The sequence below is a fragment of the Scyliorhinus torazame genome, chromosome 14, assembly GCF_047496885.1.
Source record: "Scyliorhinus torazame isolate Kashiwa2021f chromosome 14, sScyTor2.1, whole genome shotgun sequence".
Classification (NCBI taxonomy): Eukaryota; Metazoa; Chordata; class Chondrichthyes; order Carcharhiniformes; family Scyliorhinidae; genus Scyliorhinus; species Scyliorhinus torazame.
Genome location: NC_092720.1, coordinates 39,402,733 through 39,546,911, shown reverse-complemented (window position 1 = coordinate 39,546,911; position 144,179 = coordinate 39,402,733). Strand labels below are relative to the sequence as shown.

The following is a 144,179-nucleotide window of genomic DNA, read 5'->3' as shown; positions in this document are numbered from 1 at the left end:
GGGCCTTACCAGGTAGAGCGGGGTTGAGGACATGTGAGAGGTGAGTTGGGTGAAGTGGGCAGTGGGGGGGGGGGGGTCATAGAATCATAGAATTTACAGTGCAGAAGGAGGCCATTCGGCCCATCAAGTCTGCACTGGCCTTTACAAAGACCACCCAACTGATGCCCACGTATCTACACTATCCCCGTAACCCAGTAACCCCCACTTAGCATTTTTTGGACACTAAGGGCAATTTAGCATGGCCAATCCACCTAACCCGCACATCTTTGGACTGTGGGAGGAAACCGGAGCACCCGGAGGAAACCCACGCAGACACGGGGAGAACGTGCAGACTCCGCACAGACAGTGATCCAGCCGGGAATCGAACCTGGGACCCTGGAGCTGTGAACCAACTGTGCTAACCACTATGCTACCATGCTGCCCGTGCGCTACCGTCCTGAAGGGGGTGTCGAAAGATTGGGGCTACCTTTAAAAATGGCACTCTGATCCGCAAGTATTCTTGCTGCTCATGCGCGAGACACATCCCGCTAAACATGCTGTTGGGCGAACTTTAACTCAGGTCTGCTGAATCATGCCCAGGAAGAGAAGCTATTGCAAGCTATTCTACTCAAGGGTAATTAGGGATGGACAATAAATGCCTATGGGAATGCAAATGGGCCTCGCCAGCGATGCGCATAACCCGTGAAATTTTAAAAGAGTATTTCTGATTAGTGATTCTCCAAACTGATCATTTCTCAGTGCAGCCTCCTTTGCAAACCCCGGCTTCGCTCCCTCATATTGAAGACATGCATAAATGAACATACCTTGGCACACAGCTGGTATAACCATCCAATACCAGATCTAGCTGGAACACAGAAAGACCAGTTTAGTATCAGTGCAGTGTTGAACCCAGATTGAACTTCCTGCTTTAACAGTTCGGTGGCACACAGACAGTGGCACACAGACAGTGCCACTGAGCCATTACTGAGCCACCAGGGACACTTCTGTTTGGCCTTAACTCTTTTCTAGTGAATTCTTCCAGGACTGTCTGAAAAAGAGTAGAAACCTACACTTGTGCTGGTGTTATGTTAATAATAAATAACAACAGCTTCAGGGCTGATTAGTTAGTCTTTCTGGGCTATGCACAGTCAGTGCCTGTAATTTAAAGTGCTCATCTCTAATAACAGAGAGATATATGGACTTGAAAAACGCATCTGTGTAGATCAAATTTCAGGGCAGGGTTTCTTATGCTCACAGAAATCCTTGTACCATCTGGGAACTCTGTCGTACCCCTTATCTCCCGAGAGCCAACCCGTCGTCCCGGGGTGGTCTTCGAAGACACTGGGGATCTCCGAGTGTCCCAGGATGTTGCTGTCATGCACGCTTCCTGGGAAGTGTGCACACACGTGCATGATCCGGAGGTGGTGATCGCACACGAGTTGAACATTCAGGGAATGGAACTCCTTCCTGTTAATGAAGGGCACTCCCTGATGCCCCGGTACGCGCAAGACAACATGCGTGCCATTAACTACCCCCTGGACCTGGGGCATCCCAGCGATGGTGGAGACTGCTGCTGCCCGGGCATCTTGGTGGGCTTGGTCCAGCTCAAAGTTAATATAGCCCGGGCATACAGGGCATCCGTGACCTCCCGGATGCACTTGTGGGCTGTTGCTTGAGAAATGCCGCACAAGTCCCCGCTCAGGCCCAAGAATGAACCGTTTGCATAAAGGTTCAGGGCTGCAGTGACCTTCACCACCACCGGGAGCAGTAACCTCCTCCTCCACGAGGCCATAATAATAATAATCGCTTATTGTCACAAGTAGGCTTCAATGAAGTTACTGTGAAAAGCCCCTTGTCGCCACATTCCGGTGCCTGTTCGGGGAGGCTGGTACGGGAATTGAACCCGCGCTGCTAGCATTGTTCTGCATTACAAGCCAGCTGTTTAGCCCACTGTGCTAAACCAGCCCCATGGCACATGTGCCACACTGTCTCTTTGTTGAGGCGCAGTCTCTTGCAGCACATGCTGTCTCTCATCTCCTCGAAAGACCAACGACGCCTGTACACCTTGGGATGTCGCTGGCATCCCCCTCTGGGTTCCTCCTCAGCCTGATGGGTCACTGGGTCTACAGGGTGTGCAGCAGCCCCCTTCACATGGGGTGTCGCCCCCAGCCTGCGTCGACTCTGCTGCCGTCTGGCCGCCTGGGCATCATGAGGGCATCCTCTGCGGGACGGCGTAACCATCCATTTTGGTATCTGTAAGGAATTGGAGAAGGAGATAGACTGACAATCAGTTAGAGCTTCCACCCCGGGACCCTCAAATCCCCCGTGTCTCCCCCTCCCTTACCTGTCCTGCCTTCTCTCAGAGTTACATCCAGCGAGCCAATTGTGCTGGAGGACCTCACTCTGCACACCCACCCCCGACCACAGCAGGAGCCCCTAGACCCCACATCCCTGCTGGGAACATTCGGGAGACGGTGCTCAGGTGCCGTCCCCTGATCCACACACTCACCCTCTGGTCACAAGGTTATCCCCAGTGCTGAACCCATCTTTTGAGTGTTTGATTGTTGCCTGCTGCCTCTATGGTGCTGATCCTCCAAGAGTTCAGGCAAAGACTTCAGTTTTCAAAGTTTGATTGCAATGCGATGCAATAATCATTCTCTGAGACAAGAATCTACTTGAGAATATTTTGTTTATTAAACGGTTAACAGTAAAAGCTTTGAAATCCAAACAAACGGTATCACCTCTCACAGGTTCCTCAATAGAAACAGTGGATAAGCCTGAGAATGCGGTTATCATGTCCAGAACTTTGCCGTCAAAATGATCTGTCGGCAATGTGTGACTTGTTCCATATATCAGTGCCATTCTCCATCCAGGAGCCGCAGCTGTGCAGGCCCTCCCACACCACCCAATCTCATCGGAACCAAGTCCTGGCATCCACATAGTCCACTGGCACTCAATGCCGCGCACCAGGTCCTGCCGTGTCTTCAAACTGGATTTCCTTCTGAGCTCATACTTCCCATTGAGCCCGGTGTTCCAGGACCCAGGTATCTTAGAAAAATTGTCCTTCTTGCCGGCTGCAGAAAAGGAAGGGGCAGCAACCGCAGCTTCCAGGCATCTGCAACCATCAGCAGGAACAAGCAGCAAACACAACCCGCGGCTGTGAAGAGATCACAAAACTAACAAGGCCAATTCCTCATTAGCAGTAGCCTTCAGCTGTGAAGCTAGAGGCTGCTCACAGTCAAAGGGAGTTAAAGTCACCTTCAGCATAGGACCAAGAGCAGGGCTTTGTTCTGGAAGTGTTTGGTAGAACAGACAGGCTGCAGCTGCAGTTGCCCCTTTTAAAGATGGCTTGATGGCCTCACAGATGAAAAGCCCTTCAAAGCCCTCTTCCCCCAGACCAGTGACGACCCTCAACCTGGAACACTTCAGCCCCCGGATAAAGCCCAACGTCCCCTGAGGAGTCCCCCACCCGTGCCAAACACTGAGGCAGCAGCTCCAGTTCCCTTGAGCTGCACGGTCTAAAATGGAAATGGCTACTGATCTCCTCACTTCCCTTCAGCGGCCATTGCGCCACCTTTCTGTTTTTCAAAAGGAATACTAAACGACGTCCATGTGATTTCGCGCTGAGAGGCGGTTACATTCAACTTCAATCTCGCTGATGAGTTGGAAATCAATGTAAATTGTGGTTAATGATATGGTCACCATATTTGGGCGAGATCCAGAACTCGCGGGAGCTGGCCGGTTAGATTTCAAACAGATTCGTGCCTGACGTAAATCTCGATTTTGGCATTTCCCACTAATGCGCCCAGATCCGTGCCGGGCAGCGTGTTTAAATCACGTCCAACATTTAAGTTCATAACCCTTCGTCAGAACCATATTCATGATGCAGGAGACAGCTGTAAACAAATTTGTCATTTGTCTTGTGTGCACATAGGCTAAAGTCACTGAATTCCACACAGCCTTTGAGTTACTCGAGCTTTGAACATCCTTCAGAACCAAGGGTGCAATCGAATGGCCACGCTGCGTGGGAAAAGCAGCGAGCCACGCTGCAGAGTGGCCGATAAAAGCCGGGAGAGCTTGCTCCCGCGATCTAGCCGGCTCACAATGCCTCACGAGATCCAGTGCAATCTCACAGGACGTGATATAAATCCCGCCCATTGTGACAAATCTGCATATTAGAGCGAGACAGTTATTCTCACTCTTATTTCCGAGGTACTCGAGGCTCTGGGATTCATCCCCTTCGCCTTGGAGACCTTGGGTGAGTGCTGTTCAGCAATGGTCCCCACAAACGGGGGCCAGATGGAATGGCACTGGTGGGGGTTTCCGAGGAGATCAGAGACCCCCAGTTGCATGTCCTTTGGGCAGTGTGGTGCCCTTGCACTGCTGGTGCCACCTGGGCTCCATGGCTGTGCAAGCCTGGCAGTGCCAACCTGGCATCCCGGCATATGCGGACTCGGCAATGCATTCTCCCATTGAGGCCCCTTTTACAACATAAGACCATAACACCATAAGACGTAAGAGCAGAATCAGGCCACTTGGTCCATCGAGTCTGCTCCGCCATTCAATCACGGCTGATATTTTCTCATCCCCATTCTCCTGCCTTCTCTCCATAACCCCTGATCCCCTTATTAATCAAGAACCTATCTATCTCTGTCTTAAAGACACTCAGTGAATTGGCATCTACAGCCTTCTGGGGCAAAGCGTTCCAAGATTCACCACCCTTTGGCTGAAACATAAGTCGCGTTGAATAGCCATGTGTGTCTCGGCATTGCGAGCGCCGGGAAACACGCGGCCAAACATGCTCGCTCGGGGACTTTGTTTCCATTTGGTTGAATCAAGCCCAAGATTAACAATACTGAGCAAGAGATGAGTGTCTTTTGCCTAGTCATGGACTGCAGTAAGGAAATTGTTTCAAAACCTCAGGACAATGCCCTTTCAAACTGGACTGAAATGACCTGGCATAGTTAAATTCCAATGGCATTTATTTTTGCATGCTTATGGGAAAAGATTGTTTTTATGAATTTTTGGTTTACCTCATTATATGTTATGTTTGGGATGCCAAGAGCTCGACCCTTAATCTGGCCAAAAATAATACAAACTGGATTTGAAGTAAAGCTCCGAATATTTAAAAATATTCATCCATGCAGGCCGATTAAATAAATGATAGGCAGGAGAAAATGATCTACATCTTTAATATCGTATTCCCTCTTATGAATCGAGTAGTATTATGCAGACATGGCATGGCTCAGCTCTATATTTCCTTCATTACAACAGTGACTGCACTTCAAAAATACTTCATTGGTTGCAAAGCTTTGGGACAGATTGAGATCAAAAAAGGGAAGTCTTCATACTGCTAATGTTGCCCAAACATGGCTGGTCTCAAATGTGACTATTTCCTTTCTCTTTCAGCATGAAGTCCCCAGTAATGTTGAGTGCAGCGTGCTGAGGCAGAGAGTTAGGACTCCTCTATTCTTCCCCCAAAATATGGATCTGTAAGTCATAGACCTCGATTTTGTGATAGAAATAATGGGCTATTGGCACGCATTTAAAGTGTAAAACAGGCACCAACTTTCAGTGGCCGCACATGCACATTCAAATCTAGAAATCAGGAGGTTTCTGTCAGAGATGTTCTGTTCCTCCAAAAGCTGCACCATTCTGGTATCTCGCCAAGAGACATAGCATTGACATAGATAAATATCACTAAACTCATAAGAAAATGCTAAAGTTTGTATATTCCAAAGTAAGTAATTTTTTAGTGGTGTGATAATTCATACTCATTGCCAAAAAACCTCTCTGACACTGTAAATTCATATTTATAAGTGTGGAGTGACATGCCGTCAGATTTTAATGATTATTGGCAGATTTTAAAATATAAAGTTTTAAAATTGTTAACATGTCTTTTCTAACTCCTGCTCTCAATCCCATCTTTTATTGACTCTCTTCAGTTCACTTTGTGTGAACGACTTGGCATTAAATTCATTATTCCAACTGGCATGTCCTGGCTCAATTCCACACTGCTCAGTTACACTTATTCAATCTGATTAGCCAAGGATATAAAGGGTGCGATTTAATGGCCGCATGGCGTTTGAGTGAAAGCACAACATGGTCGGGAGAGGCTGAATTTGGGAACTGCTCCGTGCGCCGATCGGTTTGCGATCTAACCGGCCCGTCTCCACTGATGAGAAGCGAATCCCGCCGCGCGCGGTGTGGCGAGAAAACAATAATCACCAATTAAAGCCAATTTTCATACAATTAATGGGGACGACCCCCTATTTAACGGCCTCCCGTGATCTAATCCCCTCCCCAGCAAGTGGTCACGCAGTTGCACCTTTTAAAAAATACGAATGGCTGCTGGGGGAATCCGAGGAGGTTAGTAGCCATCTTCGATCCTGGGCAGTGAGCTCAGGGGCACTGGCATTGCTGCCGCAGTGCTCAAGGGGAGTGGGGGGAGAGAGCCTCAGCCAGGTGTGGAGGGGGGGGGGGGGTCGTCCCTGGGCTGGGATGGGGTGGAGTAAGTGTCTCAACGCCCGCGGATCCACCATGCCACCCACTGGATAATTTGTAGCCATAATGGGGCAATTCCAGCTCCTGCCAGTCTGTCACACCGGCTGCCCATAGCTCCCACTAACTGGGATGACCTCTTGCCACGCGAATGAAGATTGTCGTTAATAGGGAATTGGCATTCATAATAAAGTGAGCACATCACACATCCCAAATGGATTCCCATAGGTAGGCATACCATGTTACAGGTGGGAGTTATTGCCTCGCATCCCAATCAGACCTGGACACTTTGCCTGAACACTGAAGGCCTCAACACCACAGATGCAGTAGCCAACATCCAAACACCCAGGGACTGGGCCTCAGCACTGGGGACATTCCCACAACCAGGGTCGGTGTGTGCACTGGTGAGGGAACCTGTGCCAGTCCAGGTAACGTTACCAGCGGTATCTGGGGAACAGGGTCTGGTTCCGGTGCCGGCCGGAGTTGCGTGGGCAAGGCTGATTGGATGGTACCCATGAGGGATGGCAGTGAATGTGAGTGGAGGAGGAGGGGAGCCATGGGGGATTGGAAGGTCCTGGGGTAGAAGACACCAATGGTTGTCTGTCTCTCACCCTCTCTAATTTCTCACAGATATTACATTATGGATGATGTCTTGGACCCTGCGGAAGCTGCCCTCAGTGCTGGTAGCGGGTCAGGCAGCCAAATGTCAGAGAAGGCATCAGCAGCATCGGCAGAAGCTCAAGGCGGCGGCCCATGTGCAGGGCCCCGCCACACACCCTGAGGACCCGGCCGCCCATCAGGCCAGTGAGGTACCAGAGGGGAGAGGCTGCCGATGGCCCAAGGTGTACAAGCTGTACAGATGACGGACACCGTGTGCCACAGAGGCTCCGTCTCAACGACAGGATGGTGAAGCACCTGCACCATGTCCTTGTGGACTTGGCACAACGTGGAGGAAGAGCGTACCCGCTCCCGGTGGCCATCAGGGCCACCGCAGCCAAGAACATTTATGCTTCAGGATCATTCCAGGGCTCCAGCAGGGACTTGTGCAGCATCTCACAAGCAATAACCCAGTAGTGCATCCGTGAGGTCAAGGATGCCCTGTTTCCGGGGCAGCTAGCTAGATAAACTTTGACCTGGACTAGCAAGATTGCCCGGCAGCAGGATCCTCGCCCATCGCTGGGATTCCCCAAGTCCGGGGGTAACAGATGGCATGCATGTCGCCTTGTGTGCACCAGGGCATCAGGGTGTGCCCTACATCAACAGGAAGGGGTTCCACTCCCTGAACATTCAGCTCGTGTGCGACCACCACCTCAAGATCATGCATGTGTGTGCATGCTTTCCAGGGAGTTTATACAACAGCTACATCCTGGGGCAGTCGGAGTTCCCCGGCCTTTTCAAGGGACCCCACGGCCTGTCACCCGCCGAGGTCAGCCGGGCCAGGGTGGAGGTGGCAGAGGCGGTGAGCGCCATGGGTCTAACCATGAGGACCGGCCAGCAGTGCCATAGGAATGTGCACAACCTAGTGAGGATGGCCCGGGTGTGACACCACCTACATGCCCCTGGCATCACCCCCCCGCCTATGCGGTTCACACCTGGCGGAAGGGTAGGCAGTGCCACTGAAGATGGGCAACCCCCCCAGGCCAACCAAGGTGGGGCACCAACTAAGTGCCCCTGGCATCACCCTCGGCCCAGACACCCCCCACCCCTCACCATCCCCCTGCCATGCGGCCCCAACCTGGTGGTAGGATAGGCAGTGCCGCCTGAGGTTCGGCAACCCTCCAGGCCAGCCAAGGTGAGCCACCACCTCTGTGCCCCTGACATCAAGCTCGTCCCACAACCCACACCTCCTTCATAGAGAGCAATCGAACCTCCCTTGCACCCCACCCTGCACCACTTGCCAACACTTGTGCCATCCACCATGGCCAGATGCCCTTCACACTCAGCCCACCAACTGCGGAGCACCTATGCAGCCCACATCCAATTGTCTCACACTGTGCACCATGTGTCTCCCACAACTGCCGGGAATGGGAGAGGACTGGAGGAGGCCTGCCGAATCTGCGGGTCCTCACCGTTGTAGAGCAGAGGGCAATGGACCTGGTTGGTGGGGAGGGAGAGCGGCAGTCACTGAGGCAGAGGTTGGCATGGAACAACCTCACGAGTCCCGATGGATTGCGATTTCCCTATGGTATGTGAGTCCTCCCGCCTCCCCCCCACCGCCCAACACCTTGCCTACCCACGATCACGGCATCACAGTGCAGAAGAAGCTCTTCGGCCCACCAAGTCTGCACTGATGCATGAAAGGCTCTGACCTGTCACTTTATCTCACTTGATCTCAGCAAGCATCTTGTCTTGCAGGATCACCTTCCAATGAGGCAGAGCCATCCAATGAGGGTCCCTCGCCGCAACTGCAACCCCACAACACCCCAGGGCACCAGTCACAAGCACCCTGCACCATCCCTGAGATTCAGTTTGCTGGGTCATTATAGTGAAGAGGCTCCTGGGGCACTATCTGGTGCGCACGGCACACATGCTGTGGTACATCAGGTGGAGGTAGGAACCCCTGAGTCGCGGACAGTCAGGGACTAGCTGCCATCCAGACAGGTCTCGGGCTTCTGGAATGGGCATTCCCATCAATGCTGGAAATTCAGAGCCGGGGACTACAGGAGAGGGAGTCGGCAACCTTCCAACGCCGGCAGGTGCAGTTGGAGGAGTTCAACTGCCTGCAGGAGCCAACAATGCGAGCTACCCAGGCCAACACTGAGCTGGTGACATCCGTGGTGGAGGCCATTGGCCAGGGTGTCAGGTGCGTGGCAAAGTGTGTAAGTGGTGGCTGAGGCACAGGACCGGGCAGCCCTGACACAGGCAGCCATGTACCAAGACCACATGGACATTGCTGAGGCACTCCAGAGTGTAGCCCAGTCACAAAGGGCCATGGTGGCGAGCGTCCCGTCCTGTCGCTGGGACGTGGAGCGCGTTGATACCGCCGGCAACCCCAGCGCCAACAACGATTTTCAACTGACGCTCCATTCTCCGCCCGATCGTGATTCACGATTCCGGCATTGCGACACGGAGAATCCAGCCCAACAAATTTGACATCCATGAAAATTTTTGCCATTGAACAAAGTTAAATATTCATTTTCTCCAGCTCTTTATATTCCCGGCCCCTCATCAAGATTTAAATTCAATGGGACCAAAAGCTAAAGGAAAATACTAATTTAACTAGGTCAGAAACATTGAAACACCAAGGGATCAACAAAGAGATACTTTTAACTCAGCTGAAACTCAAGGACTCATGAGCTATAATGATAGCCCATAACAGTGATATACTGCACTGTCTTGTTACATTGTGTGATTATTATAGCAATAGCAGGCGACATAACATGCACATAGTTTCTTCATTCTAGAAATACAGCTACATGCCGATAGGCATGGTGGATGCCAGGCATATCTTCGGAAGGAGGGAGGGCTCAATTAACTCTTGATCAAACACAGTAGTTATTGCAGGTGAGCATGTAGCCAATCCGGTTGGTGCTATGTTGAGGATTTCGCTTATCAAGTAGAACAATGAAAATGTCACTATGCTAGTGCCTGTGAATGACTTCCAAGCCCAGGCTATTGCTATCTTTGCGATGACAATTACGGGTTCCTCATGTAACAAGGCATTAAGCCCTGAAAATACATAATTGCTGTATGATCCATGCTGTCATGGCGCAAAGTATTGCATTGTCTGCAATGGGAAATGATTAAAAAAAGGATTTTCTCCTGTGAAAACATATTCAATAGCTAAAAATCTGAAATAAAAACAGAAAACGTACAAGCCAGATGGTATCTGGAAAGAGAAAGGAAGGTTGTTACAATGTGGGTGTGCCCCTCCCCACCAGAACAGAAAGAAACGTTACAATTCCAAGAAATGTGTGTACGCCACTTTAGAAAGTAAAATATTATATTTCATTTTTCTCCAGCTCTTTATGTTCCCGTCCCCTCATTAAGATGTCAATATAATGGGGCCAAATGCTAAAGGCAGGGAAGAAAGCAAAGGAGTACACACATTTTTCTTTCCTTTTCGTTTTGATTGAGTTCCTGGGAGCTCAGGTGCCAGAATGGAAAACATGGGTAAGTCACAGTAGCAACTTAATGTGGTGTTCAACATCTATTTCAAAATTAACTTGAATTTAAGAGATAGGTGGGTTAGACAGGTTGGCACTGCCATGGTGTCAGGGGCACTGCCTGGATGCCAGGCTGGGAGTGCCAGGTTGGCACTGCCAAGGGCCGGGTCTGAGGGGGGTCATGCCAATGAAAGGGGGGTGAAGGGGGTGTTTGAAGCGTGGGAAGGGGGAAGGGGGGAATGTTTGGGGAAGAAGGGGCTGTTCTGAAAGGGGAGGGGGGGCCTGAAAAGGTGGGACCCTCAGCGACTCCAAGCTCACTTGGGGAGGGTTTAATTCTCATGTCAGCAGGAGCGGGGAAGGGGGGGTGCGTGGCATTGCCCTTGGGTAGAGGGTGTGACCGTCAAGCTCACTTAGAGAATGACGCCCCGACCTCTGAGGAGCGAGTCTCGTTGGCTCCCCACTGATGAAAATATTTCGAGTGTGGTTAGACCGGGGAAAAACTTCCCAAGGCCCATAAATGGCTAAATGTGGGTGAATACTGGCCAGAGCCTCATCCAAAAGGTCGGCGGGAAAGCCGCTGCCAAACCCATCCAAAATGACAGAGTACTGTTTTGGGTGAATCACGCCCTAGGGGGCACAATTCTACAGCCTCGTTACGCTCTTGCTCAAGCGAAACGAGGCTGGAGAATAGTGGGCGAGGCCAAAAACAAGAACCGCGCCAGGCGCCAAACAGTTTGCGTTGGAACCGCCCCGCTCCTGTAGGCAAAATGAGGATCTCAAGAAACAATTTATCACCACTTTAAATCCAATTTCCATACAACGGGAGCCACCTCATATCCAACGGCCTCTTGTCATTCAGCAGCCTCCCCAACAAGCCGCCGATGGTGCCAATTATAACTCCTTTTGAAAATCGTGAATCTCGCAGAAGGGCTTCTGTGGGGAGCTCACAGGCAAAGAGCCCGGAGGCGCTGGGATTGCCACCCCAGTGATCAGTGGGGGTGAGGGACCCTCGGCTGGGGGTGGGAGACCCTCCATAGGGATGGGCCATCATAGGAGGGTGGGGGGGTGCTGGGGGGGTAACTGGCGGGCAACCGCTCACGCCACAATCATGTCAGCCCTGGATCGTTTACCCATTCCGGGAGCAATCCTTGTCCCTGCCTGTCTGCCCCAACAACCTCCCACAACCCCCACCGACTGCCGAGGCCTCTGGCCATGCGGCTGAAGGCTATTGCTAATAGGGAATTGGCAATTGTGGTTAAGTGAGCACTTCCAGGTCACCTTTGCCAATTTAATTGGTCCACTCTATATTAAAGTCCCCCATAACAATTACAGTGCTTTTGTTACAAGCTCCAATAATTTATTGTTTAAAGCAGTGTACAATGATGTAACTACTGTGAAGTTGCAGTGCTTCGTAACTAGTTATCCACTTAACACAATAGAAAAGGTTAGGGCTTGTACGTAATAAATAAAGAATTACATTGACATAGCACCTTTCATGATCATCGGCACTGTTGTAATGTAGAAAAGGAGTAAAAATATTTTTAAAAGCATAGATGGTAATTAATACCAAACAAATATCTCTGGCCCAGAAAATTTAATTTTACAAGTGTGACATCTCATTCCTTCAGAATTTAATTAGTGTTGGAGTAAAACATTTTTCTGTCTCTTTCAGTTTGGTTTCTTAAGGTCATCTTTGTTTCTCAATCTTTATTTTGCTTTCTGTATATGATTTAAATCTAATTTATATTTCCTTATTTAGACGTTGTGTGTCTCAATGAAGAACCAACCGTCTGATTGGTTGAAGAACCATGCTGTTTCTTGTCCTGCTCACACACAACCCAGTTCCCTGTAGAGGGTGGCACACTGTGCCTGATGCCAGTTAGTTTCCATGCAAAAGTCCATACCATCTCTGTGGGTAGCTGCCAGCATTGAGAATGGCAACTGCAAATTCCAGGCCAAATTATTTTGAGTGGAGACAAAGTGCATTGCTAGATTCTTAAGCAAAATCTCATGAATGTTTCAGGGAAAGGCTTGATAAGGTGTGCCCTTCGGAATGGCCAATCATCCTTGTTATTTTCAAAGTTAAATATACACATGGCTTACTATTTGTCAAAGAATACATCTTGTTACCAACATTTATTTAAAGAATGCTGTACAATCTATTTTTTGCAGATAAATTTGTATTTGCTTTGCAATCCGCTTATTTTTGTCTGACCAGGTTTTACTAAAGTTGATGCTGAACTAAGAATCTTCCCTAAAAACATATATTTTCTTTTCTTCTAATAATAATATACTCAAATAAAACTCCTGTTTGTATTATTTGACTGGCACCGAGTTTCAGTTTGTAGTCAGTTTGTTAGCTCCAGGGTTACTTTTTAAAATACTGTGTGGAGGTTGGAAGAACATCAAAAGCTAGCCCTAAAGCATCTATTTACACAATGTTAATCATTTGTCCTACACTAACTCATAGCTCATTTCCCCTTTGTGCTTCTTCTTGGTATTTACTGTCAGTCTATTTGACCAATAAATCTTTTTGTGAAACATAACCAGATTAAGCACACTCTGATAGTATTCTGTGATATGTTGCTATCGATTTCAAAACATCCAATTACACTTAGTAACCACAAAATTCTGGAGTTTTGTGGGTGGGGGAGGATGGGCAGCACAGTGGGAGTAGAGGGTAGGAATTTGACGCAGAACCTGTTTCGACCTGAATCGTTGCTTAAGTACGTACAAACACACGTACATATGAATGGACGAATTAAGAGCAGGAGTGGGCCACTCAGGTCCTTGAGCCCACTCCGCCATTCAATAAGATCATGGCTGGTCTAATTGTGACCTCTGTCTACCCCTGATAACCTTTCACCCCCTCTGGGTGAATCTAATGGAGGGTAGGTAGGCACCTCATCTACTCTTTCCGCCTGACTCTGTCATAACATGACATTTGGAAACATGACTAGTAGGATACCAGACTTCACCTACTGTTACAATCAATTGCTAGTATGCCTAGTAATGGCGAGTAAAGCAGGCTAACCGTCATACTGGGACTGGAGGTTACCCCTGCATTGTCGTATCAAAACATCAATTGTTCTAAGAGTGTTGGTTCCAGGCAACATATTTAGGGGGCAACATTCAATTAAATGTTGCATCCCACCCTATATAGATCTCTCAACTGCTGGCCAGGATCACACTAATTCAATAGGCACCCCAGCAGTGCTATTAAAAGAAGAGGTGGCAACTCCAACAGTCAAACAGGGCAGCACAGTGGTTAGCACTATGGCATCCCAGTGCCAGAGTCTCAGATTCAATTCCCAGCTTGGGTCACTATCTGTGTAGAGTCAGCACGTTCTCCCCGTGTCTGCGTGGGTTTCCTCCCATAAGTCCTGAAAGACATGCTATTAGGTAATTTGGACATTCTGGATTGCCCCTCAGTGCAACTGAACAGGTGCCGGAATGTGGCGACTAGGGGTTTTTCACAGTAACTTCATTGCAGTGTTAATGTAAGCCTACTTGTGACAATAAAGATTATTATTAGTATCTCCATGTTTAATCATAGAATAGAATTTACAATGCAGGAGGAGGCCATTCGGCCCATTGAGTCTGCACAGGCCCTCGGAAAGAGCACCCTACTTAAGCCCATGCCTCCACCCTATCCCCGTAACCCCACCTAACCTTTTGGACACTAAGGGGCAATTTAGCATGGCCAATCCACCTAACCTACACATTTTTGAACTGTGGGAGGAAACTGGAGCACCCGGAGGAAACCCACGCACACACGGGGGCAAAGTACAAACTCCACACAGACAGTCACCCAAGGCCAGAATTGAACACGGGACCCTGGAGCTGTGAGGCAGCAGTGTTAACAACTCTGCCACCGTGCCGCCCAAAAGAAGTGCAAAGGTCAAGCTGAAGTTACATCATGCTCCACTTTTCAAATGTTCAGTAGTTTGACCTCAATGTTTCTGCATCAATCTTCATCGCTTAGGTCAGACATATTTCTTGGAAGTTGAACCAAATTACAGCCAACTCCACTTCTTCCCAAAACAATAAAAAATTGTTTGACCCATAAAGGTAAGAGACCATGTACAAATTAGACTCTCATGGGTTTTACCTGACAGTGGTCAACATTTGGGCAGCACGGTAGCATTGTGGATAGCACAATTGCTTCACAGCTCCAGGGTCCCAGGTTCGATTCTGGCTTGGGTCACTGTCTGTGCAGAGTCTGCACATCCTCCCCGTGTGTGCGTGGGTTTCCTCCGGGTGCTCCGGTTTCCTCCCACAGTCCAAAGATGTGCAGGTTAGATGGCTTGGCCATGATAAATTGCCCTTAGTGTCCAAAATTGCCCTTAGCGTTGGGTGGGGTTACTGGGTTATGGGGATAGGGTGGAGGTGTTGACCTTGGGTAGTGTGCTCTTTCCAAGAGCCAGTGCAGACTCGACGGGCCGAATGGCCTCCTTCTGCACTGTAAATTCTATGATAATCTATGAACTAATGGTAGAATTTTATAAAATAAGGCTATCCATTAATTTTCAAAACTAAAATTTCAATATATCAATGAACCATTGCAAACCATATTCAAAGCATATTCAATCAATAATTGTTGAAATTCCAGATTGGAACTGTATTGCTTTTAGGTGGTGTTTTCTATACTTGTCTTTATTTATTCTTCAGCACCATTTATAACTGGACATTCCTCAAGTTTCTTTACTAAAGATAATACTAAAGATAAAGAGGGGCTGGTTTAGCACAGCAGGCTAAACAGCTGGCTTGTAATGCAGAACAATGTCAGCAGCGCGGGTTCAATTCACATACCAGCCTCCCCGAACAGGCGCCGGAATGTGGCGACTAGGGGCTTTTCACAGTAATTTCATTGAAGCCTACTTGTGACAATAAGCTATTATTATATTATAATGTCCGTTGTAAAATTACTCGATACTACATTGATTTGTTGGCATTGTTTTCAGTTAATTCCAAATGTCCTCTAGACAAATGCAGAATACATTTATTTTAATTTAATTCTTAACTTTATTGTGCCCTCTAATTCTGTAATCAGTATATATCAATAACTTAATTACTCTCATTCAACTTCTAAAATCTGGATCATGAGAAGCAGAGACTTGCGTGCAATCTGATCAAGGTTTGTAAAATAATGAAAGGACTATATTGTGTTTGAAGTAGCAATTGGAAAGGGCCAATCCAAAAAGGCCAGAGAGAGTCTGACATGTTAATTCTTTATTGCTGAAACATACCAAAGAAGCCTGTCTTTTAGCAGTTGGGGTGAAGGAGATCAAAGGATATGGGGGGGGAGGCGGGGTCAGGTTGTTGAGTTGGATGATCAGCCATGGTCATAATGAATGGCAGAGCAGGCCGAATGGTCTCTTCCTGCTCCTACTTTCTATGTTTCCACGTTTCTATGTCTCATTCACAGTAGCACAATGGCACTGATGCAAAATAAGAATGTGAAGATACATTCCAACACAACCCAATGCCTTTTGTGCATTCCACCAAACCAGACTAAAACTCTTGTACTCTTGTAAATCCACATCCAGAATTTATAACCAGCTGGTGCCATTTATCTTGACTTTCTATACCAATATTCTGTCATTTCCACCTCCTATTGCCATTGACTTTGTGTTGGGATATAGTTCTATAGGTACTGGTTGCTATCCACTACCTCACCAGCGGCTAGACAGAGAGGGCCATTCTTGTATTCATCCAATGTTCGCATAAACTATTCTTAGCAGGAGATCACTGGATATCTTTCTGGAGCTGGTGTCCTGGTGATCTTTCCCTTCTATAATCCATGTTTGCTGAGGCAATTGCCTGTGGTATTTTTCCAGCTAGGTTCAGCTCACTACCCAGCACCGGAACTGGGTCATTCCTGGTTTGTGTGACTCATTTACAGACTGGATAAACTCAATGGAGAAAGCAGTTAAGCTATTTGAAACGGCATATCCTATATCTAGAATTATGGATAGCTTTGTAATTATGGGTGATTTTAATCTGCGTATAGATTGGGCAAATCAAATTAGCCACAATGCTGTAGAGGAGGAATTCCTGGACTGTATACAGAAGGTTTTCTGGACCATTATGTTGAGGAACCAACTAGACAGCAGGCCATCCTAGACTGGGTAATGTGTAATGAGAACAGAGTCATTGGCAATCTAGTTGTGGGAGACCCCTTGGGATGAGTTGATCGAATTTTTCATCAAGGTGGAGAGTGAAGTTGTTGATTCTGAGGTAAGGGTCCTGAATCTTAATAAAGGAAACTACAATGGTATGAGGTACAAGTGGGCTATGATAGATTGGGAAATGTTACTTAAAGGGATGACAGTGGATAGGCAATGACAAACATTCAAGGGGCGAATAGGGGAACTGCAATAAATGTTTATTCCTGTCTGGCACAAAAGTAAAATGGGAAAGGTGGCTAATCCATGATTTACAAGGGAAATTATAGATAGTATTCGATCTAAGGAAGAAGAATACAAATTGGCCAAGATCTGAGGATTGGGAGCAGTTTAGAGTTCAGCAAAGAAAGCTCAAGGGGTTGAAGGGGAAAAAAAGAGTATGAAAGTAAGCTTGCAGGGAACATAAAAACTGACTGTAAAAGTTTCTATAGGTATGTGAAGAGAAAAAGATTGATGAAGACAAATGTGGGTCCTTTATAGTCAGAAACAGGGGAATGTATAATAGGGGACAAAGAAATGGTCGAGCAACTAAACACATACTTTGGTTGGGTATTCACATACGAGGACACAAATCAGATACCAGAAATGTTGGGGAACGCAGGGTTTAGTGAGAGGGAGGAACTGAAGGAGATCAATATTAGTAGAGAAATGGTGTTGGGGAAATTGATGGGATTGAAGGCTGATAATCTACATCCTAGAGAACTTAAGGAATTGGTTCTTGAAATAGTGGATACATTGGTGGTCATCTTCCAGGGTTCTATAGACTCTGGAACAGTACCTGTAGATTGGAGGGTAGCTAATGTAAATCCACTATTTAAAAAGGGAGATAGAGAGGAAACAGGGAATTATAGGCCAGTAAGCCTAACATCAGTAGTGGGGAAAATTCTAGAATCCATTGTCAAAGATTTTAGAGCAGAGCACTTAGAAAATAGTGGCAGGACTTCTGGTGGCGACTATGAAGGAGTAAGTCGCACATTTGGTGGCTCCCGCTCGGGTCGGACTTTTGGACCTTTTCCCCTAATTTTTTACCGGACTTGATTTGAAAAATTGATGACAGAGGCAATTGGGAACTGAATTCCCAGATAGGTGCATAGAGAGGAGGACTAGGAGTACTCGCAAAGGCAGAAACAGAAGGACAGAGAAGGCTTGGGCTGAAGCTGCACCGGGAGGAAGGATGGCGGAGGACCGGACCTCTGGCTTGTCGACCCAGCGGTCAACGGAGCAGTTGATGCAAGTTACCAGGAGGGCTTCGCCAAGCAGAAGAAGGACTGCTTAGACCCGATTAAAGAGTAAATTTCGCGGCTGGAACTTAGATTGGATGCCCAAGATCGAGCGATCCAGAAAGTAGAGAAAGTGCTGGCTGACCAGGAGGAGCATCAAACAGCTGGGGAGTTAGAGGTGGGGATGTTAAGAGACCAGCAGAAAAGGCTCCTGGAGAAGGTGGAGGACCTAGCTAACAGGTCCCATCGGCAGACCTTGAGGATCGTTGGGCTCTCGGAGGGATCCGAAGGAGCGGACGCTGGGGCATACATAACGGCTATCTTCGAGAAGCTGCTGGGGGATGGGGCATTCCCCCAACCCTTGGAGGTGGACAGGGCTCACAGAGCATTCACGAGGAAGCCACGAATGGGAGACCCCCATGGAAGGGCAATGGTGGTGAGATTCCACAGATATCTGGATAAGGAACGTGTTTTGCAATGGGCCAAGCAAACACGGAGCTGCAAATGGGACAACAGTATCCTGCGGATCTATCAAGACCTGAGTCCGGAGGTGGCCAGGAGAAGAGCGGGTTTAAACAAATAAGGTTGGCCCTTTTCAAGAAAAAGGTGAAGTTCGGGCTGTTGTATCCGACCCGCCTCTGGGTCACATACGAAGAACAACATTTCTATTTCGAGTCGTCTGAGGAAGCAATGGACTTGGCGAAAAGGAAAGGACTGGTGTCAGACTGAGAACTTTAACTTTGAATTTTGCTGTAGCGGTTATGTTTTTCAAAAAAAAAAAAAAAAAAGTTTCTTGTTTTTTTTGGACATTATTTGTAATGCCTGCTGTATGGATCTGGGGCCAGCTGCAGAGCTGAGTGAGGTAAAGTTTGCATTTGCACTGTTGGGGGATGGAGGAGTGTTAGTTCAGATGCTGGATCTTTTTTTTTGTGTTCAGCTTGGGGCTTTTTTAAAATCTCTGTCGGACAATTGTGTTGGGATTGTTTTTCATTTGAATATATATGTATGAGCGGGGGGGTGGGGGTGGGGAGGGAACAATAGGTGGGAGAATGTCTGGCGCCAGGGGCGAGGGCCACCAAGCTAGCTGGGCGGGCTAGCTTACGGAAGCGTAGTGGGGGATGAGCAGATGTTAGGCTTATCAAAGGGGTTGATTTAGTTTGTGCTGTTACTAGGGGGGGGGGGGGTTCTGCTGGCGAGGGAGGGACATTTGCTGAGGGACAGAGAGGAGGTCGGGGCCGGAGTCTGCCTGGGGGAAAGCCGGTGGAGGCGCAGGGCGTGGGCTGGCGACTGGCCCAAGAGAGGGGATGGCTGATCGGTGGAGGGGGGGGGAGATGAGCCCCCCCAACTAGACTGATCATCTGGAATGTAAGAGTGCTCAATGGGCCGGTCAAGAGGGCACATGTGTTCGAGCATTTGAGAGGACTGAAGGCAGACATGATAATGCTTCAGGAGACGCACCTTAGAGTAGCTGATCAGATTAGCTTAAGGAAAGGTTGGATTGGACAGGTTTTTCACTCGGGGCTGGACTCGAAGACCAGAGGGGTCACGTTCCTGATCAATAAGCGAGTGGTGTTTGAGGCGGGAAGAATAGTTTTGGATGGGGAAGGCCGGTACATTATGGCCAGTGGGAAATTGGAGGGGGTGCAGGTGGTACTAGTAAATGTCTACACGCCAAACTGGGACGATGTGGAGTTTATAAAGAGGATGCTGGGGAAGATACCGGACCTGGATTCGCATAAGCTTGTCATGGGAGGGGACTTCAACACAGTTATTGTCCTTGGTTTAGACCGGTCATCTCAAAAATGGGCAGGGTGCCAGCAATGGCTAAGAAGCTAAGAGGGTTCATGGAGCAGAGGGGGGGTGGACCCATGGAGATTTGGGCAGCCAAGAGTAAAGGAGATCTCCTTCTACTCACACGTGCATAAAGTGTATTCCTGGATTGATTTCTTTATTCTGAGCAGGGCTCTACTGACGGGGGTGGTGGACACGGGGTACTCAGCGATCACAATCTCAGACCATGCCCCGCACTGGGTTGACCTACAGGTCAGTAAAGACAGTAATCATCGCCCACACTGGAGGTTAGACGTGGGGCTTTTAGTGGACGAAGAGGTGTGCGGGCAGTTGAGGAAATGTATTCAGAATTACCTGGAGGTCAATGACAAGGGGGACTTTCGGCAGCGGTGGTCTGGGAGGCATTGAAGGAGGTGGTTAGAGGGGAGCTGATCTCAATACGGGCCCACAGGGAGAAGGTAAACAGGACAGAGACGGACCGACTGGTAAAGGAGATACTGCAGGTCGACAGGAGGTATGCGGAGACCCCAGAGGCAGGGCTTTTAAGGGAACGGCGGAGGCTACAGGCGGAGTTCGGCTTGTTAACCACAGGGAGGGCGGTGAAGCAGCTGAGAATGGCGAGTGGGGCGATTTATGAGCATGGAGAGAAGGCTAGCAGAATGCTTACACAGCAGCTTAGAAAGACGGAAGTAGCCAGGGAGATAGGGAAAGTAAAGGATGGAGACGGGAACATGGTGGGAGACTCAGCAGGGGCTGAACAAAGCGTTTAAGGAGTTGTATAGTAGGCTGTATGGGTCAGAATCCCCACCGGGGCCAGAGGGGATGAGGCACTTCCCAGGGGTGCTGATTTTCCCGAAGGTGGACGGGGGGCTGGTAGAAGGGTTGGGGGCCCCGATCGGGATCAAAGAGATAGTGGAGGGGCTGAAGGCCATAGCCGGGTAAAGCCCCAGGGCCGGATGGGTACCCAGAGAGCTGAGTTCTGTAAAAAGATTCGCTGGGATATTGGGGCCGCTGTTGATGAGGACATTCAATGAGGCAAGGGAGAGAGGGGCGCCTCCCCCGACGATGTCACAGGCCACGATCTCACTGATTCTGAAGTGGGATAAGGATCCGGAGCTGTGTGCGTCCTACAGGCCGATATCCCTATTGAATGTGGATGCCAAATTGCTGGCCAAAATTCTGTCCTCTAGGATTGAAGACTGTGTTCCGGTCGTGATTGGGGAGGACCAGACGGGGTTCTTTAAGGGAAGGCAGTTGGTGTCCAACGTAAGAAGGTTGCTAAATGCAATCATGATGCCCCCAGAAGGAAAGGAGGTGGAGGTAGTGGTTGCAATGGACGCAGAGAAGGCTTTTGATCGAGAAAAATGGGAATATCTGTGGGCGGTACTGGGATGGTTTGGATTTGGGCGGGGCTTTATTGACTGGGTCAGGTTGCTGTATCAGGCTCCTGTGGTGAGCATACGGACGAATAGGACGACATCGGACTATTTTAGGCTACATCGGGAGACGAGACAGGAGTGCCCCATCTCCCCACTGTTGTTCGCACTAGCTATAGACCCGCTGGCAATTGCGCTGAGAGCCTTGAGGGGCTGAAAGGGGTTGGTCCGGGGGGGGGGGGGGGGGGGAGGGAGGAGTGGAACACAGTGTCTCGCTTTACGTATACGACCTGCTCCTATATGTATTGGACCCAGTGGAGGGGATGGAAGAAATCATTAGGATTCTGGGGGAATTTGGCTGGTTTTCCGGATACAAACTAAATATGGGGAAAAGTGAGATGTTTGCGATCCAGGCAAGGGGACAGGAGAGGCGACTGGGTGAGCTGCTGTTTAGCGTGGTTTCAGGTATCTGGGCATCCAAGTGGCGCGGGAATGGGAATGGTTGCTGAAACTTAATCTGGCCTGTTGGTGGACCAAATGAAGGACGATTTCCAAAGGTGGGACGTACTCCTGTTGTCACTAGCTGGGAGGGTCCAGATGGTGAAGATGACGGTCCTTCCAAGATTCCTGTTTGTGTTCCAGTGTCCCCCCATCTTTATTCCGTGGACCTTTTAAAAACGGATTAACAAAGTTATCACGGGCTTTGTATGGGCGGGCATGACCCCCCCCCCCCCCCCCCCGAGTAAAAAAGGGGATAATTGAGCGGAGCCGGGGAGAGGGCACTGCCAAAATTCAGTAACTATTATTGGGCGAGGAATATAGCCATGATTGGGAAGTGGGTGGTGGGGGAGGGTCAGCATGGGAGCGTATGGAGGCGGCCTCATGTAAGGGCACCAGTTTGGGGGCGTTGATAACGGCACCTCTGCAGTTCCCGGAGGCATGGTACTCCACCAGCTCCGTGGTGATGGCAGCCCTGAGAGTCTGGGGGCAATAGAGGAAGCATGTGGGAGCGATGGGAACATCGGTTTGGTCTCCAATCTGCAATAACCACCGGTTTGCCCCGGGAAGGATGGACGGGGGGGTTCCAAAGATGGCAGAGGGCAGGAATTGAGAGGATGGGGGATAGGTTTATAGAAGGGAGCTTTCCTAGCTTGAGGGAGCTGGAGGAGAAATTTGGATTGGCGAGGGGAAATGAATTTAGGTACCTACAAGTGCGGGACTTCTCACGTAGACAGGTCTCAACCTTCCCGCTCCTACTACCAAGGGGTATTCAGGATAGGGTAGTTTCCAGAGTGTGTGTGTGGGAGAAGACATCTATAAAGGAGCTCATGGGGTCAGAGGACACGCAGACTGAGGATCTGAAGCGCAATTAGGAAGAGGAGTTAGGAGGAGAGATAGAGGATGGTCTCTGGCCAGATGCGTTGAGTAGAGTCAACGCGTCCACAACATGCGCCAGACTCAGCCTGACACAGTTCAAGGTCGTTCACCGGGCTCACATGACAGTGGCCCGGATGAGCAGGTTCGTTGGTGTAGAAGATAGGTGTGCAAGGTGTGCCGGGGGGGGTCAGCGAACCATGTTCACATGTTTTGGACATGCCCAAAGCTCAGGGGATTTTGGCAGGGATTTGCAGATGTCATGTCCACGGTGTTAAAAACAAGGGTGGCACCAAGTCCGGAGGTGGCGATTTTCGGGGTGTTGGAAGATCCAGGAATCCAGGAGGAGAAAGAGGCAGGCGTTCTGGCCTTTGCTTCCCTAGTAGCTCGGAGATGGATATTATTAGCTTGGAGGGACTCAAAGCCCCCGAAGTCTGAGACCTGGCTTACTGACATGGCTAACTTTCTCTGTTTGGAGAAAATCAAGTTTGCCTTGAGAGGGTCACTGTTAGGGTTCACCCGGAGGTGGCAACCGTTCGTCGACTTCGTTGCAGAAAATTAATCATGAGCAGAAGTGGGGGGGAAAGAGAGGGGTTAGTTTAGTTTAGAGTAGGGGGTTAATAAAAGTGGGACCTGTAAGGGAGGAAGCAGGCTTTTTGCACTATGTTACAGACTCTTGTATATTGTTTACTTTGTCATTGTTGTAAAACCAAAAATAATCAATAAAATGTTTATTAAAAAAAAAGAAAATAGTGGCAGGATTGGATAGAGTTAGCATGGATTTATGAAGGAGAAATCATGCTTGACAAATCTACTGGAATTTGAGAATGTAACTAGTAGAGTTGACAAGGGGAAAGCCAGTGGATGTAGTATATTTGAACTTTCAGAAGGCTTTTGACAAAGTCGCACACAAGAGATTAGTGTGTAAAATTAAACGCATGGGATTAGGGGTAATGTACTGAGATGGATAGAAAACTGGTTGGCAGACAGGAAACAAAAAGTAGGAATTAATGGGTTTTTTCAAATTGGCAGGCAGTCAATAGTGGGGTACTGCAGTGATCAGTGCTAGGACCCTAGCTCTTCACAATATATATTAATGATGTAGATGAGGGAACAAAATGTAATATCTCCAAATTTACAGATGACACCAAGTTGGGTGGGAAGGTGAACTGTGAGGAGGGTGCAGAGATCCTTCAGTGTGATTTGGAGAAGTTGAATGAGTAGGCAAATGAATGGCAGATGCGGTATAATTTGGAGATATATGAGGTTATCCACTTTGGTAGCAAAAACGAGAATGCAGACTAATATCGGAATGGCCATAAATTAGGAGAGGGGAACGTGCAACGAGACCCGAGTGTCCTTGTACACCAGTCACTGAAGGTAAGCGTGCAGGTAAGCAAGGAGTGTGAGAATGTTCAGCCTGAGACCTACTTCTGACAGGACTGTAGTGTATCAAGCAGCATGATATGGTGGTGCAGCATGTAGGTGTCATTTGAAAATGCAGTTACTGACTTTCACTACCCACGAGGTCATTGAACATATTGCAACACTGTTGGCAGGTTTGGGTCACAATAAGCTAAACACTCCAATTGTGGAAACGACAAGGTAACACTAAGTCTGCAAGCCATCTGCCTCAATGTGATTGGGCATGGGCTACTTGCGAATGGTGACTCCAACACCCACAAAAGGGAGCAACTATTTAGCCTATAAACTTCAATTAGCACCTAATGGGTAAAAATGATAATATGTGAACAATTTCATGACAGGACGTATTCCCATCTCAGTTGACACCTTATATTTCTACAAATCAAAAGCAAGGTTTTCATGCTTTTAAAGAACACTTGAAGGTTTTTGACTATTGTGTATAAATGTAGCTTTTTCAAGTTTTTTCTGGCGATCAAAGCACAATACTTTGTGATGGTGCTTGACTGGTGCTATGTTGGCAGTAATGACATAATTGTAGTTACGTCAATTGTTGTACAGTTGCTGGTAATGTAGAGTACAAGCTTCTGTTTTCAGATTTTTGACTATTCAGGATAAATGATAGATTTCAATTTGTTCCTCAAATCAGCTGCTTTCAAACCTATCCCTGCTTAATCACGGAGTTGGATTCACTGTATCTCTGTTTTTACATGACAGCAAGGCAAGATGTACTTGGGCAGTTTAGCATGTTCTTTCTCTTGTAAAAGATAGATTTGAAATACCTTTGATACTAACCTTTGTATCTACTGTTCTGTAGGTCAGCTTGGAGGAGGTAGGCTTAAAAATTGTCTGACCCGATATGTGCAATGAGAAGACTAGGTCAGTTGTTAAAATTCTGACTAGTGAAAGATGACACAGGTCATTATCATTGTAGGAGGTACACGGAGGCTGAATGAAGGTTGCTTCCAAAAATCTGACGCAAAATGTAAAGTCACCTTAAGACACACATTGACCTTCAAATGATCAATTGCTGCCAGATAGTTGGAACAGGGAAAGAGCAGCTGCAGAAGAGATTCATCAAAGTAAAGAAGTAGCATTGGCAGAGGACCTATATAGCCAGGTCACCTGTTCTTAGCCAGGAAATAACATTAAGGGAGCAAAATACTAAATACAGAGAAATCAGAACTATACATAAGAGTGAATATTTACAGTTACTGTTGGTTTAGTTCCGGATTCAATAATATCAATTTGACATCTTGCTGGCTTGGATAATGCAAACAATGATGGCTTTCGTGCAGAATATTTAGCACTTTACAGCTTTTTAATCTGACTCATTATTTACAGTTAATTAACGGTTTAGTGTTCTGTACCTTTTTAATTGAATTTTCATATTACAACATTTCAAATCCACAAAGGCATCCATCAAAATCCAGCCTACTTAAATAATAATTTAAAAAATTAGTTGCTGCAAGACAAATGGAAAGGGCTTTTGAGAATCATTTTATTCCCATGAATAAAAATGGCAGTCGGTTTGTAGCGTGAAAGCTGAGGAGCTGAGGTAGTGTTAAAATTATTTTGCAAATCTGTGTCCCATCATATAACGTCTGTACATGAGGACACAATTGATTCTGAATATTGAAAAGTCTAAGAAATCTGTAAAAATAAAGGGTGTCTACAATTGTGAAGATTGTGTAATATTTTAACATTTATTTTTGTATGAAGATAAAAATTTGTAGCCTGTAGGATGTAAATAAGCAAATATTTCTGCGTAGCCATTCAAAGCTATTAAGTTCTTACCTTTTTTATTTAAATTTAGAGTATCCAATTCTTTTTTTTCCAATTAAGGGGCAATATAGCTTGACCAATCCACCTAACCTGCACATCTTTGGGTTGTGGGGGTGAGACCCACGCAGACACGGGGAGAATGTGCAAACTCCACATGGACAGTGACCCGGGGCCGGGATTGAACCTGGGTCCTCAGCGCCTTAGGCAGTAGTGCTAACAACTGGGCCACTGTGCAACCCAGTGACGTTCTTACTTCATGAGGGACTTAATTTAAAAAATGTATTTCCATATATAGCACTTGCATAAGAATAAGGCTACCAATCCGGATTTTAAATTTAGTTATTATTCATAATATATTTTCCCCATTAAACAGCTTCTTGTCTCAGTTATGGCTGGAATTAGATGGCAGGACCATAAGCATGCATGTACTCAAAAAAGCTTTCAGAATAGACAATGAAAAAATGTTTCACAACTTGCAACCTAAATCCCAATTACTGGGATATACTTGTAATTCTTTTAACTTTAGACTGTTATTACTGTAAATACTGGTGGAATAATCACCCTCGGGTAATTTGAATATTTTATTCCAATTGTTATCACTTGTGGTGGGAAATACATTCAATGTGAAGGAGGTTAATAGCTTACCTGGTTTTAATAGGAACACATTGGGCTGGATTCTCCCACCCACACCAGCGTAAAAACGCTGGAGTTTTATTGTAGATTCCTGTAAAAAAGTACAGCGAATTCAATGCCCTGCAGGAGTCTAGCAGGACCCGGAGTAATTCACACAGCTTCAGCTCCGAACCACGGAGGCAGACTGAAAAATTAGACCGCCCTATCTTAACCCCGCCCATGAGGACCCCCCCCCCAGCGTCCGATTCCCCCTGCCCCCAACCAGGGCGGCCGCGGACCGACTCCGCAGCCGCCACGCCAGCATCCCGACTGGCAATACCAGGTTAATTCCACGTCGTCGGGAACTCGGCCGGTCGGGAACGGCGGATCACTGGGCTGGCCTCTTGTCAATGGGCCCCCAGCTGCGTGGCGCACTCCGCGATCACACCGATTCTCGGGTCCTGGAGAATTGCCGGACCGGCGTCGAGCCCAATTTCGCTGCGGGGCTGCGGAGAATCCAGTCCATTGCCTTTGATGGTGAGCAATGGCACTGGGAATTAGAGCATTCCTAGATTTGATTAGGTACTAAATCCAGTGTTTGATGTAATGAATTCAACAAAATGTAGAGCAAGTTATTGCTTCAAGGTTCAGAGCAATTGGAAACCTAACTCTGTAACTTCTTGGCATAGAGACAAGACATTAACCCCATCAATCTTGACTTGACCAGGTCCAAAAGATGAAAAGACAGTCTACCATAAACATCGCACACTTTATTTCCATTTTCTATCTGGATGATTGCACTAAAGCATATCCCTGTCAATTTCTAGTTACAGGAAACATGGTTGCACTGTAAATTGTGAGGATATTCATTCAAGAGTCTGCACCATTTTTTACACAACCCTAATATATTTGCAAGAAATATGCTGTATGCATTAAATTTGTTTTAATGTTGCAGAAGTAGACTTTGTCAGCAGGATTGCAATTTAAAGGGGAAGTGACAAATCTTGAGAACCACCTGAAATATTCATTTGCACCTTTGTAATGAATGTAGTTAAAGGCAAAAATCTCGTGATCCAATGCAACAATTGCATTTACTGTACTTACACACTATGATTCACTTCATCATTTGCTCAACAAATTAAAATGACTAAGTAGCAGGCTCAAGATACTGAGGTGCATTTCTTTTCTCATTTACATTTTTCACGGGGTTCCAGCTTTACTTATACAATCATAGCCCAAGTATCTATAATAATGACTTGTCTTCCCAAGCACATCGCTAACCTTTGTGTCCTTCAAGTTGACCCTCTCCTACTCAACTCTCTGCTCCACAAGGCAACATCCCATGAAAAGATACTGTCAAGATATTGGAAGTCAATCATCTTGGCCCAGGACCTTGATGTAGGAGTTCTTCAGGACAAGCTGCTTCAGCTATTTCATCAATGATCTTCCCTCCATCCGAAGGTCAGAAATGGGGATATTTGCTGCTAACTGCAGTGTTCAGTTCCATTGCCAGCTAATGTAAGCAGGCTGTTGTGCATGCAACAAGACATGGGTCTGAAGTTTTGCAATTATGAGAACCTTTCCATCATTGCAAAAATGGAGAATGGGTCCAAATATAGTAAGAAGTCTTACAACACCAGGTTAAAGTCCAACAGGTTTGTTTCAAACACTAGCTTTCGGAGCACTGCTTCTTCCTCAGGTGATTGACTTCTTACTGGGTCCAAATATGTAAGTACCCTCCCCGAAAATGGTATCTACAATTTGTGCAGGGGACGATAATGGGCGAATGGTGTGATTTACGCATGCACGGTTTGCAGAGAAAGCTGCCCATATAAAACTGCAGTTACATCCAGTTTTGTCTGATTTTCATTAGTAGTTGGAAATACGACATGTGCAGATTAGACCTGGTAGGAGCAGAGTCCAGAGTCCTTTGGAGGAGTGGAGCAACCTTTTGGATTTGGTCCAGGTACACATTTGGGAGAGGCGAGGTGCCCTTTGGAATTGTTAAATGTGTACATGAATGTGAATAAAAACATTGGAACTGTCGAGAGCTGTCAAAATAGTCACAACTGTAATAGAATCCCTACAATGCAGAAGGAAGCCATTCGGCCCATCAAATCTGCACCAACTCTCTGAAAGAGCACCCTACATAGGCTCACTTCCCCACAACCCCACCTAACTCTTGGAGATGAAGGGGCAATTAACATGGCTCATCCACCTAACCTGCACATCTTTGAACTTTGGGAGGAAACCCACGCAGACATAAGGAGAAAGTGCAAACTACACCCAATGACCCAAGTATGGAATTGAACCCGTGTCCCTAGTGTTGTGAGGCAGCAATGCTAACCACTGTGCCGCCTGTCAAAAGAAACTGTCGAGACATTTAAAACAATGACCATGCAAATTTTTGAAAACTGGAGTGTGAAAAACATTGTTTGCTAATTCCACTCTGTTGACTTAAGGCTGAAGGCCATCATTAATAGATTTGTGCAGCAGGACTAATTCCAGTTTGATTCACAGCTCCAAGTGATTATAGACTCTTGAAGTGGGACTATGCTTGATTTTATAAGGAATTCATCACTTTAATGAAATGTTTATTCTTATAAGGGATTGTGTAGTTAAGAATGTAGATGTAGTGAATGGCGTTTTAATGAATGTGTTTTTCTTAAAATAAGATCTGCAATGGACACTTGGAACTGTATTCTATTTAATCTCAATATGCTCCTGACGTCTGCCCATGGTGGATACGGAGCGAGTTGGTAGGATAGGTGTAAGAACAAGGGATGGCGGCTGGGGGTCAGAACTAGGTTAGCATAGAATCCAAAGAGACATAAGGTTGATAGAAGGCCACACACTGGCATAAAGGGTATAATGGGTTTATGGGGTGGGTTGAGGGTCATAGGTTTGCATGGAGGGTATGGGGGCATGGGGAGTGCGCCAGGGTGAGCTGGAGAACTGTTTTTTGTTTTAACGTCCAGGGCACTTTCTCCAGGGGAAGTTTTACGATAACATTCAGGCTTGGGCTAAGTGGGAAATAACATTTATGCCACACACAAGAGAATGATACCTCCAAGAGAATTGCAAAAATAGAAGCATTTTCAGCTTCTCCAGAGGGAGAAGTGAATAAGAGTAACTGTTCTCCATCCAATTCCACCAATCATTGACCTATTCCAATATCAACTTTGCTTTTTAGGGTTACCTAATTGGGGTCCCACAAGATTGGTTTATTGAAATGTAATTAAAATTGCAAAATAAAAATTTTATGGCTGAGATTTAGAAGGCAAAATGTCCATTCTCTTAATACAATAGCATGCTTTAATACCTGCTACCTTGGAGGTATTTCAAGCAGCTTTTGTACTTTACAGATGTGACGTATCAGAACTACCCAAAAACTACTCAGTTAGGTTTTCCATAATCTGACTTCTGGATTTTCTGGGGTTAAAAAAAAAATGAGGAAAAGACAAATGTTTTTAATTTATTGTAGCTGAATACCAATGGCATTGTTTGCTGATAGCCTGGAACACAGTGATGTTTAGTTGGTTGCACAGTCTGTTCTTTTAAATGTCACCACTCAGGTACACCTTATGGCAGGTGATCTTCTTTGTGAAGGTTAATTAGAAGTTCATTATTGTTGCTGCTGTAAGTTTCACTCATTAGCTTCTCTTAGCTGCTTCATTATTTTAATAACTCCAGATAATCCTAGGATCATAAAGTGAACAAATACTTTCCTTGTATAACAATTTGTTAAAAAGAAATTGCGATTAGTTGTCGTTTTATACGAGAAGACATCTGAAGTGATAGACAGGAAAAACTTTTACATAAATTGATGTTTTGTTTTCAGCACTTTTAGTGTAAATCACTTAAATCTTAAATGCTTCCTACAATTATGAAATTCAGGAACCAGACATCAAATCTACAAGGAGCGTAGTCAACTGACTGGATGGGAGATAATCACAGATGAACGGGTAGCATGCATTGCCATGGTAGCCAAAAGTAAAACTGCAATAATCTATTACACCAAGAGGATATATATATAATATATATATATATATATATATATATATATATATATACACACATTCCTACAATGCCCAAGATCAAGAATATATGCCTCCAGCAATAGAGTGAAACAAAAAAAGTGTTAGAATTGGGTCTGGTACTTTTGAGACATCCATTCAGAACTATTTGGTGGCACAGTAGTTAGCACTGCTGCCTCACAGCACAAGGGACCTGGGTTCAATTTCAGCCTTGGGTCACTGGCTGTGTGGAGTTTGTACGTTCTCCTCGTGTCTGCATGGGTTTCCTCCGTGTGTTCTGGTTTCCTCCAACAGTCCAAAGATGCGCAGGTTCAGTGATTTGGCCATGCTAAATTGCCCCTTAGTGTCCAGGGATGTGCAGATTAGGTTATGGGGTTACAGGATAGGGCAGGGTGGACAGGGGAATGAACATGGGTAGAGTGCTCTTTCAGAGGGTTGGTGCAGACTCGATGGGTCAAATGGCCTCCTTCTGCGCTATAGGGATTCTATGATTAATTATATTTGTAAAAGAGCATTTTTGCAATCTTTGTCAATAATTGAACTGTAAGTAAATATCTGAATTGAAATCTTCCTGATTATAAAACTTGTATAGATACAAGTATAGAGACAAAGATGTATAATGCATAAGAATGTCACCTTTTTACCACTTGGTCAAATCCAATTCAGACTGATGGGATAACAAGTTACCTCACTACAACCTGTAAGGACTGCAAAGTAACTGAATTTGGGGCAATTTCAGCCTATTCTTACTGCTTGTAATTTCACAACACAAAGTTCCCAAAAGTGCTAAATAGTTGTGTTTCACTCAGAGGTGAATCTAGAGACTACCAGAAATGGGATTAGCCACACTGCATATGCACACAGGGAAGTGTTGTTCTGATTTTGGGATTATGATACAGGAGGCTAATTTTTTTATCTTTTGAGCCACCCAGGCCCAAAACAAGCACTTGCTTATAGCGTGCTGAATTTATAACTCCATTGATTTCAACAGAAATAAAAATTGGGCAGTGTCTATAATGGGTAGCCAATCTACAACACCAATTTTATGCGTGAATGGCAAGTTAGAAAACTGACCCCATTATTTGGTTAGAGTAAAGGGAACTTTGTCCTGCATGTAAACTGGGATATCTCCCTAACATCAGTGTCCAATGCGATCCTGATAAAAAACGTTTTATGCAGAGCCTTGTTTCCATAACAACTTACATAACTATCAATACAAGGATGCTCCCTGCTCCTCTTCCACCCATTCTTGCCAGACTCGGATTCCTTAAACCTTTGCTGCAACTCGACTTTCCACATGTCTCAATTCCCCTAGACTTCCCAGTACGCTTTTGGGACTCAGTTGATTTAGAAATGAAAGTCAACGATCTCCAAGCGCACTTCCCTTTTTGTTACTGGAAGTAACCATTTTTTGTAACTTACAACAACAACTTATGAATGAAACTTTGAATCTGTTTTGTGAGCAGGACTAAGGATATAGTCTACCATTTAATCAAATCACCAGGGGTAAAAATGCAATCATTTTCTAATTTATTACTTACAGGGCTGAGGGGTTTAGTCTTCAGAAATTACAAACACAACATTGTCCATTTCGGGGCAGAATATGTCTGTATACATTGTCCAGGTACATTATATATATATACACAAAGAAAAGGAAGACTAAATTTGATTGTTTCTGACTACATCTCAAATTTCATTGACATTCATTAAGTACCATGTACTAATGTCAGCATCCCCTGACTGCAATATATCTCACATAAAATGGAAGAGTATAAAATTATTGTGAAATCGACTCAAGACAGGAGGGCTGCATTACTCGTACTATAGCCATATTGGTAAATAGGACTATAAACCAAAGCCTGCACTTCAGGATTATGCTATGTATAAACACCAGCTTTTATCCAAGAATAGAAACATAATCCATTCTTACTGTGTATATTCACAAGTTTTAAACAAAAATTTCCCTGTTTATAACAGAACTGGAAATTTACCTCTGGACACATCAATAATTAATGCGTATCAGAAAAAAAATTACATTTTCAGTTCAAAAAGTATCAATATAAAGGAAGCAAAAATGTTAAATATTATTCTGTATTTTTCAAACATTAGCAACTTTTTAAAAATCAATACTTCTATACTTAATAATTTACAGTGAAAACCTTAATCTTTTTCAGCAGCATGTGAAAGTAAAGGTTAATAATGCTTGTGTTTCCAGTCCAGGTTAGGCATCTGAATTGCATTGTTGGCAGTCTGACCATTTCTGTTTACGGAGATTGTTGAAGTAGAATGTGCTGATGAGGGAAGAGAGGCAGATTCGCTGTAGTGTATGTGTCACAGCGCACACTGTGCGCCCCACAGACATATACGTTGGCGAACTTGCAATCCAGTCAGAAAATTATGTCCTGAGGTTTCTTGCAGCTAACTGGAGTGATTTTGATCTGTCGCACCATCCTTTATGTGAAAGAGCATGAGGTCCTAGTTGTACTGTACAAATTATTGAAAGCCTAGGTACTCATCAAGTCCGTGCAAAGCTTGCCGAGGGTTAAGGAGATGTCATTCTGAAATGCAAACAGAAGAACAAATCAAATTAGGATGTTTTCATGTCAGATCAGAGAATATGCAACACAGCCAACTTCTATATAAACAAAAGCAAAACACTGCATATGCTGGAGATCTGAAATATAAACAAGATGTTGGAAATACTCAACATCTCAGGCAACATCTATGGAGAGATGAACAGAGTTAACTTTTCAGAAGGTCAGTAGTCTAACTGCTGCAAGACCTGCCAAGTATTTCCAGCATTTTCTGCTTTTATATGTTATATATAACCAAAGTTGTGCATGTCTTATATGATGCAAGCAGAAATACAAACAGAACAAAAAAGTGGAATCTTTTTAACCTTTTTCAAGAGCCGGTATTATTAGCAAATGAATCTCACTCATTTATCTTTATAAGGCTTTGCAAACTACTTTACATTAAATACACAACTGCATTTTCTTCTTTTTTTGTTTTGAATTTTTTTAAAATTCTCCTCCTTTTTCACATTTTCTCCCACATTTACACCCAGGGCAGCACGGTAGCATTGTGGATAGCACAAATGCTTCACAGCTCCAGGGTCCCAGGTTCGATTCCGGCTTGGGTCACTGTCTGTGCGGAGTCTGCACATCCTCCTCGTGTGTGCGTGGGTTTCCTCCGGGTGCTCCGGTTTCCTCCCACAGTCCAAAGATGTGCGGGTTGGGTGGATTGGCCATGCTAAATTGCCCATAGTGTCCAAAATTGCCCTTTGTGTAGGGTGGGGTTACTGGGTTATGGGGATAGGGTGGAGGTGTGGATCTTGGGTAGGGTGCTCTTTCCAAGAGCCGGTGCAGACTCGATGGGCCGAATGGCCTCCTTCTGCACTGTAAATTCTATGATAATCTATGGTAATCAACAATAAACAACAATCAGCAAGATATGTCAATCCCCATAATAACAACGATCCCATCTGCCCGCCAACCCCCAAACCTCAACCCGCATGCTTACATAAACAAATGACAAAAAGGAATCAGGGATTACCTGTAGTCACCCTTAATCTACACAGCTCCCCCCCACCAACGCCATCCAGCCTCTGAAAGAGTACCGTACATGATACCCCAGAGTTGTACCCCCCCCCCCCCCCAAGTCTCCAGCTCCTCCCGTCCACTGTCTCTTGTAAAACCCCTCCTCCCAACCTCGGTTCCTTCCCCCCAACATTCCACCCCGGCTAGACCACTCGGACCCAGTTTCTTCGACAAAAAAGAAGAAAATACAGTCATGAGGTTACATCGGCACATGGCCATTCCTCAATTTGTCAGTTCTGCCACAGTCCTTCTGCTTTCGCAAACTCCTCCGCTGCTTCCGCCGTTCCAAAACAAAAGTCCGAGCTTGTAAGTCACCCTCAGCTTCTCTGGATATACAATGCCGCACTGCACCTTGCTAATGTACAGTGCCCTCTTCACCCGGTTGAAGGCAGCCCGCCTCCTCGCCAGCTCCACCGTAAAGTCCTGGTATACACGTATACCAGCTCCAGCCCACTGCACCACCCGCTTCTGCTTGGCCCAGCTCAGGACCTTCTCCTTCACACTGTACCTACGGAACCACAGTCACTGCCCTTGGCGGCTCACTTGCCTTTGGTACAGGCCTCCATGACCGATGTGCCCGATCCAGTTCATATCGGGAGGGATCCTCCCCCTCCCCCAATAGTTTTGCCAGCATCGCGGCAAAATACTCAGTCGGCTTCGGTCCTTCAACTCCTTCGGGCAGCCCCACAATCCTCAAATTCTGTCGCCTGGATCTGTTTTCCAGGTCTTCCATTTTTCCTCGCAGATCCTTGTTAATGTCCATCACCTTCCGCATCTCCTTCCCCATCGAGGCAAGTTGATCACCGTGCTGCAATAACGTCTCCTCCACTTCCTTCAGCGCCTCCCCTTGCTCTCGCACCTCTGCCACTGCGCTCGCCACCGCCGTCCTCACCGGGGAAACCGCCTCCTCCACCAGCGCACTCAAAACCTCCCTCATCTACTTCCTCACCGTCTCCATGCATTTCGCAATCTACGCCAACTGCTTTTCGAATTCCGCAACCATCACCTTAGTTATTTCTTCAGCCGTAGGCAATGCGGCCTCCCCTGGTGCTCCAGCCTCCATTTTCCTTGGTGACCCCGTGGTGACCTTTCCAACCCCCGACGGACCTTCAGCTTTTTTTTTACGGCCGTTTTTTTTGCTCACCCTCGACATTTTTCTTTTCTTACTGTGCCTCCTCCCTGCTTTTGCCGCCTCCGTGGACCCTGGGACCGGGCTTAAAGCCCCTAAAATGCCGTTCCCGAACGGGAGCCCTCCATTGTGCGGCTGCTTCCCGCCCGCCGTCACCGGAAGTCTCTCAACTGCATTTTCATAGAAGAAAATAAGAAACAGGAGTAGACCATTCAATAACATTGTGGCTGACCTGATTGTGTCCTCAATTCTACTTTTTTGCCCTTCTAGATCAAAAATGTGTCTAACTCAGCCTTGTAATATTCAATGACCTACCACCCTCCACTGCTCACCGGGGATAGAAAATTCCAAAGATGATTGACCCTCAGAAGAAATTCTTCCTCATCTCTATCTTGAATGGGAAACCCCTTCTTTTGAAACTGTTCTCCCGAGTTCTAGAATTCCCCATGAGGAATTAGCTGCTATCCATCCTGTCAAGCGGGGGATGGTGGCATAGTGGTAATGTCACTGTATTAATAATCCAGAGACCCAGGCTAATGAACCATGGTAGCTGGTGAAATTTGGATTCGGTCCTTGAATATAAAAAGTTATTCTCAGTAATGGTGACCATGAAATTATCATTGATTGACATAAAAACCCATCTGGTTCACAAATGTCCTTTCGGGAAGGAAATCTGCCATCCTTACCTGGTCTGGCCTACATGGGACCCCAGGCACACAGTGGTTGACTCTTAACTGCCCTCTGAAGTGGCCTAGTGAGCCATTCAAGCGAATTGGCAAGAGAAATTAGGGGTGGGAAACAAATGCTGGTCTTGCCCACATTCCATGAAAGAATGAAGAAAAATAAAATTTCCTCAGAATCATATATGCTTCAGCAGGATCACCTCTCGTCATTCTTCTAAATGCCAGCCTTTTCTCATGAAACAGCCCTTTCATCCAGGAATCAACCTAACGAATCTTGTCTGAACTGCAAGTATATCCCTCCTTAAAAAAGGCTCATACCACACAATCAAACATATCACGTTGATTGTGGCATACAAGTTGACCCCATTTTTTGGCGCTGCAAATCATGCTTTTTCATATTGTCGGCATACAAGTCAACCCCTATTTTCAGACATTCAATTCTATACTTGTATTAGTAGCTAGCCTCAATTTTTCACACCAGAAATAGTTGTCTTACTTTAAATCCGGCATGTGGTATCAAGTAGGCAAAACGGGCTGCATTGTGAGGAAGATAAGCAGGAGTCTTGCTCACACAAAACAGGCTGTGCACGGCTTGGCAAGTGATGAACAGAAACAGGCCCTCCAGCAAAAGAATCAAGTACGACTCTGTTTTCAAGCTAAAATTCAGAATATTTGCTACCATGTCCAATAACAACTGCGGCGAGACAATTCAGAGTTAGTGCAAAGCTTGTGGGAGAATGGAAGGAGGAATTTCCCGGAAGATGATGCCCAAGACCAAATGCGCCATCATAACAGGGTCCAGCCACTGGCCTGGTCAAGAGATGCATGCACTAGAAAGGACCGTCATTATCATTGGAATGGCTCCATCACCAGAAATGCAATGTGTATACGTGCACTTTATATTTGTTCACCGGGTGTGGGCATCATTGGCTAGGCCAGCATTTATTGCCCATCCCGAGGTGGTGATGAGTTGCCTTCTTGAACCGCTACAGTCCATTTTGTGTAGGTACACCCACTGTGCTTTTAGGGAGTGAGTTCCAGGACTTTCACCCAGCGGCAGTGAAGCAACAGCAACATATTTTCCAAGTCCGCATGTGTGGTGCTTGGAGGGGAACTTAAAGATGGTGATGGCTCACTTAAGTCAAATCAAACCCGGAGTCCAACAGAGGTTTCAGATCAACAGTTGGTTGTTCTGGACGCTTTATCTATTGAAACAGTCTAGTGTTGCAGCAGAAGACCAAGATTACTCAGACTACCAAAAGATCTCATTGCCAAAATTACCAATTTCCAGCAATTCATCAGACAGCGGCAAAAACACATGCATTCTTGAATACATATCAGCAACATGGATGAACCACCCATGAATTTTGATACTACCAGCAGCCAAACTGTGGAGTGGAAAGGTTAGTACACAGTCTCAGTGAAAATGGTAGGACATAAGACAAGATTCACAGTGGTACGAGCCTGCATGGGCAACAGAACTCAATTAAAATCCATCGTAATTTTCAAATGCAAAACCATGTTGAACATCCAAGTTCACTGCAGGAATATTTGTGCACATCCATGACAATAAGTGGATGGATGAGGATGAAGTGAAGTTATGGATTGGATGATGTGTGGAATAGGTGTTCTTCTGTACGGAAAGAATGCACCTTATAAGTGTGGGACTTGTTCAGATCGATGAGATCATGAGGTGTCTGCGAACTAATCATATCCACATTGCAGTTATACCAGGGATTCTAACATCCATAGTTCAACGTCTTCCAAGGATCATTTTCACACTAAATGGAATAGAAGGCTGTTTGATGGGAGGAAACATTTCACAAAGAGTTAAAATGCACGTGCTGCTCGCTTGATGTTTTTAATGTTATAATTTTCAAATCGAGGAATGTCATTAGTCCAAGCGTCATAAAATCTTTCAATAGAAATGCACAATATCCAATCAATGGATGGGGAGGAAGATGGATTTGTTGTGGAAAAATGATTCTGAAAATGAAAGCACAACATCTAATCCAGAGCGAGGTCCTTATGAAGATGCCATAGCCAAAGTTCCTCAGAACTAATTTGATTAATTATTTGCATGAATTCTGAAGATAATGAATTTGGCAGTTTTGTGGTTAAAAATATGTTTGCACATTAATTCATTCAATAAACCATGCCACATTAATTTAATGAATTACCAGTGCTTTATTTTCACATTTCAAAATGGCAACCAGCCATACTGGCGGTTCACATTTTATACTTGGCGTATATGTCGTCGTGTCTCTTCCCCCCCTCCCCCCCCCCCCCCCAACCCCCCACCCCGCTTTAAATGTTGACGAACAACCCCCCCAATCTAGGTATGCAAACATGTACAAAAAATGTAACACTTCATTCTAGTGAAAGCTACAGAACCACAGTCTGCAACCATAATGCCCTGGTCAGCACAAGGAAGCGGTGTTTAACTTTGATCCCTCATCTAGATTGAGTACAAAGGTATGAATAACCTCCATAGGAGTCAATTTTCTCAGGCATGTTCCATTCTGCTGCTGTTGCTTTGGAAAACATGCAGAAACAACGTTACCCCGGGAGAGTCCAAGGAAATCGACCCTCCTATTTTCACCCTACGTTGGAATACAAGAACCATGGGTTTCAATAGGACTCATGGGTTCCAATAGAAATCAATGTTAAAACTGGAGTTTGGTTGTTCTGCCCATAGTAACCCATGAGAAAGCTCAAATACTGTACCATACAAGTACAGCATATGACTTCATAACTAGATTAACTTGCAAAATAATATAAATCACCAAACATAACAGGAATACTATATACATTGAAATCAGATAATACTAAATACCCCAGGGCAGCACTGTGGCGTAGTGGTTAGCACAGCCGCCTCACGGCGCCGAGGTCCCAGGTTCGATCCTGGCTCTGGGTCACTGTCCATGTGGAGTTTGCACAGTCTCCCAGTGTTTGTGTAGGTTTCGCCCCCACAACCCAAAAGATATGCAGGACAGGTGGATTGGCCATGCTAAATTGCCCCTTAATTGGAAAAAATGAATTGGGTAATCTAAATTTACTTTTAAAAAAAAAACTAAAATACTCAAAACGAGCCCCGAGTATTGTGTATCACCCACAGCACTCCCGGAACACAACTCAAACCTTTGCTCGTCTGTCCCCTCTTCTGTCCCTCAGCCCCCTCTCTCCGTCCCACTCTGGCCCTTCTCTCCACACCCCTCCATTCTATTTCCCCTTTTCCACTCTGTCTCTGCACCTCTCTTGCTCCTTTCCCACTATTTCAGTCTCTACCACTCTCTCTTGTCCCACTCTCACTCTATCTCTCTCACTCCAGATCCTGGACTCCTTCCTGACAGTTTGCAGGGGCCGTGCCCCTGCTCCACAGGGTAACAGAGAGAAGTTTGGGGGAAGGGGGGGGGGGTGCTCCCTCCCACCCTTGCCCCAGGTTATTACAGTTCACTACCTGATTGATGACCGTCAGTTTACCATCTCTGCCTGCATTCCTGGTCCTGGACTGCAAACCTACTCTCTCCCCACAGCGTAGGCCTCTGGGACTGGCAGTAGCACCGGCTTCAGAACAAGGTGGTGGCTGGCCTGGAATGCAGGACAAGATGGGGGTAGAGCGCAGACGACGGATAATTGAAAATGGCAACATTGGTCAAAAAAAGGCCAAAACCAACGACTTTAAAGCGCAATGACGTAAAGTGGGGCAACTTCTACTGAGGATTTATGCTTTTGGGTTAAAAAAGGGGATGGCTAGTCGACAGGGGGGAGGGGGGGGGGGGGGCCCCAACCCGGCTGATCACGTGGAACGTGAGAGGGCTGAACGGGCCGATTAAAAGGGCACGGGTACTCGCACACCTAAAGAAATTAAAGGCAGATGTGGTTATGTTGCAGGAGATGCATCTGAAACTGATAGACCAGGTCAGACTACGTAAAGGATGGGTGGGGCATGTGTTTCATTCGGGTTTAGATGCGAAGAACAGGGGGGTGGCTATCTTAGTGGGGAAACGGGTACTGTTTGAGGCAAAGACCATAGTGGCGGATAGTGGGGGTAGATATGTGATGGTGAGTGGCAGATTGCAAGGGGAGGCGGTGGTTCTGGTGAACGTATACGCCCCGAACTGGGATGATGCAAATTTTATGAGGTGTATGTTGGGACGTATCCCGGACCTGGAGGCGGGAAAGTTGGCAATGGGGGAGACTTCAATACGGTGCTTGATCCAGGGCTGGACCGGTCGAGGTCCAGGACCGGGAGGCCGGCAGCGGCCAGGGTGCTCAAGGACTTCATGGAGCAGATGGGAGGGGTAGACCCCTGGAGATTTAGTAGGCCTAGGAGTAAGGAGTTCTCGTTTTTCTCCCATGTTCACAAAGTATACTCACGGATAGACTTTTTTGTCTTGGGAAGGGCTCTGATTCCGAAGGTGACAGGGACGGAATATACGGCCATAGCTATTTCGGACCACGCTCCACATTGGGTGGACCTGGAGGTAGGAGAGGAAAAAGAACAGCACCCACTCTGGAGAATGGATATGGGCTTATTGGCGGATGAGGGGGTATGTTTAAGGGTGAGGGGGTGTATCGAAAGGTACTTGGGGCTTAATGACAATGGAGAGGTTGAGGTGGGAGTGGTCTGGGAGGCGTTGAAGGCGGTGGTTAGAGGGGAACTGATATCCATAAGGGCACATAAAGGGAAGCAAGAGGGTAAAGAAAGGGAGCGATTGCTGAAAGAACTTTTGAGGGTGGACAGGCAACATGCGGAGGCACCGAAAGAGGGACTGTACAGGGAAAGACAAAGGCTACATGTGGAATTTGACCTGCTGACCACGGGTAAGGCAGAGGCACAGTGGAGGAGGGCACAGGGTGTACAGTGTGAGTATGGAGAGAAGGCGAGTCGGCTACTGGCCCACCAATTGAGGAAGAGGGGAGCAGCGAGGGAGATAGGTGGGGTGAGAGATGAGGAGGGAAAGATGGAACGGGGAGCGGAGAGAGTGAACGGGGTGTTCAAGGCATTCTATGAGAGGTTATATAAGGCTCAGCCCCCGGAAGGGAAGGAGGGAATGATGTGTTTCTTAGATCAGCTGGAATTCCCTAAGGTGGAGGAGCAGGAGAGGGCGGGACTGGGAGCACAGATTGAGATGGAGGAGGTGGTAAAAGGGATTGGGAGCATGCAGGCGGGGAAGGCCCCGGGACCGGACGGATTCCCGGTGGAATTTTATAGGAAGTATATGGACCTACTGGCCCCGCTTTTGACGAGAACCTTTAATGAGGCTAGGGAAAGGAGGCAGCTGCCCCAGACTATGTCGGAGGAAACAATATCGCTCCTTTTGAAGAAGGAAAAAGACCCGCTGCAGTGTGGGTCCTACAGGCCCATTTCCCTTTTAAATGTAGATGCGAAGCTCCTGGCCAAGCTGATGGCGACGAGGATAGAGGACTGTGTCCCGGGGGTGGTCCACGAGGATCAAACTGGGTTCGTTAAGGGGAGACAGCTGAACAACATACGGAGGTTGCTAGGGGTAATGATGATGCCCCCACCAGAGGGGGAGGCGGAGATAGTGGTGGCGATGGACGCCGAGAAAGCATTCGACAGAGTGGAGTGGGATTATCTGTGGGAGGTGCTGAGGAGATTTGGTTTTGGAGAAGGGTATATCGGATGGGTACAGCTGATGTATAGGGCCCCGCTGGCGAGCGTGGTCACGAACAGACAGAGGTCTGATTACTTCCGTCTTCATTCATAGAGGGACGAGGCAGGGGTGTCCCCTGTCTCCGTTACTGTTTGCATTGGCGATTGAGCCCCTGGCCATAGCACTGAGGGGCTCCAGGAAGTGGAGGGGAGTACTCAGGGGAGGAGAAGAACACCGGGTATCCTTGTATGCAGATGATTTATTGCTGTATGTTGCGGACCCAGTGGAGGGGATGCCTGAGATAATGCAGACACTCGGAGTTTGGGGAATTTTCGGGGTACAAATTGAATATGGGTAAGAGTGAGTTGTTTGTGGTGCATCCAGGGGAGCAGAGCAGGGGGAATAGATGACTTACCGCTGAGGAAGGTAACAAGAGATTTCCGGTACTTAGGGGTTCAGATAGCCAGGAGTTGGGGAACCTTACATAGGCTTAATTTAACAAGATTGGTGGAACAGATGGAGGAGGATTTTAAGAGATGGGACATGGTGCCCCTATCACTGGTGGGTAGGGTGCAGGCGGTCAAAAAGGTAGTCCTCCCGAGATTCCTCTTTGTGTTTCAGTGCCTTCCGGTGATGGTCACGAAGGCTTTTTTCAAGAGAATTGAGAAAAGTGTCATGAGTTTTGTGTGGGCGGGAAGACCCCAAGAGTGAGGAGGGGGTTCTTGTAGCGTAGCAGGGATAGGGGGGGCTGGCACTACCGAGCCTAAGTGAATACTACTGGGCCGCCAATATCTCAATGGTGTGTAAGTGGATGGGAGAAGGGGAGGGAGCAGCGTGGAAGAGATTGGAGATGGCGTCCTGCAAAGGAACCAGCCTACAAGCAATGGTGATGGCGCCGTTGCCATTCTCCCCGAAGAAATACACCACAAGTCCAGTGGTGGTGGCAACACTGAAAATTTGGGGGCAGTGGAGACGACATAGGGGAAGGACGGGAGCCTCGGTGCGGTCCCCGATAAGAAATAACCATAGGTTTGTCCTGGGGAGAATGGATGGGGGATTTGGAGCATGGCAGAGAGCTGGGGTTGTGCAACTGAGAGATCTAATCGTAGAAGGGACGTTTGCGAGTCTGGGAGCGCTGACGGAAAAATATGGGTTGCCCCAAGGGAATGAATTTTGATAATGCAACTGAGGGCTTTTGCGAGGCAGCAGGTGAGGGAATTTCCGCAGCTCCAGATGCAGGAGATTCAAGATAGAGTGATCTCAGGGACATGGGTGGGGGATGGTAGGGTGTCGGATATATACAGGGAAATGAGGGACGAGGGGGAGATCATGGTGGATGAGCTGAAGGGGAAATGGGAAGAAGAGCTGGGGGAAGAGATTGAGGAGGGGCTGTGGGGTGATGCCCTACGTAGGGTAAACTCGTCGTCCTCGTGCGCCAGGCTAAGCCTGATACAATTCAAGGTTTTACACAGGGCGCATATGACCAGAGCAAGGCTCAGCAAATTTTTCGGGGTAGAGGATAGGTGTGGGAGATGCTCGAGAAGCCCAGCAAACCACACCCACATGTTTTGGTCATGTCCGGCACTGCAGGGGTTCTGGGTGGGGGTGGCAAAGGTGTTTTCCAAGGTGGTGGGGGTCCGGGTCGAGCCAGGCTGGGGGTTGGCTATATTTGGGGTTGCAGAAGAGCCGGGAGTGCAGGAGGCGAAAGAGGCTGATGTCTTGGCCTTTGCGTCCCTAGTAGCCCGGCGAAGGATATTGCTTATGTGGAAGGAAGCCAAACCCCCGGGCGTGGAGACCTGGATAAATGACATGGCAGGGTTTATAAAACTAGAACGGATAAAGTTCGCACTAAGGGGTTCGGCTCAAGGGTTCACCAGGCGGTGGCAACCGTTCATTGACTACCTCGCAGAACGATAAAGGAAATGGGAAGGTAACAGCAGCAACCGAGGGGGGAGGGCCTGGGCGGGTCCTCAGGGATGTTTGTGTATAGATATTTGTACTAGGTTATGTATATTAGATTGTTTGATTTTATTTTTGGAGAGTTATTATTTTTGATATGGCAGTTGCCATTTAGTTTGTATATTATTTATTTATTTGTTAAAACGGCCACTGTTATTTATACTGTTTTATTGTTGTAAAAAGGAAAACCTTTGTATTGTTTTGTTTGGCCAAAAAATTTTGAATAAAATATATATATTTTTTAAAAAGTATGAGTTAAGGGGTTCTTCGGGGGGTTTGAGGAAAGGTGGGGGATGCTTGTGACCGTGTTCGAGGGCTGTTCGTCACGGGGGGGGGGGGGGGGGGGGGGTGAAAAAGGGGGAAATCTGTACAGACTGTATAGTTGATAGTTGGGAAGGATGTTTTCCCGGGGTGTTTGTTCGCTGTAACCTGTTTTGATACATGTTTGTAATAAAATACATTTTAAAAAAACATGTCTCCACCAGGTGAGATCATTCGCCATTTGGACTGTGTATGAAATAGGCCCTGTCTGAGTAATCACAGCAGCAGGAATCCATTCAGCTCCAGTAGCATAATTATGAGCTAGATCCTCTTGTCCCGAACAAAAATTTTTTGGATTTGATCTTTGCGCTCTTCTCTCCACTTTGCCATGCTGTTGATCTTGCACAACCTGTCGTGTTTTCACTGGCTTCAGCAGATTAAAGCAAGTGCCCAGTTGTCATCCCATTAGTAGGAATGCTGGAGATGTTTTAGTCTTAACATGTGGCATGTTTCTGTATGTCAGCAGAAATGTGTCCAGAAGCTTTCAAATTGGGATGACCTTAAAGAGCTTTTCATGGTTTGAACAGACCTCTCTGCTAATTCATTGGCGGATAGGTGGTATGGTGCTGAGGGGATGTGATGAATTCCGTAACATCGCAAAAAATTCTCAAACTCCTGGGAGACAAATTGAGGTCCATCGTCTGTCACAGTTCGTCTGATAACCCGTAATGACTGTACATTTCTCTTAGTCTTTGAATTTCACTCTCAACAGTAATAGAGGAATCAAACTGCTGGCCATCTGGAATACATCCACAACCACCATCAATATTGCTACTTCAAATGAACAAACAAAATCGACATGGGTGCATTGAGTTTTCTGGCCAATCCCACGGATGGAAGAGTGCCAACTGAGGCATGTTTCTCACACTCTGACATGAAGAACAGATCTTGCCTACGCTTCAATGTCTTGGTCCAGGCCAGGCCACCAAAAGTAATTTCTTGCGACCTCTTTCATGCAAACTATTCCAGCGTCCTGAATGCAGTTGGTCCAATATGGATTTCTCAATGATGGCGGAATAATAACTTGCATGTCCCAAATCAAACATCCTGAAATGACTAGGAACTCAATCCTCATGGAAACATGATTAACATTGCAACTGTCCTTAATTGCTTCAGCAATCGAACTAAGAAAAAAAGGATTTTACGATCCCACAACACACTGGCTTCAAAGCACAGCAAGCCAGACATGGCGTACACTAATTTGACTGGCATCTTTTATGTATTGAGAGATTCAGCTCCACTTTCCACAACTGAATGCTCAACAATGAATGTTGTTAATTTTCCAGTATTGAGAAACCAGAAGTCATACATCCTTATCTCTATAAACCGTGGCAATAATGAATGCAAAGCGAAAACCTCAGTCACAGCTCAATTAGTCGTACTTGTGTTTCTGAATCCGAAGGTTGTGGGCTCAAGTCTCATTCCAGGACTTGAACACAAAAAAATTTAAGGTTGACACTGCAGTGCAGTACCGAGGGATTGTCAGAGATGCAATCTTTCCGGTGGGATATTAAATTGAGATTCTGTCTGCCCTCTCAGATGGACATAAACGGTCCCATGGTACTGTTTCAAAGAGCAGGGAAATTACCTCCACTGTCTGGCCAGTATTTATCCCTCAATCAACATTACAAAAACATTATTTGGTCATTATAACATTGCTATTTGTAGAACCTTTTGTGCACAAATTGACTGCTGTGTTCCCTATATTACAACAGTGACTATATTTCAAAAGTACTGAATTAGCTGTGAATGGCTCGAAGACTTCTAATGCACTTTTTTAAAAAATGTCTTTGTTGGTTTTCACAATTTATATTACACATTTCAGTTTGTACGTTACAAGGATCACAATAAATATTTACATCTACCCTCCCGCCCCATGGCTGTGGACCCCATTTGGCCGATTTATCTCAGTTGCTCTTCCCAGTATTGGCCCTACCATGTGTTACCCGGTGTATTTCTACTCCCTCTGCTTTTCCATGCCCTCAGGCCCGTACCCTGCAGCTATGCCCCTTACGTCCCGCTTTTGCCCACCTCCCCTTTCCTTTATGATCCATGGCTCGTCTGTGCCTCTCCCCCTTCTCACCTCCACTCTACTGGTCGCAGGCTATGAACTGGTCTTGGAACAAGTTGGTGAACAGCTTCCACGTCCTGTGGAAGCCCTCTTCCCACGCACAAATGGCGAATTTTAGCTTCTCCGGTTGGAGGAATTCCGACAGGCCGGTCAGCCAGTCTGCAGCTTTGAATGGTGCTGCTAATTGCCAGCTGAGCAGGATTCTTCGGCGGGGGTGATTAGGGAGGCAAAGGCGAGGGTGTTAGCCCCTCTCCCCATAAAGAGGTCTGGCTGCTCTGAGACCCTAAAGACCGTGACTTTTGGGCATAGCCTCCACCCTCACCCCACAACTGCCTCAAAGGTTGTCCAGAACCCAACAAGTCTGCAGCAGATCCTGAACATGTGGGTGTGGTTGGTTGGGCCTCCCTGGTACCGTTCGTCTTGTCCTCCACCTCCGGAAAGAACCTGGTCATTCGGGTTCTGGTTAGGTGTGCTCGCACCATCTTTAGCTGCATCAGGCTCAGCCCCGCACATGTGGAGGTGGAATTTGCCATGTAGTGCTTCAATCCAGAGTCTCCCCACCTCACCTCTATGCCTAGTTCTTCCTCCCAATTTTTCCCTGGTCTCGTACACAGGGGAGCGTACCTCTTCCAACAGTCTTCATTACAGGTCCCCACAGTTCCCTTTCCCTAGGTCGCCCAGGTTCAACAATTCATTAACTAGCGAGTGTCCTGGCATCTGAGGTATGTTGTGGTTTCCCTACGGAGGCAGGTTTTGACCTGTATATACACCTCATTTTGTTCCCTTAGGTAATTGTAACCTCTCAGTGAGTTCCTCTAGGGTCGCTAATCTGTCGTCTGTGTACATCTTGCTAACCGTCAGTGCCCCCTCGTCCTGTCTCCACCACGTGGTGTCCATTGTTGCAGGCGTGAGCCTGTGGTTGTTACAGATGAGGGCCATAATGGACATTTCGGTTAGGCCGAAGTGTTGTCACATTTGATACCACATTCAGTGTGCGGCTACCACCACTGGGTTTCTTGAGTGTTTAGTCAGAGGGGATGGGAGTGCGGGACGGCCCTATGCAGGAACTCTCCTCCATCCTCACCCATTCTGCTCTCAGTTCCTTCACCATGTTGAAGGCGGCCTTGGGGATGTAGATCAGGAGGGAACAAGAGGAGGAGCATGGGCAGTACGTTAACTTTGATCGTCTGCACTCTCCCTGCCAGCTAGAGTGGGAGTGTGTCCCACCTATGAAGGCTCTTTTTAATTTCCTCCACCAGACTTATTAGGTTCCATTTGTGCATCAGTTTCCAGCCGTGGGCTATTTGGTTCCCCAGGTAACGGAATTGGTTTTGGGCTTGTTTGAACGGTAGTCCCTCAGCTCTGTCCCTCTCCCTTGTGGGTTCACAGGTAAGATTTCACTCTTGCTCAGTTTGTAGACAGAAAAGGTTCCAACCTCATTTAAGAGCTTCATGATCCCTTCCATGCTGGTGTAGGGGTCCAGGCTATAGAGGAGCAGAAGATCCGCATAGAGTGAGACTCAATGCTCTCTGTCCTGCCCCCCCCCCTCTGGATACCTCTCGAGCCTTTCGCCGTTTTGAGAGCGATCGTCAGTGGCTTGATTGCCAGGACTAACAGCAGCGGGTACAGCAGGCATTCCTGCCTCGCTGCAGCTGGAAGTATTCAGAGCTGGTGGTGTTTGCCTGTATGCTCGTCATGGGAGCGCTGTACAGTAGTTTCACCGAAGCGGTGAAACCAAACCATCTGGCCCTGGTGTGTTCCCCATCGGCATGGAGTTGATACTCTCCATGACTTCCCCCAATTCTAGTGGAGCTTCAAGGCCCCATTTCCTGTCTTCCCCACACGACAGGCATGTCCAGTCCATCAAGGGACAGCTTCACCCCCAAGTTCCCCTTGGGTGTACAGCCCCCGGTGGAAGCCCTCGAAGACCTTTTCTGGCTCAGCTGTCAGCTTGCCTGGTTGTCTCTAATCTGTACTATTTCCCTAGTGGCTGCCTGCATCCTCAGCTGGCGAGCCAGCAGGCAGCTGATTTTGTCTCCATGCTCGTAAAAGGTCCCCATGTCTGGCAGAGTTGATGCACTGCTTTCTTCGTGGAGAGCAGATCAAAGTCCATTTGTAGCTTTTTCCTTTCCGCCAGTAGCTTGATAGTCATGGCCACGGATTTCCCCACTTGAAAGAAGCCGATCCTGTAGACCCAGTGTTACCTGGGAAAAGAAGAAATCCTTCTCCCCTGGGTGTGTGAACCTCCATGGGTCCGGTCCACTGCCCCCATCTGTTCCAAGAACGTACTTAGTTCCTTTGCCATGTTTGATTTTATCCCCCAATTTGGGGTATGATCTGTCTGTCCAATACACAGTTTAAAGTCCTCCCCTGACTCATGATGAGTCGGTGTGTGTCTATGTCGGGGATTTCTGCCAAGATCTTTTTCATGAATTCCACATCGTCCCAGTTGGGAATGTGCATATTTACAAGGGCCACTTCCTGGACACCGCTGGTCATGACACTCCGTTCCCCTTGGTCCCTAACCATCCTCGTTACTATAAATGCTGTCCTCTTATTGAGCAGTGTGGCCACCCCCTTAGCTCTCGGCCCATAGTACGAATGATACGCCTGTCCCACCCAGCTCTTTCTTACCCACAAGTCGATCCTTCTCCCTCAGTCGTCTCTCTTGGAAGAAGACTATATCGGCCTTCATACTTTTCAGGTGGACGAAGATTTTGGATCTTTTCACTGGACCGTCAAGTCCCCTGATGCTCCAGGCAACCCCCAGACATTTCCCCCCCCCCCCCCCCCTCCCCCTCTCGTGGGCTCAACCTTGGAATTACCTTGTGGATGTGTTGCTGCACTCCGGGGTTTCCCTTTGTTAGGGAGCCGTCCAAAATGGCCACCAACTATGTGTATGCCATGTGGGTGAGCCCTTGCACTCTGGGGTTTCCCTTTGTTTGGGGACCCTCCGAAGTGGCTGCTTGCTGTGTTTTTGTGTTCTTTGCTGCCATGTGTAATCTGTCGTTGCCTGCCTGGAGCTCTTCCCTTGTCCCTCAGCTATCCTTCTGAACTGATCTACCCCCCCCCCCCCACTCCTTGCCCCTGCGATGTTTACCCCCTCCCCCCGCACTTACCACCACGTGTGTAGTGTTCTCCCACCCATGTCGCCATGCACCCTCTCCCAAACGGGGATGTGCCGTGCCCCCACCCCTCGCACGTACTTCTGGGGTGCTAGCTTACCCGCCAGCGTGGCGGCCTTCCTCCTCAGGTCGATTTATATTCTTTTCCCCACCCACCTCCATGGCCGCTGCATTTCTGTTCCCCCCTTCCTCCTCCTCCCTGCTGCTCTCGCACCCTGCTTTCTGAGACTTAACTTCAGCGTTCAAAACGAGGCACTACAGTCCCGCACAAACAGCTTCTCATTGTACCAATATGTTGGGGTACCTGGTTCAGCATTGGTTTTGATGCTGTCTTCCCAGCCCATGTTTGTGGACGAACCTGTCCACAACCGCCAGTGCGGTAAAGTAATACTCCCTGCGATGGAAGGTCACCCAAAGCTTGGCAGGGAACAGCATTCTGAACTTCACATTGTTCTTACAAAGGGCTCCTTGGCTTTGTTGAATTCCGCCCGGCACTTAGCCAGGTCTGATACACCCTCCCAGTTGCAGGACCTTGTCTGCCTTGCCCAAGATCTTTTTCCGGTCCTGGTGCCAGTGCAGCATTGCGATGATGGCCCGTGGTTTTCCCCGACCTTGGGTTTTGGCTGAAGTGACCTGTAGGCTCTGTCCATTTCTGGCGACTTGGGGAAGCTGTCTCTTCCCACCAGGTTACCCAGAAATTGGCCACATACTCCGTGGGGTTCCTGCCCTTCGTTCCCTCCAGTAGGCCCACTATACGGGGGTTCTGACATCGCAACCGATTTTCTGATCCTCGACTTTCCTTACCCCTTAGTGCCCCTTGTGGCGCCACCAACGTTGCCATTTCAGTCTCTAATGCGGCGATCCGGTCATTTGAGGCCTACTCTAGCTTCCTGATTGTTGTGTCCGGAGTCTCCAGCTGCATTTCTGCCTTTTCCAGAGCCGCCTGCAGGGTAATCAGCGCCCTCTTTTCCGTCTTCACGGCCTCCTTGAGCTTCTGTGTAAGAAGCTCCCTCCATCCGCTTGTCCTGGGGGTGGGGCTCTCGTTCAGGTGTGGCCGGGACCTCGCCACCCCGTGTGCTTACCCTCTCCTAGTCCTTTGCAGGCTTTTGTTGCCTTTGCCGTCTTTTGGGCCCCTGGAATTGCTGCCGCTTGTCCTGGTGTTGGTGGAGGGTGAGGGATGTTTTCTCACGGTTTTAGCGGGTTAATACAAGTTTTAAGTGCCTAATTCCAAGTTTTCAGAAGGAGAGCCACCTTTCTTGCGTCTGCTTAGCACATCCCCGTCACCGGAAGTCCCCTAATGCAAAAGGCACCGTATATCTGCATGTCCATCTTTCTTTTACTCTGACTGCAACTTTAGATCTCTTCCAGAGCTGCAGTTTTTGGACTCATCAGAGTAATACTGGTCAAAAATAATGAGATCACCAGTGCACATGTGGGGCATTTTATGAATTATTTTGCTCTGGGCTAGGTCTTTTGCTGTTTGACACTGGTTGTAAAGCTACTTCGCAAAGATAAAAGGTTTAAGGGTGTCAGAAAGCAGAGGCTAGAGGTAGCTATGAATATTCCTGCCCTTATTTCCACCGTGTTATTCTACTTCATTACACCTTTGTTATTGGGCTCATTTTATCAGCAGGCTATGGAACTAGAAGTGCAGAAATGCTCTGAAAGGTTTCTCTGTAATATAAATGAGTCTGTAGAATGAAAGAGTTTAACCAGGGTCAATAGTTTTTGTAGCAGCCAAATCAGGTTGTGTTATTTCAATAATGTGCCTAATTACATATAATTATAGTACTCAGGAAGGAAAGCAAATTAAATGGCAGTCAGATGCAATTTCTCAGGACGAGCCAAGGCAGAATATTTACTCGAGTTTGCATTTCCATCGGCACCTGACAACCATTATGTTTCACTGCAGCAACTATTTTTTCAATATACAAACTGTCAAATGCCTTGGAAATAATGAGTGAAAAATATACATGGATATCTCCATGAGGCCAAACAACATATATGCTGTCTCTTGCTAATGTTGAATAAATGGGTCTTTTTCCCACAACATCAACTTTACAAAAGCTTCAAATAGTTAAGGGCATCAAAGGGGTATTTGGAAGAAAGAGATTGATCTATACAAAGAAATTGAAACAAAAATGTGGAAGGAGAATATCTCATGGGTCTCAATGCTAATTGACCCATTGACAGGGGTATTATTTGGACACCAGAAATTAAAGAATAAACAGGAATAAACTGCGTATTCTGTCAGTATTGAGTGTGCAGCTATTTTCCTTATGATTATGCATCTTTTATAAGCTTTTCCTCAAAACGCCAAGGACTGCATGTTAGGGTTAGGTTCATATAAAAATCAGTACAGTTCATCAGAATCAAGAATACAGGATTCCAAAATATTCAGTCAAAAATTAAAGCATATGCTTCCTGCACAAGAACTTATAAAAACTATAAGATTGTGCAAAGATAATGATACTTTATTGTGCTTAAGCCTAACTTTACTGTTAGGCTTAAGCACAGCTACAGACTCTTCTTAAAATTCAAGATTCAAATATGAAGGCTAATCCTTCAGTGACAGCCAGCATTAAAGTTAACCACCCAGTATGTTCACAGGTAGCAAGGCTGGAAAGTTGGACACAGGAACTTGTTGGAATGTTAGTGTGTTTCTTCATGGCTCATTAATTCTAAATATTCCACTCTATGTAGTATTCAGTCACCAAAAAGGCTGAGAGAAGGAAGATTTTCAGGATGCGAGCTGCAATGCTATTCAGTCATGTGTATTTCGTGAAGCCAGCCTGGTCATTCCTCCAACACAGGGCAAAAGCAAAGCAAGATAATTTGAAGATTCAGAACAAAACCAGATCTATCTCACATCTGGGGTCGCACAAGATTTATATTTACATTGTTACATCTTCCTGCTTCCAGAACTTGAAAAGTTGAAACTAAGGTGATCCCACTACACACCTCATGTGCTTTTGTTACCACCAGTCTTGATTTTTCCAACTCTCCTTGCTGAACTGAAACTCCATATCTGGTCCCCCTTGGTCTTATATGCTCTCCAAAATCTTTAATCCTCTATCAAGACTTTAAAGGATGTAAATTCTTTAACTTTTTCAGAAGAGAATCCTGATTCCTAGCAGTTTCTCACCAGTGGAATGCACACTTTTTAATAATTTTGCATTTCATAATTGTTGTTGGTTCTTTAGCTTACATCTCGCGTCACATCTAGCTTGAAAAAGGTATGAAGATGTGAATAATTTCCATAGGTCAACAAACCTCAAAAGGCATAAATGCTCCCAAACCAAGGATGAGCACATTGTTCAGCCACTGTCTCAAAATCAAATTTTCAAATCTTTTGTGACATATTTAGACACAGTTCCAGATAGATATGAAGAATGGCTATAATATTCTGTTAGGAGTTGGTGTTCATTTGATCTATATGGTTTTTCTCCAGCACCTCAGACCACCAGCAAATGCACTAATCAAGATACTTTTTGAAAAAATACACTGATTTAAAAATATATACTGGCCATATTATTCCAAGGTGTCTAAATCTAATCCTTCAATTCTAACATGTATGTTTCCCAGAAGCATAGCAATTCAACTCTGCATCCTTGCAACAGTACGTTTTCAACCGTAGACAAAGCCAATGCATTTAAGAACAGATTAATAGTAGACCAATCCTGTAAATTAGGGAACTTATTCAGGGAGTAATAATTGTAGTAAGGAAGGCTATTGGTCCCATTTTTATCTGGTAGCTGTAAATGAATTGCAAGAATTTTAAAAAAAACTCTATCTAACACCACCAGGCCACTAGACATCCTTTAGAAAAACTCTCCATAGTTTTGGACATTAGTAATGGCTTCTGGTCCATTCCATTGGCTAAAGCGTGCCAGCACAAATTCGTCTTTACATTCCAAGGGCAACAATACACGTGGATGTGCCTTCCACAAGGCTTCCACAACTCCCGCTCCATTTTCCACCGACAGCTGGCAAATGGATTAGCAAAATTTTCCCGCCCCGATTGTCTGGTCCAGTATGTAGACGACTTGTTACTACAGACAGACACAAAGGGAGAGCACATTTTGCTTCTCGCCGAACTCCTAGCACTCCTAAAAGAAATTGGTTGTAAAGTCAACCCCAAGAAGGCCCAGATTCTGAAAGAAAAAGTGATTTACTTGGGAACAGTGATCACTCATGGTAAATGCGAGATCGAGCACAAGAGAATTGACTCGATCGTCAAATTGCCCCTTCCCCACAATGTCTCAGCCTTCCGGTCATTTTTAGGACTAGTTGGTTACTGCCGAAACCATATTGACAGTTTCGCCACTAAAGCAGCGCCCCTTTCCGAACTTCTCAAGAAGCAGGCACCTTGGGAGTGGCTTCCACAGCATACAGATGCCATGGACGCTTTAAAAAGAGCACTCAGCACAGCCCCCGCACTAGAGGTCCCAGATCCACATTCCCCGTACGCAATCGAGGTAGCAAGCACCGACCGAACCCTTTCGGCCGTGCTCCTCCAGGAACGCCATGACCAATTACGCCCCGTAGCATACGCCTCGCGCATGTTAGACCCCGTGGAGCAAGGATTTTCTGCCTGTGAAAGGCACCTGCTCGCAGCTTTTTGGGCAGTACAATACTTCGCCTACATTACAGGACTCAACCCCATCACCATCCTCACAGAACACACCCCGACACAGCTATTGTTAGACGGCAGACTTAAAGATGGCACGGTCAGCCAAATCCGCGCAGAACCAAAACCCACACCTTCCTTGCCGATAATTTGCAGTATGCAGGCACCCCTCATGAATGTGAGATCATCACCACTAAACAGAACACAGGCCCATTTATTCCCAAAACACCCTCCAGGAAAACAGGTAGTACACCCCAGAGACCCCAGCCCACAGACACGTGCACACCCCTGAAGATATATGTGGATGGCTCATCCACAGTGTTCTACGGAGAGAGAATTACCGGTTGCGGTATATATGTGGAGGACGCGCAGGGACGCGCCCTAGATGAAATTTCCTTAAAGTTGCCAGGACACTTAGGCTCACAGACAGCAGAGCTGGCAGCAATTGCGTATATTGTAGACCACCCAGACTCGTTCCCGACCCCAGTAGACATCTACTCAGATAGCTTGTATTTCAGTAATAGTTTGACAGAGTTCCTACCACTCTGGGAAACAAGAAGATTTGTTTCCGCCCCATTACTCCGCCATATCCTAGAGACAGCAAAGGATAGGAAATATGGCATAATTAAGGTTCGTAGTCATCACCGTTCTTCTCCCCCTGGTAATGTTAAAACAGACGCCCTAGCGAAGGCAGGCTCCAGGCATGGTTATTTTTGGAACCCCCCCCCGAAAGCACCCCAGTACACGCAATTCAGGTCTCACAGACCAACATTCAGGATTTAGCGAAGGCCCAGAAAGAGGACGAGAAACTTAGGGAAGTTTTAAAGGGAACCTTCCCAGCCCCGTACGACAAGTTTAAACACTCAATAACCACACATGATGGTGTGATTTTAAAGGATGGCAGTTATATACTTCCCAGCCAGGACAGGAACCAGATCATTTGTCAGTTCCATGACAATCATGGACACCAAGGAATGAACCCACCCGAGCCCACCTCAGACCGCTTTGCTGGTGGCCTGATTTAAAAATCGATGTCACACACAACGTAGAGAATTTCTTAATCTGTGCCCAGAATAATCTGGACAGATATGCGAAAAAGGCTCAAATTAGCCATACCCGCCCCGTTAAAGGACCCTGGACAAATCTCCAGATAGATTATATAGGACTCCTACCCCCGTGCAGAAATGGTTACAAGTATCTGTTGGTGGTCATAGACACCTTCACAAAATGGGTGGAAGCATTTCCGTCAAGAACTAATACGGCCAAGACAACGGCTAAAATATTAACACACCACATCTTTACAAGATGGGGCCTCCCACGCAGTACAGAGTCCGATCAAGGCTCCCATTTCACCGGACGTGCAGTGAAAAACGTCCTCACGGTTTTCGGCATTAGACAAAAGTTGCATATCGCATACCACCCCCAGTCAAGTGGTATTGTAGAACAAATGAATAGGACATTGAAAGCCACCCACAGGAAAATGGTACAGCAGAATAATAGCACCTGGGATTCAGTACTCCCATTTGCTTTGATGTTTTTAAGAAACACGGTATCTACATCCACAGGATAGACCCCCCACACCCTCCTGACCGGACGCCCCATGAAAGGCACTGAGTATTTATTAGGACTGGATTTGGCCAGCCCCGCAGTTACAGCACTCATGCATGAAAATGTGGTGAAACAACTACTACAGAACATAAAGGCAGCCCAACTCGCCGCAGTAGTGAGACTTGGAACCAGGAAGAAACAGAGCAAGGCTTGTTTCGACAAAACAGTACATGCCACTGAGTTTACAGTAGGCCAACAAGTTCTGCTTTCCCTTTACAACCCCAGTTCATTACTCTCCCCAAAATTTTCCGGACCTTACTCCATTTCGGACAAAGTCAGCCCAGTCTGCGTGGTTTCATATAAACCAGCTCAAGGCTTACGGCTCACAGAATAACCACACATACCACATCCTGCTCGCAGCAGCAATCACGCCCCGCCCACAGATGACGTATTCCTACCCTCCCCAACCACTCCAGCCCGTCCTCAGACACGACTTCAACTCCGCCCCCAAAGGCACGACTCCGCCTCTCCCTTCCCTCAACGATCACAATGCCGATAGCCACAGCACACCACGTTACAACTATACCCCTGCGTCAGGCCCCACTCCCAGTGAATCTGAGCATGATTCTACCGACCCATTTGAGATCACTTATCAAAGCCCCTGACCCAGACCCACCGCCCGACGATTACGGATTGAAGCATAGTAGCTCGAACCTCGACACTCGATTCTGGCACCGAGACAATTCTTTCAGGCTCATCCGGAATGATGAGATGGACCCCAATTCGCCCCAAGCAGCTTTAGCACGGTTACTACAGATAAGAGTTTGGCAGCCGGGAGAAGATGATGACTTAGAGTCTGACTCCCACCGAACAAATCCCTTTGCGACCCTGTTCGCTATTGAGCAGTGAGGTGTCCATATGATGGAGAAAAAAGAACCGATGGAGAGATACGGTGTCCTTTCTGATGGAACCTGCACCATGTTTGTTGAATGTTTGTTCGTTAGTGTTATTGTTAAGTGTGGTGTGTAAACCCGGAAAGTTTTTCACGGCTCCATGTCACCACTCCTTTAATGCCCCCCGGCTGTTAATGGAACAAGTTTGTCCCAGACTATAGTTCAGAGGAACTAGTTTGTCTACAGAACACGACTCATAGTTGCTCTCCTAATTAGAGAGGCAGCCCCCCACGACGACCACATTCTTACCCATTTCTTACCCGCCGCGGCCCATACGCACCTCATTTTGGCTCATTACATTCGAAATTCTTTTGTTTGGTTTTGGCAACCCTTAGGTTGCTTCCCTATGCTATTTACATCCTCAAACACCGGGATGGTAAATCACACAGGCTGCGAGACGGCTCGCAGTCCGGCAGTATTTTTCTTAAATGTCTAGTCCAAATATTCAGTTTTTTAAAAAAAGGAGTCACAGATGGTGACCAATTATAAAGGGAAATTGGCAGTAAAGGACAGACAGACAGACATATGAGATCTTAAGCGAGATAATAACAGAAATTATGCTTGTGTTCACAGAACTCCAGAAACCCCAGAGGAAGACAAAGAAGAAGTCCGGCAAAGATGAAGACAGCCTTCATGTTCACATGGATCTTAGCGGGATCCCTTCAGTTGCGCGCGGACGCTACCCCCTGACCCCTACCACACAAACCGTAAACGACTCTCACCCCTGTAATACACGGAACCCCGAGATAACTAGCCGAGCGACAGCTAGCAATACCCCGACCTGGTGTGATAAGTTTATCACCTGGTACTCACTCTCATATGTCGAAGCACTCTTAGTGCTGGCGATACTGTGCAGTGTCGTGCAAACGTTTAGAGTCAAGAAATGGCGAAAGAGAGCATATCGCTCTCGCACCCCTGTGCGAGATTTAGGTCCCTCATTTTCGGATTTCACCAGACCCCCGAACCCATTGGGACGGATTAAAGAGCATCCATTTTGTTTAATGTATTCGATGGAATAAAGAGATGTAAACCTCTGTGTCTGACTGCCAGGCCAGAGAAATTTGTGTGCTGCTATTTTGTACAGTTTAAGATGTATAGACTATTTTTGGATTGTTTGTATTTTTGGATTGTTTGAATGAGGGTAGTTTACTGAGAATAGTTAGAGGTTCCAGTTTTTTTATTTTTCTGTAATGCATGTATTAATGTCAGAGCGCCCCGTAGAATTTTATGGTAATGAATGTATTTAAAATGGTTTAGGTAAAATTGTGTTGCATAGGATAGAACAGTGTGGATCCCAAGTATAGGTGCCCCGGCTGGTCAGAGGATGAAGCCGCCAGAGTAATGTGATCCTTCACGCTTCGCGTTGAGCATCACAAGGAGGGAGTGTAGCCATCTGGGATGGCCACGTCCCGATTACAAAATGGACACTTGCAAAGGGTGCAGGGAAAATTGGACAATGCTAAGTACCAAGCAGGTGCAAGCTCGGTCTGTTGATTAGAACTTTAAACTCTCAGACAGAACAGAAACTACCAGCAATCTACATACTAATAAGAGTTGGAGTTTCAGCGGGAGCGGAGCGCAGAGGCAGCTGGTGGGCAAGTATTTCAGTAAACACTTACCTGGTCCCGTTTTCGGTCCCTCTTTGCTGTTGTTTTTTTTAAATTTTATTGTTTAAGGCGGGAACAGGAAGTTCGACCCGCGGACTTCTGGGAAGTGGAGTGCAGGGGTTGCCGGTAAGTATTTAGGTTTAAAAGAACTTACCTTGCAGGGGAAATCAGTTGGAGTTTCAGCGGGAGCGGAGTGCAGAGGCTGCTGGTGGGTGAGTACTGAAATTTTAAAGTAACTTACCTTACAGGAGCAGATCTTGGAGTTTCAGCGGGAGTGGAGCACAGAGGCAGCTGGTGGGTGAGTATTTAAGTAAACACTTACCTGGTCCCGTTTTCGGTCCCTCTTTGCTGTTGTTTTTAAAAAAATTTATTGTTTAAGGCGGGAACAGGAAGTTCGACCCGCGGACTTCTGGGAAGTCCCTCACCAATAAATTCTGGAGAGGAGACCCGAGACACTACACATGTACACACTCCTCCTCTAACCTAATAATAAAACCAATTGGTGTGAGGGAAGTACCATATTGTATTATTATTATTAATTATTTATTTTTTTAAAGTTTAATTTAGTTGTTAGCCAGATCTTGGTAGAAAGTTAGAGGGATGGCAGGGAAGGGAATGCAATGTTCCTCCTGCAGGATGTTTGAGGTGAGGGATGCCGTTAGTGTCCCTGCTGATTTTACCTGCAGGAAGTGCTGCCATCTCCAGCTCCTCCAAGACCGAGTTAGGGAACTGGAGCTGGAGTTGGAAGAACTTCGGATCATTCGGGAGGCAGAGGGGGTCATAGATAGCAGCTTTAGGGAATTAGTTACACCAAAGATTGGAGATAGATGGGTAACTGTAAGAGGGACTGGGAAGAAGCAGTCAGTGCAGGGATCCCCTGCGGTCGTTCCCATGAGAAACAAGTATACCGCTTTGGATACTTGTGGGGGGGGGGGAAACTTACCAAGGGTAAGCCATGGGGTACGGGCCTCTGGCACGGAGTCTGTCCCTGTTGCTCAGAAGGGAAGGGGGGAGAGGAGCAGAGCATTAGTAATTGGGGACTCGATAGTCAGGGGCACAGATAGGAGATTTTGTGGGAGCGTGAGAGACTCACGTTTGGTATGTTGTCTCCCAGGTGCAAGGGTACGTGATGTCTCGGATCGTTTTTTCCGGGTCCTTAAGGGAGAGGGGGAGCAGCCCCAAGTCGTGGTCCACATTGGCACTAACGACATAGGTAGGAAAGGGGACAAGGATGTCAGGCAGGCTTTCAGGGAGCTAGGATGGAAGCTCAGAACTAGAACAAACAGAGTTGTTATCTCTGGGTTGTTGCCCGTGCCACGTGATAGTGAGATGAGGAATAGGGAGAGAGAGCAATTAAACACGTGGCTACAGGGATGGTGCAGGCGGGAGGGATTCAGATTTCTGGATAACTGGGGCTCTTTCTGGGGAAGGTGGGACCTCTACAGACAGGATGGTCTACATCTGAACCTGAGGGGCACAAATATCCTGGGGGGTAGATTTGTTAGTGCTCTTGGGGGGGGGGGGGGGGGGTTAAACTAATGCAGCAGGGGCATGGGAACCTGAATTGTAGTTTTAGGGTAAGGGAGAATGAGAGTATAGAGGTCAGGAGCACAGATTTGACGTCACAGGAGGGGGCCAGTGTTCAGGTAGGTGGTTTGAAGTGTGTCTACTTCAATGCCAGGAGTATACGAAACAAGGTAGGGGAACTGGCAGCATGGGTTGGTACCTGGGACTTCGATGTTGTGGCCATTTCGGAGACATGGAGAGCAGGGACAGGAATGGATGTTGCAGGTTCCGGGGTTTTAGTAAGCTCAGAGAAGGAGGCAAAATAGGGGGAGGTGTGGCGCTGCTAGTCAAGAGCAGCATTACGGTGGCGGAGAGGATGCTAGATGGGGACTCATCTTCCGAGGTAGTATGGGCTGAGGTTAGAAACAGGAAAGGAGAGGTCACCCTGTTGGGAGTTTTCTATAGGCCTCCAAATAGTTCTAGGGATGTAGAGGAAAGGATGGCGAGGATGATCCTGGAGAAGAGCGAAAGTAACGGGGTAGTTATTATGGGAGACTTTAACTTTCCAAATATTGACTGGAAAAGATATAGTTCGAGTACATTAGATGGGTCGTTTTTTGTACAGTGTGCAGGAGGGTTTCCTGACACAATATGTTGACAGGCCAACAAGAGGCGAGGCCACGTTGGATTTGGTTTTGGGTAATGAACCAGGCCAGGTGTTGGATTTGGAGGTAGGAGAGCACTTTGGGGACAGTGACCACAATTCGGTGACGTTTACGTTAATGATGGAAAGAGATAAGTATACACCGCAGGGCAAGAGTTATAGCTGGGGGAAGGGCAATTATGATGCCATTAGACGTGACTTGGGGGGGGGGGTAGGGTGGAGAAGTAGGCTGCAAGTGTTGGGCACACTGGATAAGTGGAGCTTGTTCAAGGATCAGCTACTGTGTGTTCTTGATAAGTATGTATCGGTCAGGCAGGGAGGAAGGCGTAGAGCGAGGGAACCGTGGTTTACCAAAGAAGTGGAATCTCTTGTTAAGAGGAAGAAGGAGGCCTATGTGAAGATGAGGTGTGAAGTTTCAGTTGGGGCGATGGATAGTTACAAGGTAGCGAGGAAGGATCTAAAGAGAGAGCTAAGACGAGCAAGGAGGGGACATGAGAAGTATTTGGCAGGTAGGATCAAGGAAAACCCAAAAGCTTTCTATAGGTATGTCAGGAATAAGCGAATGACTAGGGAAAGAGTAGGACCAGTCAAGGACAGGGATGGGAAGTTGTGTGTGGAGTCTGAAGAGATAGGCGAGATACTAAATGAATATTTTTCGTCAGTATTCACTCAGGAAAAAGATAATGTTGTGGAGGAGAATGCTGAGACCCAGGCTATTAGAATAGATGGCATTGAGGTACGTAGGGAAGAGGTGTTGGGAATTCTGGACAGGCTGAAAATAGATAAGTCCCCGGGGCCTGATGGGATTTATCCTAGGATTCTCTGGGAGACCAGGGAAGAGATTGCTGGACCTTTGGCTTTGATTTTTATGACATCATTGGCTACAGGAATAGTGCCAGAGGACTGGAGGATAGCAAATGTGGTCCCTTTGTTCAAAAAGGGGAGCAGAGACAACCCCGGCAACTATAGACCGGTGAGCCTCACGTCTGTAGTGGGAAAAGTCTTGGAGGGGATTATAAGAGACACATTTATAATCATCTAGATAGGAATAATATGATCAGGGATAGTCAGCATGGCTTTGTGAAGGGTAGGTCATGCCTCACAAACCTGATAGAGTTCTTTGAGAAGGTGACTGAACAGGTAGACGAGGGTAGAGCAGTTGATGTGGTGATTATGGATTTCAGTCAAGCGTTTGATAAGGTTCCCCACGGTAGGCTATTGCAGAAAATACGGAGGCTGGGGATTGAGGGTGATTTAGAGATGTGGATCAGAAATTGGCTAGCTGAAAGAAGACAGAGGGTGGTGGTTGATGGGAAATGTTCAGAATGGAGTTCAGTTACAAGTGGCGTACCACAAGGATCTGTTCTGGGGCCGTTGCTGTTTGTCATTTTTATCAATGACCTAGAGAAAGGCGCAGAAGGGTGGGTGAGTAAATTTGCAGACGACACTAAAGTCTGTGGTGTTGTCGACAGTGTGGAAGGATGTAGCAGGTTACAGAGGGATATAGATAAGCTGCAGAGCTGGGCTGAGAGGTGGCAAATGGAGTTTAATGTATAGAAGTGCGAGGTGATTCACTTTGGAAGGAATAACAGGAATGCGGAATATTTGGCTAATGGTAAAGTTCTTGGAAGTGTGGATGAGCAGAGGGATCTAGGTGTCCATGTACATAGATCCCTGAAAGTTGCCACCCAGGTTGATAGGGTTGTGAAGAAGACCTATGGAGTGTTGGCCTTTATTGGTAGAGGGATTGAGTTCCGGAGTCAGGAGGTCATGTTACAGCTGTACAAAACTCTGGTACGGCCGCATTTGGAGTATTGCGTACAGTTCTGGTCACCGCATTATAGGAAGGACGTGGAGGCTTTGGAGCGGGTGCAGAGGAGATTTACCAGGATGTTGCCTGGTATGGAGGGAAAATCTTATGAGGAAAGGCTGATGGACTTGAGGTTGTTTTCGTTGGAGAGAAGAAGGTTAAGAGGAGACTTAATAGAGGCATACAAAATGATCAGGGGGTTAGATAGGGTGGACAGTGAGAGCCTTCTCCCGCGGATGGAAATGGCTGGCACGAGGGGACATGGCTTTAAACTGAGGGGTAATAGATATAGGACAGAGGTCAGAGGTAGGTTCTTTACGCAAAGAGTAGTGAGGCCGTGGAATGCCCTACCTGCAACAGTAGTGAACTCGCCAACATTGAGGGCATTTAAAAGTTTATTGGATAAACATATGGATGATAATGGCATAGTGTAGGTTAGATGGCTTTTGTTTCGGTGCAACATCGTGGGCCGAAGGGCCTGTACTGCGCTGTATCGTTCTATGTTCTAATGAGCCATCTCTGTGGACAAAAGGGAAACATTTAGATACACAATGTTAAGGCAGACTCCCCGGCGCCAGAAGAAGCTAAAACAAAGCAGACTGACAGTCACCAGGACATGCCCAGCGATCAGGGAACCACCCCTCCGTTGGAGGAAAATCGATACAGATGATTGGGAAAGACCCAATTAGTTGAGGACCCAATTAGTTGAGGCCAGGTTCAAGGCCCACCCAAAAGCACGCAAAGCCCTTTTGAATATAAATGGTATCCCCCAAGGGAGAACGCCCTCCTTTGGCTTTGGCTCTCACCGAAGAGAGAGACCTGCCTAGCAGCTGCATCAAACCAAGTAAGTCCCAAGTCAACGCACGCTACGAGATAGACGCTCCTCGTTGCTACCCTGTAAACAGCTCAACCCAGCAGCCTCAGAACCAAGCAACGGCCATTCTTCCTCTGACTGAGTGGGCGCCCGAAGCTAAGTATAGGCTTTAGTAATAGTGGTAGTCTAGTTTGTAGAGTTTATGCATGAGTAGGTTTGACTGTGTGTAAATAAATGAGCACTGCTTTTGAACTTACTAACTGGTGTATAGAGTCATTGATCTGGTTCAGCACACTGGGCTAAATCGCTGGCTTTTAAAGCAGTCCAGCAGCATGGTTCAATTCCCGTACCAGCCTCCCCGAACGGGCACCGGAATGAGGCGACTAGGGGCTTTTCACAGGAATTTCATTTAAGCCTACTTGTGACATAAGCGATTTTCATTTTCATTCATTTCATCAGTATTCGGTTCTGAACCTTGTGACGGTGTTGAAAGATACCTGGCGACTCTTGAGCAAACGCGATTAAGCAGAACCAAATTAAGAGCCAACCAAAAGTTAGCAACAATCTCCCATTTCGTTTAGCATCTTCAAGCATTTAATTAGAACTGCAGTCCAGCTACTTTGGCATATCCTGTACCGGCTTTCGACCCTCTCTGGGAAATGCAATGGGAACATTATTACTTTCCTAGGAACTCCCCGACTGAATGTTTGAAAGACATTGACTTCACCAAACAATGCTTGCATTGCAAAAATAATTTTCCATTAGAATGCAGTGACAGGATAAAAACATTCTAGTTAGTCAGCAAATACACAAGCACATCATTTTGAGGAGAAACAGAAAAATCCAGGTCTTCAGTGAGCTTTCAGATGCAGGAACTTTGATTTTACAACCTATGACCTATTGCTGGCACCTAAACCATTTTCAATTTTGAATCAGAGTTACACAAGAATAAATCCATTATCTGGAAGAATTTATGAGCACAATGTCTTAATGTTAAAATACAATTCTGATAGAAAACCAGAAGTTTGTTTGGCACTGCAGAATTAATGGTGAAACAAAGAAAGTAGAGAATGTCTTCAGAAAAAAGGGAACTTGAAATAAAAGATTAGATCTGATGGGTTCCAAATTCTAAACTAGATTGATCAACAAGTTTTGAAGATATCACATAGCTTATTAGATCATGATCCAGTAATTAATACTTTAATAGCAAATGGGCAAAATAAAGTAAGATATTAAATGCTGAAGGGAAAATTGTTCAAGGTTCAGAGAGAGGACAATGTGCATGGACTTTTTTCACTGTCTCTATATTTTGTATCACCTTTACCACCAAGAAGGCAATTCATATACAATTGCCAAAAAATATTTTTATTAATGGCTGGCTGGTATTTGTTTTCCAGTTCACAGAAAAACAAATGGAACCCCAAAACACTGGTAAAATCTCCAGAATCTAATTTATTAAACAGAATTTGACTTGTCGCCATTACACCAAATGGATTGGGTATCATCTATTTTTCACTACTCTTGCTAAGTTTTCAAATTTCCTGTATGCACAAACATTACAAGATAATCAATGGATACTATGATGAGCAGGCTGCTATCTAATCTAAGGATTGAGAACGTTTATGTAGAGAATAGGCAGATATCTAGGAGGTGGCAAAACCATCTCAATGGAATGTACTGGATTGTGCTGAAAATAAAATGGGAGAGATTGCCAGTAAACTTTTAGCTCCCCAAGATGAGCTATTTATGAGCTGAAGCACTAAATATTATCTTTGTAAGTAAAGATTCTGCTCAACTTGAAGTGAGCTGACAATAAAATACTCTTGCGCGCAAATAGTGAAGATGCTGCATCTGTAGTGCAATTACTTGAATTGCCACCAGAAAAACTTGACATTTTTATAATCAAGATACTATCAATATCACATACCGTTGCCAGCATGGCATGGAGAGATATTTACCAGTCTGCTCACTGTGGAGACCTAGGTTTTGCTGCCATGCTTGCAAAAAAACGTAAAATTGCATCATGATTCAAGCAAGCAGGATATACTGAACTAGTTCACCAGCTGCATGTTTTTGTACTGTGCTGCTTTAAAAAAAACCCAGACAAATTAAAAAGTAAAATCTTTTAATGACAGAGGTTTGCAAAATTCTTTGGCTGAATTATGTCCCATGCTCCCTCTTTCTAAGAAATAGTTTCCTTTCATAATTAATGTATACATATAGTTGGCAACACAGAATAAGTCGGTTATTTTGAGGGGCTGGTTTAGCACAGCGGGCTAAATAGCTGGCTTGTAATGCAGAACAATGCCAGCAGCGCAGGTTCAATTCCCGTACTGGCCTCCCTGAACAGGAGCCGGAATGTGGCGACTAGGGACTTTTGGCAGTAACTTCATTGAAGCCTACTTGTGACAATAAGCGATTATTATTATGTAGCTGCTTTCTGTTCCCTTATATCTTGGGATTTTATTATTAAGTCCAATCATAGAATCAGAACTCATGAGCTAAAAGTTCCCTCAGATCTGTTACTGCTTTGCTACCATTACGTTCCTGAAGTGCAGCCAAAACCCTGTTTATGCACTACACAAGTAGAAAAAGCACATTTTTTGTTAATAGAATAAAACACAATAAACTGAAAATACCTGGAAGCTTCAAATGTGATCATTGTATTGTAACAATGGATGACTAAAGAAAAAGGAAAATAGGCATTCCAGGGTAGAAATAATTAACTGGGAGAGTTGACTTCATAAAACATAACAGCGCAGTACAGGCCCTTCAGCCCTCGATGTTGCGCCGACCTGTGAAACTACTCTAAAACCCATTTACACTATTCCCTTATTGTCCATATGTCTATTCAATGACCATTTGAATGCCCTTAGTGTTGGCGAGTCCACTCCTGTTGCAGGCAGGGCATTCCACACCCTTACTACTCTCTGAGTAAAGAACCTACCTCTGACGTCTGTCTTACATCTATCTCCCCTCAATTTAAAGCTATGTCCCCTCGTGCTAGACATCACCATCCGAGGAAAAAGGCTCTCACTGTCCACCCTATCCAATCCTCGGATCATCTTGTATGCCTCAATTAAGTCACCTCTTAACCTTCTTCTCTCTAATGAAAACAGCCTCAAGTCCCTCAGCCTTTCCTCATAAGATCTTCCCTCCATACCAAGCAACATTCTGGTAAATCTCCTCTGCACCCTTTCCAATGCTTCCACATCCTTCCTATAATGCGGTGACCAGAATTGCACGCAATACTCTAAATGCGGCCGCACCAGAGTTTTGTACAGCTGCAACATGACCTCATGGCTCCGAAACTCAATCCCTCTACCAATAAAAGCTAACACACCGTACGCCTTCTTAACAACCCTCTCAACCTGAGTGGCAACTTTCAGGGATCTATGTACATGGACACCGAGATCTCTCTGCTCATCCACACTGCCAAGAATCTTACCATTAGCCCAGTACTCTGTCTTCCTGTTATTCCTTCCTCACATTTTTCTGCATTAAACTCTATTTGCCACCTCTCAGCCCAGCGCTGCAGCTTATCTATGTCCCTCTGTAACTTGTAACATCCTTCCGCACGGTCCACAACTCCACCGACTTTAGTGTCATCTGCAAATTTACTCACCCATCCTTCTATGCCCTCCTCCAGGTCATTTATAAAAATAACAAAGAGCAGTGGCCCCAAAACAGATCCTTGTGGTACACCACTAGTAACTGGACTCCAGTCTGAACACTTCCCATCAACCACCACCCTTTGTCTTCTTCCAGCAAGCCAATTTCTGATCAATAGGGCAAGAACAGAGCTGGGGAATTGCAAATGTTATGATCTTGTTCAAAACAGGTTACAAGGATGGCCCCAGCAATTACAGGCCAGTCAGCTTAAAATCAACACGGGCAAGCTTCCGGAAACAATTTTTCCAGATAGAATTAGTAATCACATGGAAAAATGTGGGCCGATTAGGAAGAGTCAATATGAATTTCTAAATGGGAAATTATGTTTAACAAAGTTGGGAGCTATTTTTAAGGAGGGAATTGAAAGGGATGGTATGGGTAATGCTGTTGATGTGGTGTACAAGGACTTTCAGAAGGCATTCAATATAGTGTCACACAACAGACTTGTGAGAAAAGCTGTAGCTCATGGAATGGAAGGGACAGTAGCAATGTAGATATAAAATTGGCAGAATAATTGGAAGCAGAGAAGGAAGGTTTGTAGTGGTGTTCCCCAATGATCAGTGTTGAGTCACTTGTTTTTCATGATATATCATATGTATATGTTATTTATATTTATAGAGTTAGAGATCTACAGCGCAGAAAAAGGCCCTTTGCCCATTACGTCGGCACCGGTCATAAACAACCACCTAACTACCCTAATCCCATTTTCCAGCACTTGGCCCGTAGCCTTGTAAACCTTGGCATATATTAATGATCACATCTTGTGTGCAGGGAACAATTTCAAAGTTTGCAGATGTCACAAAACCTGGACGCAGAACCTCAAAAGGACACACAAGTTGGTGGAGTGAGCAAATGGTGAGATAGATGGCAAATGATGTTCAATGCAGAGAAGCAAGAGGTGATGCATTTTGTTAGGAAAAATATAAAATAAGGGCTAAAATTCTTGAAGGGGTGCAGAAGCAGTGGGGCCTGGGCACATAGCTCATTGAAGGCACGGACAGGTGGAGAGAGAAATTAATAAGAGCATATAGTATGCTGGGCTTTATTAATAGGAGTATTGAGTACAAGAGCAAGGAGGTTATGCTGAATTTATACAAGACACTAGTTAGACCTCAGATAGAATATGGTGCATCGTTCTGGGGTCCACACTCTAGAAAGGATGTTAACATATGGGATAGAATGCAGAAGAGGTGGACAAGAATGGTTCCAGCAATGAGAAACTTAAGTTATGAGGATAGATTGGAGAGGTTGGGGCTGTTCTCCTGGGGAGAAGAAGAGGGGATTTGATAGAGATGTTCAAAATTATGAGGGCTGGACAGCGTAGAGAGGGAGAAACTGTTCCCGTTCGTAAAAGGATCGACTTAGTGATTTGCAAAAGAAGCAAATGTGATATGAGAAAAAATATTTTCACACGAGTGATTTGGGACTGGAAGTGCGTTGAAGGCAGGTTCAATCGAGGCATTCAAGAGGGCATTAGATGATCACTTGAGTAGAACCAATGTGCAGGGGTATGGGGAAAGGGCAGGGGAATGGTACTAGGTCATAATAATAATTGTTATTATTGTCACAAGTAGACTTACATTAACACTGAATGAAGTTACTGTGAAAATCCCCTAGTCGCCACACTCCGGCGCATGTACACAGAGGGAGAATTCAGAATGTCCAATTCACCTAACAAGCACGTCTTTTGGAACTTGTGGGAAGAAACCGGAGCACCCGGAGGAAACCCACGCTGACACAGGGAGAACGAGCGGACTCCGCACAGACAGTGACCCAAACTAGAATCGAACCCGGAACTCTGGAATTGTGAAGCAACAGTGTTAACCACTGTGCTACCATGCCGCTCATTTGGAAAACCAGTGCAGACACAGTGGCCCAAATGGCCTCCTTCTGCGCCATAACAATTCTGCTTACCAAGGATGCCTGAACTGAATTTTGAAAAGAAGCAATGAGGAAATAGTCTTGGAGAATTGCGGACCACCAATGGCCACATGTATATTACATGTATTTCCTGTTGGTGCGTTACAGCTGGTGCCAACCTTGGACCCCCAATAGCCTTGTTGCTTTGGAGATGATGACTAGAAACCAAAATCGCTACTCGGTCCTCATTTTGTAGAGTTAAAATCAGGGCTCATGGGCTGGATTGTCCCAAAATGGGACTATGTCCCCACAACGGCTAAAAACGCTGGCGTTTCACTCCGAAGATTCCTATCAAAAAGATCAGCCGATTAACTCACCTGCAGGGGGCTAGCAGGGACCCAGAGTGATTCACGCAGCTTTAGCTGCGGATACAGGCCACCGCACTTCCGGTTTTGGGTCCGTGCATGCGCACGGCGGCGGCCACGCCGAGCGCCATGGTGGACTTGTACCGTGGAGGCAACTGAAAAATGTAGGCCCCCAAATCGTCCGTGCACGCGAAGATCCAACCGCCCCCTTATAAGGCCCCCCGCCCCGCCCCCGAGCTTCCCGAAGGCGATAGGTGGGTAGAGCCATGCCATCGGGAACTCGGCCATTCGGGAGCGGAGGATCGCTGGGCGGGCCTCTGGCAATGGCACCCCAGTAGTGGGGTACTCCGCGAACATGCAGATTCTCAGGTCCCGGAGAATCGCCTGACCGGCGGCGGACCCGATTTCGGCGGGAAATTGGATTCTCCGACCCCATGCAAAACGTAATTTTGGCGTGGTGCTGCGGAGAATCCAGCCCCATATCTTTATCACACTGGAAGGGAGAAATCCTAATATACATGGTAGGAAACTGATGGAATCAGATTTGCTGACCACAATATGTCAGGACCAATTTTAGTATCCATTGACAGGTTAGGTTAAAATTAAACTCCATGTAAATTAAGAGTATATAAATGTGCCGGTTTCAGACATTTCAATTTGTATAGTGCCATGATTTGCAATGCTTCCCAATATTATTTGCAAAGTCAACTTCTAGAAGCAAACCTGTGCTTATGAACTGAAATGAATCTTGTGTTATCAGTTCCTGGAGCAAACTGTTCTAACACTGGGGTATGAATCAGAAATAGTGTAGTCAATCATAAGTATCTCCAAGCTGGTAAGAAGCACTATGGACTATAACTTCCAATAGCATCGGAAAACAATGGACTGCTTGAATTCCAAGACTTTAAAGCGCACTTACCTGCCCTTGACAATGGCGCTGAAACTTCCAACAGCCGGAGCCGCTTGGGGTTGGTATGCAGAGCTCCATACGTGCCATGAAGCTAAGTTTAAAGGGCACAGTGAAAATGACAGGCCAGGGTGAAGGTAAGTGTCTACAGTAAGTGGATGGGATTTGGGTGGTCATTGGGGACGTCGTCCACTAGGGGGTCAGAGCGTTGGAGGAGACCCGTGTGGGGATCGGTCTTGGTATTTAAAACATTTATGCAGGAGTTAGAAGAGGTTTTCGGAGTTACCAATAGCATAACCCTGGTGGAACCACCTGAGGTTAGTGATTTAAATCACTTTTAATGGTGGTTCACAGTGCAGCACAATTGTCCAGGGGAAGTTGCCGCTTCTGGACAATTGCTGTTCAAATGCCTACCTGGAAAGTTCCAAGAAGGATTCTTGTGACAATCCCAGTTGATGTTATAACTGGATGGGAAAATTTCAGAATGGAACCATAGCTCAAAAGACCGTAACATTTTAAAAAAAACGTGGAGGAATAGAGTCACAGGACCGCTAATTAGCTTTACAAAAAAAAAATTAAACACAAGAAGATTGTATATCTTTAATTCCTCCCCCCCCCCGGAGCTTGAGAATTACACATAGGTTTTAGGATTAACATAGCTCACAAAGTACATCTTAATCTATAATGGTTTCATTAAAGTCCCTTTTAAGCAAACAAGATGACTGTAGGCAAATACACTCTCCACTCTCAACCCCAAGTGAAGGTTTACGGGTGTCTTACAATTCCCCAGATAACTGTCATGTGAGAATTTCCAAACTCCACTCCCAAAAACACACTTTAAAATCTTCTCTCATAGCTATGTTTGCATTCAGAAATCCAGACCAAGTTTTCCAAATGGCTCTTTAAACAAAGCTTCAGCTTTACCTTTAACAGAAAAAAACAGCACAAAATTTTACACCCCTCCTTTCAGGTTTCATTTGTCTCAACTGCTTTTACACAAACTCCACAATCCAGCCACCGATTTCTATAGTTATTTCAACTGATGTTCCACAGGCTGTAGTCAAATTCTCACAAACCTGAAAATCGCTTCAGATATCTTTGTGGCATCTCAGCCTTTTTCTCAGCTCTGTCTGTCTTTTCTGAAGTGCTCGGTTCTAGTATCTTTAATCTCAGACATCTCGTAAACTCCTCTTCATTTATCTAGTTTCCTTAACTTGCTGCTCTTTAGATCTCTGCATTTGTTTCCTTAACCAATGCTCTTTTCTTCCAGCAAAGCTGATAGAAATGTTCTCTCGCTCGCCTTCCAAAGAAACTGTTTCTAGTAGAGCTGAGGGAGCTGCCATCTTTCTTACTACCTACTGTCAACTACTATCAAATTAGCTGAACTAAGGGCAGCACGGTGGTGCAATGGGTTAGCCCTGCAGCCTCAAGGCGCCGAGATCCCAGGTTCGATCCCGGCTCCGGGTCAATGTCTGTGTGGAGTTTGCACGTTCTCCCCTTGTTTGCGTGGGTTTCGCCCCAACAACCCAAAGATGTGTAGAGTAGGTGGATTGGCCACACTAAATTGCCCCTTAATTGGAAAAAATGAATAGGATACTTTAAATTTTTTTTATTTTAAATTAGCTAAACTAAAATTTAAAAGTTTTTCTACCTTACAAGACCTAAGTTGCTAAACAACTACTGCTGGTTTATTTATTCTTCACGCCGTAGCCCCTTTAAGCACGATAGAAATACAGTAGGAACTGGTTTGTTTTTTGCATAAATTTAGAGTGCCCAATTCATTTTTTTCCAATTAAGAGGCAATTTAGCATGGCCAATCCACCTAGCCTGCACATCTTTGGGTTGTGGGGGCGAAACCCACGCAAACACTGGGAGAATGTGCAAACTCCACACGGACAGTGACCCAGAGCCGGGATCGAACCTGGGACCTTGGCGCCGTGAGGTAGCAGGGCTAACCCACTGCGCCACCATGCTGCCCATAGTAGGAACTTAACCAACCCCTCCAACATGAATCTAACTATGATTTTACCCTTTCAGGCACAAAGAATAAATTAAACCCACTTAAAACTATACTTTATTTTTAATGTTTACCAATACAAATCTAGTTCCCTTAAAGCCAACTTTGTTTACCTAACATTCCCTAGCACAGCTTTGAAGTAGCCCCAAATTCCCTGCTGGGGAACCTGGAAGTTACAGCCCCATGCTTACCAGAAACGAGTATTCACTTTATCATGTGAAGCAAAATTATACAACAAAGATCATTTGATGTAAACAAGAATTTCTCATTCTTAATTTACTTTTAAAACTGCTTTCTAATAACGAATACTGTCCATTTCTTTAAATACACATCATTATGTCCCCTACTTCTTCCAATGGCTGACACACGTGATGAAACTGCACGAACTGAAGAACTAATGAAAGTATTCATACTTAACTCTTATTCAGGCAGCTGCTAGTTACAGAACTGTTAATCAAAAGCAGACATAATTGCAGTATATCATGTTAATAAGTAATGACATTCAGTGTCCATGATACCTCGCAAATGCTAATGCTGACACAGTGTGAAACCATCTATCGTATAAACATAGTACCTCCTTATCTGATCAATATCAAATCAAAATTAGGCCTGCTTTCTTACAGGCTGCCAGACTCTAATCAGTTGGTGGTCCCAAAAGAACAGTCATCATTCAACCCTTGCAGAGTCAGGACCAACATTAAAGATTCACAAAAGATGATAAAATAATAGCCTGGCTTTTGATATGAGCAGTGAGTTACTTAAGATGCTGATGCGCCTCAGGACCCTGTGGATGCCATGCTGCACACACACATCCATGGGAAGTTTAAACTGTTGAATGCTATTTTACCTTGTCCGGATTGCAGCACGACAACTAGATCATAGAGTTTTTTCCACATAGACTTTTTGCACTATACTTAACTTTTTTTAAACTCGGATTTGGCAAATCAGTTGGTGTGTCAAAGCAGAACCGCAACCACAACAATGGTCATCCACCCGAGCTATATTCATCCCTTGCCGGTTCATCCCTCCTCCCACCACAATAGTCTTCCAATACACTGCCACCCTTGCCATGCAGACAATGTTCACTCCCTCCCGCACTGTCCATTACGACTGACCTTCTGGGATCCCTGACTGTGTCCTATCTCCCCAATGGTGGAAAAGTCAGCATTGTCGGGGGGTGGAGGGGCAAGTGAGTGAGCATTGCTGGGAGTAAGGTTGGGCATGTTCAGGATCAGGGTGGGATGGGTGAAGGAGAGAGTGAACACTTGGGTGGGTGGGTGGGAGGTGGTCAACATAGCAAAATGGTGAGGAAGGGGGTGAGCATTATGGAAAAGGGGTCGAGCATTGTCGGTGGTTGAGGGAGGATACGAGAACTATTGGGAGTGAAGGAGGGTTTGAACAATGTCAGGGTTGAGGGAGAGGGCTAGCATTGTTGGGGGCTCAGGCTGTCCAATGCCAGGGTGACGATTCCATTTAAAACAATGTAAGTCAACTGAAGACAGACCTTAAGGAGCATGCCTTCAGTTCATGCTGATAAAAGGTGTAGCTGCACTAAAATTACAGTCGCTATTTGGCCTCCCAACTCTCTTTATATCTGCAAACCTGTTGGAGCTAAGGACCGAAGGTGCAAAGGCTCCACTGCAAAATATTTAGTGTACAGATTAAATTATAGTCAGCGATGGGTGCACCCTATCCGGCACTGACCAGAAGATCTGGGCCACAGAATTTCTTCCAAAGAAAAACAATACATCTTAGGATCACTAACAAAAACATGGTACAGGTCATATGTAGTTCCACCCTTCCAACTAATTTGAGGGGATAGGACAGAACAATAGTTTAATGGTCCAAATCAGACCATGGAAATAATGTAATTGGAAAATAATAGATAAACACTTGATTGCCAAAGAACTCAGTTTTCCAGGGGTGGGAACCTGCAACTTCAACCAAGGATATAGATGCGATTCAAGGCAGTTATGGACCGACAATAAACATAGAACATACAGTGCAGAAGGAAGCCATTCGGCCCATCGAGTCTGCACCGACCCACTTAAGCCCTCACTTCCACCCTATCCCTGTAACCCAATAACCCCTCCAAACTTTTTTTTGGACACGAAGGACAATTTAGCATGGCCAATCCGCCTAACCTGCACGTCTCTGGACTGTGGGAGGAAACTGGAACACCCGGAGGAAACCCGCGCAGTCACGGGGAGAACGTGCACACTCCGCACAGAGTGACCCAGCGGGGAATCGAACCTGGGACCCTGGCACTGTGAAGCCACAGATAAATGCAGCCTTGTGAATATCTCCGGTGAACAAAGTAAATTATCCAGACTCAGAAAAGCATGCAGGGTCACTCCAGTCTGTTTGAAAGGCACTGCTAATCAAAGATGTGGGTGAATGCATTGTCTCTGGGCTGAAGCATCCGATGAAGCCGTTTGGGTGACCACAAACTTTAAAATTGGCTATTCTGACTACAGTTTAAATAATAATCTAGTTCTATATATTTGATTTACAATTATAAAAAAATATTTGTACAGTACTTTTATACTGAAGGCTACAGATTGTATGCAGAATAACTCATTTTATCCAGGAACTCCAAAATGAGGAAGCAAGTGCAACAAAGAATCCAAGTGTGGTTATAGAACATACTCTTTAGTAGTTTACAAATTAGGAAAATACAAATCATTGTAACCACCCGAGCAAACTGCAGCAGTATGAGTAAATATGTATTTTCAGTCAGTACCAATCAATATTTCAAAGTAACCAGCGAAATCATACTGCGAGGTCAAGGAAGTCTTGAAAAGTCATCTTTATGCAGTCTAGGGATCACACTACACGGAGGTTAAAAATGTCCTTACTGTTGTAAATATTTTTTCAGCTTAAAAAAACAATTTCATGCAAGGGATCTAGATACGTTTCTCCCTTTAGTATTATTACGTCCCTCCTTTCTACCATCGGAGTGCATAAAGTCTGCAAATGGGAATGGGGATTATTGCACAATGTCATATCACTTATAAAACACCTGAACCAAAGACTAAAATATTTATTACTTAGGCCAAGCTTACAAAATTACTGCCACCAGTATTTGATGCAGTAATTGGAAGTAGAAGAGAAATTATACCTGGCGATTCTGCATAGCATTCCATTTTTAAAACAAGACCACTTCCACTACATAAAGGGTTAAAAATGCTACCCTCTTCACAGGTGGTTCACTAATTTGTCAATAGCTATCTGTAACTAGATATAAAACATGACAGTTTTAAATGGTTACATAATGTATCTTCATCTTTTACTCAAGAATAATACAGTACAGGAAAAAAAAAAAACAGAAAATGGGAAAGTGGACATCATTTAATACCAGCTATTACATTCTATTGATCAGATAAACAGTCTATGCTGCAGATCTTTTTATTACTGTCTGGCACACTGGGTTTGAGACAGTGAATGGTTTATTTCCCAAAGGTGCAATGAGGTTAGTGGATTAATCTGTAATGACTGCTATGAGAAATGTCCTTTTCTTTTTTCAATAGGGTTTCTACAGCATAAACACTGACTTATAACTCTCTTGGAAGACGTCATTTAATAAAAAGAAACTAAATCAGATAAAGAATACTGCAGATATGAGAAACACACATTTTCCACAATTTAATGCAAGACTATAAAATTATAGACTTCTCCAATTTTCATACTACCATCATCCCAAATGACCTTAAGAGCTTGTTGCATAATTGTAGGAGTATGCAACAGCAACTGTATAGAATGGATTCAATACTATTTTTTTCTGTTGACATTCCAGATTATATTTTGTGATTTCCATCCCCAACTGTGAAAGAGTCAGAGCAAATTTGAAAGACAAATAACATGTATAAGCCGCAGCAGTGAGCAGGAGCAAACAAGAGAGAGAGAGAACGAGCGCATATGAGACAGCAAGCAAGAGAGAATGTACGCAGATGCAAGAGATGTAGCAAGTGTGCATAAGAGAAACACCATACATGGCACAATAGTGGTGACAATTAATACCACTATTCAAACATGTATAGACAGATTTAATGATCTGTAACATTAACACCATGAATATGTTGTGGATGAAAATTACAAATCAGCAATAGTTAACATGGATGTTTGACTTTGATACCACTCGACACTTTATTCTGTAAAACCAGTAATTTGAAAAGACAGCTTGGGGGTAAAACAATGACATATTCAAATATATATAGAAAATATTCCAGGAAAATACTGAGCTTTGGGGTGTGTGTGCGTGGGTGTGGATGGCGATGTGGTGGGGAGGGGGTGCCTCTGGGTGTGTGTATCAGTGAATTTCTGTTGAATGAGTAATGGATAACGTACTGGAGGACATTAAAGAACAGTAGCCCAACAAAATTAATGCTTCAGAAGACAGGGGAAATTGAAATTATAATTGTTGCTAGGACAGTCACCATCTTGTGCTGGGAACAAGGATAAACAGTCTATTCCATGTCCACATGCATCACAGAGAAACAAATGTTTCTGTTAAGTGACTATAAAGACTAATCTATCTTCCTTTCATCTGTGCCCGCTGAATTCAATCCTGTAACATTAGATTTTTAGCTATACATTTCTAAGTTTAAAACATTCGCTATTGACTGAAATAAAAGTCAAAAATAATTTCATTCTAAATTATGAATGTGGTTATTTTAAAAGCAGAATTTGTCATATGGCTTTTCATGACGAGATTAGGCAGTTCTACTGAAAAACATGGTGCAAAGCCACTAACCAGAAATTCACTGATACACACCCAGCCGAAGTTCAGTACTTTCCTGGAATATTTTCTATATATATTCAAATGGATCACTGTTTTAGCCCAAGCCTTCTTTTCAAATTACTTTTATTTACAGAATAAGCAACATAATAGTATCAAAGTCAAACATAGAGTTAATTGCGGATTAGTAATTTTCATTCACAACATATTCATGGTGTTAATGCTGTTCCAGATGATTAAATCTGCCAAAAATATATCTTATTACACATATCAGCCACAACAACATCATAAACTGATGGGAGTACACAATCAACTATGAAACAACTGCATCTGCACCAACTATCACCTGGACAAGGAGGTATACTGCATATGCAAGTTGTCCTGCCAATGTCAATCACTGGCACCCTGCCTCAAACAAAGGATCTTGTCTGAAGACCATAATTAAATCTAATTAAAAGCACTTTAACAATATCAAATAGCACTATTCGGTCTCAAATCACAGTTATCTCAATTTTAGCTGGAAACCCAAGATAAAATCTTCTAACAAATACATTCCCCGGCACAATGCAGCTCGAACAGAATTTTAGTTCTGATAGTTTGTGAATCACGATGCATTTATTAAAGAGTAAACTCTAATTTCATCCACTATTCATAAACATCATGCAAAACATTTTTAGGAAGTACACCATACATATAAAAATAAAAGTGATGGATGTTGCTAAAACCCATCTGAAGTTAAGAAGTTTAATAGAACACAAAAGGTTTTTGCTGTTGACTGGAAAAAGTATCAATTTACCAGCCCAAACACAATCCTTAAAAGATAAAGCTCTCTGCTTGGTTGGTATGTATGATACACCCACAATAAAACAACTCCTAAAGATGCTGCTACTATAATATCTAACTAATAGCCAGGTAGCACACACCATGCCACAACAGTATTACTATTCTGATATCACTGAAAAGGATATTCTTCATATAATTGATTTTCAAAAGGCCTCTCTGCAGCCACATCAATGCTGCTGTGAAAGGTCAACTTACATTGAGATTAAACTAAGAGAGCTCACAGACTAACTTACAAAAAATTATTTTAAATAAAAATCATTTAAGACCTGGAGAGTGACAAATCCAAACATGCATACAATATTTTAAAAAGGTTTTCATCAGAACATGCACATGGGACATGCACCCATCCTTCCTCACAGCTGCTTCAACCTGCGGTAGAAAAATCACACTGGACAGAGAAACAATACACATCATTTTTGCCAAAACATTTACTGTAAGTTCCCACTTAAAGTGAATCACCTGTTCCCACAGGAATCAATGTTAAAGCTAGATTAGGTTCCTTTGGACATGTCTTGCCCGAAAAAACCAATGTACAAATTGATATACTGTACTGTACATGTGCATTACTGGATGGAATAACTTGCTAAATAAAGCAAATGACTGAATATAAGAGAAGTACCGTATAAATTCAAATTAGATAACACTAAATTGCCGAAACAAGCCCCAAGTAGCACAGCTACGGAGTCCCACTTTCGGTACTTCTGAAACTGAACATCTTTTTGCTTGCTTTCCTTTCCCAGATTATCTCTCACTTATGAGGAAAGGCTGAGGGACTTGAGGCTGTTTTCGTTCACGAGAAGAAGGTTAAGAGGTGACTTAATTGAGGCATATGAGGGACTTGAGGCTGTTTTCGTTCGTGAGAAGAAGGTTAAGAGGTGACTTAATTGAGGTGACTTAAGATGATCAGAGGATTGGATAGGGTGGACAGTGAGAGCCTTTTTCCTCGGATGGTGGTGTCTAGCACAAGGGGACATAGCATTAAATTGAGGGGAGATAAATATAGGACAGATGTCAGAGGTAGGTTCTTTACTCAGAGAGTAGTAAGGGTGTGGAATGCCCTGCCTGCAACAGCAGTGGACTTTAGATGGGCTTTAGAGTGGTTTCACGGGTCGGCGCAACATTGAAGGCTGAGGGGCCTGTACTGCGCTGTAATGTTCTATGTTCTTCCTTCCCCACTCTGTTCCCATCTCTCTCCTTTCCCAATCAGGCTCTCCCTCTCAGCCCCTCTCTTCTTCTCCAGAGCCCAGACACCTTTTTGTTGATTGAGCCAGGTGGTGAGGGACCCCTGGACTGAGCAAGGCAGGCGTTGTGGTTTAAGCTAGCGCAAATTGGGGCGGGAGGGGGAGGGGGAGAAAAAAAAAAGAGAACTTGGATTGAGTGGACTGGAGACAGTTACTCACACCACCACCACCCAAGCTTTCCGTCCCAGGCTGCCATGGAACCTCTCCAAGTGGCGGTCGGACTCCCTGCTCTGCACTCCTGCTCCTGGATCTTGGACATAGAATCCCTACAGTGCAAAAGGTCTCTCTCTCTGCAGTCTTGGCCTCTGGTGATGGCTCCAGTATTAATGCATGGCGGCAGCTGGCCAAGATTGCAGAGTGGGGGGTAGGGCAGGACAGGACCAGAGGGCAAACGGCATAAATGGTGACGCAAACTGGAAAAATAGGCCCTAAAGAACAAAATGTTAAGTAGTGGAGTGACTTGGTCATAGCAGACCTACAGTGCAGAAGGAGGCCATTCGGCCCATCGAGTCTACACTGACCCCCTGAAAGAGCACTCTATCCCCATAGTCCCACCTAACCGGCACATCTTTGGACACTACGGAGAAATATATCATGGCCGATCTTTGGACTGTGGGAGGAAACCTGTGCACCCAGAGGAAACCCACAGAGAGATGGGGAGAATGTACAAACTTCACACAGACAACCACCTGAGAGCAGAGTTGAACCTAGGTCCCTAGCGCTGTAAGGCAGCAATGCTAACCACTATGCCACCGTGTTGTCCTTTTTTGAGGAAGCATTCAGCCCACTGAGTCTGCACCCACCCTCTGAAAGAGCACCCTACCTAGGCCCACTCTCCCGCCCAAACCCCACAACACCATAACCCCATCTACCCTGCACACTTAAGGGGCAATTTAACATGATCAATCCACCTAACCTGCACTTCTTTGCGCTGTGGGAAGAAACCGGAGCAGCCGGAGGAAACCCACACTGACATGGGGAGAACATACAAACTCCACAAAGACAGCCACCCAAGGCCGGAATTGAACCCAGTTTCCTGGTGCTGTGAGACAGCAATGCTAACCACTGTGCCACCGTGCCTCCCCAAGGACTTAAACTGAGGACCTATTGTATAGGGGGAAAAAGACAGTAACTGCAGAAGTTTTGATTTAATGGCATTTAGTGTCTCAGGCACAATTTCAAACTTCTTGCACATAGAAACTGTCAAGTGAACGACCAACATTTAATGTGACTTGCATCAGGTAAGGAATGAAAGCTGAGCTAGCTGAAGTGAACTGGGATAGGAGGCCAGACGGTGGCAGACACTTAAGGGGATACTCAGAATAAGTGTATATCCTACTATAAAGAAAAATTCTCAGAGGCACACACACCATCCATGGTTAAATAAAGTAGTTAAGGAAAGTATCAAACTTAAGGAAAAAGCATATAATTGCGCAAAGATGGGTGGCAGATGATTGGTCAGAGTATAAAGAATGACAGAGAATGATTAAAAGGTGAATCAGCAGAAAGAAATTAGAATATGCAAGATAGCTAGCTAGAAATGTAAAAACGGACAGAGTTTCTACAGGTAGCACAAGTGGTTAGTACTGTTGCTTCATAGCGCCAGGTACCTGGGTTTGATTCCCGGTTTGGGTCACTGTCTGTATGGAGTCTGCACGTTCTCCCTGTGTATCTGTGGGTTTCCTCCAGGTGCTCCGGTTTCCTCCCACAAGTCCCAAAAGACGTGCTGTTAAGTATTTTTGGACATTCTGAATTCTCCCTCGGTGTACCTTGCAGCCACCCGAGTTGGCCACTTCCCGACTTAAAATGGAGAACAGCAAAGGCTGAAGGGAAATTCAGCCAACACAGGCAAAAACTAGCAGGTGTAAGTTTACTGTGTATTAGACTCTGCAAAAACCCAGACAGCATCGATACAAGCAGCCATTTGCATAGTAATGTAGCAGCCATCTACATAGTAATGAGCGATCCCCGGGAACAATCGAAACATTTGAGGTAAACAAGGCCAAGCCAGACTCCTCGGCGCCAGCAGGAGCCAACACAAAAGAGGTTAACGGACACTTAAAGACCGCCCAACGATCAGGGAACAGCTCCAGTATTGGAGAAATCGAACCAAGCGATTGGAACAAAGTCCAATCACTTGAAACCAGGTACGGGGTCCGCCCCGAAAGGCGGGATGCCCCTGGGGACTATAAAGTAAAGCCCCCAAGTTCAAATTGTCCTTCTTGACAGGGTCACGCAGCAACGCGAAGCAACCCTTGACAATGATCTGTCCGGCGGCCTCCAAGAACGCAAGTTTCAAGTCAACGCTCGCTACGACATAGGCGCTCCTACCTACCAGTCCATACCAGCTTTGAATCCCAGACTCAGAACCCGAACGAAAGGCCATTTGTTCCCCTGACCTGGTGGGCCAGTCCGAAGCTAAGTATTGGCCTGTTAGTGATAGAAATAGCTTAGAAAGTAGAGTTTATGCATGAGTAGCGATTTACTGTGTACAATAAATGTGCTTTGATTTGAATCTTACTAATTGGTGCATTGAGTTATTGATCATTACTTGAACTTGAACCTTGTGGCAGTATCATAAAGATACCTGGCGACTCTAGAGCAAAGGTTATAAAACAGAGCCAATTGAACCAACCAAAAGTTAGCAACAACCTGAACAGGCGCTGGTGTGTGGCGACTAGGGGATTTTCACAGTAACTTCATTTCAGTGTTAATGTAAGCCTACTTGTGACACTAATGGTTATTATTATTAAAAAGCAAGAAAGAAAAGTGAGTGTTGGGCCTCTAGAGAGTGACAATGGGGAGTTAACAGTATATAATGAGGAATTGACAGATGAAATGAACAAATATTTTGCTTGTCTCTACTTTGGAAGATACAAAACAATTCCAGTAATAAATAGCTGTATATCAGGAAGTGGAAGGGACCGACGAACTTGGTGAATTTACAACCACTAGGGAAATGATACGGAGCGAACTGATGGAGCTTTCGGCAGACAAGTCTCCGGGTCCTGATGAACTTCATCCTAGGGCCTTAAAAGAGGTAGTTAATGCAGTAGTAGACTCATTGCTATAGCTGGGCACTTTGAAAAACTGAACATAATCGGAGAGTGAGCATGGTTTTGTGAAAGGGAAATCATGTTTCACCAATAAATTGGAGTTCTTTGATGGAGTAACACGTGCTGTACTTGGATTTCCAGAACCCACTTTGATAAAGTACCACATCAAAGGTTATGGCGGAAAATTAAATTGCAGTGGGTAAAGGAATAGAACACTGGCCTAGTTGGCAGAAAATATAGTATGCATAAATGAGTCTTTTCTGATTGGCAAGATGCAACGAGTGGAGTCCCTCAGGGGTCTGTGTTGGATCTTAACCTTTTAAAATTTACATGACTTAAGATGAGGGGAGCAAAGGCATGATAGCTAGATTTGCAGATGACACACAGATAAGTTAGAAAGTATGTTGTGAAGAGGACATATGGAGGTTGCAGACGGATATAGATGCATTGAGTGAGTGGGTGGAAATCTGGCAGATAGGGTATAATGTGGGAAAATGTGGTTGTTCACTTTGGCAGGAAAAATAAAAAAAAGCAGAATAACAGGAGAACGACTGCCGAATTCCGAAGTGCAGAGACATCTAGGTTTTGTAGTGCATGAATCACAAAAGGTTAGTATGTATGTACAGCAAGTAATTAAGATGGCTAATGGAATGGTATCCTTTATTATGAGGAATTGAACATAAAAATAAGGAAGTTATGTTTCAGTTAAGCAGGGCATTGGTAAGACCATATCTTGAATACTGTGCACAGTTCAGAGGTTTACAAGATTGATACTTGCAATGAGCTGATAGTCTTATGAGGAAAGGATGGGTATACTGGTTTCCACTGGAGTTTAAGCGCGAGTGGCGACTTAATTGAAGTTAATAAAATCCCGGTTTTGGCAAGAACTATGAAGCATGGTTAGCGGTCGACCGTTTAGGGCAGAAATTAGGAAATTATTACTCAGAGAATTGTGCGACTTTGCAATCCTCTGCTTCAAAAGGTGGTGGAGGCGGGGTCATTGAATATTTTAAGGTGCAGGTACATAGATTTTTGTTCGGTAAGAGAATCAAATGTTATCGGGGTTAGATGGAACGTGGAATTCGAAACACAAACAGATCAGCCATGATTTATTGAATTGCAGAGCAGTCTCAAAAAGCCGAATGGCCTACCTCCACTCCTATTTCGTATGTTATGTTCTTTTGTCAAAATATTAGAGACCAGTCTATATATAGAATTATAGAATACCCAAGGTGCAGAATGAGGCCATCGAGTCTGCACCAACCCTTTGAACGAGCACTCTACCCAGATCCACTCAGCCAACCACCCCTCCCTACCCCCAGTAACCCCATAGACTAACCTACACATTCCTGAACACTAAGGGGCAATTTAGTATGGCCAATCCACCTAACCTGTACATCTTTGGATTGTGGGAGGAAACTGAAGCATCCAGCGGAAACCCCACGCAGACACGGGGAGAATATACAAATCCCACAGTGACCCAAGCCGGAATGGAGCCTGGGTCTCTGGCGCTGTGAAGGAGCAGTGATAATCACTGTGCCACCATGCCGCCCACAATAAGGATCTTCATTTTATTTATATGGTTGGGGAAGCAGTTATTGTTTGATGTTGAGATTAACAATATATTTATGGTTGGGGAAGCAGTTATGGTTTGATGTTGAGATTAACAATCTTTTCAATGGCTTCAACTAGTGCAGGGTGAATGGCTATGATGTCACCAGGGATGGATCTCTCACAGTGCAAGTTCCATATGGGCAATGATCTGACTTTGATGGCCAAGGTCATAATTTGACTACTCATGTTCCACATGGCTACATCTTCCCTGGCTTACCTCATTGTATTTGAAGGTTGTCCAGATTTTCCACGGAAGTTTGAAAACTGGGACTTTAGTTATCAGGTTGTGGTTGATGATGTTTGCAGACAACCAAGAGGTGTGCCGTGAAGAGGTGCAGCTGTCTCCCAGTAGGGACCATGAGATTTCAGATGAATGTATGGGTTTTGTTTGGGTCCTGCTTCGTGAGCTGTCAATCAGTGGTGTGCTTTGAGAAAAATGTTTATACTGTGGACATCAGGAGAATCAAGATGTGCTAGCATAAGACATGCAAGCACAAGAAGTCACTTGAGCAGCAATGGTCTCAATGTCCCAGAAATAATTCTCATGCTTTCCCGGATGTGGATATCTACCACATTTGTGTAGCAGCTCCTCAGCCAAGTTCGGCAGAAGTATTCTGCTGTTGAGAGACAAGGGCAAATTAAGCAGCGTGTAGTCTGTTGCCCCAGGCGGAACCTGCCAGTTTCCATGAGAGATTCACTCCTATTGGATTTGGATTTGTTTATTGTCATGTGTACTGAGGTACAGTGAAAAGTATTGTTCTGCGTACAGTCGAGACAGATCATTCCATACATGAAAAAAAAAAATAGGGCAAACATAAATACACAAATATAAATACATAGACACAGGCATCGGGTGAAGCATAAAGAAGTGCAGTACTACTCAGTAGGCACCGGGTGAAGCATACAGGAGTGTTGTAGTACTCAGTAGAGAAGGTGTGTGAAGATAACACATCAGTCCCAAAGAGAATCATTTAGGAGTCTGGTAACAATGGGGAAGAAGCTGTTTTTGAATCTGTTAGTGCATGTTCTCAGACTTTTGTACCTCCTGCCAGATGGAAGAAGTTGGAAGAGTGAATAAACCGAGTGGGAGGGGTCTTATTATGCTGTCCGCTTCCCCAAGGCAGCGGGAGGTGTAGACAGAGGTATTTTACTTTTAAATAAATTTTAGAGTACCCAATGAATTTTTTTTCCCAATTAAGGGGCAATTTAGCGTGGCCAATCCACCTACCCTGCACATCTTTGGGTTGTGGGGGTGAAACCCACGCAAACATAGGGAGAATGTGCAAACTCCACACGGACAGTGACACAGAGCCGGGATCGAACCTGGGACCTCAGCGCCGTGAGGCAGCAGTGCTAACCACTGCACCACCGTGCTGCCCAGACAGAGGTATTTTGACCGTGGCTCTGCAAGTCAATGATAATGCAAAGATATTTTGCATTGGGTCATGAGCAACATGAAGGTCTTCCCTGTGCGGATTGTTCAGCTAGAAGGCTGAAATGGCGATCTTAGCAGTGTTTACTCAAAGTCTCCATTTTCTGAAGTAGGCTTCCAGAGAAGATAGATATGCAGATGAGCATAGAGTGTCCTCGAGTTCATTAGTCTGGAAATCCAGGGTCGTCAAGTTGCCAGCAATGTAACTTTGTGGGCGGGATGTCATTGGTATATTTGAAGAGAGCTGGTGCGAGAACTCGGCCTTGTTAGAGACTGTTATTGGTTATGCATGGATGGCTGGTTTGATCTCCAAGGTGGACACATAACTGTTGGTTGCTGATCATGGAGTTTATTACTTGTAGGATTTTCACAACAGATGATGTTGGAGAATTTCAGCAGTATGCTTGTGCGTCACAGGTTAAGTCAACAAAGGGGTTCCCATCTTCAAGCCTTTCAGAATCCATGAGATCAGTGTGAGGACCTGCCTCAGAGTAGTCATGATCTTTGCAAAAACTTGCCTACGGTGGTGGCATTGTTGCCATCAGAGTACGACTCCGTCTGTTTAGCAGGAGGTATTTCTGGAGGGTGATGGAGCAAAAGTTGCTTGAGTTGTCGAGAGTCTTCCCTAACTTGGCAATGGCTGCTATCTTGGATTGTTGATGCTTTGAACGGTGCCTGTGCTGTTGGTAAACAGCTTTGCTAGCCATTTCCTTCCCTGTGATCTGATATTCTCTGGATCTATGGGCATATCCCATTAAATGTGTGTTGTTTTGCCTGACGTGGTTGCAGTCAGGGTACTGCCCAGTTCTTATGTACAAGTCTGTAAGCTCTGGAGCATACACTCTGAAAAATATCAGAGATGCTTCTACTGCCCACTTATCTTCTCTGGTGGCTGGTACCTTTTAAGTTTATTAGGAGTTGTCAAGTGATGGCACAGCTCCAGTGGATCAACAATGTTCCAGTTAGCAGTGATAGCTTTTTCACTTGACCGTAAGACACTAATTACCTGATGGTTATTTACATATGGTAGAGCTGCTCTACCACCGAGCATAACTATTGTTTCCCTCAATTCCAATGAAAAGGATTCCATCATCAGTATACCTTGTTGTTTACATTCATAACTTTCACTTCAAAACGCAAATGTCACTCAAAATTATTCCACAGCATAATCTCTCATCTTTACAATGCAATGAATCAACAAAAATAAACTAAAAATATGAAAATTGGCATTTATTAGCTCAATAAAACCCAAGCTCACTTCAGCAGCTGGTGGAATGTCCTTAATTTTAGTTATTCTGAAGAAGGCAGTTGCTGCCAGGAATTCTTTATGGGTTCAATATTTCCAAAGTCTCTCGAATCAAATAGATGGCATGGATTTTGAGTAATTATTATTATTACATTAGGAGACACAAAAGTGAAAAGTAAAAGTTGAAGTCCTTGGTATGGCTTGAGAAAATAGTGATGGGTGCATGCAATCCAATCCCTCTGAGAAATAGTCAATCTATCTTGGTTACTCTATGACAGCTAAGACAGCTGTTCAGCCTTTTATTTCTTTTTGAAAATATGTCAGAAATTTCTGCCTTTGCTGGGACACTAAGCCCAACAATGTGGTAGTGTTGAATCAACTTGCAGTTGATGTTTAATTTAATGACTAGCTACCAACATTAACATAGCTCACGCCAACACGCATTGAACAAAAATATTCAAAAATAACAAGTCGTGAATAGAGTAAAATAAAGAATTGGAATGCTAATTTTATACCCATTTGATTTTCAGAAAGGATCTTTGGTGAGAATCACATTAACAGAGAAAAATGAATTTGAAAAGCTATTATGAATGATTTAATTGAAAAATAACACAAACAGCTAAAAGGAAGTCAATCATGTAAAATTGTGTTACATTTAAACAATATGCTCACTGCTGAATGACAATGAATATACTAGAAACCTAAATTTCAATCATTTAGAGGCAACATTGTTTCAGATTTGTGTGTCAACAAGAAATAGATTTGAAGTTCACTATTTAACTTTTCACATATTTGGTCTCTTGGTTGTCAGACAAGGCAGGAAGGAAGTGTGGATGCGTGTTGACAAAATCTTGGGACTGCTGATTAGCATCAGGGGTCCAGCAAAGAGGCAACCACCCTCCTGCCTCTAACTGGCCAGCAGCCTGCAGGGTTAAACCTGCTAGAGTGTACATTAAGCGCCAGCCTGTCTCACCTTCCATTCATTAAATTAGAGTGGAGGCAGGAGAGGCCCTCAATTGAGAATTAATTGTCCACTTCAGGGCCTCAAATGGGTCTGGGACAGCCACCCCACTCGATGTCTCACCCGCCACTTGTAAAATCAAAGCGTGGGCAGGTAGGAGGTTGCAGATCACCGGTGGCACAGCACACTAATTTATGGGTCGACCCACCATTGCTGGCAAGTGGGATTAGGTGAGCAGGTCAGGGTCTTTCATGCACTGTAGTATTCTGTGATTGTGTTGCATCCATCTGCTTTCCATCCACGTGTAGCTCACAAACTTTACCCCAAGATTGATCATATGGTAGATTGCGATTTACATCACTTTTATCTGGATGTTTCATAGATTATCATAGAATTTACAGTGCAGAAGGAGGCCATTCAGCCCATCGAGTCTGCACCGGCTCTTGGAAAGAGCACTCTACCCAAGGTCAACACCTCCACCCTATCCCCATAACCCAGTAACCCCACCCAACACTAAGGGCAATTTTGGACACTAAGGGCAATTTATCATGGCCAATCCACCTAACCTGCACATCTTTGGACTGTGGGAGGAAACCGGAGCACCCGGAGGAAACCCACGCACACACGGGGAGGATGTGCAGGCTCCGCACAGAGTGACCCAAGCCGGAATCGAACCTGGGACCCTGGAGCTGTGAAGCAATTGTGCTATCCACAATGCTACCGTGCTGCCCGTTATTGTATTGGTTCGGATTCTGGGAGTCTGCTAGGGCTGGCTACTTATAAAAATCACTTAAATTCCTTCCATACTCTACTAGTACACAAGCTTTTTTGAGTAGCTCTAAAAGTCTGCCAACATGATAAGCTAACTGGTTTTCACAGAAATCACAGAAGACAGTCTCCCAGAATCTGAACAAAAGTAGCACAAATGCAAGTAGCGAATCTGACAGAAATCAAATTCATGTTGCAGCATGAACCTAGTGTATGACGTTATGGCTGAAAATCACAAATTTAAGTGGAATGAATTTAAATGAATCGATTCCCAGAGGAATCAAAGTTAAAGCCACAGTTCGGTTCCTTCAGACTCTTTTCACCCAGAAAAAAAACATGTACAAGTTGAAATACTGTATTATACGCGTGCAGCTGTACGCACTCCTTGCTGAAACAACTTGCAAAATTAAGAAATATCTGATTGTAATTTTAAAAAATTATCTCACTGCAGAGTAATTTTAAATTCACCAGACCACAAATTGGTTTGGGGGGGGGGGGGGGGGGGGGGGCAATGGGTGTGGTGGAAGAGGAGCAAAAGTGTGGTAACTTGACTACAAAAAGGGAGTCGGAATGCATTAAATATATATATATAGGTTTTTTTTTAAGTAACATTTTGAACAATTTTAATGCAAAAAACACAATAAGAATTAAGCAGTAAGAATCCCCATCTTCCCTTACAACAGTAGATCTTAGCTACTACATCCCCCACCCACCCTATCCACCCTTCCTAACAGCTAACAGTAAGCAGCTCTTTAAAGTGCAATATAAACGGCACGTTAATCTTCTTCAATATATAAAAATAACCAAGTATAGAATACAGTATGGACTCAAAAATGGGCACAGCTAGTTGAACATCGAAACAACATTATTAGTATCAGAATAAAACTAGAACTAATGGCAGTGAAATATCAATATACACAGGGAACAACTAATGGCATCACAGTACTTACTGATGACATCGGCAATGGATTTAAATAAGATGATGCATAAACATAACACTCCAGAACAGAAAGTGAGAGCAGAAGTGCTGCAGGGAAAGTTTCGAAAGTGGACAAGGACTTCCTGTACCAGCTACCTGATGCACACTGAATACATGTGGAATTTAATGAAATTCATCACAGGGTGCTTTGTCCAGTGCATGTTACGTTCTACAGCAAGAGATTATTCTTTCATTGTATTTAACCAGGTTTCATGTTAAACAAGGAAACTGTAGTTACGCTGATACCATTACCAGCATAACTCATTTGTTGAATGTTCATTTCATGCGATCTTGCAAAAACACACTGCAGCTTATATGCTGTGCATACAAATTAGCATATACAACGGTTACATCTAACTCCTTTCAAGACCAGAATTATTAGCTATGTTTTGCAGCAGCCTCGATTTAAAAAATTCAGCTTCTGCTTCTCCTTATAAAAGTTACTGAAAGAGTGGTAATTTTGCAGCTTTTAAGAGCATCAAGTATATATACCATCAACTGCCCAATACATTCAAGACTTGTCAAAAACTGTCCAATATATTTTTTTCTGAAAAAATTAAATATAATCTTTGTTCTCCTCACCCACAATTTAAAAGACCATAGAAGATGGCTGCTACGAGGACCTTTTTTTGCTAATGTTGGTTGACTTAAGAGTGTGTTATGCTGGTTATCTATTGGACAGTGCATTTATACAATAGCAAGGCTTAGATGCATCTTTGGTACCCATTAGATTTCTTCATAGTCCAAATGGTTGGATTTTTATTTTAGTAGCAATGAAGTTGAGAAACAAAACTAAAGAGTAAAGGATAGTCTATGAGGAGCTCACAACCTGATTACGTTTTTGAAAAATTTCAAGTTGAACCTATAAAGTACATGCAAGGCATTTTCTATAATAAAGCAGTTCAATTACTTTATTTCACAGCAATACTGTACACCCTATCCTGCAGCCACCAGCATACACCCCCACCCCCAAATCCCTATTTGGTAAAGAAACAGTCTAGTACAAGAACAATATCACTTCCAGAAACAGGAACATCTTCTCAGCAGTCCTTTTGCAGATTACAGTGTGGTTATCAATTGGCCTACTCCAGTAGCACAGTTGAGAGGCTGTTAATTTATGTCAAGCCCAGCTGATATTAAATGGAACCCATTAGGCAAACAATACCTCAGTATATCACATTTTTGTCTTAAGACTATACTGCATAGCCTCTTGAATGTTTCTTGCCAGCCAGCTCAGCTTTATATTCTGCTGTGCAACAGATATAAACTGCTTAAAATCTGTACCCCAAAAGATAACTCCAGTCAACTAATTCTCCTTTCAGTGCCTTTCCTCAAGCTGCACAAAGCTTGCACTTTCTGCTTTAGTTGATTGCCCCTTTAGAAAACTGACGCACCATGTGCAACAATCATAGGATCAACTCACCCATCAGTAACACTTTAAACTTGTCAATCTTTAAAAAGGATAAATAGCTGTAATACCAATGGCTCCAGATTTATGAAATTAGACAAAAGAAAAACAAAACCTTGTTCAGTGTAAAGACTGACTGAATTTAATAAATGTATTCTAAAGCAAGCTATACTTGTTCAATTAGTTTTTATGCTTCCCCAAAAGGATGAATAATGGCAATATTAGGCAGAATAAAACCTATTTTGGTTTCAAAGTTGAAGGAAGTGGAGAAGTTTGCAGCTTCAAAGCTTCCTTGCTGTAACACAGGAAACTCCAAAAGATATTTTTCTGATAGCAGTTGGCAGTCCAGGAAGGAAACTACCTGCATAACTGGCAAAGTATTTATTGAAAATACGAAGAAAAATGTAACTAAGTCAAAATGATGTTTCAAATTTGTTTGACAGATTTTAGGACTGTGTTCCAACTCTAACTTCACTCTTTGCAGTAAACTTGGGGTCAGTTTATCAGAAGTTCAATGGACAGTTGTACAAAGAGATCAGACTCTATGTTGTATGCCAGACAGAAGGATCAGATTTGGTAAGTAATCATTACTGGCATGTATGAATGGAATGTGAGCCCAAGTAATGTTACACAATCTCCTTCACACTAGGTTATTTGCACTCTAAGATCAGGAACACAGAATTTAAATTGGCAGGACACACACACACACACACACACACACACACACACACACACACATGATAAGACTGTTTTCGCAAAAGAATATACTATCTGGAAAATTTCTAGATCTAACACAGATTATAGATTTATGTAACACAGCAAATAGTCCCTCGATAAAGATAACAGACACATCAATAAACATTCAGATTTAAAACAGAGATAATATTGGGACAAATAATGGGATCTGTATATTTTCAGTAAGTATTTTTTTTATCAGCTAATTTGTTATCAGCACATTATGAATTTGACAAGTTAGCCCAAAAACAAGCCTGAGGAACTGCTGCAGTGACAGGACTACATGCATGTTAAAACAGGACAGCATGCTATAGACAGAACTACGTGATCCCACAACCAAAATTTCAGATCAACCTCTGAGGTCTTGAAACATCCAGGCATGAATGGTGATGGGTCAATAGAACAGGAAGAGGTGCTTTACGAATATGCCCTTCCTAAATATTGGTGAATACACAAGGCTGTGTATTTTACAATGATTCACAGCCAGAACGCTGAGTGGGTGATACGCCCCGAGGTCCCCACCATCATAAATTCCAGTCTTCAGCCAATGCGACTCACGCCTCGTCATCAAAAGACAGCAGAGTGTGATGATTAGAGCATAGGCTATAGGCCCCGACAACATGCCGGCTGTATGTTGGGGACTTATGCTACCGCAGTAGCCGTGGCACTAGCCATATTGTTCCAGTACAGCTACAACAATAGTAAACCCAACAATATGGAAAATTGTTCAGGTGTCTCCCATCCACAAAACTCGGGACACATTTAATCCAGTCAATTACCATAGCATCAGCCTACTCTCAATTATCAGCAAAATGATGGACGGTGTCATCGACAATGCTGTCAAGTGGCACTTACTCACCAAAAACATGCATACCACTCTCAATTTAGGTTCTGCCAGGACCAGTAGTCTTCAGACCTTATTACAGCCTTGGTCCAAACATGTACAACAAAGCTAAATTCCAGCAATTGTAACGAGAGTGACTGCCCTTAACATCAAGTATTAGACCTATTAAATAAGTCATTATGAATCAGACGAAAACTGAATATATATAGCACAAAGATGGTAGTAAGTATTGGGGGGCTAATTCTCTCTGCCTCGGACATCACCGCAGGAGTTCCATAGGCTAGTTTCTGGACCCAAATGTCTTCAGCTGCTTCGCCAATGATCTTCTGAATTTACAAAGTGGTAAATTCAGAAGTTCACTACTCATCAGTGATTGCAATGTTCCATTCCGTTCACAACTTCTCGTAAATTGAAGGAGCTCATGTTGTGTTTCATCCCACATGCAGGGGAGCCTGAAGGACATTAAAGTTTGAACTCACAAATGACAAATAACATTCACACCACACAAGTACCAGGCAACAACCATCTCCAACAAGATATTTTAACTACCTCCCTTTTGACTTTCTGTAATTGAACCCATATCGTCAACATCCTGGAGGGGAAGGGGAGATAACCAGTCAGTTAACTGGCCCAGCCAAATAAATTACAGGCGCGAACAGGAGAAGCACTAAATGCGGTAGAAAGCGAGAATTGCTGGGTGCTTCGATGGCTGACCTGGCGAGATGGGAGCTGCTATCTAACGGCAATTAGGGCCAGTAATGATGCACTACGGGCTTCATGGTGGAAATGGCTGTCCGACAGCTGATTCCCTGGGCCGCGCCAGGCAGCATCCGCTAACGAGGGGGAACAGCTCTTAAACCACTCCTGCCAAGCAAACCCCAGACAGTACACATCCATGCCACCAAGGAAACCTGCACACCGATTTTGAGATGCCGACCTGGCCAGACTGTTGGACACGGTGGAGTTGCGATGGGACACCCTGGTCCCGAGGGGGTTGGACCGTCAGTCACTGGTCAGCCGATGCCGCCTGAGGGGCAGTGGCCATCAGCATGGGGTTCTACCAGGACGACCGCCACACCGTGCCATAAGACGCTCAACAGCCTCCACTGGGCCGCATGGATGAGTTGGCATCAACCCCCTAGCACTGGACCCAACTGCAACCCCTGCACCTCCCCCCACCCAAACGATCCAGTTGTTTGCACCGCACCACCCCCCAGCACAATACCGCGCCTACGCACCAGCAGACCCTGACACTCACCAGCATACCCCAACCATGCCAGCAGCAGGCCCACGCCTGTCCCCTGCCATCGTTCCCCCCCCCCCAATGCATGAAGCATTCGACTCACAGTGACCTCTCTTTGTCCCCGCAGGAGATGTTGGCACATAATCAGGGGAAAGGGCGCAGACAGGCGGCGGAGTGCCGGACAGAGTCCTCTCCCCCTTCGAGGAACGGGCCCTGGAGGTTGCAGGGTGACCAAGGACAGAGCAGTCACCAACGTAGAGGTAGTGATCCACCAGCCCCCTCCCAGATGACCTGTCACACATATGTTGTTCATGCCAGTCAATGATCCTTCCTCTTCCCACTGACATGTCCTCTCCCCTGCAGGATCGCCATCCGATGGTGCTGGCCCACCGCCACCCTCCAAGAGAACACCTCTGAGGAGAGCTTCCAAGGATGCCACTGCTATCATCCCCACCTTCCACCAGTGCAGAGAGAGACACACCTCAGTGGGCGAAGGTAGTGGACACAGGTGAAGGCAGGAATGTCCAGCGGGGAACAACAGTCGGAGGGCTGCTGGATCCCAGGACCCAGCTGGGTCCCAGTCCGAAACCGAGCCTCTGGACAAAGTTATCCCAGAGCTGATGCAGACGTTAGGGTGCGGCCATGAGATTCAGAAGGGGATGTCAGCAATACTCCAGCGGGTCAATAGACAATTGGAAGAGTCCGAAGACTACAGCCGCTGGAGATGGCACCGGCAATGCGTGGTACCAAGGCCAACACTGCTAGGGGGCGACCACAGTGGAAAGACTGGAGCACGACATCAGCACCATGAGTGGTGGTGTCCAAGGCGTTTCTCAGTCGGTGACTAAGCACTTTGAAAGCATGTCCCAGTCACTGGGGAACGTGTCCCTGACACAGGTGGACAATGCTGAGGTGCTGCAGATAGATATCGGGTAGATATTGCCGAGGTGCTCCAGAGCATGCACCAGTCTCTGAGGAACGTGTCCTAAACACAGACAGATACTGTCGAAGCACTGCAAAGCTTGGCCCGGTCACAGAGGGGGCATTGCTGACAATGGGGAGCCACTTGGACTGGCAGAGCTAGAGGACGCAGGGGCCACTACGGAGCTCATTCCAGCCACCCCTCCGTCTCAGGTGACCCTCCAGTGCTCTGCAGGCAACATCAGAGAGATGGAAGTGCTACAGTTCGATCTGGAGTCTCCCCATAGGGTGATGACGGTGGTCACCAGCTCTCAGAATCCCCGCCCTCCTGGCAACGGGGTCAGCAGGTGGATCAGAGGGCTTGGAGCAAGGCAGCTGGGGCCGCCTAGCTCCAGGCCCTCCAGACGACACATGCCAGGGGCATCAAAGGCCACAGGCTGCTTCCATCTCAGAGGGTTATCATCACTCTCCTACCTTGTATATTAACCCACTGACAGTGCCGACACAGGCCCATCACCCTGCAGTGAGGGTGGGGTAGAAAAGGGAGGGGTGGGGAGGACGGGTGGTGGAAAAGAGGATTGGAAAGGGAGGGGAGAGGGGTTGAGATGACGGACGAAGTCACGTCCTATGAGAGGCAGGTGAGGACGAGGGACTCCCTGGTCCTCTGGCCATGCTGGACGACCCGTGCCTGTCCTTCCACGCTCCGGCTGCTCCCTTAGGTTCTCCCCACCAGCAGGGGCTGGAGTTGTCCCTCATATAGGTATACACAATCCAGGGGGTGGCCTAACGGTCCCACGGGCGCTGAGCCCCCTCACCCCACTCCCCAGCACAGAGATGACCCCCCCACCGTTGGCGCCCGACCCTCCCATTCCTCCCCCCCACCCCATCCCAAGCACTGGGCAGCAGCTCCAGTGCCCCGGCTGATAGACCGATTTCAAAGATGGCTACTCACACTTCCGCCTGTCACAACAGCAGCCATTGCACTAGCTTCACGTTTTCAACTAGGTGTACTAAAGGGTGCCTGCATGACAGCTCACTGGGGAGTCGGTAAGATCATGTTCCCGGTCGATAAGGAGTCCGTCCCATTAACGATATGGATATTTACTTAATTGGTGATTATTGGTTTCTCGTCATGTCTAGGCGGGATCCTGATCTAACGGGAGTGGGCCGGTTAGATCGGAAACTGATCGGCGCCTGGCACAGATCCATTTGGCCTCTCTCACGATCTAACCGGCTCTCACGAATCCACGCCGGGTGCAACGCGGGTGTTAGATTGCGCCCATTGTCTGCATGAGTTGGTAACAAACTGAATATTCTGGAGTAATTCACCTCCTTACTTCCAAAGTCTTTCCACCATCTACTAGGCACAAGTCAGGAATGTAATAAAATATTCTCTACTTCTCTTGATTTGTACCGTTTAAACAACAGTGAAGAAACTTTGACACCGTCCAAGACTAAGCAGCCTACTCGATCAGCAACTGGTCCAACACCAGTACAACATGGCTGCAATGTATACCAATTACAAGATGCATTGCAGTAATTAGCCAAGGATTCTTCAACAGCACGTCCAAATGTGACTGCACCGCCACCTAGAACGATAAGGAAAGGGGATGCCACCACCTCCAAGCCATGCACAATTCTGCCTTGGAAATATATAGTTTATTCTTTGTCGCTGGGTCAAAATCCTGGAACTCCCTAGCTAACGGCACAGCACAATCAATTACAAGAAAATGAATTTGAAATTCAATTGACTTATGGATACATATACAAGCACAGATTAACTTGATTCAAGTCTCATGCAGCCAATTCTCCAATACAGAACATTATCTTCCCAATAGTGTCAATTTTAAAGTTTGCCACAGAGATTACAAAACTGAAATAAAGACAATTTTTTTATGCAAGTACTCATAACTTCTGTATTCAAAAGACAAAGTATCCAAGTAATAGTGCAATAACCATTTTTCCCTCTGAAAATTGAGCAAAACTAAGGATGCATAGAAATTCAAAAATGACCTCTCAAAGTGCTTCATATTAGGTCAAACAAAAATGGCTACTCTGAGCAGCACCAATTATCTATTTCTCAAGTAGACACAACTTTCCAGAAACAGGTGCAGTCAAACATAAGCATATAGTATCCTCTCATCTCAGATGCCCTTTGAGCAGCCTAGTCTAAATAAGTATGATCAAGCTCTACTTAAAGCCATTTCAGAAAAATATTTTATTCATTTGTGCTTATGGCATTATATCTTTAAAAGTTCCTTTTAAACCCAGTGCACTCCACTAATGTAATGCTACAATTTCTGAGAAAGCATTTCTTCAATTTTAGGTGTTGCAAAAACACATTTTTATGTTATGCCATTTTCATAGCATTAGCTATACATTTAATTAAAAAATAATGTTTTGCTCAAAGCCATTAACTTCCAGAATGGTTGGTAATGCATCAAACAATTTGAGTTAAATATCTTTGCTGCCTTGCAAAGTACTAGTATGCTTGTTTCTTTCGCTCAGCTCACTCAGCCCAAATGCATGGTCGCAAGCATTTTTGTTCCTGGAGACACAAGCAAATCATTGAGGAATTCAATTACTCTTTTTAAACATTAAAAATAGATATGAAAATTGCAATTTATGACAGAGGTGGAAAGCTCTGTACTCAACAAAATGGATTTGGATATCCAACTAGACTTCAACAAGGTCGCTAATTATCAACAATGTCCAGGATGATAACAAGTGCTGAGTCTCAAGCAGCTTGTTCAGCAACTGTCTATGTGTCAGAGATCGGGTCGTAATCTTTAGTTGCTTTATTCAGTTGGACCTTGCTACAACCACCAATCCCCCATGGAGAAGATTATACAGAAAAACACCTTTGGTCACAAGTCCACCAGGCAGTAATCCGCACATAAAATTCTTAAAATCTCTGCGGGACAAGAAGACCCTGTCGAATGGTTCCTTGAACAAATGCCAACAGAACTTTCAAACAAGCACTAAATCATAGCTTGGATTGTGATGAGAAGAGCCCTCCCTGTCAAACCTGTCATGCTGGCCCAGTGTCTCACCCGTTCCACATGTTGTCCTCAAGGTGACCATGCGCCGCACCTGGTAGATCTGATGTTGGAGGCGGGTCGGACACAACTCACGGGATGGAGGTTGGACATTGGGTTCTGCAGCAAGATATTTAGAACCATAAGGGAATATGTGGAGTTTAACGAGAATGGGATGATCTGATCCTCTACTCTCATGGAGGAGTTGAAGACGGTGTTAGAGCGGAGATCATATAATACAAGGCACACATGGATGGGGAGACCAAGGAGCAACAGAGGTTAGTGGATGAGATCCTGGGAGTGGGCCGTGGGTATGCAAGTGATCCAACTCCAGAACTATTGCCAGGCAGGAAAAAACTGCAAATGCAGTTTGACCAGCTGTCTGCGGACAGGACGGTGCACCAGCGGAGGCTTTTGAAGAGGGTGGTGTGTGAGTACAGGGAGAAGGCCACCGTCTCTTCACCTACCAGCTAAGGCAGCGGGAGGATGTTAGGGAGATCATTCAGGTTAGGGATTTGGAAGGTAGGCTGACTTCACCTCAGACAAGGTGAATGAGGCATTTTGAGCCTTTTATGAGAGGCTTTTTAGGTCAGAGACGTGTGGAGAATGGCAGAGTCTTTAGAGGGTCTGGAGTTTCCCACGGTGGGGGGGGGGGGGGGGGGAGGAATTGCGGGAAGAGCTGAAGGCACCACTGGGATTGGATGGGGTTCAAACAGCCTTCGGAGAGATGCAAATGGGGTAGGTGTCACGTCCTCCTGTGTCTCCCCTCTTGTTCATGCTGGCGATTGAGCCACTGGCTATTGCCCAGAGGTCCTCAAATACGTGGAGAGAAATTGTTAGAGGTGGGGAGGAACGCAGGATTCTTTGTAAGCGGATAGCCTTCTACTATACATGAGAGGCCAGTGATGGGGGAACATAATGAATATATTGAAGAACTTTGGCTCCTTCTCTGGATACAAGTTAAATGTAGGGAAGAATGTGTGCTTTACGGTCAGTACCTCGGGGAGAGGAGCCAGTCTGGGGCAGTTACCTATCCGTCTGGCAGGGTCTAGTTTTCTGTATTTGTCTGCCCTGTAGTATTCTCCCTTTTGTTCCCTTTTCAGAATCCTTCTTATGAACCCCCACAAGTATTGTCTGCCCTGTAATATTCTTCCTTTTGTTCCCTTTTCAGAATCCTTCTTATGAATCCCCACAAGTATTGTCTGCCCTGTAATATTCTTCCTTTTGTTCCCTTTTCAGAATCCTTCTTATGAACCCCCACAAGTTCCAATAACTTTTCTTAAAATAAATAATTGTGCCGCTCAAGAGTAGCCATTTTTGTTTGACCTAATATGAAGCACTTTGAGAGTTCATTTTTGAATTTCTGTGCATCCTTAGTTTTGCTCAATTTTCAGGGGGAAAAATGATTATTTTACTATTACTTGGATACTTTGTCTTTTGAATACACAAGTTATGAGTATTTTGCTTGCATGAAAAACTGTGAATTTATTTCACTATTGTAATCTCTGTGGCAAATTTTATAATTGACACTATTGGGGAGATAATGTTCTGTATTGGAGAATCGGCTGCATGAGACTTGAGTCAAGTTAATCTCTGCTTGTATATGTAACCATAAGTCAATTAAAGAAACAAGGCCCATTAATCATCCATGGATAAAAATTGTAATAGCAAAAAAAAAGGGGAAAACAGGGAACAAATAGGGTTTAAACAGGAGGATCCTTACAAATATAGTCTGTAATTCTGTAAAGGGGAGACATTCATTGAACTGATCTGACTTTTAAGCCTGATTAAAAAGGAGGGAGGGAAATTATACAAATTTCTGACTTCTTGCTGTACTTTACAATTAACTACATAATATACATTTTACTCTCCCATCGTATCTACTAACAAGTTATTAATGCCATAGTGTTGTGTGTTATGGGAATAAATGCACACAAAAAAAATCCACCGTAGGACCACCGATGCTAGTTGCCTTCGACAATAAAACAGAAAATACAGCACTTAACAATTAAATTGACTCAGAGAAGCGAATGACAATCTAAGAATGATCCTCCATGATGACATCTCTGGAATCATTCCAGCGGCACTGGAGGACCAAGTTTCACATGGAGGGGTGACTTAAATGTGATGACAACCCAGCAAACCACACACGTAATGCACATGAGTAATTTGTTAGATTTCTGAAACTGTTCGAAATTAATAGTGTTACAATCCCTGAAGAGACTGATTATTTTTAAGAGATGAAAGTTCCCGATGACCACAAGAATGTCCAATAAGATTTAATGTTCAAGACTTTTGCTGCAACAAACTAAAATCAATATTGACTAAACATTACTTAGTAGCAACCAATACAGTAAATTTCTGAAAAGGTATCCATTAAATTCTAACACCCGACGCAATGTTTATACGTTTTATATGTCCCAAGTTCCTCCTCATTTAAAAGGATCCCTTATTCCTGCCAAATCCTTTTTCACAAAGTCCCTTCACTCAACCCTCTTGAACATAACCAAATGGATTTCCAGTAGCAAGGCACGCTCTTGTGACTAGTCACCTTACTTTAAGTTTTGATTTGAGTTTCTGTCTTTATATTGTCATCGATGTTCATTACCACAACATGGTCAAGGACAAGAAAACACCAAGTTCTAGTCCAAATCTATAATTCTGCAAAGTCAACTTCAATGAAGACAAGACAAAAACATTTTGTCGTAACCTCACCACAAAAAGGCAGTCTTAATGCTTTTAAGCTTAAAGACAATCTTTAATATATAACAATAATGACATTTGGAATACATTATGGGCTCAAAAACAGGAACAACTAAACATCGAAATAGCAGTAACATTAGAACCAACGGGTAGTTAAATACGAATATACACAGGTAACTAATATCACAGCACTTAATAATGATCATTGGAGTTAAATAAGATATATAATAATATCGCTATTTAACACACTACTCCCCCCTTAAATTTTCATCCCCTTTAAAGGCAGAAATACAATTAAACTAAGGCCGTAATTATATGTCAGCCTTTCAGGAGCTTTGAGAATTATGCTGCGATCTCCACAGTCCCACTGACTGCACCAACTCTGGTGATGCTTGACTGAGTTCAACTGAACTGGTGGGCGTAGGAGTAGGTTTTGAATATCTGTGCAAGAGTGTTCCTCTCCTGAAGTAGAGTCCTCTGGAAGTTCTGGTACAACAGGAACCACTTCTTGTTGAACTTCCACAGCCTCATTTCCTTCTGTTGTGTTATCTGGAACTTTCATTGTCTCCGAGTCATGGCGTAGATGAATATGACCTAGGTGCCAGCGAGCAACTCGTCCATTGTTTAATTTCACTACCAAAGACACTCGCTTTGTTTAAGAATAACTCCAGGTAGTCAAATACTGGTTACAGCCAAACGTCCGAATACAAGCATAATCATTCGGATTAAAACGCATCTCCTTCTGCTTTTCTTGTCTCCTTCCCATTTGTGCTTCGACACCTAGATGTTGCAGATTCATGGCAAACTTCGGTCTTCTACCCATCAATAATTCAGCTGTTGAGAGTCCAGTGGTTGTTTGTGATACGATATTGAAATAAGAATCTCGAGAGTTTGCTCGCTAAAGTATCACCTGCAATCCTCTTCAATCCTTCCTTCAATGTCTGAACAGCTCGCTCTGCCAAACTTTTTGAAGCTGGATGAAATGACCATGGCATTTTCATTCCTTTGCATAAAATCTCTTGGAACAACTTGCTCGCAAATGTCGTACCATAATCGGAAACAAGAGAACCCAGTAACCCATGAGTTACAAGGAATTAGCCTCTCTTCTTCATTGGACTGGGAACTGTAATGTTGCTCATGATGTATACTTCTAACCACTTAGATTGTGCGTCCACAATGACTAAAAGCATGTGACCCATGAAAGGACCTGCAAAATCCACATGAATTATCAGAGGATGCAATGCTGCCAAGAGCACCAGCTTCTGGTTAGATTGACAGACAGACAGACAGACAGAACAGGATTTCACTTTGTTGTCCAAATCCGGGTCTATATTAGGCAACCAAACAAATGACCTGGCTAGCCTCTTCATTCATGAGGCACCTGGATAAGCCTCAGGAATTTCATCCACTACTTGCGAATGACCGAGTGGGAGGGATGGAACAACCACTCTCAACTCTCATAGTATGCAACCATCGTGCATACTTAATTCGTCTTTGCGCCTCACATAAAGCTATTGATGGCCATCCTCGCATCAGAAATCTTTTACTTGTGACAGAATAGAATCTCCATCCACTGCTTAATTTGTTTCCCACTCACTAAAGATTGGGAAAGTCTCTCTAGTAAGAAAATCATCTGGCGAGGACAATACCTGGGTTGGAAAATCCAGTAAAGAGAGATGACTTAACGCATTCATATTAGCATTGTCCTTCCCTGCCCTAATACGCTGACAATGCAAGTGCCCAGCTGAGGCCATGGGAGGAATACATCATGACTCTGAAAAAGCTCAATGGCTTGTGGTGGGTACATATGGTGAACGAACAATGATATGAGGTACTGATGGAATCTTTTTAGCGCAAAAATTATAACTAATCTTATTTGTCCAACTGGGAATACCCCTTTTCAGTGTTCTAAATGTAAAATCAATGGGTTTTTCGGACCCATCCACCATTACATGAGAAAGTACCACCCCCAAACCATAAGGCAAGCCATTGCACAACAGAATACGTTATCTATCTGAATCAAAATGGACTAGATTTTTTGATTGCAGCAGTGCTCTCACTTTTCAAAGCCTCTTCTGCGCAGACTTCCACTTCCATTTTGTTTCTTTGTGCAGAGGTAGGTACAGTGGAGCCAAAATGTAGACAGGTTTGGCAAGAACTTTCCATAATAATTTATCAAACCTACAAATAACCTGAGCTTGGCCACATTCCTGGGTTCCGGGGCTTCCTTAATCAAACCTTCCCTTCCACAGGAGATAATTCTGTGGCCTAGATACTCCACGCTTGGTGCATGAAAAATGCACTTGCTCTGCTTTAGACGCAGTCCTGTCTCTGAAAACCTTTTCGAAATTCAATCCAGATTGCAGAGATGCTCCTCTTCAGTCTTACTCGAAATTAAAATGTCATCGGAGTAGACTGCAACATGAGGAATGCCTTGTAACTGGTTGTCCATTGCCCTTTGGAAGATCACTGGACTGAAGGATTATGCCAAAAAACAAACGTTAATATTTGAACAACCCTTTACGCTTGTTCTTACTCATACACTGCTTCGGAACTTCTTCTCACAACAGTTGTTGATAAGCCTGGTTCATGTCCAGTTTTGAAAACATCTTGCTTCCTGCAAAGGTTGAAAACAGATCTACCCTCGGCAATGGGTAAACCTCCAGCTTGGAAGCCTGGTTAATGGTAAGTTTGTAATCACCAAATATGTGCACAGTACCACACTTTTAAGAACAGGAACAACTGGAGCTGCTCAGCGTGAAAACTGAATGGGCTCAATGATTCCTAGCCTTTACATTCGCTTCAATGCCTCCTCCACTTTGCCTTTCATGGCGTAGGGCATTGTCCTCGATTTGAAAAAGCAGAGAGTAGCCCGAGGATCAGAGTAGCCTGAGGATCTCCGAACAACTTAACTGTAGTGCCCAAGTTCATCTTTGAAAATCTCAGGATATTTCTGAATGACTTCCTCTCACTTGTGTGTTTTATCTCATCCCAGTTCAACTGAATTGTCCTGAGCCAGTCACGTTCTAGTAGACTAGGCCCATGCTCTTTCACCAGCACAATGCTCTTGTTTCTTGGCTGCTATCTGCAGTATCTACCTCTAATGCTCCAAGCAATGATATAGTTTTGACGGTGTAGGTCCAAGGGCTGATTCCTGCCGAATTAAGTGCTAGTGCCCGTTTAGAGCCCCAGATCATCCTGAAGGTCTCTTCACTGATTACCAATGCAGAGGCTCCTGTCTCCACCTCATCTTGATTTTCTGCCCATCGACCTCCACTCTAGCATAAATAGGCTCTGCATGCCTCTCATTCATATTAAACATGTTGTAATAGATCTCCTCTGCCTGGTCTGAGATTTCCAAGTTATGCACAGTCGACTGAGGCTTCCTTGCATTTGAAGTTCCTTGCTCAGCCTCTGACTTTTTCTTAGCACCCCGGCTAAATGCACTTTGTTGCACTGCTGACAAACAGCGTCCACAAACTTACAATGATGTGCAGTGTGACCCTCCATACACAATACACTCCCCACTGTCTTCACCTTTTCATTTACAACTTCATTTTCTACTTGATGCAGTGCACCTGCCTGCATGCAGTCATTTGTCTTCTGAATATCTTTTGTACTCTTGGCAGGCATTTCTATGCCCTGATAAATTTCTAAAGCCTTCTCAAAAGTAATTGTAGCTTCTCCCAGCAAACACCTCTGAATGAGGCTCTCGTTAGGCGGCACGGTCGTTTGCACTGCTATCTCACAGCGCCGGGACTTAGGTTCAATTGCGGCCTTGGATCACTGTGTGGAGTTTGTACGTTCTCCCAGTGTCTGCATGGGTTTCCCCCGGGTGCTCCAGCTTCCCCCCTCAGTCCAAAGATGTGCGGATTAGGTGGATTGGCCATGCTAAATTGCCCCATCATGTTCAGGGTTGTGGTTAGGTTGTGAGGTTACAGGGATAGGGCAGTGGATGGGGTGAATGGGTAAGTTGCTCTTTCAAAGGGTCGGTGCAGGCTCGATGGGCTGAATGGCCTCCTTCTGCACTGTAAGGATTCTATGATTAATGGCACAAACTAATCTGTCCCGAACCAAGTCTTACGACACTGCCCTACTTGCAATGTTCAGCGAGCTAGCGCAATTCAGGATCGTTAGCTACAGACTGTCGTATCTTCCGAAAATGACAATGGAATTTGAAATGTTGGACAATTATTAAGGGCTTAGTAATTGTGGTGATTCTGAATGAGTGTAATTAAATCTGCAAATGAAATGTCCCTTGGTTTCCATGGTGCAGCTAAATTTCTCACTAACATGCAAGTCTTCACCCCACACACAGGAGAATAGTGCTTTCTAGTCTCATCTGAGAGCACCAAGAAAAAAAAAAAGTGTTCCAATCTTTCCAAATCTTCAATCCAGTTCTTGTTCTCTTCCACAAACTCACTGATAGACCCAAACACAGTCATGGTACTGCTAATTTGCCTTTGGTCAGTAAACTTAGCAAAACTTTGTGATGAACATGCTGAAACTTAAATTCTTTCACCCCATCCTCGTCGCCAAAAAGTAATAACTTGACCACAATAAGGTAGTCAAAAAGCATCAATCCTAAAGTTAAAATTAATCTTCTTTGATATATGAAAATAACAAAGTTTAAAATACAGTATAGACTCAAATACAGGAGCAGCTAGTTAAACATAGAAATAACACTAACAGAATAGAATTAGAACTCATGCCATTTAAGTAAGATTATACACAGGTAACAACTAATGATGTCACAACACTTACTGATGACATGGATTTAAATAAGATGTAGAATAATACTATAACACATATGCAGCCTTCTCCAGATACAAAGTCATTACCAAAGACCCTTTCATTTCTTACCGCCAGGATCAGCGCGAATGTGTGCGCGCCTGTTTAGATGAACAGGGAGAAAATAGGAAGTTGAAATGGATTGACTGTTGGCTTCACTACATAAAACAAAATCAATCAAGTTAAGCTGAAAAGGTTGTAAAGTTTTCTTATAATGTTACAGGTCATTATAGCTCTCAAATTCCCATACGTAAATGATAATTATTAATCACAGTCCACTGTTCAAAGTTCTTGTAGACTAGCTGCTGATATGAATTGGAATACAACTTCTCTATTGCTAAATAGCATTCCCTTGTATCACAAGATTCCCATACCAGCCTCCCCGAACAGGCACCGGAATGTGGCAACTAGGGGCTATTCACAGTAACTTCATTTGAAGCCTACTTGTGACAATAAGCGACTTTCATTTCATTTTTTCAGAAGAGCTGCTAACTTTCCTATTTTCTCAAAGATAATATACAGAATCAAAGAAAACCTGTCCGATCATCAAAAATAATCCAGAAATCAACACACATCGTCATTACCGTAAGAATATTTTGCTTCTGTTAGTTTTCGCCCTCTAATATTTATCATTTAGCATGATTACTGTATGGATACGGAGTAAACAAACATCCTTGGCCAGTATGACCTTGTTTTAAAGTCGTAAATGCAATATTACATCATCAAATTACAATTCAGGGGGTGACCATAAGTATACTGAATACAAATCTTAGAAAATTGGAGTGCGCAAAATGGGCATCTGACATAAACTACCCTCACCCCAAAATATCCAGTGGGCTGAGTTTGCATCTACTATATGTGCTTGTGTAAAAGTTGAATTTTGAGACCAAATCACAGAATAATTGAGTGCAGAAGCCCTTCGGCCCATCAAGTATGCACTGATGCATGGAATACACCTGACCTGTCTACTTAATCCCATTTGCCAACACTTGGCCCATAGCCTTGAATGTTACGACCTGCCAAGTGTTCATCCAGGTATTTTCAAAAGTCATGGGGTTGACTTTTACACAGTTAATGTTTTTGAGGGACCGACAATTCAATTCCCATACATACCAACTTAGGCTACTCATGAAGGCCCGCCTTCTCAACCTTGCCCTTCGCCCAAGGTGTGGTGACCCTCAAGTTAAACCACCAGTCAGCACTCTCCCTCAAAGGGAGAAGCAGTCTATGGTCATCTGGAACTGTGGCAACTTTACTTTACTTTATTTAGCAAAATAGGTTAACTGCTGAACTTCACATTAAAATCGTTTGAAATCACAACTGATCACTAAATAGTTTGTCTTGATAGACTAGCTACATTACACCATATGGCTCTTTCTCATCATCATTGATAGTACCAGTAACGTGAGAGGCTGTGGGTGGATAGTGGTATTGTCACTACACTAGTCATCCAGAGACCCAAAGTAATACTCTCAGCATCCGGGTTCAAATTCCACCATGGCAAATCGAGAATTAAAAGTCTAATGATGACAATGAAGCTATTGTCGATTGTCATAAAAACCCATCTGATTCATTAATGTCCTCTTGGGAAAGAAATCTGCCGTCCTTACCTGATTTAGCCTACATGCGACTCCAGACCCACAGTGGATGACTCCTACATGCTTTCTGAAATGACTGAGCAACATTAGGATCAAGCTCATTCCATGTATTTATGACCCACTGGCACAATGTTGCCTGTGAGAATGTTTGCATATTTACACTTTGGGTTGATGTTTTTCCATGTGGCACATTTTTTGATAACTGTCATTCAGAGATTAAGTCATACATACATCAAAGAGCTGAAAAACACTTCTAAAATCTCTAGGAATAACTGCCACATCTATGTTGGTTGATCTAAAATCACAGGCTACATCATCAACCAGGTGGAGTTTGAACAAGCGATTTTCTTTGCATCATCCTCCAGGTCTCAAGATCCACACTTCTTTGATCTATTTCTTTCAACCGTCTTCATCCATCCAGTCTTTCTTGTGAACATGGATGGTGTTATGGGCCAGGGTTTAGAGAACCCCAAAGTGTATCATGGAGTTCACCTGACCCAGAACTTTTAATAGATTGTGGTATGGGGAGCACACGGCCCACTCTACAGGTGTGGTACTGCAGAAATGGAAAAGTATTTTTTAAAGCAAAACAATGTTTATTCGATGAACTCCAGTTAACCTTTTTAAAACATAGTGAACATCTTAGCAACCATTAATTTAAATCCAACCCCCAAAGAATACAATACTGGGTAATCCTCAAGCTGTCCTTTTAACATCCATAAGACTTTTTTTTTTTAAACGTTTAACAGAGGCACATCAGGTTAAAGTCACTACTGAGAGCAGTTATTAGTTTTAAATCACTAAAGGATCGATTTACGTTCTTTAGATTACAGAGACTCTAGTACACCTTCTAGTTGTGACTGCAGCTATCCAGCTCTGAAAACGAAACTAAAACACACCTCGCAGCAAACAGCCTAAAACTAAAGTAAAAGCTGACAGACAGCCCAGCTCCACCCACTCTGACATCACTGCAGTAATAAACACCCATTTCTTAAAGGTACTCTCACTACAGCTATTTATATGCATACCCATTTATAAACACCCATTTCGTAAAAGGTACTCTCACATGGCATCCCCCCCCCCAAAAAAAATAAACCATCAACGTCAAGATGATTTCACTTTTCACTATCCTTCAAGAAATGCAGACAGTAAATATACTCTTTCACTTAAAAAAAAACAACACACGCAAACAGGGATAATAATATAGTCCATTTTTTTCCTTCTTCCTCCAACTGAAATCCTTCTCGATTGAGTGTCTCATTGAACAAGAAGGTCTCTGCACGATCCGTCCAATTCTCTACGCCTCGGCATTTCTCTTTAAAGTCATATACTTTAATTCAATCTGATCACAGAGACCCTTGTAATTCTCCAACACAGCAACATTGGTTATCACAGCTTTCAGGCAGTCAAATGCCTGTTGACACTCCGCTGTCCACTGAAATTTTTGACGTTTCTTCACCAAGTCCATTAGTGGAGCAACCACACTACAAAATGTTTGCACAAATGTTCGATCAAATCCACTCATGCCAAGAAATCACATTATTTCCCTTCGTCTCAATGGTATCGGAAACTCCTCAAGGAAAGTGACTTGGGCTTTTCCAAATTCACTTTTGGCTAGGTTTATCACCAAACCCGCCTCCTGAAGTTGATTGAATAACTCCATCAGATGTTTTAAATGTTCTTTCCACGTCTGGCTGAAAATTACCAGATCGTCTATGTATACCGCACAATTAGGTAATCCTGAAACAACTTTGTTAGTTAACCGTTGAAATGCGGCTGGGGCGTTTTTCATGCCAAATGGCATAACTTCGAATTCGTATCGACCATCTCGAGTCACAAAGCTGAAATCTCCTCTGCCCTTTTGGATAAAGGTACCTGCCAGTAACCTTTAAGTAAATCCAGTTTGGAAATAAAAGCTGATTGTCCCACTTTCTCAATGCAATCCTCCAAACATGGGATAGGATAAGAGTCCGTTCTTGTAACTGCATTGACCTTTCTGTAGTCCACACACAACCGTTGGGTACCATCTGGTTTAGGTACCATCACTATGGGTGAGCTCCATTGGCTGCAACCCACTTCAATTATGCCATTTTTAAGCATACTCTCAATCTCTTTGTTAACCTGTGCCAATTTTAAAGAGATGAGTCTATATGGATGTTGTTTGATTGGAACAGCATTTCCCACATCTACATCATGTATAGCCATTTTAGTACTTCCCAATTTATCTCTACAGATTTGCCGACGTAATATTAATAACTCTTTCAGGTCAGTCCGTTTTTCCTCTGGAAGGAAACTCAACAATTTATTCCAATTTTTAAGAACATCCTCATTTTCTAATTTAATTTGAGGTATGTCAAATTCACAGTCATCTGGATTTGGTTTGTCACTTTGAGTTAGAATCATTAAAACCTCCTCCTTTTTCTCTCCGTCCCTTTCAAAGTACCTTTTAAGCATATTCACATGACACACTCGGTGAGTCTTCCCTCTATCTGGTATTTTTACCACAAAATTTACCTCACTTAATTTCCTTTCAATCTGATAAGGTCCACAAAACCTTACTTTTAAAGGTTCACCTACCACTGGTAACAATACAAAAACTTTATCTCCACAAGCAAAACTACGAACTTTGGATTTCTTGTCCGCTACCCGTTTCATCACATTTTGTGCAACTTTTAAATGTTGTCTAGCCAATTCACCTGCTCTATTTAATCGGTCCCTAAAATTTGACACATAATCCAATAATGTAATTACCAATTTCTCACTCACCAATTTTTCCTTAATCAATTTAAGATGTCCTCTTCTCTCATGACCAAAAGTTAGTTCAAAAGGACTAAATTTGGTTGACTCATTGGTGCATCCCTAATTGCAAACAGTACGAATGGAATTCCTTTATGCCAAACCTCTGGATAATCGTGACAATAAGCCCACAACATTGTCTTTAATGTCTGATGCCACCTTTCTAACACTCCCTGCGATTCTGGATGGTACGCAGTTGATTTTAAATTGTTTTATTCCTAAGCTATCCATAACTTCTTCGAATAACCATGAGGTAAAATTTGATCCTTGATCCGATTGTATTTCCGTGAGTAGTCCATATCTAGCAAAGAATTTAAGTAACTCCTCCACAATCCTTTTAGCTGTAATATTATGTACTGGAATGGTCTCTGGAAACCTAGTAGACCCATCCATTATAGTCAAAAGATATTGATTCCCATTTTTCGTTTTAGGAAGCGGTCCTACACAATCAATTAGGACCCTTGTAAAATATTCCTCAAATGCTGGAATGGGTATTAAGGGCGCTGGTTTTATTACTGCTAGAGGTTCCCCTATCACTTGACATGTGGGACATGATTGACAAAATTTAACTACATCTTTATGTAGTCCAGGCCAATAAAAATGTTTTGGGATTTTAGCTTGAATTTTCCTTATTCCCAAATGACCCCCCACTGGTACCTCATATGCAACTCGTAATACCTCCTTTCTATACCCTATCGGCAATACTACTTGATGAACTTCTGCCCACTTTTCATCCGCCTGCATACGTAAAGGTCTCCATTTTCTCATCAAGACATCACTTTTGCGGTAATAACACTCTGGTATACACTCAGATTCCTCTTCCGTATATGCTTTCTGATACATCTGTTTTATTTCTATATCTTTCTGTTGTAACTCCGCCAATTTTCCTGAACTAAAAATATCCACCTAATCCTCCACCTGTTCTTGTTCTTTTTCAACCATCTGATCAATAATCATTTCTGATAATTGCACTTCAACTTCACTCTTTGATTTCACCTCTTGTCTTAACCCGTGACTTTGCGACCTTGTTACCACACAATCCGGAAAAATCACAGGATATTCGTCCATCCAACACTTCAGTTGTCTGATTTTCCACTGGCTTATCCACCACAGTAGGCATCACTCCCACCTGCGATCCAGCTATATCATTACCCAAGATAAACTGTATTCCTGGACAAGATAGTTTCTCTATTACTCCTACTACTACTTCACCACTCTTCACTGGACTTTCCAACCTTACCTTATATAATGGAACACTCACCCAGAATTCCACATATTACCACCTTTTCTGGCAACATTCTTCCCAAACTACACAACTCCTCATCTCTTACCATTAAAGATTGACTAGCTCCCGTATCTCTTAAAATTGTGACTTCTTTACCTGCTCCTCCTGATACACGAGTAAACTTTACCAACACATGTAAATTCTTGAAAGAATCTGGCACCTTCTCATCAATCACCTCTTGATCAGGCAGTACAATCTTTTGCACCTCCTTCGATTCACGTGGACTTTCCTTTACCACTTTAACAAACCCCACTGCCTTATCCTGTTTTATCACATCAGCCTTCCCAGTGCTTTTCTTCAACTGCCAACACTGTGACTTTACATGGCCCAGTTTGTTACAGTGAAAACATTTGAAACTTTTAATTTCTTTTCCACCCTCCTGGATTTCTTTTTTAATCGGAGGTACACTCTCCTTATTATCTCCCATCAGATTACCTTTACCACTTGAGTATTTCTCATGTCCCCTGTTTCTATCCCTCACAGGCTGAAACTGATGTCAGAAACCAAGCTTTGAATTACGAACTAATTCATAATCATCTGCCATTTCTGCTGCTAATCTCGCAGTTTTAACCCTCTGCTCTTCCACACGAGTTCTCACTACATCAGGAATTGAATTTTTAAACTCCTCCAAAAGTATAATTTCTCTGAGAGCTTCATATGTTTGGTCTATTTTCAAAGCCCTTATCCACCTATCAAAATTACTCCGTTTGAGCCTTTCAAACTCCATGTATGTTTGACCAGGTTCTTTACTTAAATTTCTAAACCTTTGTCTGTAGGCTTCAGGCACTAGTTCATATGCACCCAAGATGGATTTTTTCACATCCTCATACGACCCAGATACCTCCTCCGGTAGTGATGCAAACGCTTCACTAGCCCTACCTACCAGCTTTGTTTGAATCAGTAATACCCACATGTCCTGTGGCCATTTCATTTGTTTAGCCACCTTCTCAAATGAAATGAAAAAGGCTTCTACCTCCTTGTCAAACCGTGGCAATTCTTGGACATATTTAAATAGATTCACACCAAGCCTTTGACGCTCTTTCTCACTATCCTCATCACTCTCATCCAACTGTATGTTTCCCTTTATGTCTGCCAATTTTAACTGACTGTCATGTTTCATGGCCATTTTCTGAAGTTCATACTCTCCCTCTTTATCTTTTTCCCTGATCTGTATCTCCCTTTCACTTTCTTTTTGTTCTGCTACGGTTATTCTTTCGGTTTTTCCTTTCTTCTCTCTCTTTTCCTCTCTCTCTCTTTCTCTTTCTTTTTCCCCTCTCTCTCTTTTGTATTCAAGCTGCTTTAATTTGTAACTTAGTTTTTGCCATTTCCAACGAGTCAAACTATATCTCAGGCAACTTTAAAGGCTTAGCCACCACCATAATTACCTCATCTTTTCGCATTTTGTCAGGTGATGTTAACTGCCGTGTTTTTGCCAAATCCAACAGCCTGCTTTTAGTCTCTGTCCATAAGTACTGCGTGTGACAATCTCCACCCCCAAACACTTCTGAGCCTCTGAAAGAGCCATTGTCCACAACACACTCCCTACTTAAACTATAATACCACACCTGAAAAGCAACCACAATATGCTCACCCCTCACTGTCTTTAAGTTCACTAAGCCAATCCAATAGATAGACTTTTATCATGGACGAGCCCCCAATTTGTTATGGGCCAGGGTTTAGAGAACCCCAAAGTGGATCATGGAGTTCACCTGACCCACAACTTTTAATAGATTGTGGTATGGGGAGCACACGGCCCACTCTACAGGTGTGGTACAGCAGAAATGGAAAAGTTTTTTTTTTAAAACAAAACAATGTTGATTCTATGAACGCAAGTTAACCTTTCTAAAACATAGTGAACATCTTAGCAACCATTAATTCAAAAAACCCCAAAGAATACAACACTTAGTAATTCTTAAGCTGTCCTTTTAACATCCATAAGACAAAAAAAACTTTTAACAGAAGCACATCAGGTTAAAGTCACTACTGAGAGCAGTTATTAGTTTTAAATCACCAAAGGATCGATTTACATTCTTTAGATTACAGAGAGAGACTCTAATGCACCTTCTGGCTGTGACTGCAGCTATCCAGCTCTGAAAACGAAACTAAAACACGCCCTGCAGCAACAGCCTCAAACGAAAGTTAAAAACTGACAGACAGCCCAGCTCCACCCACTCTCTGACATCACTGTAGTAATAAACACCCATTTCTTAAAGGTACTCTCAGTACAGATATGTATATACATACCCATTTATAAACACCCATTTCTTAAAGGTACTCTCACATGACAATGGCAACGCCTTACTGAAATTTCTCTTTGGGAGAGGTTTACCCTCAGATACCACCATCAACTTCAATTTTCTGCCATCCATCATTCAAGATGGAACCACTGGCATGGCCAGTCATCTTTACAAGGATGATTTTTTACATCAAACTTGATAACAGTCTTGTTTGCTAGCATGGGGCAGCACGGTAGCATCGTGGATAGTACAATTGCTTTACAGCTCCAGGGTCCCAGGTTCGATTCCGGCTTGGGTCACTGTCTGTGCTGAGTCTGCACATCCTCCCAGTGTGTGCGTGGGTTTTCTCCGGGTGCTCCGGTTTCTTCCCACAGTCCAAAAATGTGCAGGTTAGGTGGATTGGCCATGATAAATTGCCCTTAGTGTCCAAAATTGCCCTTAGTGTTGGGTGGGGTTACTGGGTTGTGGGGATAGTGTGGAGGTGTTGACCTTGGGTAGGGTGCTCTTTCCAAGAGCCAGTGCAGACTCGATGGGCCGAATGCCTCCTTCTGCACTGTAAATTCTATGAAATCTATGTTGAAGTTAATTGGTGTTTCACCCACATTTCCAGTGCAAGTCAATCCATATGCATTGTTTTTTGATGTCAAATGATACAACATTGAAATTTGATGATTTTTATCGTCGAGTTTAGGTGGCAGCATTGAAATTTTATTTTCTGACAGAAAATTAAATCACATTTTTTCATGAATCCTGTGCACCACCTGGCACTGGCTTTGAATTCTGAAATACCGTCTTTCTTCGCTTCTCTGAAGATGTAGAGTTAGATGACTACATGGTGAGATGACCATATTGGGTCTGCTCATTAACTTATTCTGCCCCTTTTTTTCTCCAGTTTAAACTGAGTTGCATTCTTGTTATTTTTTCTCAAAGACAATGTGATAGGTCTTGTAGCAGGACCTGTCGATTGGTTAGGAGATGGTCGCTGGAATTGATGGGGGGGGGGGGGGGGGGGGGGGGATCTTGCCTGTGCCTTCATTATATTTACTCAACAGTCGCAATTAACAATCAAGGTGGTTTGATCCCTGAAAGGTTATCGTCACACAAAATGGATGTAAAATTACATTTTGTTGGCCAAAAGTCAGGCTGTCAACGTTTACACAAGTTATGTACAGTACACATACTTGTTCATGGTGAGGCTCATGAAAGCACACAATTGTAAGGGCATTCAGAAAAATTAGCAGCAGCAAATCATTTAGAGACATCTATTAAATACCTGCATTCTTAAAAACCATCAAAAGTATTTTTGTATAAACATCTGCCATTCACTCAATTTTAAGCAACTCTTGCACGCGGTGTTCTACAATGGTTTCTCTTGCTGGAGATTTTCTACCATAAAGTTAATAGAAGCACAACCTCATCTGCAAGACTATGGACCAGATGTAGGAAAGCGGGATTAAAATGATCAGCTAGCTTCTTCTTTTCCCTTTTTCGGCTGGTGCAGATAGAATGGGCTAAATGGTCTCCTTCTGTGCAGCATATTTCTATGGTTCTATGTATATTGCAAGGACCCTTCTTCTTGGATTCCCTTATTTCCCATTTCTTTTACTTTGCCATTATCATTTTTTGATCCCTGGATATTTTAATGGACTTATCCCTTTAAGTTGAGCAGAGGAAAGGAGGAGCTCAAAAGTTGCAAAATAGTTCACTGTGCTATGAAGATTTTGATTTTTAACAGAAGAACTCAGACTTTCTAGCACCCGAGAAATCGGACGCATTCGGTTCAATTGGTTGGCTGATGGCAAAAGACCATATTCTGGCCGACAACAGACCATGATTGGTTTGTCAGGTGGGAAGTTTTCAGAGGACCCAGGAAATAGAACTTTCCTGAACGCTGATAGATGTGAGTTCCTCTCTCTTTCTCCAAAAAGGTTTCTTGCCTGCTGTTCCTGAAACTTCAGAAGTCTTGAGTTTCTGATGAATCTACAGTGAAACCATTACCTCACCCAACCACAGAATTCCCAGTGCAGGAGGCCACTCGGCCCATCATGTCTGCACCTATCCTCCGAAAGAACATCCCACCCAGGCCCACTCATCTGCCCCATCCCTGCAACGCCACCTAACCCACATATCTTTGGACACTTTGGGGCAATTTAGCATGGCCAAACCACCTAACCACCTCTTTGGAGATAACGGAAGGCTGAGTCAAAAGATAATCAAACTTGAAGACGTCCACCTGAAACAGACTTTTATTCTTTTACTTTTCGTATTATTTTTCTTTCACCCTCTTTCCCCACTGCCGTGTGTGTTATACGAGGGTAGAGCGAGGGGATTTAGGAATTAGATAATAGTTAACCAATTGTAGTTGCTGCCTATTTAATTATACTCATTGTTATTAATAAAAATTAATTGTATTTTACATTTACAAACCTGGTGACTGAAGTTATTGGGCAGCCAAAGACCAAAGACTTTGGGTATTTTCTAAGAATCAATAGTTAGTTTCAATTGTGTTACAAATCCGGGTCAAGTGAGGCTGGAATTGACTGCGCACTAGCCCAGGGTGTTGTAACAATCATTTAATTGCTTCAAATTCTTTGATATTGTTGGCAAGTTGAAGAAAAGCACAATTAAAACTTATTTTATCCAATTTAAGTACACTGGAAGATTTGTTAACTAGCACTGTGGAATGAAGAGGTTTATCAAACTTAAAGAAATCAACACATTCTGGTTCTGCTGTATACAAAGCCAGGAAACCTAAAAATTAATTGTGTGCACTGCTGTCTCACTTAGCAACCAGCTTCTACAGTTTCTAAACTACTAAAAAGGAGCACTTTCTGCTGTCAAATGTTTCAACATCTTCAGTTGCCAAGACAGATGCAAATTACACAAATAATCTGAAAATGTAAAACTTCTATTTTAAGACCCGAGAGGGGCTTAGAGCCACCTATAGATGACTCTATTCCACTGCATCTGCATAATAGCTCTCAGTCCTCCCTGTACAAAAAGGAGAAAAAAGGCTCAAGTTCAGGATGTGGGCGACTGAGGTCGCCGAATAGAAATATCTGATTTGCACAGCTTTCCCGTGAAACCCTTGAAAATATTTTAAACAGAAATGACCACACTTTGCCAAGAATCCCAGATGATTAAAAAGAGTTTTATGGTAATATAAAAGGTTTACTCAGCCCATGAAGAACTGAAAACAGGAAGGATTCTATGCCTCATCAAAAACTGGAGTTACCCAGGGACTCTGCAGTTGAATTTATGTACAATGCTACCACAAGAGACAGCCTGTAATGTTATTTAGGAGGCATTAACACCTTTAGCAGTATAAGACAATTCAGCAGGTGGTCTGTCCACTGAAGTCCAACAAGAAGGCAATCAAGTGAGAACATGTATAAGATACTATAAACTATTATGATGCAATCAGTTATTCTGCATTGATAAGCAAAGCTTTTGCTAGGATTTTATCATTCTCTAATATAAATAGATTTGATATGGTACTGCTTTACCCAGCCCGAAAAGCACATGGTATTTTAATACTCTGAAATCCCTTCATTTAGTGCTATTTTAATACTGTACACAGACAAAAAATGGAAATAAATGTAGGTACTTTAAAAAAAGATAATGCCAGCTGTTATAAAATCCATGAACTCTATTTTAAGGACATTACAATCTCGCCATAATGGCTCACAACTACTGTACCTATGCAACAAGCCAAACATGTGCAATCCAGAAGGTTATTTACAGATAAAATGCAAGCACTGAAGCTCTGTAAAACTGATTATGGTTGACTAGGGCAAGTCTTCAAAGAATTAAAACAGAAATATTTGAAAGATTCTAAAGTTACATCAGCTGTTAGTTTAATTACACTATTTTAAAATATATTTTCTCTCAATTCTGTATTTTCTACTCTATGTTGCCAATTGAGGAAAATCTATTTATTTTATTGCAACCCTTGGGTACGAACAAATTGAACAACTAGATAACAAATGGTGCCCAATTTTTAAAATCTAATTAAAAGTGAGTGGAAATTTGCTTCAATAATGAGTATTGTACAAGGATACGTACTTCAGCTGCTCAACCCAAGAGAGACTTTTTTTAAAAACAGGGCTACCCGTTTCCAATTGCTTTGGAAACACATAACAAAATCATCCCATTTGATGGCCCCACATCGCATAGCTTACTTTCTCAGCTTGCTGCCAACTTTAGAATTCCCTCAGCAGCAAAGGAAATTTACAATGCTTTCATAACACACCTTAATTCCCAATATGGAAGAGCCCCCCCATTTCATCAGTTATCCGTGCAAATAGTAATCTGATCAATTTGTATCCCATCTATTCCTTTCAGCATTCAAAATGAATAGTTCTGATGCTGTAGAATTTGTAAAGCCTTTTAACACCTCAAGTTCCTTGCAATTTTTTTTAAAAGCTGAGGGGAGAGAAAGGTCAAGTGCGATAATATAAATGTCCAAATGGAGCCTATGGAGCCTCTTGAACTATTCTTAGTAAATTTCTAGTCAACATGCAGAAATTACATTTTAAAAACTCTGGACAGTTAGGAAAACAGGCTTTCGAAGTTGGAAAGCATCAGCAGTTCCCAAATAATGGTAACAATTATGGAATAATGACTGATGCATCACCTTCACTAAGTATTTGCAGAAAAACACAAGATCCAAGGTACAAATTTAATGAGTAGAAATCTTAATACATCAGTCTAATCATAGAAACCTTTTTCTCCAGCTACTCAGAATGCACGAAGACCTAGGTTCCATTATCTGTCATTGACGTTTTCTCCTTTACTTTCAATCAAATAAGAGATTTTACTTTAGAATTCAACAGTTAATTTTCTACATCCTTTCAACTAATGGTGCTATTTTATTTTTTCCACTTGCCTCAAAATCCACATTCATTCTTCAACCTTTTACTTTTCACTTACTGCATGATATACTAACCCACTCCAAGTCCCCAGTGTGTTTGTACTGGCCTTTAACCAGCACTCAATACAGTGCCAAGTAAGGCTGGGAATCAAGTTGAAACCAGGACAGCAGCAACTGACTCCAAAAGCTCTGTGAAATCAGCAGATCCTGTGTTAGAAGGGTTTCAAACCAATCGCTAGTGCAACAAACAAAAAAAATCTAGAAAATGTGGTTTGAATTAATGAGATGTAATTTGGTTCTCCACAAGGTCTCTTTGACTCTAGAATCCTGCATTCATGTACAATTTGAGAAACTCTATGTACAGCACTCTGATCTGTTTTGAATTCAGAGGTGGCAGAGAGAAAACAGAACAACACAGAGACAAGTCAGTGCACAAACAGCAAAAAAGGGTCTTCAGCAACAAACCTCTCTGGAAAGTTTATTTCCCACCCAGCACACATCAGGAGGCCACAGTGATGTTAACCGCTAGGCTTCAATTAATTGCCACCAATCCACTTCCTCCATATGAAGAAAGCACAATACGGCTGGCAGGCAAATCTTAAGCAACCCTCGACTGTCGACCAGCTTCCAGGTCAATGGTGGGAAGGAGGATATAACAGAGTTCTTGGGGGCGATTTTGAACATGGGGAAAACTGGAATTTGATTTGGGGAACCCAAAGAACACTCCTGCTCTTCCTGGCCCCACAACAGAACATTTTAAACTTAACTGAAGAACTGCTTCTGTCTTTATTCAGACCAGCTGCAGACCTATTTCTTCCTAGCAGGAAAGCCTAGACAACCCTAGTGGCTTTGCTGCTCAGGTCCAGAGTCTTATTAGCATAATAGGACTCAGATTTGCACAAATCAAGTCTCCTGTCTGTGGGATATCTGGTTGGGATCTGTGCAGGTAATTAACCACCTTGATTTTAACTGCCCACTTGCCCAATTCCCACCAGGCGGTATGGTTACAATTGATCTCTCAGAGTGGCCACACTCTGCAAGCTGCCACACTAAAGCAAGAATGCCAGACCATTAGAAAATCTAAGCGAATGTGAGAGTGAATCACCATAGCAACTGGGCAGCGCAGCCACGCAGGGAAGTAGACAGCTAGTGAGCAATCAATATCTGCTAATTCCACTCTACTTTTTAAGTGTAAAAATGGCAGCTAAATATTACCACTGCCTTCCTTTTTTATTCTCACACTCCTTAACTGTTCTGATGCGATTCAATATTTCAACAGCTGGACAAGTTTATTAACACTGTTGCCATTTTAGTTGGGCGACTCTCCTCTTTCATCCCTTGTACCACAGTGCAGAATAATCTCAGATTTCTTGTGACGGCATCTCACCTGCAGGATATTCATATAAATATGCAATCATTAGAATGAAAAGGGAATCTATGGGAAACAGATACGATCAATACTATTTTCAACATGAGACACCACACTTTAGAGTTTTACAAATGCATCTGTTTAGCATCAGTGCAAGTAAATTAATTTGTACTTTATTTATAATTATGAAATAAAGCCTAATGGGTCACTTACATAATGTTACAATCAACAAAATTCAGTGTCAGCTGATACCAATCAAAAGAAAGTTATCTTTCTTAAAGACAGTTGCACTGATTTGCTAATAAGGTTTTAAGGTATAAAACCACTCATGCAGTTATTGTGGATTTAAAAATAAACATCCTTTAACAGAACTTCTAAAAAGCACCAAGACAAAATAAATGTTAACACTGATCTTAAGCGTATGATTGGTTAATGGACCAATAAGGGGTCGGTTACTCAGTTGGCTGGATGGCTGGTCTGTGATGAGGAGCAACGTCAACATCACGGGTTCAATTCTCATACTGGCTGAGATTATCCCTGAAGACAATGCCTCCTCAACCTTGCCCCTCGCCCGAGGAGAGGTGACCCTCAGGTTAAATCTCTCTCAAAAGGGGAGAGCAACCTATGGTCCTCAGGGACTATGGTAACTTTCACTTCCATTGTAGAACGAAACATGCACTCTGCCAATCTACACATTTGACAGTTTCTGATGCAGAAAGTCGCAAACCCATTGGAAGTTTAGAGCCTTGCCTTAATCGTTCTCGGATATTGCAGTGCTAGTCATTCCTATGGTTGAGTATCATACAACAAAACTGCATTTCACGTAGCACCTTTAACCTACAAGAATGTTCCAAGTACTGTACATGGAGTATTAAAAAAAGGATGCTGAACCAAAGGAGGGAATATCAGAAGGAGTGACTAAAAGGTTTCCTTAAGGCTTTACGGTGAATCAAAAAGAAAGAAGGCAGCTGCAAAGACAAAGGATAAAAGGAAGCAATTTCCAGAGCTGAGATTTAGTGGATGAAGGCATTCCTACTGCCAATGACAGTGCAGCGGCAGGACAGGATTGAGGCGCCAAAATCAGAGGTGTGGACTGTCCGAGAGAAATTACAAAGCTGGAGAAGGTTACGGAGAAATGGAGCAGAAATCAATAAAAGGTAATGAATGGCAGAGCAGGCTCGAAGGACCAAAAGGCCGCCTCCTATTTTCTATATTCCTACTTAACGGATGACCTCATTTTAATACGTCCCTCACAGTTGTCGACACAGATGATGGAAGAATGGGGTAAAGGATTTTGAAAGATGAATGATGGTGGAGAAAAGAAACAGAAGTCATCATTGCTCGACAGAAAGATATTAAGAGTAGATAGGGTTTTGAAAGGGAAGAGAGAGGGCCACACATCCTTGGTGTGATACAGCAAGATCTGATGATAACAAAATTATGCGACGGATACTCCGAAGTCTGCACCCTTTGGGCTTGAGGAACTGAAGAAGTGAACCATACAAGTACAATGGTTATGATGGGAGGCGGCAAATGGTTTTCGGTGGACAAGAGCATCAAATATGGGAAGATAAAGTAGTGATTGAGCAAATCTAAGTATCACAGCAAATGGAAGGGCCAAACGGCAGGTAGCTGAGTGTGACTTGGAAAGAAAAATGAAATACTTGCATTTATATAGCATCTTATAAGACCATAGGGTATCCCAAAAGCTCTTTACAGCTAATGAAGTGCAGGCACCGTTGTAATGTAGGAAATACAGCAGTCAAATTATGCGTAGCATGCCTGCACAAACAGCATTGTGATAATGACCTGTTTCAATTACCTAATCACCTGTTTCTGTGGCTATTGAGGAATAAATATTAGCTAGGACACTGGGAATAAATCACCTGCTCTTCTTTGAAATAGTGCACAGGACTCTGTGCTCACGTCCTGGAGTGGGACTTGAACTCACAACCTTCTGATTCATCAGGGGGGAGCCTCAGCGCTGAGATATGTCTGACACTGGACAGGAGCCAAGGATATTCTTCTTTCAGGATGATGGCAGAGATTAGGGGTGGACAGTACTTGAGACTGAACCATTTGCAATGTTAGCAAGCATGGGAGCCATAAAGGGATGTTGGGTGGTGTTATGTATCCAGGAATACATTCTTGCTGGTTGTGCATCACGTGCTGTCATGACATCATCAGAGCATTTGTACGGGCTTTTCATGAAAACCATTTAGTCATGAATGAAGCTCAAGATCACTCAAAAGACAGCGAAACCTAACTACTGCAAGAGCTTAAGCTAGGTGTCTTGTTAATGCTGTCAGATGTTCATAAGAAAAATCCAGACTTCAAGCCCGACATCGCACAAAGATTTGAGTTGATAGTGTAGAATGGAGTTTTATTATGGGAATCCTTGTGATTATTCATCCGTGCTCGCAGAGTGCTTGACCTACTGCATGAGGAATATCCTGGATTGGTAAGGATGAAGGAATGAGAACGCAGAGGCGGCACAATGGCACAGTGGTTAGCACTGCTGCCTCACGCCGCCAAAGACACGGGTTTGATCCTGGCCCGGGTCACTGTACGTGTTGGGATTGCACATTCTCCCCATGTCTGCATGGGTCTCACCCCCACAGCCCAAAGATGTGCAGAGCAGGTGGATTGACCATGCTAAATTGCCCTTAATTGGAAAAAAAGGAATTAGCATGCAGTTATTTTTGGTGGCCAGGGCTAGATGCTCAAATTAGAGAGAAAGTTGGGCAATGCCAATCTTGTGCAAAACTAAGAAACAATCTACCATTACATTCATGAGAATGGCCGACTCAGCCATGGCAGAGAATGCACATCAATTATGCTAGTCCACTGGACAGACACATGTTCCTCGTGATTGTAGAAGTGCACTTGAAATGGCCAGAAGTCACGATAATGAAATCCATGACGATTGAGCAGACTATTGAAAAATTAGACGAAATATTCACAAGATTTGTAACACTGGAGCAGATTGCCAGTGATAATGGTTCGGTGTACTTTGAAGGAGTTTGAGGAGCAATTGAAAGGGAACGGTATACACCATATCAAGGTCAGCTCCATATCATTCAGCAACGAATGGATTTGCTGAAATTTTTGTGCAATCATTAACGCATTCTATCAAAGCATTGAAGGAGCAGGGGACATCAAGAAGATTAAACACATTTCTAATATTTTATCAGTACACTGTACATGCTACCATGCAAAGTGCACTGGAAATTCTGTTGTTCAAGAGGAAATTATAAAAACAGTTTGATTTGTTAACTCCACCTGATATTTCAGACATTGTCAATGATAACAACAAACAAATTGCTAGAAGGGAGAAAATCTCTAAAAAAAGTGAGTATACAACCAGGAAAGAATGGTAGCTAGGAGTTACACCACCAATGAGAAATGGGTACCAGCTATGATTCTGGCAAAGATGTGTCCAATATCAAACACAGTGCAGACACTGCACTGCACTACTCTACTCCCTGTACACAAACAACTGCGTGGCAAAACTTGGTCCCAGCTCCATCTACAAGTTTGCTGACGATACGACCATAGTGGGCCAGATCTCGAATAACGACGAGTCAGAATACAGGCGGGAGATAGAGAACCGAGTGGAGTGGTGTAGCGACAACAATCTCTCCCTCAATGCCAGCAAAACTAAAGAGCTGGTCATTGACTTCAGGAAGCAAAGTACTGTACACACCCCTGTCAGCATCAACGGGGCTGAGGTGGAGATGGTTAGCAGTTTCAAATTCCTGGGGGTGCACATCTCCAAAAATCTGTCCTGGTCCACCCACGTCGACGCTACCACCAAGAAAGCACAACAGCGCCTATACTTCCTCAGGAAACTAAGGAAATTCGGCATGTCCACATTAAACCTTACCAACTTTTACAGATGTACCATAGAAAGCATCCTATCGGGCAGCATCACAGCCTGGTATGGCAACTGCTCGGCCCAGGACTGCAAGAAACTTCAGAGAGTCGTGAACACCGCCCAGTCCATCACACGAACCTGCCTCCCATCCATTGACTCCATCTACACCTCCCGCTGCCTGGGGAAAGCGGGCAGCATAATCAAAGACCCCTCCCACCTGGCTTACTCACTCTTCCAACTTCTTCCATCGGGCAGGAGATACAGAAGTCTGAGGACATGCACGAACAGACTCAAAAACAGCTTCTTCCCCACTGTCACCAGACTCCTAAATGACCCTGTTATGGGCTGACCTCATTAACGCTACACCCTATATGCTTCATCCGATGCCAGTGCTTATGTAGTTACATTGTATATGTTGTGTTGCCCTATTATGTATTTTCTTTTATTCCCTTTTCTTCCCATGTATTTAATGATCTGTTGAGTTGCTTGCAGAAAAATACTTTTCACTGTACCTCGGTACACGTGACAATAAACAAATCCAATCCAATCCAGATGATGAAAGAGTTTGGTAACGTCATACTGATCAGTTACTTGCTGCACAAAGTAAGTTTGTGGAAATTTCTTAAATGGTTCCACCTTTAGAAGATCTAGAGAGCTATACTTTGGAACGGAGACCAGAAACCGTGACAAGTACAGATTCTGTATCTGAGGACTTTTCAATGCACAGAATGACACTGAAATAACCACTCAAGAAGTACCATCTACAGAAAGGAATGAGGACACTGGAGGTCGCAAGTAGCCAAGTTCAAGAATGCCAAATTCTACCAAAAACCAATAGACATCCACCACACTGTCTTTTAGAAATAATAATAGTAATCTTTATTTTAAGGATCTTTATTATTGTCACAAATAGGCTTACATTAACACTGCAATGACGTTACTGTGAAAATCCCCTAGTCGCCACACTCTTGTTCGGATACACAGAGGGAGAATTCACAATGTCCAATTCATCTAACAGCACGTCTTTCATATCAAGAGATTGGTTGTATACATTTTCATTGTTGTTGTTGCACTAATGGAGCAAAGAGGTAGAGATGCTATGTATCTGTGAATACATTCTTGCTGGTTATATATCTCGGGATGTTGAGTTAGGTCAGCAGTGTGTGGTCTTTGAGCACATCAGCATCTTGATTGTATGAGCAACAGCCTTAATAAACCTCTCATTGTGTTTTACAAGAATCCAGAGTGTGGGCACCTCCATACCTTTTCCCTTTGTGGCAAAAAAGAAATATAACAGGCGGTAAGTAGGTTTAATGGGAATGAGGCCAAGGGAATAATGGATGGTAGGTGTGATAGATGAAATAAGCTTGGAGAACCTATGGAGGAGTCTTGGTAGGGGTAGCTTTGAATTGGGTAAAGTCTCTCCCAGCCCCTTCAACGACCTACACACAAAACATTGGAAGGACAGTGCAGTGGTGATGGATACAACAAAATGGTCAGTGATAGCCCTGGCATTGATCAAAACCATGGGAGGTGCATGAGAGGCGTTTAAGCAGGACGCAAGGACACTGAATTCAGAAGAAGGAAGCATGGGGAGATGTGATGACAATTGAAATCATAGAGTAGTGGATTACTCACTGTAGAGGCTGTAGAACAAATAGAGACATCAACATAAAGAGCTCAGGACAATTATTAATGCCTGGAACAATTTGCTTATTATTTACAGTCTATAGGGAAACAAAGATAGCTCATTACATTTTAATCACCTACTGTTTTCGTTCCAAGTTTTTAAAGCTGCTTTAAGCACTCAATATTTGAAAGTAACTCTAATAAAATCATGTATTTGTACAGCATTCAACATAGTGGAATATGCCAAGGCACGTGTTATCAGATAAAAATTTTCACCAAGATACCGCAGAAGAAATTAGAGGTTTAGAACATAACAGCGCAGTACAGGCCCTTCGGCCCTCGATGTTGTGCCGACCTGTGAAACCACTCTAAAGCCCATCTACACTATTCCCTTATCGTCCATATGTCTATCCAATGACCATTTGAATGCCCTTAGTGTTGGCGAGTCCACTACTGTTGCAGGCAGAGCATTCCACGCCCTCACTACTCTCTGAGTAAAGAACCTACCTCTAACATCTGTCCTATATCTATCTCCCCTCAATTTAAAGCTAGGTCCCCTCGTGCTAGACATCACCATCCGAGGAAAAAGGCTCTCACTGTCCACCCTATCCAATCCTCTGATCATCTTGTTAATCAATTAAGTCACCTCTTCTCTCTAACGAAAACAGCCTCAGGTCCCTCAGCCTTTCCTCATAAGATCTTCCCTCCATACCAGGCAACATTCTGGTAAATCTCCTCTGCACCCTTTCCAATGCTTCCACATCCTTCCTATAATGCGGCGACCAGAATTGCACGCAATACTCCAAATGCGGCCGCACCAGAGTTTTGTACAGCTGCAACATGACCTCATGGCTCCGAAACTCAATCCCTCTACCAATAAAAGCTAACACACCGTACGCCTTCTGAACAACCCTCTCAACCTGGGTGCTGGGTGGCAACATCTATGTACATGGACACCGAGATCTCTCTGCTCCTACACACTGCCAAGAATCTTACCATTAGCCCAGTACTGTCTTCCTGTTATTCCTTCCAAAATGAATCACCTCACACTTTTCTGCATTAAACTCCATTTGCCACCTCTCAGCCCAGCACTGCAGCTTATCTATGTCCCACTGTAACTTGTAACATCCTTCCGCACTGTCCACAACTCCACCGACTTTAGTATCATCTGCAAATCTACTCACCCATCCTTCCACGCCCTCCTCCAGGTAATTTATAAAAATGACAAACAGCAGTGGCCCTAAAACAGATCTTTGTGGTTCACCACTAGTAACTGGACTCCAGTCTGAACACTTCCCATCAACCACCACCCTTTGTCTTCTTCCAGCTAGCCAATTTCTGATCCAAACTGCTAAATCACCCTGAATCCCATGCCTCTGTATTTTCTGCAGTAGCCTACCTTATCAAACGCTTTACTGAAATCCATATACACCACATCAACTGCTTTACCCTCATCCACCTGTTTGGTCACCTTCTCAAAGAATTCAATAAGGTTTGTGAGGCACAATCCACACTTCACAAAACCGTGTTGACTATCTCTAATCAAATTATTCCTTTCCAGATGATTATACATCCTATCTCTTATAAACCTTTCCAAGATTTTGCCCACAACAGAAGTAAGGCTCACTGGTCTATAGTTACCGGGGTTGTCTCTACTCCCCTTCTTGAACAAGGGGACAACATTTGCTATCCTCCAGTCTTCTGGCACTATTCCTGTAGACAAAGATGACTTAAAGATCAAAGCCAAAGGCTCAGCAATCTCCTCCCTAGCTTCCCAGAGAATCCTAGGATAAATCCCACCCGGCCCAGTGGACTTATCTATTTTCACACTTTCCAGAATTTCTAACACCTCCTCATGAAACTCAAGTCCTTCTAGTCTAGTAGCCTGAATCTCCGTATTCTCCTCGACAACACTGGCTTTTTCCTGTATGAATACTGACGAAAAATATTCATTTAGCACCTCTCCTATCTCCTCAGACTCCGAGCACAACTTCCCACTATTGTCCTTGACTGGCCCTACTCTTACCCTAGTCATTCGTTTATTCCTGACATATCCATAGAAAGCTTTAGGGTTATCCTTGATCCTACCTGCCAAAGACCCCTCATGTCCCCTCCTGGCTCTTCTTGGCTCTCTGTTTAGGTCCTTCCTAGCTAACATGTAACTCTCGAACGTCCTAACTGTACCTCATGTCTCATCTTTACATAAGACTCCTTCCTCTTGACATGTGTTTCGACTGCTTTAGTAAACCACGGTTCCCTTGTTCGACCACTTGCTCCCTGCCTGACGGGTACATACTTATCAAGGACACGCAGTAGCTGTTCCTTGAACAAGCTCCACATTTCCATTGTGCCCATCCCCTGCAGTTTTCCTCTCCATCCGATGCATCCCAAGTCTTGCCTCATCGCATCATAATTGCCTTTCCCCCAGATATAACTCTTGCCCTGCAGTATATACCTATCCCTTTCCATCACTAAAGTAAACGCAATGGAATTGTGGTCACTATCACCAAAGTGTTCACCTACCTCCAAATCTAACACCTGTCCTGGTTCATTACCCAGTACCAAATCCAATATGGCCTCGCCTCTTGTTGGCCTATCTACATACTGTGTCAGGAAATCCTCCTGCACACATTGGACAAAAACAGACCCACCTGAAGTACTCGAACTATAGCGTTTTCCAGTCAATATTTGGAAAGTTAAAGACCCCATAACAACTACCCTGTTGCTTTCGCTCCTATCCAGAATCATCTTTGCAATCCTTTCCTCGACATCTCTGGAACTTTTCGGAGGCCTATAGAAAACCCCGAACAGGGTGACCTCTCCTTTCCTGTTTCTAACCTCAGCCCATACTATCTCAGTAGACGAGTCCTCATCAAACGTCCTTTCTGCCACCGTAATACTGTCCTTGACTAACAATGCCACCCCTACCCCTCTTTTATAGAACATAGAACAATACAGCGCAGTACAGGCCCTTCGGCCCACGATGTTGCACCGAAACAAAAGCCATCTAACCTACACTATGCCATTATCATCCATATGTTTATCCAATAAACTTTTAAATGCCCTCAATGTTGGCGAGTTCACTACTGTAGCAGGTAGGGCATTCCACGGCCTCACTACTCTTTGCGTAAATGACCTACCTCTGACCTCTGTCCTATATCTATTACCCCTCAGTTTAAAGTTATGTCCCCTCGTGCCAGCCATATCCATCCGCGGGAGAAGGCTCTCACTGTCCACCCTATCCAACCCCCTGATCGTTTTGTATGCCTCTATTAAGTCTCCTCTTAACCTTCTTCTCTCCAACGAAAACAACCTCAAGTCCATCAGCCTTTCCTCATAAGATTTTCCCTCCGTACCAGGCAACATCCTGGTAAATCTCCTCTGCACCCGCTCCAAAGCCTCCACGTCCTTCCTATAATGCGGTGACCAGAACTGTACGCAATACTCCAAATGCGGCCGTACCAGAGTTCTGTACAGCTGCAACATGACCTCCCGACTCCGGAACTCAATCCCTCTACCAATAAAGGCCAACACTCCATAGGCCTTCTTCACAACCCTATCAACCTGGGTGTCAACTTTCAGGGATCTATGTACATGGACACCTAGATCCCTCTGCTCATCCACACTTTCAAGAACTTTACCATTAGCCAAATATTCCACATTCCTGTTATTCCTTCCAAAGTGAATCACCTCACACTTCTCTGCATTAAACTCCATTTGCCACCTCTCAGCCCAGCTCTGCAGCTTATCTATATCCTTCTGTAACCTGCTACATCCTTCCACACTATCGACAACACCACCGACTTTAGTATCGTCTGCAAATTTACTCACCCACCCTTCTGCGCCTTCCTCTAGGTCATTGGTAAAAATGACAAACAGCAACGGCCCCAGAACAGATCCTTGTGGTACTCCACTTGTGACTGTACTCCATTCTGAACATTTCCCATCAACCACCACCCTCTGTCTTCTTTCAGCTAGCCAATTTCTGATCCACATCTCTAAATCACCCTCAATCCCCAGCCTCCGTATTTTTTGCAATAGCCTACCGTGGGGAACCTTATCAAACGCTTTGCTGAAATCCATATACACCACATCAACTGCTCTACCCTCGTCTACCTGTTCAGTCACCTTCTCAAAGAACTCAATAAGGTTTGTGAGGCATGACCTACCCTTCACAAAGCCATGCTGACTATCCCTGATCATATTATTCCTATCTAGATGATTATAAATCTTGTCTCTTATAATCCCCTCCAAGACTTTACCCACTACAGACGTGAGGCTCACCGGTCTATAGTTGCCGGGGTTGTCTCTGCTCCCCTTTTTGAACAAAGGGACCACATTTGCTGTCCTCCAGTCCTCTGGCACTATTCCTGTAGCCAATGATGACATAAAAATCAAAGCCAAAGGTCCAGCAATCTCTTCCCTGGCCTCCCATAGAATCCTAGGATAAATCCCATCAGGTCCCGGGGACTTATCTATTTTCAGCCTGTCCAGAATTGCCAACACCTCTTCCCTACGTACCTCAATGCCATCTATTCTATTAGCCTGGGGCTCAGCATTCTCCTCCACAACATTATCTTTTTCCTGAGTGAATACTGACAAAAAATATTAATTTAGTATCTCGCCTATCTCTTCAGACTCCACACACAATTTCCCATCCCTGTCCTTGACTGGTCCTACTCTTTCCCTGGTCATTCGCTTATTCCTGACATACCTATAGAAAGCTTTTGGTTTTCCTTGATCCTTCCTGCCAAATACTTCTCATGTCCCCTCCTTGCTCGTCTTAGCTCTCTCTTTAGATCCTTCCTCGCTACCTTGTAACTATCCATCGCCCCAACCGAAACTTCACACTTCATCTTCACATAGGCCTCCTTCTTCCTCTTAACAAGAGATTCCACTTCCTTGGTAAACCACGGTTCCCTCGCTCAACGCCTTCCTCCCTGTCTGACCGGTACATACTTATCAAGAACACGCAGTAGCTGATCCTTGAACAAGCCCCACTTATCCAGTGTGCCCAACACTTGCAGCCTACTTCTCCACCTTATCCCCCCCAAGTCACGTCTAATGGCATCATAATTGCCCTTCCCCCAGCTATAACTCTTGCCCTGCGGTGTATACTTTTACCACCTACCCTGAGCTTACTGAAATATCTAAACCCCGACACCTGCAACAACCATTCCTGTCCCTGCTCTACCATGTCTCCAAAATGGCCACAACATCGAAGTCCCAGGTACCAACCCATGCCGCAAGTTTAGAGGTTTAGAGTCACCCACCTTATTCCGGATGCTCCTGGTATTGAAGAAGACACACTTTAAACCACCTTCCTGCCTGCGCGGTACACTCCTGCAACTTTGAAACCTGACTCATGACCTCACTACTCTCAACCTCCTGTATACTGGAGCTACAATTCAGGTTCCCAAGCCCCTGAACTAGTTTAAACCCTCCCGAAGAGCATTAGCAAATTTGCCCCCCCAGGATATTGGTACCCCTCTGGTCCAGGTGCAGACCATTCTGTTTGTAGAGGTCTCACCAACCCCAGAATGAGCCCCAATTATCCAGAAATCTGAAACCCTCCCTCCTGCACCATCCCTGTAGTCACGTGTTCAACTCCTCTCTCTCCCTATTCCTCGTCTCGCTATCACGTGGCACGGGTAACAACCCAGAGATAATAACTCTGTTTGTCCTAGATCTAAGTTTCCACCCTAGCTCCCTGAATTCCTGCCTTACATCCCTATCCCTTTTCCTACCTATGTCGTTGGTACCTATGTGGACCACGACTTGGGGCTGCTCCCCCTCCCCCTTAAGGATCCCGAAAACACGATCCGAGACACCACGCACCCTGGCACTTGGGAGGCAACACACCAACCGCGAGTCTCTCTCGTTCCCACAGAATCTCCTATCTATCCCCCTAACTATGGAGTCTCCAATGACTAATGCTCTACTCCTCTCCCCCCTTCCCTTCTGAGCAACAGGGACAGACTCTGTGCCAGAGACCTGTACCCATGGTTTACCCCTGGTAAGTCCCCCCCCCCCCAACAGTATCCAAAGCGGTATACTTATTACTAATGGGAACGACCACAGGGGATCACTGTACTGACTGCTTCCTCCCAGCCGCTCTCACCGTCACCCATCTATCTTTATTCTTCGGAGTAACTACATCCCTGAAGCTTCTATCTATGACCACCTCTGCCTCCCGAATGATCCGAAGTTCATCCAGCTCCAGTTCCCTCATGCAGTTTCTGAGGAGCTGGAGATGGGTGCACTACCCACAGATGCAATCAGCAGGGGCACGGACGACGTCCCTCACCTCAAACATTCTGCAGGAGGAACATTGCACTACCTTCTCTGCCATCCCCTCTAGATAAAAAAAGAAAAAAAGAGCTTACCTGTTATTCTGTTTAGAAAGTTAACGGGTGATTTGATCGAAGTATTCAAGATATTAACAGGGAAAGACATGGCAGATAAAGATAAACTATTTCCACTGGTTCGAGATTCTAAAACTAGGGGACGTAGTCTAAAAATTAGGGCTAGACAGTTCATGAGAGATGTTCGGAAGAACTTCTTCACCCAAAGGGTGGTAGAGGTTTGGAACTCTCTCCCACAAACAGCAGCTAAAGCTAGATCAGTGGTTAATTTTAAATCTGAGATAGATAGATTTTTGTTATGCAAAGATATTAAGGGATATAGGCCAAAGGCAGGTATATGGAATTAGGCCACAGAGCAGCCATGATCTCATTGAATGGCAGGACAGACCCAAAGGGTTGAAAAGCCTACTCCTGTTCACACATTCCTAAAATACAACAATTGACCAAAAGCAAGGTGAAAGAGATAGGTTTTAAGAAGGAAAGATGGTCGAAATGGGTAGAGAGCAGAGAAGTTAAGGGATGGAATTTGAGAGCTTCGGACCTTGGCAGCTGAAGGCATGGCTGCCAATTAAAATTGGGGATGCTCAAGAGACTGAAATTGGAAGGCAGCACAGGTTGTAGGGCTGGAGGAATAGATTTTCTATTTTTGTATTATAGCTATAAAGTATCTTTAATTTAATAATGGTCCAGAAATTTCAAGCATGACAATATATTAAAAGTAGAATAAACATTCATTATAACAGCAGACTAACATTCTCACTTTTAGTACCATAACAGAATGTAACGAACAACTGACATATGGTCCTCCATGTCTCCTGCATCTTAAATGCAAACAAACTTTATTTCAATTGCTCGGCTATTCCATGAAATTGCATAGCTAGAATTTGGTTGACAGGATAAGGCAATCCAGTCACAGCATTTTCTGCCAGTGGGTTGACCTTGCAAAAAAAAAAATGGAGCCCAATGTTCTTCGAACAGAAGTAGGCCCCTCAAGCCTGTTCTGCCATTCAATGAGATCAAAACTGATCTGCACCTCCTTAGTTCCAAGTCTTACTATAACCCATGAAATAAAAACTATCTCAGATTTAAAATTAATGGAATTAATGTTACCATATTCTATGGGAGAGCGCCACAATTCTACCATCCTTTGCACAAAGAAATATTTCCTAACTTTTCTCCTGACTCTAATTTTGATCCCTTGTCCTAGATACCCACACCAGCAGAAAAGGTTTCCGTCACTCTACCCTTTCAAATTTTGAAATCCAACCAAATAAATCACTCGTTAACCTTGTAGATTCTAGAATTAAGAACATAAAAATTGGACAGCAGTACAACAATATCACTCTCCTCAAAAAGGATGCAATGTCTAACATGAAGCCAAAAGTGCAACACCACAGAATTTCTACATCTACCTTACTTTTTCATTGTAACAGTGAATGAACAGGAGCGGACTTCCGATCAAAAACAGGTGTAAAATTAAAACTAAATTAACATTTTCAGAGCTCTCATGAATTATAGCACTGAAAACTCTCTTCATGCTTAAGGGTAGTACATACTTATTCTTCACAATAGTAATTTGAATACATGGTACAATCTGGAAATAACTTCAGCGATGGAAATACAGACATCTTTTGAGAAGTACCTGATCAGACTCTCAATTTTCTAATTTGTTTTGTTAAATGGGAGAAAAATTGAGCTGCAGGAATGCAGTGTCAATGCTTCCCCATGAACAGAATAATTTACTGTACCCTAGTTGCCATACGACCCAATTTCTAATGAAGAATCCATAAATATTTAGAGATACCTCTCTCGCTGACTGGTGAACCCCACTTGGTGGTCAGGGTAGATGCAATATGGAACATTCCAGTGGCCCCTCATCAGATCAGGATGGGCAGGCAGCCACTGTTATGCTGACCACTGAAGGGTACTCCACAGGGACCCTACCTCAAAGACGTGCAAAACCTGCTTTAAAAGACACAATAACATTCCTCCCCACCAGTTCAGACCCCGAGGCTTGTAGCAGCAAACAATCATTCAGTCTCTTCTCCCAGACACATTCCTGATCCAGTTCAAAGGCTGTAGGAGTCACTTCCCCCATCACACAACTAAGCACCTGCTTCAAGAAAAATACTTTCCTGCAGAGACATGCTTGCTGTCAAGATTTTGATGTTGCAAAAAATGTTTGAAACCAACTGCAAAAATAGTTCCATCATTGTTGGCAAACTTCTCTCTTACACCATTCTCAGTTGTACACTTGTCAATCCTACCCACTTCCCCATCTCAAGTCTTCCATGGTCAAACTGCTTGAAACAGGTTGAGACAAAAAAAAAGAGATATACATACAAACATGCCAATTAGAATCAGGAGTAGATATTAATGAAAACAGCTGTTCTTTCTTGAATGAGGCACAGGATATGGTCTTACAAACTAAAAAGTGATTGTAACTTGACAGGCCTACACAGGGAGGGTGTATTTGACCCCAAGTTTTTTCTTGCACAACTCTGTTTGAAAAGTCATTCATTTTCCGTTAGCTCTCTTCAAAAACTATACAATTTCCCCATCGAGCCTGCACCCCTAAAACAATGTGATGGTTTTGATAAGATTGTTGTCATACAACCACTTTTTGGTTGCTGTGACAAAGTTTGCATTTCACAGCTCTGTAAAACTAACAGTATAGGTAAGGTAAGGAAGCATAAATGCAGGGAAATGGTACACAGATACTACTATTCCCCATACTCCAAATTAAATAAGGGCCAAAGAAAAGGCAAAGAACTCGAGGATCCAAATTGCTAAGTAAAATACAGATACCATACTTCCAACCCCGCCCTATAAGTTCGATGCGATGTGCGGAATGTATAATTTCACTTCATTGTCAAAGATAGTTTTAAAAAGTACTTGAGACTTTTTTTGGGTTCTCAACTTAAAAAAGAGGTTTATCAAAAATTTCTTGAAAACCACCACTATCACACATTATCAGTCAGGAGTACTGTGCACAAGTTTCAATGTTTTCAGAAACCTACTGTAGAACATTACAACCATTGCCTCATAGCACCTTTCACACCCCTAATGGAATAACTTCCCAACTGTAATTCATCTTTAAATGCTTCTTTCTTTTCCATCCCTGCCTCTATTCTCTGATAGGTACCTTATTCTCCCTCTACCACCTAGCATTTGGATTCACGTGCCTAACTGATGTAGCTTTTATTCCCCATGTTTAAAACTTACACAAGTATCTATTTATTCATAAAATATTTATTGGTTTCAAAGACAATTTTAAGTAAGGACCTAAATGGAAAACAGAAGTAAATGTCTCAATCTCTTGTGAAAGAGCATCTGGAAGCAGATTAGTCTCTCTCCCCTGACAAAAATGTCTAATTAATCTCTGACCCCCATAATGTTCATTTATTGTGGAACAAAGAAAAAACAGACAGATGTAACACAGCTGGAAACATTTTTCTACCAAAGGAAATACCAGTTAAAGACTGGCTTCACTGTTTTGAGAGCAAAATATATCTTAACATTTCTCTGACAGCTGCCTTTCACACCCTTGATAACATATCAGATGTAATAGGATTTCCCAACCAGTTTTACTTCACAACTTCCCACAGACTTTATAGTTTTACTATTTAGCTGATGACCTGACTACTGCTGGAACCTCCCAACTTAAAATTATTTAGGTCAAACTCTAATCATTTTGGAATAAAATAGCAGGCCATGTGTTACGGTGGATACAGGACTACGGAGAAAGAAGGCAGCACGGTGGCACAGTGGGTTCGCACTGCTGCCTCATGGTGCCGAGGTACCAGGTTCGATCCTGGCTCTGGTCACTGCCCATGTGGAGTTTGCACGTTCTCCCCGTCTTTGCGGGGGTTTCGCCCCCCCCACAACCCAAAGACGTGCAGGCCAGGTGGATTGGCCACGCTAAATTGCTCCTTAATTGGAGAAAATGAATATGGTACTCTAATTTATTATTTTTTTTAAAGGACTACGGAGAAAGCACCAGAGCAGCAACGAGAAAATTAATTTCTAAAGTAGACACGTACAACAATGAATGCGGATGACACATCAGTTACTAACACCCTCCAAATGATCCAACTATCTTCAGTCTTGTAAAGTTTTAAATTATTGAAAGGTTAGGTATTTATGCTTCCACTGAAATTTCAACAACTAAATGTTATATTCAAAGATAATCTCATTTACTGAAAAACAATTTAATCCATGTTTTGAAATTGTGTAAGTAGGGGGGGTGCATGCTGGAGGAGGAAATATTCGAAAGATAAAATGAGGCAATTACTGCGAATACACTATGCATTCACACAAAGAGTACTCCTGTTACATGCAGTGACCACTCCTTAAATTCAACCCCCTCCTTCAAATTAAAGTCATGTCCTCAAAGAATTCAGATAATTTTAGGAATGCAGATTTGCCTATCAAATAGCATACTTTGGTTTGCTAGGATAAAATGTCCAACTAGCGAGTGAAAAAGGTTTAACAAAGAGATTTTTCTCATCTAAAAACATTTTGCTGACAAAACAAAATTATATCCTCCACGAAGATGCAAGATGAAGATTTGACCATATAGATATTAGCAACCTTGCTAAAGTGTGTGTGTGTATATCAAAAATACAAGGTTCATTTTGTAACAAAATGGCAGAGTATGCTACATTTACAATTAAGGATGAGAATTTCTCCAGAATTTTTCAATGAAACGAATCCTCATGATAAAGGGAATCAGTGACCAGTAAAGAAATGGACAGGGTGCAGGGAATAGTGATGAAAGAAGCTTGTTGGATTGTTCTAGTACATACCAGAATATAAAACATTTTTATTTGCATAAATACAAATCCAGTGAACAAAAGGATGCCCTTCAAACAAATCGTTTTTAGGATAAAATTAAAAGGAAAGAGCAAATGCGATCATTCCCTTGCATTTTTTCAAACAATAATTCCCATTGCTATCAATCTCTTTCTGGTTTTATACAAGCTATCAGTTACGGAATGGTATAATCTCTTCAGAAGTGAAACATGGCCTGCAACTATAATTACAGGTACCTCTCCGAGAAGGCGGCCAAATTCCCAGAATATTTAAAAATATGCAAAACTCTCACCATTTGCCTAAAATTATCAGTTATGCAGTTTTTTTCTTCTTCATTTGATCTGCAGGCAATCCTTATATCAACAGCTTAATTTTGTCAATATACATGGTCTTTTTAACCTAGAACACTTACTGAAAACAAACAGGACTATAGTCACACCTGATTTTGAAGCAAACTCTTAACAAAAACAGTGTAGTTCTCTGCTTTAATTATTTAACTCCTAGCTATACAGATCTGGTTCTTTGGACTTTGGTTTCAGATCTGGTTCTATTGCCTTGAATCCAGTTTGGAATCTTTTGCAGAATATTTCGGCACTATTGCCCAGTCCAAAATGATACGTGGTCTTAAGCTTACATCTATTTAAAATATAATCCATTATTTTCCCTGCCCCAAAGATCATTTTCCCTGCCCCAAAGATCATTTAAGTTTTTGTTTATTCTTCACATCTTCACAATTCCAAGAATGAAATACCTATCACGCAACATTAAACAACAAGGCCATCAATGAAATCAGTATTTTTCTCTGATGCAACACAATCTGGTTTGCATATTTTATGGTACAGACCTTTTCAAATGTCGGAGTTCTTACCAGTCACCAAACAGTGCTAAAGCATTGTCAGCATTGTTTAATGTACAAGCCACATGTTATATGCATCATGTTTCTTCCCTCACCATCCCCTCAAAAACATTTTTAGTTCATATATACCTGTGGAAATGACAATTATGGTGCATCACAATCATATCACAGGTCTATTCTTTTCTAATAGACAGGAGCAGCTTATGAGTGCAGAATCTATGTATGCAGCATGACCAGAGAAAATCCAGTTTTTGTCCATAACAGACAAAAAGATGAAGCAAATGACTGGATGACATTAATTATCCATGTACAGCAGTCCTTTCCAACACTTGCTGGGGATTAACTCAATCAGAAAAGCAGTAATATTTATATTAGTGCATTTTCTGCCGATTAGCTTTCAAAAGAAACAGTTATATCAAAAGATTTAAGTGTACCAATGAATTTGATAGTTGTGGATTTGTTCTTCCATTCTGTACTCCCCCATTCAGATGTCCACACTAGTTGGCTCACTCTTTCTCCCCCAGCATCTCCTCGTACTAGCTGTAGCGTGCTGCGCTGAAGATTTTACTTGAGTTTTGTCTTCACAAATAACAATCTTCCTCATTAAATGTATTCTATGATCCATGTACATAAATACCTGTACTCTTTAGATGCCAAAAATATCCTTTGAAATCTCTTCAAAAGATGATTCACTCTACAAGAACTTCAACTGTGCCCTGAATCGTGTTTTCAATGAGACATTATTGAAGCCATCATTGATTCATTGCATCAGAGAAACGCATGGATTCAGGAAACATCTTATTTCACATTTGCTGAACAGGCGACTTATTTTGCTGCAGTAATGTTGCTTCAGTTGTCAAAAAGGTTAAGTGACGTGCGCTTGTGGTGAAATAACAGTCTGCCAAACCATGAAGGCAGCTCAGTGGCTCCACGGATTTCTCCAAAATATTCAATAAATATTGCAGACATTTCACTACTTTTATAAGCATGATACAAGGAAATCTACAAGGCTCTACTGTGTTCCTGCCAAGTCACAGGGAGTGATGATTGGAACTAAAAGGTCTTGCGTTCTAATTATCAAAATATTTTAGAACTCTTCACAAACTCTGTAGTATTGATCCTGTCGCTAAATTGATAAGTCAAGGACACTGGCCCTTAACATAATGCCATTCCCCTTTCACGTCAGGATTGTATTACCTAAATTCTAAACCAATTCTTGCTGAGTACTAAAAATTCCATTAACAGACCAAACTGGAAAGTGCATATTCTCAATTGTAAAACAATTCCTGCAACCAAAGCAACCAATTCTGGAAGCTCATGTTCCTCCAGCTTAATTCAGAAGGCAGGATTGGCACATAAAAATACAAATCTTAGCTCAAGAGAAATGTATTCCACAGCACTATTATTTCGAAAATTGCTTTACAGCCACACAAGAATTACATGGAGCCCAACAGAACTCTGGAATTGAACAAAAAAATCATCAGATCATTTTTTTTTTTTTTTTTAAATTACACCTTGCTCTGTATAGTATGTAAATATAACCCAGCACCCTGTTTTATGCCTGTAAAACATGGACAATGTACAGCTATCAAGAAAGGAAGCTCAACAGTTTTCATCTTCGCTGTTTATAGCACATTCTAGACATCCCATGACAGGACACAATCATAAATGTGACAATCTTCTCAAAGGCAAACCTCTCAAGTATGTTGGCACTCATACATTGGCATTCATTAAATAGTCACTGCCTCAGGCAGCTCGCAGGACGGAAGATGGCTGCACAACTTAAGGATTTTATGTATGGCAAGGTAACTGGAGCCAGGCAACCAGTAGGACACTTAATGCTCTGTCTCAAGGACGCCTGGAGGTGTGACATGAAGGCCTGAAACATCATTTCTCAGGCTTGGGAGACTAGCTGACAACGAGAAGCAACTGGTGACATCACCGGTAGGCGGGCATGCGTGAGTCACCTTGACGATTCGTGGCTATAGTGGCTTAATACCAGATGTCAATACCAAAACAACCCACAACGACACCCGATAACCACTCTATATATGGCACTTGTGGTAGGACCTGCCTCTCCGGAATTGCTCTCTTCAGTCACCAGCAAAAGTGCACCATATGAAACAACTATCCCACAAACCCAAAGAGTTGGATTTTCTGCATTTCTTGTATAGATGGAGGGATGCCCACAATGACGATGAAATATAGCCCACAACCAAGCTACTCCAACCATTTTGATGGAAAACAGTTAAACTAAATTAAATAGACTGAAGGAAAAAGTAAAAGGGGCAGCCCCCTTAAAGCAATACTGCCTTAAACAAAAACAAATCGCAAATGAAACTTAAAACATCAAACCAAAATGTGATTAAAAGGGTCAATAAAGCACCCCATACCATGTGGTGCCCAGCAGGCATGAAGGCCTTGATGGTACTTGTGGACACCGCAAGCTCCTACTCCAGGGACACACTGCTGCGATTGTAGCCGCAGTAGAGGGGCAGACAGTCGGGTCGGATGACCCCATGGTCGCCTGCTACCTAGACCTGTTTATGGCAAGTTTGGCCAGGTCCAGGTTCATGAGGAGGTCCTCTTCCCTCCCCACCCCTTTCCACACAGGGTGACCATAGATCAGGAGCGTGAGGCTAAAGTGCAAACTAAACTATAATAAAGTTTTTCAAATCACTAAAAAGTATAGTCTGTAACAACTTGCATAGTCCACAGACCCCACAAGACCACAAAAAGAAAAAGCAGGTATCTTGGGAGTACGTGAACCAATGCAGTCTATGGTTGTATGGGACTGCTGCATGCAACACCCTCCACTTCAGATCCCTGGGATTAAGAGGGAAGCCCAGCTTCCCCATTCAGTGGAACTGCAGGTATGCAAATTTTAATAAATTGGCCAAGGGATGGTACTCAAGGCAATCTTACGAAAACTGTAAATAAAGCTCTAAATTTAGATACCCTGTACGGCTATCTGAAAATTATGTATTTTCAAAAATCCAAATTTCATAAATTCAATCAAGATTCCAAATTCTACCAGAAACCCATTCAAGACTTTGGAATCTTGATTGAATTTATGAAAGGGTCCAAGGAAAATTATGTATTTTAAAAATTCCCAATTTCATAAATTCAATCAAAATTCCAAATTCTACCAGAAACCATTCAAGACTTGTTTGATAAAGCAACTTCAGCAGCTAAACTTGCGACTACAAACTTCCTTAGACCCTCACATACAGAATGGGCAATGATAAACATGGTATTTTGAATGCTAGATAAAGAACAAAAAGCTGTTCATGAAGCAAAATATTAGCAATTAGTAAAATGACTGTTAGCATTTAGATCTGTGCCCTTACCTTCCCTTTCTGTAGGCTTACTGACTTCATCTGGCTTCTGGAAGGTAATGCTTGCATATGAATTCAGATCATCATCACCACCAGAAGTACTTCCATGAGGTTGATGAGCCGTTATATGCTGAGAGGAGGTCCAGTCTTTGTTATTAAAGTCATTTACCAAGTCCAAATCGATATAATTCATACCATTTTCACAATCATTCTGCACCGTGGCATCATTTGGCTGGTCTTTGGCACTAGAAGCCAAAGAATCTCCTGGTTTGTTAAGCCACACATTCTCAAATGACACTGAACTATGTCGTTTAATGTGATCAACATAAGATAGGCTCATGCCAGGCACGCTGGCTGTGGAAGTGAAAGTCTCTGAACTATGTCTTCTTCTTCCTTGAGGATCAACACGGATAACTTTGGCACCTAGATTCCGATTGGGGACAAGCACAGTAAAGGCACTTCTCCCAGAAATCTGGTCCATCATGGGACCAGTCACGACATCAGAAACAGTGTTCAAAGAGTTCTCTTCTGCCTGAGGTAGAACGGATATGGAAGATGTTATACCTCCACCAACTGTCATTTCCGTATAGTTACTCACTGATGATGCCAGTAAGTCTGGGCAGGTGGTAACGAGCTGCATACTAACATAATCACAGCTTGCCTGCCCTCTATCTTTTCTGCAAGTGCTGGATTTGCAGGCAGTTGCAGAGCTGATGATGTCCACTGTGGGTTTTGATACATAGCCAAACTTGGATGCATCTATTCTTAAATTCATATTCATGTATTCAGACATGGGTGGCCTTTGTTGAACAGGGTGAATGCCTCCAACTGAAGAGGACTCAACGAGTGACAATGAACTAGAAGAAAAGGTTTTGTCACTGAATTCAATATTTACATATTCGCCTGGGCTTTTTGGCTCTGGAGGAAGGGGATGCTCTCGTGTTCTGGGCAGTGTACTTGCCTTTGTGTTATCAAGCGACAGCCTGGTGGGCCGTACAAGTTTACCTTTCATCGGTACATACAATTCCTTTTTAACAGGGTTAACTGTATGATGCCCACCATCTTGTCCTCCTAAACTATCGCTGCTTGTAGATGAAGAAGAGTCCTCACCATACAAAAGACGGCCTGAATTTACAGCAATTCGTAAAGGGGACTCATCATTTTTTCTGTGTACATGTTTAAAAGAGCGAGGCAATGAGAAGTACGAACAAACAGGCTTATGAGGCTCTTCAACTGGATTGAAGAAACAATCTGGTGGAGTGCTTGTTGTTGAGCAACTTGCAGGAGACATATTTATATAATCACTGCATGACAATTTCCCATCATTACTCTCAACAGACAGCTTAGAATTTCCCCCATTAGTCCATATTTTTCCATAGTTCACATTTTCTGGTGAACAACTGCCACTAGGTGACATCATCATATAACCATCTTTTCGAGAGTGCTGGCGTGGGTTAATAATCTGCTGTGGGGCAGAAACACTTTTTGGGCTCATTGGCATATAGTCATTTTTATTGGGTATAGGAGCTACTCCAGGTGACATTGGCATATAACCATCATCCATTTGGCTGTAACGCCTACCTTCTCCTAATTGCAGATCTAAACACTCCTCAGGGTATGAATGAGTAGGTACAAAAGCAGAATTTTTACTGGATGATAAACGGTTGCCTGGATAAGATGGTGTCATCTCTGTGTATTCCTCAAACGAGGCAGTGGAAGTTTGAGATGGGGTCTTTTGGTGCATCACTGCGGGTGGGGAAGTACCTGATGAATGAGCCCGCTTCCTAAACCCTTTATCAGAGTCTGCATCTTCAGCTTTAGTCGGAGTCCACCTCGGACTACCCCTGTTCTGACAACTTGGAACCAGACTAGAATGTTTCCCCATGTAGATGTAATTATTTAACTCCTGCTCCTCCCTTGCAGGAGGAGTGTGTCCCAAGGAATCTGGAGTGACGCTTCTGAAGGAATTCCTGAAATCACACGGGCTGGATCCATACTCATCTGAAGAAATGAACCCCCCATCGCTAGGTGAGCCTGAGATGGAGGCGCTGGAGCGCCGAGGGAACAGGCTGTCGGAGGTGGACCCGTGGCCACTGGTGCTGCTGGACGACAAACTGACGGGACTCGTGGCTGACGGGGAGCAGTGTGTGGCTGGCATGGGGATAGACCTGCTGTGATTGAGGGGGGGGTGCAGTCGGCAGCCACCCCGGTGCCGGTGAGAGTGAGTCCGGGTGGCACTCGGGCTGACCGGGCTGCCGTCCACAGAGGCCGGTCGGGACATGGTGCCCTCGCCGTCGCTGGAGGCTCGCACCCGGAACGAGCTGTGCTTGCCAGCCGGCGAGGTGGTGGTGGTGATGCTCTCGGTCCGCGAGCGGCGGCTTAGGCCCACCTGGCTGGGCGGCGGGTTGTTCAGGTGCCGGCGGAGGGGCACCGAGATGGGGTTGGAGCTGGACGCCGACTGGCTCTTGCTGCGGGGCCGGAACTCCTCGCTCATCGCCTTCATGGCCTCCAGGATGGTCTCGTGCATGTTCTGCGCCACCACCGAGTCGTCCACCTGCATCCAGAACTCCCCGGGTCCGGTGACCGCCGAGCGGCCCACCTCGATGAAGAAGAAGTTCTCCGAGTGGCCGCAGCGCCGGATGTTCATCAGCTGCAGGACCACGGCGGCCGCCTCCGAGTTCAGCTTCACCAGGCTGATGGTCTTGTCGGTCAGGCACAGCCGGTAGATGCCCACCAGGTTCTTGGTGTGCCCCAGGCCCTTGGGCTTCAGCACCACTTGCCAAACTTCCTTGAACGCCGGCCCGGGGCTGGCCTCGCCGTAGCTCTCCTCGCCCGCCGCCAGGCTGGCGGCGGCCGAGGCGGCGGGCATCCCGCCCTCGCCCCGCTCCTCGGGCACTTTGCCCCGGTTGTGCAGCTCCAGCAGCGCCTGGTACCAGCCCTCCTGCTCGCTCTCGCAGTCGGCCGCCACGGCGAAGTACTCGTCGCGGGTGTAGAGGGCCACCAGGTACTTGTTCTTGGAATCGGCCCTCTTGTTGATGTTGAAGCAACTCTCCAGGTGGACCGAGCGCTTGGGAGCGCCCGCCTTGTGCCTCCATTTCTTCTCGTTCTCGTAGTACTCGAGCCGCGCCGGCCCCAGCTCGCTGGCAGCCCGCAGCACGAAGAAGCGCCGGTGCATGCTCTTGGGCTTCCTCAAGTAACCCACCTTCCTCACGTCCGAGAAGCTCTCGGCGCTCGGCGAGCTGGGCTCAGGCGGACTCGCCATGGTGGGTGTGAGAGAGAGCGAGGCGAGCGGACACCCTGACAGGATTCAAAAAAACATTAAATTACCAACAGAGAGAAAAAGAACGCCGGCTGCCCTGCCGCCGACAAAACAAAACGGCACTTGGGGTTACTTTACGGAGTTCTTTCTATTAATTTTCTTTTTGAAAAACCGCCTATTAATTTTTCCGCCTCCAATAACCGAGCCACAAGAAGCGCGCAGCCCGATGTGAGTAAAAAAACCCCCGCGCGCGGCTCGCTCCCGCGCGGCCTGCGCGCCGCGGCTGCTGCGACTGACAACACGTCCTTCAGTCGGTCTCGCCTCTCTCCGCTGCGCGCGCCCCCCCCCCCGCGCGCGCCACGCACCAGAAGCCAGCCGCCCGCTGGCTCGCGCACCGACCCCGCCCCCCTCCTGCCTCACGCCGATCATTGGCCACTGGCTCTCTTGTTTACGTTCTATTTTGGAATGTTGTTGCGTTCCCTCGCTCTGTCTCCTCTCTCTCTCTCCCCCCCCGCCGCCCCATGTCAATCATTCCACCCCCACCCCGCCCCCTCTCCGGGTGGGTTCCTCCAGACTCTCACTCACTCCCCTTGTCCACTGCCCCTCGTCGAGCCAGCAAGACCCATCGCTGCGCAACGTAGTAAAGGGGAGCTGTAGCCGCCATTCATTATTATTCACACAACGAGGAGGGCCATGCAATGTCCCTCCAGTTGCACTTTATTCCCCCCCCCTGCAAATTACAGTGCATTTCTTTAAGATACATTTGTTGCAAAAGACGTGCCATGTGGCTAAATTTATGTCCCTTTTTACAAAATCTGTCTCAAAATAAACCAAACTAGTTGGGCTGAAATTTTTTCCCGGGGTGGTTAGAGGATTGCGAGTGTGTTTTGTGTGTAATAAATAAATAGATGGATACAACTTTGGTGGTGGTGGTGGCGGTGGGGGGGGGGGGGGGGGGATAAGCAAAATGTTCAAAATCACACCGCAGCTTTCATCTCGAGATGATGCAGTTTCAGCCCCTTATTATTGATATTACTACCTATAACGTGTCCATATGTTATTGCTATCTCTTGAGAGAGAAAAAGCAATGCTGCAAGTTTGTGATGCAGAACTGCGGGGTTTAACATTCAAATCCCAGCCTCCGCATTTTTCTCTGCATTGCACGTACCCCAGGTGTCATCACGATGTTCTTGCCATTCGCAAAGGAAAACAACACGTTACCCCGTATATATTTTCTTGGAACTATTCCGTAAATATCACATATTTCACACTCAGGTGTAAATGCAGCCACTGGAACCGCGAGCGAGCATGTTTACAAGTAATTAAATTCCAACACTCTATCTTCCCTTGATTGGGGGGGAGGGGGGCTGAATTGCATCAAATAATTTATTCGGAACTGATTTCGAATTCAAAAACGTATAAACACAGTGAAGTAGGAAGCACAGACTCAGCATGTTTCGTCCATCCGTGAATCGTTGTAAACAACATCTGTGCTGACAGGCAGGAGTCCCTGGATTATTCTGTTTGATGGCCGGCGAAAGGGGGTGGGTGGATGGGGGCGTTGTTTACAGCTAGCTGGGATGCAGAAAAGCATGGGCGATATTTTAAACTTTCTGAAATATCAATGCAAATCGTAGATTTTAAATTAGCAGCTTAAAACAAAAAGAAGCACCCGTGTTATTGCCCTCGACCCCTGACCATCACCAGTACCACTCTATCATCCCGACGATGACCAAATATAGAAAACAATGAGTAAAAAAAATAATCAAATATAATGCGAGTTCCCATTTGGCTGCTTTTAAAGAGATGCAGTGCCTGACTTGCCATGTTGCTGCGGCTGAGGTGTAATATTACCATGCTGGCACCGCTCTACCGCCACCTACTGAGAATCATTAAAAACCCAGACTCAAGGAAACAACAGGAGCTACTGATCCCATACATGGCTGAACGCTGGAACCGTGACAGTTTCCGAGATGTCAAATATCATGGATAAATATCCCAAGTTCTGAAAATATTTTAACCCGATTGCACGTCCTATTTTGCCAATTTCCCCAACATGATTGGGGTTC

The 144,179-nt window shown here is 44.3% G+C and overlaps 1 protein-coding gene across 1 annotated transcript; it reads right to left on the bottom strand.

Moving 5' to 3' along the window:
* Positions 1-31,845: 31,845 nt before the first annotated feature.
* Positions 31,846-142,419, bottom strand: irs1 (insulin receptor substrate 1). The gene is made up of 2 exons (XM_072473997.1): positions 138,864-142,419; positions 31,846-32,949 (listed from the first exon to the last, which is right to left on the bottom strand). The coding sequence occupies exons 1-2, from the start codon at positions 142,111-142,113 to the stop codon at positions 32,945-32,947; spliced, it is 3,255 nt and encodes a 1,084-aa protein (XP_072330098.1). The 5' UTR covers positions 142,114-142,419; the 3' UTR covers positions 31,846-32,944.
* Positions 142,420-144,179: the final 1,760 nt, after the last annotated feature.

Bases quoted from the DNA above. Each gene is read 5' to 3' on its own strand.
- irs1 (XM_072473997.1), bottom strand. From the start codon at position 142,113: ATGGCGAGTCCGCCTGAGCCCAGCTCGCCGAGCGCCGAGAGCTTCTCG.